Source organism: Budorcas taxicolor, chromosome 2 (genome assembly GCF_023091745.1).
Source record: "Budorcas taxicolor isolate Tak-1 chromosome 2, Takin1.1, whole genome shotgun sequence".
NCBI classification, from domain to species: Eukaryota; Metazoa; Chordata; class Mammalia; order Artiodactyla; family Bovidae; genus Budorcas; species Budorcas taxicolor.
In genome coordinates, this window is record NC_068911.1 from 109,826,647 (window position 1) to 109,970,825 (window position 144,179).

Here is a 144,179-nt window from a genome sequence, read left to right on the forward strand (position 1 = left end):
AAAATATTTTGTTGGCAAAAGATTAGGGAAATTTAACACGAACAATCTGCACACCCATTCCTCTGTGGCAATGATGTTATTGATGCTGCACAGGGTTTTTAATTTAACATGGTCCTTTCCAGTCCCTATTATTCACGCCTCTAATAATCCACCTTTTTACATTACTGGCCTATCACCTATAAGCATTTGAATTTATATCCTCCTGGTATTACTTACCAACTTGCTTTTTGGATTTAACATTATGTCATGGTATTATCGATTAGAATTAAATGCAGTTGCATATAACTGAAAATGCCAAATGATAGTGGCTTAAATCCTACCGGTTTCTCTTTTTCACATGTAAAATAAGTCTGGAAGTGTGTGGGCCACAGCCTAGATGGCACTTCAGAGTCATAAGTGACCTGAGCTCCTCCTATTTTTCCTTTCCACCTTCCTTGGGACATGGCTTCCAGTCTCAAGCTCAGTTTATCATCCCTACTGGCTAAGAACTCTAGTCACTCAATCTTGATCTGTGTTACAGGCAGTAGAAAACTGGAGGGCAAAACACAGAATGGTGCTTCTCCTGAAATAGCCTTCTTGAAAGGCGTTTTCCAGAAGTCCTGCTCAAATACTTTCACTTAGATCTCATTAGCCATAACTTTATCACACAGCCACACCTAGCTACATAGGAGGTGGAGCAATGTCCTTGACTGGGAGCATAAGCACCAGAATAAGATCCAGGTACTGCTATCAAGGAGAAAACTAACATATCAACCTCTGCTCCATATCCCTGCAGGTTAGTACAGACATATGGCCGAGACTGCCAGGGTACCCTTTTAAGTTAAAAGAAGTTTCAGCTTTAACCTGTTCACAGAGGTACTTGAAATAAAGGCTATATTTCTAACTCTTCAAAGTTTTAAATAATACTTCATGATCATAACCTTCTCTTCCTCCATCATCAGAGCTTTTTTTTAGGATTCACCAAATGGGATTCCCAAGACTAACTTAAGCAAAGTTGTTTTTTTTCCAGCTTATTTTTAATTGGAGGATAACTGCTTTACAATGTTGTATTGGTTTCTGCCATACAAAAATATGAATCAGCCATAAGTATATTTATATCCCTCCTGCTTGAACATCCCTGCCACCTCCTACTCCATCCCACTCCTCTAGGTTGTCACAGAGCACTGGGTTGAGCTCCCTGTGTCATCCTGGAAGTTTAAGTTTTAACAGATACTGGTGGTTCACTTTGCAGGAGGCTATGGCAATTCATTTTTAAGAACTGACACTATGTTAGAGCAACTGACATACACTGTTTACATGTCCATTTTTTGATATATATTCTCAGCACTGGAATTTTTTTTTTCTTTTTAAATGCTGTGAATCATGGGTGAAAAATGGTATCTGTCATTGTCTGATTTGTGGTTCCCTTACTGTCAGCAATGAAAAGCCTCTTTGTCTATGTTAATTGTCCAGTTAAATTTCTTCTGTAAGGAATTTGTGTTAAAACCCTTTGCCAATGTTTCTGTTGGATTATTTGCCTTGTTCTTACCATTTTGACTTCGTCATACATGATATATTTTCTAATCCCATAATTTCTAAAAAAAATCTTTAGCCACTGGAAATTTATGTAACCAAATCTTTCCATGAATAGTGATGGATTTCTACTTTTACTTAAGAAAACATCTCTTCCACTTTCAGATTATTTTCCTAAATTTTCTTCTGATTTTCTAATATATTTTTATCTTTATTATCCAACTCAACCAGTCAACTATTTGTTGACTACTTACTATATGCCAGGTCCTCTTCAAATTCCAGTGGGGATGTTTTCCTAGTTGGTAAAGATGGACAATAATGCAATGAACTGATATAAAACCTGAGGCATTTCATCACAGAATTAAAACATGGTGATGTGGTAGGGTGAGGTGGGCTATTTCAGATTGAGTGACCAAGAAAAGCTTCTAAGAGGAGATAAGATATAAACTGATTCAGGAATAACTACTGATTAGGGGAGAAGATGCAGGTGGGAATGGCCTTGGGATGTGTGAAGAGCTGGAAGGCTGATGTGGCCAATGGCTCAAGGAGAGGAGAAAAATATGAGAGGGAGGCAGGGCCAGAACACGGTGGGTTTAGCAGGCCAAAGAGAAGTAAAGATTTTATTCTACATTGAGGATTTATAGTCCATATAGACTTTGTTTTTATATGTAATATGGTATGTGTGTAGGGGGAGTCTAACTGTCCATTTGCTTTCAAATGGAGAGTTCTATTTTAAATAAACTATTCATCATTTGCAGGTGGTGGTGGGAACTAGGGTGATATTCTACAGAATCTCACCCCATTGCAAACACTGTACAGATAACATTACTAAATAAAATATTTGTTCAATTGAAATTAACATATAACTAGTGTAATTTTTGTTTTGTGTTGTTTTGCTTTTGTTGTTGTTTTGGATTTTGGCCATGCAATGTGGGATGCAGGATCTTAATTCCCTGACCAGGGAATGAACCCATGCCCTCTGCTGTGGAAGTGCTGAGTCCTAACCACTGGATAATCAGGGAAGTCCCCATGAGTATATAATGTTTTTATCTCAGGGCTGTGACTATTCAACAAATCTTTCTAGAACTGCTTTTTAGAAACATGGTCAGAAGCAGTTTTTAAGTCATCTCGAGTTAGTACAGATCAGTCACTCAGTCATGTCCGACTCTTTGTGATCCCATGGACTGTAGCACTCCAGGCTTCCAAGTCCATCAAAAACTCATGGAGCCTGCTCAAACTCATGTCCATTGAGTTGGGGATGCCATCCAACCATCTCAGACTATGTCGTCCCCTTCTCCTCCTTCCCTCAATCTTGCCCAGCTTCAGGGTCTTTTCCAATGAATCAGTTTTTTTGCATCAGGTGGCCAAAGTATAGCTTCAACATCAGTCCTTCCAATGAATATTCAGGACGGATTTCCTTTACGGTTGACTGGTTTGATCTCCTTACAGTCCAAGGGACTCTCAAGAGTCTTCTCCAACACCAGAGGTCAAAAGCATCATCTTTGGCATTCAGCTTTCTTTGTGGCCCAGCCCACAAATCCATACATGACTACTGCAAAAACCACAGCTTTGACTAGATGGGCCCTTGTAAGCAAAACAATGTCTCTGCTTTTTAATATGCTGTCTAGGTTGGTCACAGCTTTTCTTCCAAGGAGCAAGCATCTTTTAATTTCATGGCTGCAGCCAACACCTGCAGTGATTTTGGAGACAAAGAAAATAGTCTCTATTTCCATTGTTTCCCCATCTACTTGCCATGAAGTGATGGGACCGGATGCCATGATCTTAGGTTTTTGAATGTTGGGTTTTAAGCCAGCTTTTTCACTCTCCTCTTTCATTTTCATCAAGAGGCTCTTTAGTTCCTCTTTGCTTTCTGCCATAAGAGCGGTGTCATCTGCATATCTGAGGTTATTGATATTTCTTCTGGAAATCTTGATTCCAGCTTGTGCTTCATCCAGCCCGACATTTCACATGTTATACTCTGTGTGTAAGTTAAATAAGCAGGGTGACAATATACAGCCTTGACATATTCATTTCCCAACTCAGAACTAGTCCATTGTTCCATGTCCGGTTCTAACTGTTGCTTCTTGATCTGCATACAGAGTTCTCAGGAAGCAGGTAAGGTGGTCTGATATTTCCATCTCTTGAAGAAATTTTCAGTTTGTTGTGTATCACACAGTCAAAGGCTTTGGTGCAGACAATAAAGCAGAAGTAGATGTTTTTCTGGAACTCTCTTGCTTTTTCTATGATTCAACGGATGTTGGCATTTTGATCTCTGGTTCCTCTGCCTTTTCTAAATCCAGCTTGAATATTTGGAAGTTCTCAGTTCACATACTGTTGAAGCATAGCTTGGAGGATTTTGAGCATTACTTTACTAGCGTGTGAGATGAGTGCAATTGTGTGGTAGTTTAAACATTCTTTGGTATTGCCTTTCTTTGGAATTGGAATGAAAACTGACCTTTTCCAGTCCTGTGGCCATTGCTGCATTTTTCAAATTTGCTGACATATTGAGTCCAGCACTTTCACAGCATCATCTTTCAGGACTTGAAATAGCTCAACTGGAATTCCATCACTTCCACTAGCTTTGTTTGTAGTGATGCTTCCTAAGGCCTATCTGACTTCGCATTCCAGGATGTCTGGCTCTAGGTGAGTGATCATACCATTGTGGCTATCTGGATCATGATCTTTTTTGGATAGCTCTTCTGTGTATTCTTGTCACCTTTTCTTAATATCTTCTGCTTCTGTTAGGTCCATACAGTTTCTGTCCTTTATTGTGCCCATCTTTGCATGAAATGTTCCCTTGGTATCTCTAATTTTCTTGAAGAGATCTCTAGTCTTTCCCATTCTAATGTTTTCCTCTGTTTCTTTGCACTGATCACTGAGGAAGGCTTTCTTACTTCCCCTTACTATTCTTGGGAACTCTGAATTCAGAAGGGTATATCTTTCCTTTTCTTCTTTGCCTTTTGCTTCTCTTTTCTCAGCTATTTGTAAGTCCTCCTCAAGACAACCATTTTGCCTTTTTGCATTTCTTTTTCTTGATGATGGTTTTGATCACCACCTCCTGTAGAATGTCATGAACCTCTGTCCATAGTTCTTCAGGCACTCTATCAAATCTAATCCCTTGAATCTATTTGTCATTTCCACTGTATAATCATAAGGGATTTGATTTAGGTCATACCTGAACAGTCTAGTGGTTCTCCCCACTTCAATCTACGTCTGAATTTTGCAATAAGGTGTTCATGATCTGAGCCACATTCAGCTCTTGGTCTCGCTTTTGCTGACTGTATAGTGCTTCTCCATCTTTGGCTGCAAAGAATATAATCAATCTGATTTCAGTGTTGACCATCTGGTGATGTCCATGTGTAGAGTCGTCCTTTGTGTTGTTGGAAGAGGGTGTTTGCTACGACCAGTGCATTCTCTTGGCAAAACTGTCAGCCTTTGCCCTGCTTCATTTTGTACTCTGGCCAAACTTGCCTGTTATTCCAGGTATCTCTTGGCTTCCTACTTTTGCATTCCAGTCCCCTATGTTGAAAAGGACATCATTTTTTGGCATTAGTTCTAGAAGGTCTTGTAGGTCTTCATAGAACTGTTCAGCTTCTTCAGCATTACTGGTTGGGGCATAGACTTGGATTGCTGTGATATTGAATGGTTTGCCTCGGAAATGAACAGAGATCATTCTGTAATTTTTGAGATTGCATCCAAGTACTGCATTTTGGACTCTTTTGTTGACTATGAGGGTTAGTCCATTCTTCTAAGGGATTCTTGCCCACAGTAGTAGACATAAAGGTCATCGGAATTAAATTCGCCCATTCCAGTCCATTTTAGTTTGCTGATTCCTAAAATGTTGATGTTCACTCTTGCCATCTCCTGTTTGACCACATCCAATTTGCCTTGATTCGTGGATCAAACATTTCAGATTCCTATGCAATATTGCTCTTTACAGCATCAGAGTTTGCTTCTATCACCAGTCACATCTACAACTGGGTGTTGTTTTTGCTTTGGCTCCATCTGTTCATTCTTTCTGGAGTTATTTCTCCACTGATCTCCAGTAGCATATTGAGCACCTATCGACCTGGGGAGTTCATCTTTCAGTGTTTTATGTTTTTGCCTTCTTATACTGTTCATGGGGTTATCAAAGCAAGAATACTTGAGTGTTTTGTCATTTCTTTCTCCAGTAGACCATGTTTTGTCAGAACTCTCCACCATGACCTGTCTGTCTTGGGTGGCCCTACAGAGCATGGCTCATAGTTTCATTACGTTAGACAAGGCTGTGGTCCATGTGATCAGTTTGGTTAGTTTTTTTGTGATTGTGGTTTTCATTCTGTCTGCCCTCTGATAAATAAGGATAAGAGGCTTACGGATGCTTCCCGATGGGAGACACTGATTGTGGGGGAAACTGGGTCTTGTTTACTGGGCGGGGGCATGCTCAGTAAATTTTAATCTAATTTTCTGTTGATTGGTGCGGCTGTGTTCTCTCTGTTTTGTTTGACCTGAGGCCAAACTGTTGACCCATGCCTCCACTGAGACTCCTGGACACTCACAGGCAAGTCTGCTCACTCTCTTGTCGGGACACTGCTCCTTTCTCCTGGTGCACACTAGGTTTTGTTCATGCCCTCCAAGAGTCTGTTTCCCAAGTCCTGTAGGAAGTTCTATACTAAAATCCCACTGCCCTCCAAAGTCAAATTCCCTTTGTTTTCTCCTTCCCTTTGCCCGATCCCAGGTTATAAATTTGTTTTGGGTCCTAGAACTTTCTTAATAGTGTGAGAATTTCTTTGGTATAATTGTTCTGCAGTTTGTGGGTTGTCTGCTCGGTGGCTCTATGGTCAGGCTAATGATGACCTCCTCCAATAGGGCTTATGCCACATGCTGCATTACCCAGGTCTGCAGCAGCCAGAGCTCCTGTCCTCATGTCAGGCCACTGATGACCTGTGCCTTCATGCAAGACATGCAAACACTCAAGGGCCAAGATATGCCACCAATGAAGATATTTAAAGGAATGTGCAAAAGGCTCTGAAGGCAAGTCTGAAGGAAACCTTCTAAAAATATTTTGCATGATGGTAGCATTAAAAGAGTAGCCAGATGGGCCCCAAGATAACTTCTGTGAAAGGGGGGACAAACTTTAAAACTTTAGGTGTGTATAATAAGTAAAAGAGTCATTACTTTATAATTCAAGCATATTCCTTTTGATCTTTTCATATAGTTGCTTTATAATTTGCAACATGCTTTTTAAAAATTTATGCTTTACAACAACTCTGTGAGTTACATATTCCTACCATTTTTTAAAGATGAAGAAACAGATTAGTTTAAGAAGCTGACATTCAAGTCTCTTGATTCCAAGGTCAGTGCTCTCTCTGCACACTAAGCTATTTAAGGTCACACAACTTGAGAAAGGAGAAGCCACAGTTCATAGCCATCATCCCTTATGACCACTGGGGTGCATGGACATCCTGACCATTTATCTATCTGCCTTAATCAATGCTCTCTATAGATGTGATTGGTCTGACAACTTGCAAATAGTCACCTGTGCAACAAGTACCCAAGTTAATTAAAAAAAAAAAAAAAAAAAACATTGTTTCCCACTTTAAAATAATGGAAATGGAGTGCTGTGAATTTCTTGGACATTTTAAGATTTAGAGACATTTGCTAAATTGATGTTAAAGAACAGGAATGACCTAGGAAATCTCATGGTAACCTGTAACCAGTATAGCAGTCAAAATTAAACAATGCTTGTGGCATTATAACTTAAGAGTCCTGAAAAGGGGTCAGAACTGGGTTTTGATCTGGACTGTGTTCCTTAGTTTCTCTAAGATATTGGGAAAATCATTTAAACTCTCAGGGCTTCTGTATCACTTAGGGCTCTTAAATTTATGCAAGTAATGGAAACTGACTGCTGTTAACTTAGGCAAACGGGGATTTATTGGAAGGATGCTGTAAGATGGACAAATGCTTTAAAGGCTAGGAACTGGGTTTGGAAACTGACAAGAACAAGGCACCTGGTTGACCTGAACTAATAGGAAAACCAGGGTACTAATAGGCAGCAACGAATTTAGGGCAGTCAAACAAATCCCACCCATTCACCACTGCTTTCCTTTTCATATTGATCAAGGATCATCCCCAGGAGACCTTCTAGCTCTGACATCCTCTGCTTCTCAGTATTTGGAGAAGAATAAGCAAAGAGCAACTGAACTGAACTGAAGCAGGAAGAGGGATGCATATGCAAACAGGGTGGTCAGAAATGCTTTGGCCGGATGTGCCTCAGAAGGTTCTGCATAGCTAAAGAAGGCTGAGCCACCACAGCGGTACAGACGCTGACCAATGTGGCATGTAGCAAGCAGGAAGTGGAAAGGGTCTTAAGCAGGCAACGCCTTTGGGTAGGTGAGTTATGAGGAACCTCCACAAATAACAGTTTTCACAAGTGCTGGAAACTGAAACACTTCTAACAAGTAACTCCCTTTACAGACAAGGGACAGGTCTTGACTCTGTGAAAGAGACTCCAGCAGGTTTCCTCATGTCTACGGAATGAGATACAGTAACTACCATGAACACGAAGCTCATATTTGAATGTAATACACTGGTATACATTAAACAGTCTCTTGAATCAAACATTGAAAATGGGTAGCCCATGGGTCAGGTATGCTCTTCAAAAAATTAGTTACCAACATATAAAAATACAGGTGTTTCCAACTTTTCTTGAAAAAAAAAAGGGGGGGGAGGTTTTGGCAACACAAGGCCTACATTCTTACATAGCAACAATTTTCTACTGTCTTCTGTGGGCTCTCCATGTTGCCACACCCTTCTCATAGCCCTCTTCACTTATGAGGCTGCCTGCCTGGATCATGGGAGCATTCTAGTTTCTGAACACTGATGTAATTACTTCCATGACAACCTACCCAAGGCCAGCATTTTGGACAGCCATTTTGAGGATCTATCACTGCGGGCTTCCCTGACCAGGAGAATTTCCCTGAGTTCAAGTTCCAAACCTCTGTTCTTGAGACCCCTTGGGAGGGTCCCTTTAGTCCAGACATACTACCTGTCATACTGGAAACAATCATTTGCTCAACCCCAACCAAACCACATCTCCGTCTTCTGTCAGAGCCAATCTTCAGGCATCTGCTCTCCCCCAAAACCTTAAATACTCGATGGTGGAAAAGGCAGCAAAGAACCCTCATATACCACCTTCTATGCGTAGTGAAAAAACAGAAGGCACCTGAACAAAGAACCACTTCTGTTTGACTTCTTGGAAAACAAATCTTTGAGGAAAGCTGCCCCTGAGAATTATTTATTTGTTTGTTTGTTTATTTCATATGAGTAGCTGTGGATGTGCTGGGCACCAGTGGATGGTAATGATGATGATGCCGCTTAGTAACTCTCCTTTCTACACATCCAATCCCATCTGGATGTTACTCCTCACATTTTCTATCTCTTAATGCCAACATCATATACGCTATATAAGCATTCACTTCACTCTTAACTTTGTAGAATCCATTCCTTACAAAGCAGGCAGAACATTTCCTTAAGTCTCTGATGGATTCCAAGTTGCTTTTAGGCTAAACTTTAAGATGCTTTAAGAAGTCTACAAATCCTCGCATGATTCGATTCCTCCTTATCTCAGGCTTTATCTCCTATTCTGTCTTCTTCCCTGGCTCACTTCGCTTTGAACACTTAGACCTTCTTTAAAATTGTGGAAGGAAAATAGGTTCATTCTCACCTCAGGGCCTTGACTCTTCTCACTTCCTGGAGGGCTCCCCTTTTTCCTCACTCTCTTCCCTATCTCCTATCATCTTCCAGCCCTCAGTTTTTAAATGCTTCCCAGATAGCTCAGTTGGTAAAGAACTAGCCTGCAATGCAGGAGACCCCAGTTTCATTCCTGGGTCAGGAAGATCCACTGGAGAAGGGATAGGCTACCCACTCCAGCATTCTTGGGCTTCCCTTCTGGCTCAGCTGGTAAAAAAATCCGCCTGCAACGCAGGAGACCCTGGGTTGGGAAGATACCCTGGAGAAGGGAAAGGCTATTCCCTCCAGTATCCTGGTCTAGAAAATTCCATGAACTGTATAGTCCATGGGGTCACAAAGAGTCGGGCATAACTGAGCGACTTTCACTTTTGTCAGAGAAGTCTCTCCTAACTTTTGTTTCCCTCCTATTCACTCACCCCTCCTCCCCATTTCTCAGCGCCCTCTGCATTATAATTTCTATTGCTTTTAATAGTTTGTATGTTTCGCCACTAAACTGTAAACCCTGCAGCGCAGAGAACTTGTTCATTTTGTGCCTACTGAATATTAATGGTCAGCATAGTCCCTGCCCTAATAGAATGGGTGAGCAATTCTTATTTGCCAAATGAATGAAAAGCTTAAATTCCATTGCTCAGGCTGGTCTAACACCACTCTATGTTATCTTCTGGAGCAATTAGACATCCTTTCTTAGGAAAAATATTATTTCAGTCACCTATAAGTGAATCCACATGGTTTATCAGAAGATAAACCAGAAGAGAAAAAAGCTATTAATATTATAGGTTTCCTAGGTGGGGGGAGGTCCCAGACCAACACCTAGGAACTGGGTAGAAATGCAAATTACTAAGCCCCACTCCAGACCACCTAATCAGAGAACTCAAGGGATGTAGTCCAGCATTCTGTGCTTTAACAAGCCTTCCACGAAATTCTGGTGCACACTTTGAGAAGTTTAAATGTCATTGTCCTATGCTTTCTAGTTTTTAATTTTTTTTAATTAAAAAGTTTGGTCCTTAATCCGTGGTTTCATCCTGCAAGTAGAATAGTACAATCTAAAACTACTCCGGAGAGTACTTTTTTCTCCTCATTCAAAGCCACCAAAGGCTTATTTGTGTAAGGTATTTACCTTTACATTCCTGTGAGGTGTGCCTTCCTCGTGGGCACAGGCCTGCCCTCCGGGTGGCCTACAATCTAACCCTTGTAGTTAACACTTGTAATGTGCCACGTTGTAACAGTGCGTAAGTGTAACTGAAGAAAAAAAAAAAACAGTACTAAGGCAGAGGAGCCACGGTGCAAGCCTTTGTTCCTCTCTCCTCCAACGGCTCACCCTCCGTCTGATATAGCTCTTTTCCAACCAGAAAAGGAGCCGCTCAAGATAAAAAATCGGATGGGTGCCGCTGACAAGGTTTTCAATTAGGCCGTTTTCCTCGGAGCACCGGAAGATAGTTGTGGCTGTGGAATGCGATTCCATCGCTTCCTCAACCTAGCACAGAAGTAACTGCAACGAAAAACCCCTTCCAGCTTCAGGAGAATTGGAGACTCGGGCAGACCTACCCAACCCTACCTGGAGAACACCCGAAGTGGACTACCTCACCTTCGGAATGGGAGCGGCAGCCGGCGGCGCTCCTCAGTGCGCATGCTCTCTCGCCCCGCCCGCTCGGAGCCGGAAGGGGGAGCGCTCGAGGCCTAGGCCTGTCCTGGCCGGGGCGTCGGCACTGGCGGCCATCTTGGCTTCCCGGGGAAAGGCGGTGTGAGGGGAAGAAGTTGTAGGGTGGGGGCAGGAGTGAGGAGGAGGGGAGAGAGAGGGGGAGGAGGCCGCGGCGGGGCAGGGCGGGGACTGCCTGCCTGCCCGGGTTGCGGAAGTGGTAGCCGCTGACCGAGCCTGCTTCTCTCTCGCTACTGCTTCGGCTTCCCGGCTCCCCCCCAGACGGAGAGGGTGGCCCGGCCGTGGATGGTCAGATAGCTTCTACCTCCCGCCGCCCATCCCTGGCCCCAACCGGCACGGAGCAGACGGCGGCAGCAGCAGCAGCAGGCGAGGAGGAAGATGGCGGGACGGCTGCCGGCCTGTGTGGTGGACTGTGGCACGGGGTAAGGGGGCTGATGGGCGGGGGTGGGGAAACTGAGGCGGAGGCAGGAAAATGGCGGGGCCGGGAGGAGGCCGGGAGATGAATGGAGCGGCAAGGTGCTGCCGCCGGCTGTGTCAGCCCGGGCCGCGCCGGGTGACGAGGGGTGGGGCCCGCAGTCAGGGCCTCCCTCATCCCCCGCGCTTCACCCTCTGGGAGCCGGGCGGCGGCGCGGGGCCCAGAAACCCCCGGGGAGCGGCTTCCTCCGCGCCACCCCTCCCGGCCCTTCCCCCACCGCGGTGGGCAGCGCCGCCCGAGGGGCTGCGGGGACGGTCGCCTCCCCGGGGCCCGCGGTCGCGTGGGGGTGGTCTTCGAGCCCCGCACAGCCGACCCTCCTTTGCCCGGTGCCCTTTCCTGCCCGTAGGTTTGGAGACCGAGGGGAATGGAGCGCGGGGACTGGCCGGGCAAAGGAGCGAGAAAAGAGAAGCGCTCCTTGTAGGTTTTGCAAGATTGCTGTGACAACATTCTACCCGGGGTGTGGGAGGGGAAAGGGAAGAATCGGACCTTGAAAATGGGAACCTAGATCGGGGCTTTCATTGGACCACCCACCTCCTCTTCCTTTTCGACTCCCGGTCTTTTCCATCTCCCACTACGTTCCTACCGGCCAACCAACTCACATTTTAATTTGAGAGAAAGATGTCATGTGTTACTTCTCTTGCCTCAAAAAAGTCCCCCAGTGAGCAAGCGCGCTGCAACTTCCTTAGTTTTGTCAAAGCCGCTTCCTGCTTTCAGTCTTTTATACCCTTATAAGGTAGTTTTTCGTTTCCAACCTGAACACATCTTATTAGAACTTTCAAAATCAAGCAGTTTTCAAATAGGCTGAGGTACTGGTGCTAGGTATGAATTTCTGTGAACTTAAAAAGTATATTTGCGTTGCACTGAGAGGAAGGAAGAGAAGCACCCAGGAAAATTAAGTTGTATAGGTTCATTCTGTGACCGTGTCTTAAGGAGAGAAGGAAGGTAATAGAGTTGTAAAGGGAGGTACTTGCTTTTCAAGGAGTTATTATGGATCTGCAGTGTAGTTTACTAAAGTATATAACGGTGGGGAAGTGCTCGTTCCTTTTGTATTAATAGGCGTTTATAGCACACTTTATACTATCGTAGAAAATATTGCCTGTGTTTTAATGCAGAGTGACTGCTTTATGTTTCACTATTGGAAGTGTTTTCTTGTGCTTGTGAATGCTGTGCTGATACATGATTACTTCTCCAATTCCCCCAATTTTGGAGGGGATCATGAGAAGTAGATTGTCAGCCTTTCCCTTCCCTTTTTACTCTTTCGCGAACTATTGTTACTTAAAGGATGGTATACTCCTCACTCAGTTTGTTCTGTGTGAAATTTCTCTATAATCCTCATGATCATACCTTTATGAAAGTGTGGCAGTTTGTAAAATCCCAGCCGTGCAGGAGGAAATAACCGATTTATTAATATAATAATAAACCAGTGTTGTTTAGCCATGAAACTTCTATGTAGATTTTTGATGGACCGCTGATTATTTTTCTTAATCCAGTTTTATTTCCTTGAATCTGTATTTTTTTTTCCCGCCTTCCTTCTTAGTCCAGTTGGGGAGTAGTTTTATGTTTAGGGTCAGTTTTAAAATTAGATTTGGCAGCTTGACTGAGAAAGAATTTTCAAGTATGTTTTGTTACAGTGAAAAATATTGCTACATAGTTAATATTCTATGCTTTAGTAATTATTGCCTTGTCGATAAAATTAGTGTAGATAATTGTTGCCCTAATGGTGATATCTTAAGTAAGGTGTTAACTTTTTCTCATTTAATTTTTTCCCTTTTGAAATCTTGGTTACGTTTGAATTAGTATGCTGGGTATTTCTTTGAGGTTAACTATCCTTAAGTGTCTTTCTGATAGGGCAGCCTTGAATTTAAAACACAGACTGAGTTACCATGAGGTGTCGGGGAGAGGGGTTCAGTCTGTACTTAGGATGCTGCCCAGTCTTGGTTGTTGAGCTGTGTCCGACTCCTTGCGGCCCGGTGGACTGTAGCCTGCCAGGATCCTCTGTCCATGGAATTTTCCAGACAAGAATACTGGAGTGAGTTGCCGTTTTCTACTCCAGGGGATTTTCCCCACCCAGGGATCGAACCTGTGTCTCCTGCATTGGTAGACAGATTCTTTACCAGTGAGCCGCCTGGGAAGCCCCTTATACTTAGGATATTTTTGCTTTAATGATCAGTTATTGATTATATTACTACATTAGTTTTATCTCCTAGGGAGAGGTTGTGTTAGCTGGACAGTCATGATTTAAATGAAACTGATCTAAGAATTCTTACTTTCTTTAACCATCTGTCACTGTCTGAAATTCCACCTTTAGAGATCCGTTTATTTATTTGTTTATTTTTAATTTGATTGCCCATGCGGAATGTGAGATGTTAGTTCCCTGAGCAGGGATCGAACTCTTGCTCCCTGCATTGGAAACTCAGAGTATTAACCACCAGGGAAGTTCCAGATATACACTTATTGTGGTTTTCAGAAGGCATTTTGGTCTTTCTTGTTGCCTATTAGTACAAATCCTGGAAGGTTACACCTTCAACTTTAATAGCATATAGAAGATAGCTCATTGAAATTGGACCTTTGATAAACATCTGTAAATAAGCCCTTAATAGAGAGTTTTATGTTCCAGAGTACTGTAGTTTTCCAGATGCAAATTATGCACCTACAATGTGTGTGTTCTTTTGTACTTTAGAGAATGCGTTTATCAACCATAATTACCCATTTACATAAGTGAAAAATTATAGTGAGTTCAGATACTTATTCCATTTCATTATATAAGATAAGCAAAAGGTGATGAAAAGAATGGCCATCTATGAAATTTGGTGGGCTTAGGTAACAAAAGTTGTAAAAGTTAGGAAACAGTGATGTTTAATCCCCAAATTTAGAGATCCTCCAGTGATCCTTTATTTCAGCATAAGATAAAGAATCACCTAAGCACAGATCATAAAAGAAAGTAACGCCTTTTAAAAAGAATTTAGAAAAAAATACTTCTTTCATATTGATACCATGTCTACGTACTTTTGGGTGGAATCTGTATTGGAATAGTAATGTAAAATAAAATTTGGGAACAGATTATTATTGGTAGAGTGGGTTGCTTATGAACTAAGGTGTGGACTCAAATGGGCTACCAGTGGTGAGGAAAACTTTTTTTAAGCATTTAAAAAATATTGTAATACTTGTAAAGTTAAGACTATTCTAAGTTATCTTTTGCATATTTTCCCCCAGAATTCTTCAGCATTCAAGCCATATAGAGGAACTGCTTGCATGCTTTTATTTTGTTATAGCTTGTTTGCAGAGCTGTGCATTGTGAAATTTCTTTCCCCTTTAATGTCTTTCCTTTGTTTCTCTAATAAATACTGTATTGGTAAATTATTTCCATTAGCAGAGTTGTTATAGTCTTATTGTACATATATCCTAGAGCTCTTGGATATATTTGGATTTAGAATCAATTAAGCAGTTTTCCTAGTTGAGTTAAACTTCTTGGTCATCTTGAAATGTAAGCACAAGTATTTTGTTGGAGTTGGTGGTTCGTCTTGTAGTCACATTCTAGCTAGTGCTCATGTTTGAGAGCAGTGAGGAAGAGCTGAGTGGGTAGAAGAAAATATAATTGGGAAGTCCATGTTTCTTACATAAATTCTGTATGTAGTATGTAATAATAACGCTATTTTTCCAGTTGTCTTGAAGAGCAGAAGCAGTCACAGTATCTAGTTGTTACCAAAACATTCATTAAAAGTCTTACTACTTCATGGGTCTTGTTTTGCATGCTGTTTGCAGTAAACATAACAGACATGCTCCTGTTGAAAAGTCAGATTCTTACTTGGTCTTGTCTAAAATCTTTTCTTTCCTTTCCTTCCAGTCTTCTTCTGCCTGCCAATTTTGTGTTGGAATATTGACTTTGGATTGGGTATATGTTGTATCTAACGAACTTTTCAGCCTTATTGTTAAAGAGTTTGGAAATTTTACTTTTAAGCACAGAAGGGAAAGATCCACTAGTGGAGGATCTGTTGGTCAGGCTTTTTACTTAACTTATTTAATCTTGTGATAGCTATTTTTACCTCATCTTACAAGTGAGAAAATAGAATAGAGAATTTACTTTTTGATATCATGTAGTTAAGTGTGAGAGTTGCTATTTGTATTTAAGTTTATTATTATTATTTTTTTGGTATTTAAGCCCCATGTTCTCTCTGTTAATACTGTGGGGACTCTTCTTAGGAACTGTGTACGTTGATTATTTGTATTAGTAAAGTTAACTCTATTCTTGTTTAAAGTAATCTTATTTAAAAAATCCTAGCCCTACTAATTCGGAGAAGGCAGTGGCACCCCACTCCAGTACTCTTGCCTGGAAAATCCCATGGATGGAGGAGCCTGGTAGGCTGCAGTCCATGGGGTTGCTAAGAGTCGGACACGACTGAGCGACTTCACTTTCACTTTTCACTTTCATGCATTGGAGAAGGAAATGGCAGCCCACTCCAGTGTTCTTGCCTGGAGAATCTCAGGGACGGGGGAGCCTGGTGGGCAGCCATCTATGGGGTTGCAGAGAGTCAGACACGACTGAAGTGACTTAGCAGCAGCAGCAGCAGCCTTACTAATTAGAGAAATCTTTCTGTGCAAATCTGACTGACTTTAGATTTTTCTTTTTCTGGATATGTGAATTCCCTGACTTAATTTTTTTGTCACTTTTAGAAATGATTAAATTTAATCTCCAGAAAAAATTTACGCCCCAGGTTTTGTTTATCAGGAAATACTAACAGCTAACATTTACCAAGAATTATGTGTCAAGCGCTGTGCTAACTGTTCTGTGTTATCTCCTTTACTTTTCATATTGGCTTGAGAATTATTACATCCGTTTTTAGACTGGAAAATGTAGGTTTAGAGACGTTAAACTACTTGACTCAAGGTATTGTAGCAAATACCTGTGATAGAGACACTGTACTATGTAAGTCTCCTTACATAGAGGATGAGCTTTTGACAATTTTGAATCATTTTGATATTTTTTAAAAGAGAATTAAATGTTGTTAAAAAGGCAGAAAGCAGTGTAACTTAAGAATTACTTGCACAGGTGGAAAAAGTGTTGTTGTCATATCAAGGCTAACTATGTACTTAGCAGGAGGCTTTCCTGGTGGCTCAGTGGTAAAGAATCTGCTTGAAGTGCAGGAGACCCAGGTTCAGTATTCTTCCCGGGAGGATCCTATGGACCAGGAGCATGGTGGTCTATAGTCCATAGGGTTACAAAGATCTGACATGACTGAGCAACTAACACTTAAATACTTACCAGGTCAGAAACTCTTGGAATTATAAGGAAAATGTAGTACAATCAGCTCTCAAGAATCTTAATGAGACAAGAGTGAAAAATCATTAAAAAGAAATTAGAGGAGCTTTGTTGGTGGTCCAGTGGTTAAGAATCTGCTTTCTAGTGCAGAGCATTTGGGTTTCTAACCCTAGTTGGGGAACAAAGATCCCACATGCCTCAAGGCAGAGCCCTTGTGCCACAGTTAAGACCTGACAGCCATAAGTAAGTAAATATTTTTTAAAAAAGGAGTTTAGAGGATGTATAAGACTGTACTTAATCAAATGTTAAGATATTTCCTTTTCTGGCAGTAGTAATTCCTGTCCTGTAGGTTAGTAAGGAAAGAAGAATTATTGTGGTTAGGATTAGTCAAGGAACTTGCAGTGAAGATAGGGTATAAATTCTTCCTTTAAGGATTTGGATTGAGGCAGGGAAAGGAAAAGCATATGTCGTGGGGAGGGGGGAGTTGTCTGTGTTTAGCCCTCTTGGCATATGTTGCACCACTTCCCCTACCTTATGGATTGAAATCTGTAATGACAGTCCAGATCTAGATTATGTAATGCGAAAAGGTGCGGACATTCACTGAGCTCTTCTTGTGTATCAGGTGTTCATTATATGGCAGGAAAGCTTTGGTCAAAATCATTTTACTTGATAGGACGACATAATCTAGTACACAGATAAGTGAATGTTGAAAATAGGGTTTTTAGAGTATTTTTGGAAAGGAATTTAGTTGGACCAGGTGTAGAGGAGATATTTGGGGTGAACTTACTGGACTTGCTACATAGTAGGAACCTGAATCCTTGTTGAATGAATGAATGAATGAGTGAATGAGCAATAATTAGGGATATGGTTTTTAAAAAGTGCATCAGAAACACCTTTTGCCCAGTGGTTCAGAATCTTATGGGTTGGGCCTAGGCACATTTATTTAAATGGGCTCCCTGTATGATTTTTAAGCACTCCTCTCAGTACCTGCTTTGCAGGAATTCTGAAATAGGGTGTTGGCAGTGGGAATGGAGAAGAGATCAATCTGGGAAAAGTTGCTGCTTTTGTACCTTTCTTTTTGGCAGTTACATTGTTTTGTATGTTTTATTTATGGTTAACAAGGGCTTTGTAGTCAGAGCTATTTTTGAGTTCAAGCTCTACCATTTTCTAGCTGTGTGACCTTGTACACTTCAGATTCTACAGATACTGTTTTTGTCACTTAGAGATCATACGGGTTTTTGTTTTTTGAGATAATGCATGAAGATGGCTCAACCCAGTGCTTGGCATATAGTAAGAGTTCAATACATTGTAATCATTACAGTTATCAGTTCAGTTCAGTCGCTCAGTTGTGTCCAACTCTTTGCGACCCCATGAATCACAGCACGCCAGGCCTCCCTGTCCATCACCAACTCCCAGAGTTCACTCAGACTGATGTCCATTGAGTCAGTGATGCCATCCAGCCATCTCATCCTCTGTCGTCCCTTTTTCCTCCTGCCCCCAATCCCTCCCAGCATCAGAGTCTTTTCCAGTGAGTCAACTCTTCGCATGAGGTGGCCAAAGTACTGGAGTTTCAGCTTCAGCATCATTCCTTCCAAAGAAATCCCAGGGCTGATCTCCTTCAGAATGGACTGGTTGGATCTCCTTGCAGTCCAAGGGACTCTCCAGAGTCTTCTCCAACACCACAGTTCAAAAGCATCAATTCTTAAGCGCCCAGCTTTCTTCACAGTCCAACTCTCACATCCATACATGACCACTGGAAAGACCATAGCCTTGACTAGATGGACCTTTGTTGACAGAGTAATGTCTCTGCTTTTGAAGATGCTATCTAGGTTGGTCATAACTTTTCTTCCAAGGAGTAAGCAAGCGTCTTTTAATTATCAGTTAGCTCTCTCTTTTTATTGAATTGAAAGGTTCTTAAGAAAAGGAACACATTGTCTTATGCTTCTTATTTCCAGCAGGCTTTGTCTACCGTAGCTTTTTGCTCAGTCAGAATATTTTTGTTGATTTGAAAGATGGAGGTATAGTTAGGGCTTGGCATTTGTTTCTGGTGTATTGTAAATAGGAATCAATGAATATTCCAGATTGTGAGTTTGGAGTGGGACATGAAGAAGTTGGTTTTAAGAAGCTGAGTAAGGTTGAAATTTGCATTTGTGAGCCATAATTGGAAATGTTCCAAGAGAAGTTAGAGATACAGGAACTTTAGGAATGAAGGTGGGGATTTGGCAGTCACCATTATAATTTTTAAATTGAAGCTAATAAGATGACAAAGAACAGAAAGCTTGAATATTTATCTTCTTTTTTTTAAAAAAAATCTTGGATATGTGGTCTGGCTTCTTGAACATCACAAAAAGAAGAATAAGAAGCTCTGTGGCTTGACATGGTGAGTGATCTCATCGCACTTCTTAAGAGGCAAAGTGCTTAGAAGAGTTTAGCTCAAGGTGGGTTAAATTTTACTCCACAGTGTTTCTTCTAGTCCAGAATGCTCTAGTCTGAGGGATGGTTAAAATGTTTCTTTAGGCAATATATTTTCTGAAATAAAATTCCCTCGTAATAAAAGCATTGGAATGCTCACTTGCAGTTCTTTAGGAACTTGTAGCCTCTCTTATGATACTGTGGTCTATAATAGACACTAACATAGAGGTAAGAGCAAAGCAGTTAAGTAATAATAGCATTACATTAACATGCTTTCTAGCTTACCAAGAGCTTAATAATTCATGAGTTATTAAGGAATGGTGCAAGATAGGGTGGTGTTATTGGATTAATGTTTCAAATTTGGTTCTTAAGTGTGGTACCCATTAATACTATTTTGTGTGTTGCTTGTTTTATGTTTTGTGCTTGGTCACTCAGTTGTGTCTGACTGCAGCACCATGGGCTTGTAGCTCGCCAGGCTCCTCTGTCCACAGAATTTTCCAGGCAAGAATACTGGAGCAGGTTGCCATTTCCTACTCCAGGGGATCTTCCTGACATTGGGATCGAACCCGCGTCTGTAGTGGCTACTGCATTGGCAGACAGATTCCTCGCCACTAGCACTGCCAAGAAAGTGCTTTATATCTTTATGTGTGCCTTTGTATCATAAAATATATAAAATGTGCCTGCATAACTGATTAATACTAGTGAAGAAAGACAAATAGTATCTTAATTTTTTTCAAAGGATAAAATTTTATGGAATTTTAATAATTTTCTTTCAAAAGCTTCCCAAACTGTTCATTAAACACAAGTCATTCTTATATACTCCTTGCAACCAGGAAGGGAACAGCCTTGAATATATCTGATTACATATTCTTTTTCACTCTTGCTCCTTCTCTTCTTCCTACTTATAAGCCATACCTCAAAGAATATTTTCTTCATTTGTTCCAATGCTGAGCGTTTTATCTTTAAACATTCTCCTTGAAGGCTTCTTGCCCTTTGTGAAAGTGTGATACTTTTGAGAAGAATGTCTTTTAACACTTTCTCGGTTGTAGTAATTAGTGTGAATGAAAAGTTGCTAGAAGGAGGGTACGTCTTCAAAAGGGGAACCAGGATGCAAAATACCTTACAGTTTAGAGTTGGTTTGGAAGCTGTCTAAAAATATAAACTATGTTTTTAATATTGGTCTATGATAAAACACAAATGTTTGCCTACTTAAAGTTTTAGAGTTGAGTATGATTAAATACAGTGCACTTTTTCTTCTGCTATAAACCTTTAAAAAATTAGGTTACTTTGAGGCTATAAAAATAGTATTTAATGTGTATTTGTAACACTTCACTTACATTTTAGTGAATTAAGAAAAGTGCCTAATTACACAGAATTTTGGAGCTGAAAAAGACTTTGAAAAATAATTTAATCCACTCTTTATTTACAAATTAAACAGAGTTCCAGAGTTGAGAAATGTCTTTCAGGGCCCTTGTAAGGGTTTTATTTCTGAGATAACTTTTTATAACAGTTTCAGAAACCTTGCTAAATGAGTACTATTTATAATTATCTTTTTAAAGATGAGGAATGTGAGGTATGGTGAGCTTAAGTAACTTGCTCAGTTAAGTAGTAGTCTAGAATTGAGCCCTGTGGCAGTCTGACTCTAGGGCCCACTACTGTACTACCCTAACTTGGGATATATTCACCAGGGATAGTTAAATTGTTCACCCAGTTTTGTGAATAGTGTTCAAAGTTTAAGTTACGTATTTAGAAAAGTAAATTTCTACTTTTATTTATCTATTAAAAAAATTTAAAGGATACTATGTGTTTATATATGGTTTCGCTGGGTCATCGTTGTTACTTGCAAACTTTCCTAGTTGCGGTGAGTGGGGGCTACTCCATCGCGGTGGCAGGCTTCTCACTGCGGTGGCTTCTCTTGTTGCAGAGCACAGGCTCTAGGCACATGGGCTTCAACAGTTGGGGCTGGTGTGCTCTAGAACGTGGGCTCAGTAGTTGTGGTGCATGGGCTTATGTTGCCTGTGGCATGTTGAATCCTTCTGGACCAGGGATCTAAGTGGTGTCCCCTGCATTAGCAGGTGGACTCCTATCCACTGTACAACCAGGGAAGTCCTAAATTTCTACTTTAGAACTGTATTTTTTGGTGAGCGAGGCAGGACTGTGCTGGGGTTCCTTGCAGGGCACAGGCTTTCCCTAGTTACGGCCCCAAGAGGGTTCCTCTAGTTGCAGTGTACAGGCAGAGTTGCCCTCTGCATCTGGGGTCTTAATTCCCTGATCAGGGATCTAACCCCAAGTACCCTGCATTGAAAGCTGAATTCTTAACCATTGGACTGCCAGGAATGTCCCAGAACTGCTAATTTTGAACAAATATGAAATATATAGGGAGGTCTTTGTGACCAGTTCATTGATTTTACTAACCAGAAACACATGTAAATTACATAGCATAGAATTATTCATTTAGCCTCACGAATATTATAAGGACATATATTGTATTTAACATAATAAAACTGAAAATTGTTGGTTAATACAGGACAGCTCAATTAAGGAAATGATGTCTAATTACATATAACTTTAAAATGAAGATGAGCATATTTGTTAAGCTGTAATTTGAAGATAAATAATTGATGCATTTAAAAATTCCTTTCTCATTAATGATGGCATAAAACACAGACATGAAATGGTTGAACCTAAGAGTAAAAAGACGCTTACTCCTTGGAAGAAAAGTTATGACCAACCTAGATAGCATATTCAAAGGCAGAGACATTACTTTGCCGACTAAGGTCCGTCTAGTCAAGGCTTTGGTTTTTCCAGTGGTCATGTATGGATGTGAGAGTTGGACTGTGAAGAAAGCTGGGCGCTTAAGGATTGATGCTTTTGAACTGTGGTGTTGGAGAAGACTCTGGAGAGTCCCTTGGACTGCAAGGAGATCCAACCAGTCCATTCTGAAGGAGATCAGCCCTGGGATTTCTTTGGAAGGAATGATGCTGAAGCTGAAACTCCAGTACTTTGGCCACCTCATGCGAAGAGTTAACTCATTGGAAAAGACTTTGATGCTGGGAGGGATTGGGGGCAGGAGGAAAAAGGGACGACCAAGGATGAGATGGCTGGATGGCATCACTGACTAAATGGACGTGAGTCTGAGTGAACTCGGGGAGTTGGTGATGGACAGGGAGGCCTGGCGTGCTGTGATTCATGGGGTCGCAAAGAGTCGGACACGACTGAACGACTGAACTGAACTGAAGAGTAAAACTAGCCTTAGAATCTAGGACTATAAAAATAATTTTTGTATTAAGACTCAATACACATTTAGACTTAATACACATTTTGTATTAGACTTAATACACGTTTGCAATGTGTATTAGAAATACAGTCTTAGGAGTGAAGTTTATAATCATAAGACAGTAAATGGTGGACATTTCACTCATGACTTGTTGATTCTATGGTCTGTGTTCTTACCTCCCTGCTAGTGTAAAAGTATTAAGTTTTAGCTCTAGAAGAATTGAAAGAATATTTCTGTTGATATTTAGGAGTCCAGATTCCTCCAATCAACTGTCTTGTACGTGTTTTTGTGTCAGGTTAAATAGTGACTTTCATGTAGTGAGAAGAGCATTGGAGGAGATTGGAAATGCTCTTTAAACAGTCGGTAGTTGTCTTTATAGCTAACATTCCCTATTAACTAGATATTACCTTCTTGTTCTGAAAATGCCTTAACACTAAAAGTATAAAGAAAACCATAGCTAAGCTGAGAATTGAGGTATTATGAAATTTGACATTGGGATTCATTTGTATGCCTCTTTTTTCATTTAAAATTTGAAAATCATTTGTTTATTTTGTAAAAATTTCTCTGTGTACACTTTACTTTGTTTTTATAACATATTAAAGGTGGAAGCTGATCATTCGTACTGAGGTAAAATTCTTTCAACTTTAATGGTTCTCACTACTAAGAAATTTTGGAAAATGGATTGTACTAAGTTATTAAGGTTCTTTGCACTCTAAAGTTCTAGGGTCTAGGGTCTTTTATTTGTTTTGTTGTATGGTTTAAAATTGTTGAAACATTTACAGTTAAAACTCTACTGCTGTTTTTCCCTTATGTAGTCTATAGAGTCAAGTACACCATACTTAGTATAATAAATTCAATTTATTCTTTTCTGGAATGATTTTTGTCCTAGCTTTCTATCCATTTCATTTTTGAAATGTGATTTTTTTCAAAGATTCTCTTTAATATTCTTATTTAATGGTTTAATGTCAGCAACTAATTGAGATCTTTAAGTAGTTTTTCCTGTGATATGTTTTTCAAAACAAAAAGAAAAATGAACCATTGTATTAAGTAAAAAAAAGTACTTTTTGTCAACTTATGTTTTTAATAAGGAAACATGAATTTGTAGAATTAAAAGTAATGCCCAACATGTGGGGTGCTATTGCTTTTATATTACAAGCATCACTGATTTCACTGTTTAAAAATATTCTTTCGTAAATAAATTTATTCCTTTTAGAAAGATATAGTGAATAATATAACATATACCCCTATTTATCAGAATCATTACCTGGTAAAATTTTATATTTGTTTCATCTCTTTGTTTTTTAAGAATAAGAGAACATTATAAATGACTCTCCTCAAGCCCACTTCTCCCCTGCCCAGAAGCATTTAGCACTATAATAAATTAACCATTTTCTGTATAAAATTCTTTTTTTTTTTTCTGTTCATTTTTATCAGTCCAGGTCTTCCCTCACTCCTGACTTGATTACATTACCACTACTGTTCTTCTAGTCATTTTGATATAATTTCAGAATAGAACTGCTTTTGAACTCTCTTTTATTATATTCCTTTCTCAAAAGCAATTTCTAACCTTGCTGCTCAAAACCAGCATTGTAGATTTTTTCTCATAGCTACCACAGTCCAGGGACATTTTTCTGTATATTTAACTTGCTTCCCTGGACCACAAAGGAAAAAATTTGGCTTAATTTTTCTGAGTATTATATTGCCCTTGTCAATTTCATAAACTTAGTATAGCTTTGACTTTTTCATTTTATGGTCTCTTTAAAAACCATTTGAAATGACACTTTCTTTTTCTAAGTATAGGAAAGCTTAAAGAAGAGTCATGATTTCACTACCCAGGTAACCCAGTGACATGTTTTAAATTAAAGTAATTTAATTTATATGCCTGTCTGTGTGCGAATTATCTCTGGAATACATAAATGATTGACTCTAGGGGTCACAACAGACTGGTTAGTAGATCAGCCTTGTAGGGAAGCTTTTAGTGTGGTAGAGATACTAACTTTAGTACTTCCTGTTTTATTTATTAAATTTTTATCATGTGCTAGTGTTATTTACTCAGAAATTCTTTTAAAAATAATTTATGTGTATGGTTAGGACTATTTAAGACACGTGTTATTTTGAAAAACAAAATTCTGACATCCTGCAAATAGCAGGATGTGAGTAATCAGACTTTACTATTTCTTCTGTAGACTTTCAAGAGAAACTGTGTATATATATTCTAGCACTATATAATAGAATTATTCTTGATGTGTAATTTTATTTCTACTCTACATGTATGTGTAAATTTTTGTTTACAGTTGACAAAAATACTTGACATGAAAATATCAAGGTATTCACAACATGTATTTTTTTCCTGTTTAGAACTAGGTTTGAAAGTATTTTTGAGACATTTTAAAGTAACAGTGTAATGTAATTAATACTAAAATACATATTCATGTATATGCACAGGCACATACATACACACACACCATTTATTAAGAAATAGCCAGTTGGAAGGCTTTAGGACTCTTACTAATTTGCCTGGGAATCATGCTGTGAAAATCAAATGTTTCCAAAAGGACTGATGAAAATGGAAGATTTGAAAAGGACCTTTGAAGAAAGAAATGATTAGGATAAAACAAAAACAACAATGAAAAGAGGATAGAGCATTTATAAGTGCTAGGATTTATGTTTCTGTTCCCAAATACAGTTTTCAAGACTTTATAGTAGTTATTCTTTCTGCTTCAGACATAACAGAGTGTATTGCAGGAGATGAGGATTAAGAAAGAGAACTGTGGGTATCTAGATGAGTCTGAGAAGGTAAATAGGCATCAGATCATACATAGCTTGTTGAGTAGTCTTCAAACCAGTGAAATTCATTGAGGTGTTCTAAAAAGCAGAGCCTTGGTTTTTTGTACTGTTAATCCATGTATGTGTGTGCAAGTCGCTCAGTTGTGTCCAACTCTTTGTGACCCCATGGACTACACAGTCCATGGAATTCTCCAGGCCAGAATACTGGAGTGAGTAGTCTTTCCCTTCTCCAGGGGATCATCCCAATTCAGGGATCAATCTTAGGTCTCCCCCATTGCAGGTATATTCTTTGCCAGCTGAGCCACAAGGGAAGCCCCTGCTAATCCATGCTTGACATTTAACTGTTAATAGGCACATACATTTAAGACTGTTACGTCTTCTTGATGAATTTATCACTATATTATCATAAAACTTCTCTATCTTTGGTATTACTCTTTTTCTTAAAAGTTTCATTTGATGTTAATATAGCCACTTCAGACTTATGCCTACTATTTGCTCTTCATCCATCTTTTTAAAGTGTGTACCATGCAGACAATATATACTTGGGGCTCCCTCTCTCTCTCTTTCTTCCTTTCTTCTCTTCCTTTTTCTTTCATCTATTCTGATTGTCTATCCCCTTTAATTGGAGAATATAGTCTATTACATTTAATGTAACAATTAGTATAGTTGGATTTGGGTATGCCATTTTATTTTTTACTTAGAGTGAATAATTTAAAACTTTATGCAGAGTAGAACCCTTGCATCTCTGTAGATTTATCAATACTAACTCTCTTGCCATTCCCTCTACTTTACTGTCCTTCTATGGTATAGTTATCATAGGTGTTAATATAACCCCACAAGACAATTTAATTTTTGCTTTAAATACTCAAAAGTATGTCAAAAATTAAGCAGAAAAAAGTCTCATTTACCAGTTTGCCATTTCTAATGTTTTTCATTAATACCACAGATTCCCCTCTGGTGTCATTTCCCCTCAGCCTAAAGAACTTTCTTCAGCTCAGGTTTGATGGCAGTGGGTTTCTTTTACAGAAAAATGTCTTTATTTCACTTTCATTGTTGAAGGATATTTTCACTCAAAGATTTCTGGGTTGACTATTTTTGTACCTCTTTCAGACTTGAGGAATATTACTTCACTGTTTTTTGACTTTCATTGTTTCTCATAATAGGAGAAGGTGATGGCTCCCCACTGCAGTACTCTTGCCTGGAAAATCCCATGGACGGAGGAGCCTGGTAGGCTGCAGTCCATGGGGTTGTGAAGAGTCGGACATGACTGAGCGACTTCACTTTGACTTTCACGCATCGGAGAAGGAAATGGCAACCTACTCCAGTGTTCTTGCCTGGAGAATCCCAGGGACGGGGGAGCCCGGTGGGCTGCCGTCTCTGGGGTCGCACAGAGTTGGACACGACTGAAGTGACTTAGCAGCAGTTTAAATTTTTTGTTCCTGTTATTGGGGCATTTTTCTCTGGCTGCTTTTAAGATTTTTCTTTATCTTTGATTTTTAGTAGTTTAATTATGACACCCCTAAGGTTTCTTTGTGTTCTTTTCTGTGTTTCTCCCCTCCCTCTCTGCTACCCTACCCACTTCCCTCCCATCTTCCTCCTTCCCACTCTTCAGAAACTTCATTGTGTCACCTTTCATTTTTTGTTCGCTAAGTCTCTGGGGTCTGTTCTTTTCTCCTTGTGTCTATCTTTTTAATGTTTTTCCTCTCTCTTTTCAGATTGGGTAATTTTTACTGATTTGCCTTCAAGTTCACTGATTATTTCCTCTGTTGTCTCTATTTTGCTTTGCTCATTCAGAGAACTTTTTGTACCTGGCATTGCATTTTTCAGTTCTGTTATTTCCATTTGCTCTTTTTACAGCTTTAGAGTTTCTTTGTTATTTATTATCAGTCATTACTACTTCACTGTGATAGTTACAGCTGCTTTCATGGCTTTATATGATAATTCTAACATTGAATTATTTCATCTTCTGTTGAATGTCTTTTCCTTGGAAAATGGGTTACATTTTCCTGATTATTCATATTAATATAATAATTTTGGTGTGTATGAATTAACCAACCTTTTTTTAGTTGTTCTCTTGTTGATGAATATATGCTTTGCTTCCAGTTTTGGGCCATCACGAATAATGCTCTTGTGAACAAATGTGCACATATCTTTGTGCAGACATATGTTTTTATTTTTCTTGGGTGTATACCTAGAAGTAGAATCGCTGGATCATATAGGAAATGAATGTTTAACTGTTTTCTAAAGTGGCTGTTTACAAATGATTTTGATTTTCTGTCATTTCAACTAGAAATGTATGAAATTTATCTCAGTGTACTTTTAATTTGCTTTTCTTTTTTTAAGCCCTGTGGAGTTGAGCATCTTTTTATTTGTAGCCATTTATATTTCTTTTTCTTAAGTAGTTAGTGTCTTTTACCTTTCCTTCCTTTATTTCTTCCTCCTTTCTTTCCCTTGTTGTCAACACCTTCTAGTTTTAGTGTTTACATGTAGGTCTTTGATTTATTTTGAGTTGTATGTGGTATAAGATTAAAGTCCATGTTCATTAATTGATTTCCAGTTTTCGTAGCACCATTTCTTGAAAAGACTGTCCTTTCACTGAATAGTTTTGGCGCCCTTGTCAAAAATTATTCAACTGTATATGGCAGGGTTTATTTCCAGGCTTTCTTCTAGTCCAGTTGGTCTGTATGTCTTTCAGGCCACACAGCTTTGGTTACTGTAAGTTTGAAATCAGGAAGTGTGAGACCTCCAACTTTGTTCTTTTTCAGGATTGTTTTAGCTATTCATAGTCCCTTGAGATTCCATGTGAATTTTCAAATAGATTTTCCATTTCTCCCCCCAAAATTGTTGGAATTTTGATAGCAATCACATGGATCTGTAGGTGGATTTGAATAAATAGCTTGCTATTGTGCAAGTTTGACCCATGTCTGAGTCCTGTACCAAATAATGTTATCCAGATGGCAAATTTAAGAAAAATCCAAGCTATTTAATCTCATGTCTGTCTGAAGGAAGATTTTTTTTCTGAAGGTGTTACCGAGCAGTGAGGCCAAATGAACCGAAACATTGAGTTTGGAGCAGAGAAAGGTTTATTGCAGGGCCATGCAAGGAGACTGGTACCTTGTGCCGTACAAACCCTTAACTCCTTGAAAGGTTTCAGCAAGGCACTTTTAAAGGCAAAATGATGGAGTGGTATGTTGGCAGCTGTTGACATACATCAGGTTATTTCTCTAAGCCTCTAATAAGACAAGGATTTCTGCAACTTTTTATCTCTGTATGAATAAGGAGGTATTATACTCTGAAAGGTCAAAGAAGCCTTGAGAATCTGTTATCCTGTATATTTCAGATTATAGGCAACATTTTTTTATTTTTATCAAAGTGCGGAGCTAGCATGACTAAGCATAGGAGACAAAGCACAAAGATTAATAAAGTATATAAAAGGAACATCTCTAATATGGAGTCAGATTTGTTCTTCCCTGTTACAAGGGAAGTTTAGAAAGATTTTGATGTGTTTATGTATGTGAATGTTTGAAATTTAGTATAATTTAGTTAACTGTTATTTTCCTAACATGCTTAATTATATAAGTGACTTTTTGAACACCCCGAAAACTTAGTAGAAAATTGCAAGGGCTGTGGAAAAATAAAGTGTACTGACAGAATCTATGAATTCAAAACAAAAATTTACCTTGTAAATATAAGGTTAGAAATGGTGTGCTGTGATATTTGGTCAGTATTTGTTTTTAAGTCTAAGGAACAGTATTATAACTAAGAGAGGAATGTGTGTATGCCTAGAGAAATTTTTTTTTAAACTTTTAACTCTTTATTTTGTATTGGGTCCAGAGAAATTCTTAATATGAAAAGGTTTGATTTGAAATGTTTCCTTTACTATAAAAATTTTAATTGTGAGAAGGGAGTTTCTTTGAGTTAGAAAAAAAATGAGAGAAACTTTGGCATCTACTTACACAGTGTTTCTTCTCTGTGGTGGCTGGAGAATTTTGACAGCTCATTGTAAAAATACCTTAAATCAGTCATTTCAAGTGAAAAACCTGATTATATTTAATATTAGGTTAATGAAAAGCTAGTTTATATTTGAAAGTTCTAAACAAATTTAGTACTTAAAGTCTTTCCTAATTTTTTTCTTATATTTATATAAAGAAAATTTAAGTGACGTTTTAAAGCAAACCTCTTACAGCTATATTCTCAAATCCCCTCCAGTTTATTTATATGTGCTCTACAAATATTACTGTATCTTGTATGCATTGATATGTAAAGGGTTGGAAAGCTTTTTAGAAGCTAAACAAGTTGTAAAATTACATAAACTAGGACATTTCCCCTTACATTTCTTAAAAATGGGTGAAAATACTGTCCTCTATGATAATCTCAAATATTATTATATAGTGGTCTATATCTGGTATATCTAGACTAGATGATTTTGTTCTTTGGGGGTATTATTTAAATCCAGGGCAGTAGAACATTGTATATGTGTGTTCAGTTGCTCGGTCGTGTCCTACCATTTGCCACCCCATGGACTGTAGCCCCCCCAGGTTCTCCAGGACTGTAGCCCCCCAGGCTCCCCTAGGACTGTAGCCCCCCAGGCTTCTCTGTCCTTGGAATTTTTCAGACAAGAATACTGGAGTGGGTTGCCATTTCCTACTCCAAGTAGAACATTAGTAAATGTATTTGGCTGCTGTTCCTCCCATTCCCCCAGTTAAAAAATTATTTTGCTAGATTGTTTTAAATTTAATAGAAATGATTAAATGTTACGGTGTATCCATATAGTTGATATATTATCTGTAGTTACATTCATGTTTGGGGGAAGAACACACTTGTTTTGATTATGTCTTGGCTTTTGTATTAAGTTTATTATATCCTTCTTTCGGTGTTTGAGAGTAGATTATTGCTGAATATGCTCAACCTAGGGAATTTTACTTTGACCAGGAATGGAGTATTGATTTACCTGGTGAACTTGTTAAATGGAAGTTTCTTATGGTAATGTGGTTTCTGCTTCAAGTTTCTTACTGTTATTCTTGGGAAATGGTATTTACATACATAAGAGTAACATAGGCTTGTATATATATGTTCATCAAGTGATTGAGAGAAGTTTTATTGAAGGAAAGGATGACTCTTAATTAAAATGATCAGGAAAGGCTTCATGGAAGACTCCTAAGCTGTGATCTGAGGTCTTTGAGAGGGTGCAGTGAGAGCACAGATAATATGTGAGGGGGAATGTGCAAGTCATGTAGGGGAAAATGAGTAATAGGTACAGTGGGCTTTGAGTTGGGTTCATGGAAGTGATGGGAGACACTTTTAAAGTTGAATTGAGGGTTATTTTGGAGAATCTTAATACTTAGCCAAAGGAGTCAGAGTCATAATTTTTTATCTACAAGGTACTTTACGAAGTATTTACAGTGGATCATTTTATAGACGCAGAAACAAGTTCTTAATCTTGTGGATCATAGAGCCTCATTTGAAGATTTCTGTTAGGCAGTGACTTTTTAGGGAGATTATCCTCCTTTGTCAGGGTCATAGAACTGGAAGAAAGTCATTCTGTTCTGTTAGGGTATTGTTGTGTATAATTGCTTGAACAGCTTTGGGAATAAAATGGAAGAGACTGGATGAAAGAATAATTAGTATTTATTTTTCCACTGTGTTGGTAAGACAGTAGTGTCTTTTAGGGTTTTATAGCCTCAGGCAGCTTTAGACTGACTTGTTTTAACCAAGTCTTTGTTTTGATAAGGTTAAAGTAGTTCTTTTTTTCCTCTGAATGGGGTGGGACAAGATATACTGTTGGCCCTCTTCCTTTCAGTGTCATGGTAGCCTCTACTTTATCCAGTACTGCTTCCTAGGCGGTGCAGTGGTGAAGAATCTGCCTGCCAATGCAGGAAGTATAAGAGAGGTGTTTCGATTCTATGGGTTGGGAGTATCCCCTGGAGTAGGAAATGGCAACCCTCTCCAGTATTCTTGCCTGCGAAATTCCATGGACAGAGGAGCCTGCCAGGCTACCATCTGTGGGGTCACAAAATTACTGAGCGACTGAGCACACACGCATACCCTCTTACTTCAAGTAGGTTACTGTTAGTTTTAGTGAGTTCAGTGGAAGCAGATTATTCATATTAGTTGATGGTGGTTTTGTGCGTTTGAATAATTCTTACTTTTTTGTACCCAAACCAGAGGGTGTGAGCAAGTGGTTCAATCATGCTGACCTCCATCTATTACAGGAGTTCTATTCTACCACAATTGAAGGTTTTACATTAAGAAGAGACTGATTTAGAAGTATAAAAAATGTGGGCATTAGCCCTCTGCGACAACCCACACTCTTGTCTGTGGAATATGTTTTTCCCAAGGCCAGTCTTGCCTTTGAGATGGCTTACACTCTGTCTGGAGTATGTTTCTCTCTAAATAAATCCACTTCTTACCTTTAAAAAAAAAAAGGCAGTGAAAGCATTCTGAAAAATCTTCTGCAGACTAACTTTCATTTATGAATACAGGGATAATTTGTATCATAGTGATAAGCTGAAGAATTGATGCTTTTGAACTGTGGTGTGGAAGAAGACTTGAGAGTCCCTTGGACTGCAAGGAGATCCAACCAGTCCATCCTATAGGAAATCAGTCCTAGGTGTTCATTGGAAGGACTGATGTTGAAGCTGAAACTCCAATACTTAGGCCACCTGATGCGAAGAGCTGATTCATTTGAAAAGACACTGATGCTGGGAGGGATTGCGGGCAGGAGGAAAAGGGGACGACAGAGGATGAGATGGTTGGCTGGCATCACTGACTCAATGGACATGACATGGGTTTGGGTAGACTCTAGGAGTTGGTAATGGACAGGGAGGCCTGACGTGCTGCAGTTCATGGGGTCGCAAAGAGTCAGACACGACTGAGCAACTGAACTGGTAAGTATTTAAAAGTTCAGATATCTGCATGGCCTTTATCTGATTATTGGGGAATGGAAATTTTGGAGAGAATGCACGAAAAGAGTAATTAGAGTTGACATGTATTAAGTGTGTCCTTTATGACAGGTGCTGTGCTTAATGGTTTACCTTGTTCTCCTGTTAAATACCCTGAACAGTCATGAGTTAGTGCACTTTATTTTATAAATGAAGGAATTAAGACTTAGAAATTATTAGTAAATGATACTTGTACTCACAAGGGCAGAGGTAATCAACTATGTGGGAGGTTGTGAAAGTTTTCATATAAAAGCAATGGTATATAACCCGGAACAGTGTTGATAGTGGCTCTTTGACATGGCATGAGTTGGTCTTTTTGGAAATTGTTAGTATTTTTATGGTTTGGTAGTGTGGTGTGGTGTCAGGGCTGCTGGAAGAGGTTGTCAGGAACCAAATATTAAAGGAGGTCTTTTGTATGTCCTGCAAAGAAGTTTTATTTATTTTTATAACATATATAGTATGGAATCTTTGTAGAGATTTGGTCAGTGGAGCAGTATCACATTGTGAACAGTTTATGTTTTCCCCTTATTTTTAATGTTTTAGTCTGTTTAGCACTTTCAGATCTTGAACTTAGTTTGGGGGCTAAAATATACCCCAAAGAGAGATCTTCCCATCATATTAAGAAATATTTCTGCTGAAACTATTAAAATCCAAGAATATCACAGTAATTTACCTGCCTACTGTTTAGCATTGTTTGAATATGGAGTCAAACTCTCTGTGGAGTGTGTTTCTCAGAATATTGTAATGTAAATACTTTCTTTTTAAAGCCTGCTTATAGCCAGAAAGTATCCAGCTGTCTCCTAAGTAGCCCCCAACATGCTGCTTGTGGAAGCTCCACTTTTCTAGACATCCTTGTTATTATTTTGTTAATGTAAGATGTTGTTGATTAGTCGCTAAATCGAGTCCAAGTCTTTTTGTGACCCTGTGGACTGTAGCTGGCCAGGCTCCTCTGTCCATGGGATTTCCCAAGAATACTGGATTGGTTGCCATTTTCTTCTACAAGGGATCTTCCCGACCCAGGAATCAAACCCATGTCTTCTGCATTGGCTTTACTGCTGAGTCACCAGAAAGCCATTGTAAGACTGTAGGTTGAATCTATTATGGCAAACACTATAAAATTTATACCTTTTTTTTGAATAGTAATGAATTCAAATGGTATGAAATAATATGTGATAAAAAAAACCTTTTTACCCTTGCCTGTTACTTAGTTCTGTTCTCTGGAGACAACCAAAATTACGAATTTCTTAATCTCTTCCAGAGATATTCTCTGCTTATACAGTGAAATATGTTTTACCTGTACCCTTTACTTTTTCACAAATGTTCGGTACCTTGATTTTGTTCAGTTAACAAAAGCATTTTGGAGATTGTTCCATATCTGTACATAAAGAGCTTTTTCAATCACTTTTTGAATAGCTACCTAATATTCTATGGTTTAAACAGCATATGTAATTAGCTTCTCGTTTGACGGCTCTTTATTTTCACTTTTGCTTTTATACGCAAGATTGTAATGAAACACCTTATTATATGTTATTTTGTACGTTATGAATATCCCTATAGGATCAATTTCTAGAAGTGCAGTTTCTTATGAAAAGCTATGTGTACTCAGTTACTCAATCGTGTCCGACTCTTTGTGACCCCATAGACTCTAGCCCTTCAGGCTCCTCTGTCCGTGGGATTTTCCAGGCAAGAATACTGGAGGGGGTTGCCATTTCCTCCTCCAGGGGATCTTCCTGACTCATTCCTTCCTTGGGAGGCAAATTCTTTACCACTGAGCCACCTGGGAAGAAATGGGACAAAGAAAGACCCTAAAGCCCCATAGACTCCTGCTTAGTTTTAATGATTAATGGCCAGGTAGCCAGTTGCCTAGCTTTATAAAAAGTAAGACTGTAGTTACTAGCTGCCAGCAGATACTGTTTGATAATGTCCAGTGGCATCCAGGCCTGACACATCTCAGAAAACTCAACTTGTTAGCAATGCAAAGACTAGTCTGAAATTACACCCATTGTGTCACCTCGTTATTTCCTTGGATGTCTGAACCATAGTTGCTCTATTTTGACTTTTAATATTTTTCTTATTAGCCAAAGCAGATATCATCTTTAACAATGTTAGTGTTTCTCTGTGTATGAGAGGATGCAGGAATTGGGACTCAAAATCTTTTCCTGAAGATATCCAACTCTCTGAAGGCCTGTTCTGCCAGTTTTTCCAGAGCACAGAGTGCCTGATTCCTGATCTCCACCCTAATCTTTCAGTGATGTTGAAGGTCAGCAGCTGCAGTGGCCATGATTTAATCTTTGTAGAGGTAGATGGCAATTGCCAGTTTCCAGTTGGCAGGGTCCCTTCATGTAATAAATTTGACCGTGATTTGAGGCTGCCATTTCGTCCTGTTGTGCTGAGAATGCTCATTCCCAAGTCTGGCAGAGATATTGCTTATAGGCCACTCGGTGTCCTCTTACTGGACTAGGTCATAAAACAGTATCCAAAATTCTTTGCACCACCTGTATTACTAGCCTTTCGATCCTAGAAAATATTCCCTCTTGTTGCATCTTCCATATGTACAGTTACACTGTTAAAATCATTGATCTCATATGGAACTATATATTATTTTATCAGAGGCTTAATCACCCTTTGATAATATAAGAGATAGCAGTTTTGTAAAACAGTTGAAATACAAATAACAAATAAAAGCTATGGGTACTTATAATTTTGAAACTTCAGTTCAATTCAGTTCAGTCACTCAGTCGTGTCTGACTCTTTGTGACCCCATGAATCGCTGCACGCCAGGCCTCCCTGTCCATCACCAACTCCTGGAGTTCACTCAGACTCACGTCCATTAGTCCATTGAGTCAGTGATGCCATCCAGCCATCTCATCCTCTATCGTCCCCTTCTCATCTTGCCCCCAATCCCTCCCAGCATCAGAGTCTTTTCCAATGAGTCAACTCTTCGCATGAGGTGGCCAAAGTACTGGAGTTTCAGCTTTAGCATCATTCCTTCCAAAGAAATCCCAGGGTTGATCTCCTTCAGAATGGACTGGTTGGATCTCCTTGCAGTCCAAGGGACTCTCAAGAGTCTTCTCCAACACCACAGTTCAAGAGCATCAATTCTTTGGCGCTCAGCCTTCTTCACCGTCCAACTCTCACATCCATACATGACCACTGGGAAAACCATAGCCTTGACTAGATGGACCTTAGTCGGCAAAGTAATGTCTCAGATTTTGAATATGCTATCTAGGTTGGTCATAACTTTTCTTCCAAGGAGTAAGCATCTTTAATTTCATGGCTACAGTCACCATCTGCAGTGATTTTGGAGCCCAAAAAATAAAGTCTGACACTGTTTCCACTGTTTAGCCATCTATTTCCCATGAAGTGATGGGACCAGATGCCATGATCTTCGTTTTCTGAATGTGGAGCTTTAAGCCAAGTTTTTCACTCTCCTTTTTCACTTTCATCAAGAGGCTTTTTAGTTCCTCTTCACTTTCTGCCATAAGGTGGTGTCATCTGCATATCTGAGGTTATTGGTATTTCTCCCCGCAATCTTGATTCCAGCTTGTGTTTCTTCCAGCCCAGCGTTTCTCATGATGTACTCTGCATAAGTTAAATAAGCAGGGTGACAATATACAGTCTTGACGTACTCCTTTACCTATTTGGAACCAATCTGTTGTTCCATGTCCAGTTCTAAGTGTTCCTTCCTGAGCTGCATACAGATTCATCAAGAGGCAGGTCAGGTGGTCTGGTATTCCTATCTCTTTCAGAATTTTCCACAGTTTATTGTGATCCACACAGTCAAAGGCTTTGGCATAGTCAGTAAAGCAGAAATAGATGTTTTTCTGGAACTCTCTTGCTTTTTCCACGATCCAGTTGATGTTGGCAATTTGATCTCTGGTTCCTCTGCCTTTTCTAAAACCAGCTTGAACATCAGGGAGTTCACGGTTCACGTATTGCTGAAGCCTGGCTTGGAGAATTTTGAGCATTACTTTACTAGCATGTGAGATGAGTACAATTGTGCAGCAGTTTGAGCATTCTTTGGCATTGCCTTTCTTTGGGATTGGAATGAAAACTGACCTTTTCCAGTCCTGTGGCCACTGCTGAGTTTTCCTAATTTGCTGGCATATTGAGTGAAGCACTTTCACAGCATCATCTTTCAGGATTTGAAATAGCTCCACTGGAATTCCATCACCTCCACTAGCTTTGTTCATAGTGATGCTTTCTAAGGCCCACTTGACTTCACATTCCAGGATGTCTGGCTCTAGATGAGTGATCACATCATCGTGATTATCTGGGTCTTGAAGATCTTTTTTGTACAGTTCTTCTGTGTATTCTTGCCACCTGTTCTTAATATCTTCTGCTTCAGTTATGTCCATAGCATTTCTGTCCTTTATCGAGCCCATCTTTGCATGAAATGTTCCCTTGGTATCTCTAATTTTCTTGAAGAGATCTCTAGTCTTTCCCATTCTGTTTTTTTCCTCTATTTCTTTGCATTGATCGCTGAAGAAGGCTTTCTTATCTCCTTGCTATTCTTTGGAACTCTGCTTTCAGATGCTTATATCTTTCCTTTTCTCCTTTGCTTTTTGCTTCTCTTCTTTTCACAGCTATTAGTAAGGCCTCCCCAGACAGCCATTTTGCTTTTTTGCATTTCTTTTCCATGGGGATGGTCTTGATCCCTGTCTCCTGTACAGTGTCACGAACCTCATTCCATAGTTCATCAGGCACTCTATCCATCAGATCTAGGCCCTTAAATCTATTTCTCACTTCCACTGTATAATCATAAGGGATTTGATTTAGGTCACACCTGAATGGTCTAGCAGTTTTCCCTACTTTCTTCAATTGAAATCTGAATTTGGTAATAAGGAGTTCATGATCTGAGCCACAGTCAGCTCCTGGTCTTGTTTTTGTTGACTGTATAGAGTTTCTCCATCTTTGGCTGCAAAGAATATAATCAATCTGATTTTGGTGTTGACCATCTGGTGATGTCCATGTGTAGAGTCTTCTCTTGTGTTGTTGGAAGAGGGTGTTTGCTAAGACCAGTGCATTTTCTTGACAAAACTCTATTAACCTTTGCCCTGCTTCATTCCGTATTCCAAGGCCAAATTTGCCTGTTACTCCAGGTGTTCTTTGACTTCCTACTTTTGCATTCCAGTCCCCTATAATGAAAAGGACATCTTTTTTAGGTGTTAGTTCTAAAAGGTCTTGTAGGTCTTCATAGAACTGTTTCTCTTCAGCTTCTTCAGTGTTACTGGTTGGGGCATAGACTTGTATTACTGTGGTATTGAATGGTTTGCCTTGGAAACGAACAGAGATCATTCTGTCATTTTTGAGATTGCATCCAAGTACTGCATTTCGGACTCTTTTGTTGACCATGATGGCTACTTAATTTCTTCTGAGGGATTCCTGCCCACAGTAGTAGATATAATGGTCATCTGAGTTAAATTCACCCATTCCAGTCCATTTTAGTTCGCTGATTCCTAGAATGTCAATGTTCACTCTTACCATCTCTTGTTTGACCACTTCCAATTTGCCTTGATTCATGGACCTGACATTCCAGGTTCCTATGCAATATTGCTCTTTATAGCATCGGACCTTGCTTCTATCATTAGTCACATCCACAGCTGCCTATTGTTTTTGCTTTGGCTCCATCCCTTCATTCTTCCTGGAGTTATTTCTCTACTGATCTCCAGTAGCATATTGGGCATCTACTGACCTGGTGAGTTCCTCTTTCAGTATCCTATCATTTTGAAAAGGCAGAAAGCTTCATACTGTTCATGGGGTTCTCAAGGCAAGAATACTGAAGTGGTTTGCCATAATTGAAGCTATGGGATTTTGTATAATATTCACCCAGAATGGAATCTTACTTTATAACATAGAATTCTAAGAATTAAATTCATAAATTGCAGGATATTAGTGAAATACTTATAAAATTCTTTTTGTTTTGTTTTTCAGGTATACAAAATTAGGATATGCTGGAAATACAGAACCACAGTTTATCATCCCTTCCTGTAAGTATTTCTTTTAAATCATAAGTAAGGTGACTGAATATCTTTTTCTTGATAAAAGTAAAAAAAATAAGTAAATAATCATTTCAACATTCTATAAGATTTAGTGCTTTAGAAACATGATTTGCCAAGTTCTAAGTGTGGCCTCATTTCCATATCTCTGACCATTTATTTCAAATCTCTTTTTAGCTCTTCATTTACTAAATCTACCAAATACTTTTTTAAAGACAAAATGAATAAGCTGGGAATCTGCTTTGAGGATATTGCTGTTAGTAATGTGTGTGTGTTACTATTAAGTAATGCATTTCTCATCACACAGCTACAAAGACCATCCTTTGGTTTGTGCTCATGATTTTTGCAGGGCTTGTGCTTGTTGACATCCCTAACAAAAGCCCATCTTCAAAATAAGGATGGCATCTTATCTCTGGAGATGCAGACTTCAGCTGTTCTCGAATACTTTATAACCTTACTTAGGTTATTTTTGTTCTGGCTTATGTTTGTTAACTTCACTTTAACTGACTGTCCAGTTTCAATAATTTATCTTTCAGATGTTTTTAAAAAATACTCTCAGACTTGTTTATTTGTGCTCTTATTTGTTAGCCTGGGCTATGTACCTGTTCCCTGATGGACATATTTTGGACATCTGAGTGTTAGACGGTCACCTTTTGCACATTGTATAGTAACATTTCTCAACTACCTGACCTACCGCCAGGTTAAGACTTCAGCATATCAGACGACTAACTTTTTGAGCCATTCCTTGGTGGTGCTAACTTCTAGGTGGTTTAATTTTGGAAGTATCACTAGTATTTGTGTGACTGAATATTTTTGTGTATTCTTACTGATTTATGAAAATGAGAAGGAAACAGAAAGATAAACATACAGAGAATAGTGAAAGCAGCTTAGAATTCAGAGTCTGTGATATTGAGAACAATGTAGAAATTACTAGACTTGCCTGAACTACAGATCTCTGGACTCAATTGGGCACTCATTGGACATGAACGAGCAGTTTTATTGTTTATGTATGACAAGAACAAAGTTAAATGTGTAAAGATGTGTCAAAATTATCTCTAAAGGGGGAGCTATTATATATTTATTTCTTTCTTTAGAAACAGATCTGTTTGACTTTTGCACTTCTGATAAACTTTTGATATATTTTTCTAGGGATTGATTATCTGTGAATTTAGGTTATTACCTAAATCTAATGCTTCAGTACATGGAATGGCTTTTAGCTGACACTGATGAAATAACTTATTCATAGGAATATAGTGGTGTTAATTTGTAGTACTGTTTTTATCCTCTATTCAAGTATATTTGTTATCTACATGGAGGGACAGATTTGCTTTTTTTCACTTTTGTCCCAACTTTACATATCAATATATTGATAGTTTAAGATTTTGATGACAAATATTGGCTCTGTTGCTGACTAAAATAGAGTACTTTTGCAAACTAGTACTTGATGTTAGTTATGTTTGAGTTTAGTTTTATTCTATGTGTATGCTTATATTAGTTTCCCGAGGCTGCCAAGGCAAAGTACCAAAAGCCAGATGGCTTAAAACAACAGAAACTTGTAGTACTGCAAGCAAGAAGTCCAGAATCAAGGTGTCAACAGGGCCATGATCTTGCTGACAGCTCTAGGGGAGAAATCTTGGCTCTTAAAACTTCTGGTGTTTCCTGACAGTCCTTGGCATTCTTTGGCTTCTGTGCGCATCACTCCAGTCACATAGCTAACCCTGTGTGTCTTCACATTGTTTTTCTTCAGCGCATGGATATGCCCCAATTCTGTATTTTTATGAGATCACCAGTCATTGGATTGTAGCCCATCCTAATAACCTCATTTTAACTTGAAAGACCCTATTTCCAAATAAGGTCACATTCTGAGGTAGTAAGAATTAGGACCTAAACATATCTTTTTGGGGGCACACAACTCAACTCTTAAAATGCTGATTTTGTAATCTCTTAATTTGTAATTTTTTATAAGGCATTGTATTGTGATTAAAACATTTATTTCAGGAGATTCCTGATGTGTTAACTCAGATTCTTACAAAATTTGCTTTTGCTTATATTCTTAAGTGCTGTATTAAGTCTTAGTTGGAAGCCCATGTAATTTTGATATTTTAAACTTTTGTTTCTCATCACCATTGTATTCTTTCTCTATTTCATCTTTCTGCCAAAATTTGCAATTTTAGTTTTCATTGTCTTTCTTATGAGACATTGCAGCGTGTTAAAAAATCCATTTGTGTATGAAAGAAAAGATTTTTGATTATGGAGTTTTTTTCACCCAACTAGTTTTAATGCTGCAGGTGTAGTTTTATAATGAGCAGATATAATCATTGCCACTGATGAACATGGATATTTGATCTGGAAAACCTGTGGATATGGTTCAAAGTTATTTTCATAATCTTTGTTTCTAGGAAATTTGTAGTGACGCGTCTGGATGTCTATGTGCCTTATGCTAGAGAAGCAGCATTTAGAAGTAGATTGAATTTAGAATTTCCTTCTGTATTTTCTACACTCCTTATTAAGGATATAAATTGTTACTAACGGAAAGTGTAACTGTGAATGGCCCATCAGCTTAAGTGTATGCATGTTTTTGTTTTTTGTTTCTTTTTAATTTTTGGCCACTCCTCATGTAGGATCTGACTAGGGGTTACACCCATGCAGTAGAAGAGCTGAGTCTTAACCACAGGACCACCAGGAAAGTCATGCAGATGTTTTGAATGAAGAACTGTTTAATTTGAAGGATTCAGACATTTACAACTTAGTTAAGAAATTTATATTTTAGGTCTAGAACTGTATGCTGTTTTTAGAAATTATATAAGGAGATTGCTATGTGTTTTACCTGAATGATTTGAAGTTTCCCTTTGTATATGTGGATTAAAGTTTAACAGGTCCTTATGCCAGTGTTAAAAGTAAGCTAGTTCACAGTAGTGCAAACAGTATATGAAAAAAGTTTTAAAAAAATACCTCCCCATGCAGTTTTCCTACTTTTATTACTGGTTTTCAATTTTTTCTTTCTGATTGTCCATCAAGCCTATGTTGACTTGGTGGAATTACAGTTTTACTCAGACCAAAACAGAGTTTACCTAGTTTTTAAGAACATAACTGAAACATTCCCACAACAGTACTTCTCTTTGGGGGGCTTTTTATGTTTGAGGCCTTGTTTCTGGGTGGAAGTTGAGATTTCATTGTATTAAAGGAATTTTGTCATTTTTTTATTAATGACCTTTTTGCTTTAATTTAGCAGTTTAAATATACTAGATCATGTTCTATGTAATAATACTTCATTATGAAAAAATACAAGTGAAAAATTCATCTCACTTGAAAAAAATAAAATTTTTTACATGCATAAATAACTTCTATTTTAAAGGTATTGCTATTAAGGAGTCAGCAAAAGTGGGAGATCAAGCTCAAAGGAGGGTGATGAAAGGTGTTGATGACCTAGACTTCTTCATTGGTGATGAAGCAATAGAAAAACCTACATATGCAACAAAGGTATATTTTTATGATTTGTATAAATATAAATAACATTTTATTTCAAAAAATTAGTTCGTTTAGTAATTTTGCCACTCAATTACAGGACTAATACTCTTAGCCTCTTCACAGTAGAAATTTTTTCTTCCCTTGTGACTTCTTCCAGCCTTGCTTTAACTGCATTACTTTTCCCTCCCCCCAAAGAGGAATATTTTAGCTCCTTTGAGTAACTGGTATTTACTTTTTCAATCTCAGAGTCATCAATGTGATTGACTTTCTCTTGCCTCCACATTATCACACCTAGAAATACTTCCCATCTTTATTCAGACCCACGTTGTTTTTCTCCTGTTGAAGCCTGTGTCATCTGAAAGGGCACTGTTTTTTATCTTTTTCTTGTTTGTTCCCTACCCTTCATCCTCCTGTTCCTTTTTTATTGAGATATAATTTACATGCTATAAAATAGATAAGGCTTAGTTATACAGTTAAAAAAAATATTGTGACTGTAATCATAAAAGTTCAGGATAGAGAACAAATCTAGTAATCCAGATACCTTCCTTGTGGCTGCTCTCAGAGTCACTATCCCCACCTGCACCAAAAGGTAGACACTATTAAAACTCACTTTGCCTGATCTGCACATTTCTTCCTTTATACGTCTTTTCTTCACTTCTCATAATTTATTCATTAACAAAAAAACTACTATGTATAAACAACTTTATTTAAAGTGCTGAGATTAAATAAGAAAAATGGATTTCCTGACTTCAAGACTGTTGTAATGTGGAAAGAAAGCCCTTGAAGAAGAAATTATAAGTGGTTTGCATTTATACAGATATTTGGCTCTTGGAGCTTATAAACAAGACAGACCTGGAGATAAATATTTGGAAGATATTAGTGACCTTTGGAAGGGATAAGATTCTCTAGGGATAGGCCTATGACAGAGCTTGATCAATGCACCACTGAGATTTGGATGGAGGAGGAAAGCCTACAAAGGATTCTGAAAAGGCATAGTTAGACTGGGTAAACAGGAAAGAACTGTAGGTCACTGATAAACAGTGTGGCATGCTGCTATCAAGTGACCTAGAGCCCATACGTTACTTGCTGTCTTTAGTTGCAAGGATGTTATTTGTAACCTTAATAAGAATAGTTTTAGAAGACTAATGAGCCTGGGTTAAAGTATAGGTTGGATTGTGAATGGCCAGCAAAGTAGGCCAGGAAAAATGAAAGGATTATTCCTGTGAGGTTTGGCTTTGATTGGGAAGGAGAAATAAACAGATAAGTGTGGGCATAAGATAGAAGAGATGTTTAAATGCTTAAATGCTAATGTGAAAGAATTATTAGAAAGAGATCAAAGCAACAGGAAAGACAGACTATAATACAGGTCGATGACAAAGCTAGAGGGATGGAATCCAGAGCACAGATGATTTACTTCATACATGGAGGATCTCTTAAATTATAAACAATTGAAAAAGAAAAAAGAAGTAAGTGTGGAATCAGTTTTACAGATTTGATGAGGAAAGTCAGTTTGGCTTCCTGACTGTTAGCTCCTGCTTTCCTTGTGAAACACATGATGACATTTTCTTTACTGCTCAGGAAATAGAAGGGAAAAGTGAAGTCTGAGTGATGGGGAGAATATTTAAAATCATTACTGTGGAGAGTAAAAATGAACAGAGTGGGGAAACAACAGCTTGCCAGGTATATTTATATCCATTTGGGAATAGTAGTTATGAATTCTTAGTTTTATCAGCCAGTTCTATGTGGTTTGTATGATCAGCATTCTGGATATAGGTTAAGTTTAGGGTAGGATCATCCCAAGTTGGGTTTTGGTAGATAGAATGATAAAAGGAAATATGAGCAGAGTAAGGGAGCCCGAAGTCTAAACTGTGTGTTGTGAGGAGGGATGGGTTTTGGCTAGAGAAAAAGTATATTAGCCTGTGGACTGCAAGTCTAGAGAGATGTAGTGAGGTGCTGGAGTATGCTAGAAGGAGAAGAAGTTGTGATCAGAGAGAGGGTGTACTTGCATTTCAGAAATTTAGAGATGATGATGATACTAAGATCTAGACTGTGGCCAAAATGGAAGAGACACCTTCAGAGGTGGTGAAGTCAGTGACCTGAGAGGCCAGAGTTCCTCTGCATTGATTCGTTCTCTTAATACACTTTCAGGTCTTCCAGATGCAGCAGGCACACTCAAATGACAAAACTTCTTACAGTCCTGCCTTCTTTCCTCCGCATTTTAGTTGTTATTTTATTTTCTTCTTTGTCCTTTTAAAAACAAACTTATTTTGATAAGCTCTTTGTTAAATCCAATTATATCTAGCAGTCTTTATCCTTCTTGATTTGTCTTTCTTTCACAAGATTACTCTGCTGGCTCTCTTCCTAACAGAGGCTATTCTTGTTGTTACTGTTCATTTTTTCCCCTGTACTGTCACCGGCTCTTCTTCCTTTGCCTACTATTCAAATATCAGTATTTCCCAAGTACTGTCCTTGATTCTCTCTTATTTAAGACCTTTTGTAGATGATCTCATCCACACCTTCATCTGCCGGCACGGCTTAGATCTCTACCCAGTTCCTTGACCCATTTCCAGCTGCCTACTGTCACCTACCTATTCTCTGGCTCTTGAGTTTAATATATTCAAAACAAAATTTTTTATATATACTCCACCCTTGATATTCCAAGATAAGACAAAATACATCTTTGGTTATCTTGATTAATAATAGATTCTTTTCATCCTGATTTCATAGTTAGAAGCCTATTGATATCTTTGAGTTTTTTCTCTTAGTGACAGAAATCTTCAGTCTGGCCTAACATCATTTACAGCACAACTGGGGCTCTTATTCTCTTTTGTTCTTGTAAGATTCAGTTCAGCTTTCCCAATGCTACTGTAATTATCTTCTTAAAAATCAAAGCTATTCTTGTTTACCCTGATAGAAAATTTCTACTGATGTTCTATTTCTTATAGAATAAAACACCAATACAAGGCAAGTAATAGTTTTTGAGAACCTGGTCCTCTTCATCTAGAAGCCATCTACCTATCTACACTCCTTTCCCTAAAGACACAGGTGTTTTTCATTGATAACTGTTGTGTTTGTATATTATGTAGTGTCTGTACATATTTTTTGCTATTCTCTACTTACATTTCCTTCTATCTCCCACTCTGAAAACAAAATTAACAAGGTTGTTCCTTTAAGAAGATATGACCTCCTCAGTCATAGAGAAATAAGAGCCTTCATATTTTCCCTCTGAAGGCAAGTCGTTCATCTTGTCCTAGGTATTGTATTTCTTTAAAAGCTAATAGTGTAATGTTTGTATCTGTTATATTTCTTTCATTAGATAGATTCTTATGGCAGGATGTTCATGGCCTTAGCATTTGTGCCAATGATTCATAGTAGGTATACAATGATAGATGATGAATAAATCAGTAAATAGCATTTAGAACATTAAAATATGTAAACTCCCAGTAATGTTATAAAATGAATGATGTAATAAGTACATTTTTTTCCTTTCCTAAAGCAAAGTGAGGAACTGCTTTTCCTAAAGCAGTTCAGTCGCTCAGTCGTGTCTGACTCTGCAACTCCATGAACTGCAGCATGCCACACCTCCCTGTCCATTACCAACTCCCAGAGTTTATTCAAAACTCATGTCCATTGAGTCAGTGATACCATCCATCTATCTCATTGACTGTCATCCCCTTCTCCTCCCACCTTCAATCTTTCCCAGCATCAGGGTCTTTTCCAGTGAGTCAGTGAGGAGTAGAAGTTACTTTTTAAGTGTAATGCTTTAAGAAGTATATTAGAAGGCTTTGGTGAAATGTGGTCGTTAGAAATGTATAGATAAGAGGTTTAATGATGACTAAATGACAGTAGGATATTTTCTTCATTAATGTATTCATCCTTAGGTACTGAGTGTATATTTATTCTAAGTGCATGGAAGTATATTTTAAAAAATGTTTCTTTTGTAAAATTTTGGATTATTGCCTAAGCTTTTACTTTGCTTAAGGAATTCTTCATATATTCAGAATACTAATTTTTGCTTTAGTTTTATGTGTTGCGAAACTTTTATTGCAGAGGTTCACAAACTTTCTTAGTGCCTTCAGTGTCTCAGTAAAAGTTTTGACAGTTTTTTGTCACTTAGAAAGAAATTTCTAACAGTATGTTTGTTAAGTAGGAACATAGCTACTTGAAAAAAATGACACTTCTTTGAAAGGAAAATATTTTTGTTAAATTGTTAATTAGTTACTATTAGAATGCATGTGCCTGTCAGGTAGGTCACAGTTTCTCACACCTTGAATTAGATTTTGTATCACCATCCTCATTCTTAATTTACTTTTTACATTTCTTATTTTATGGATTTTTGGAGGGAGGGATTTAATTTTTATCATAGCAACTGCTGGTAATCCAGTTTTTCAAAGAAGTAATGTTACTGACTGATGTTGAAACTGTACTGTTTTATTAAACTAGTAGATATGTAGTGTCAAACTGATTCTGAGTATCACCAAATTTCCCTGGAAAATGTAAAATATTTGCAATGTATTTTTGAATTTGCTGTAGTTCTGCCAGGTTCAGTTTTGAAACTGAGTCTATATAGATATGTATGACTTGTCCTACAAAATTTTGCTTGCTTGATTTACGACTCTTCTTGCTATTTACTTACTGTTTTTTATATATTAGATATGCAACAAATATTTGTGAGAGCTAATAAATTAAAGATTAAGCAAATTGTCATAACCAGTAATTTTCACAAGCTGAATTTTAATGAGGTATGTTTCTATTATAAAATTTTCAAAAATCCAGAAAGACTGGTGCAATCTTTCATCTAGATTGAATAGTTTTTAACATTTTGACATATTTGCATTATTTTTTTTAATAGAAACATCTGAAAATATGTAGAAATCATTTCCTTTATCTCTAGTTAAGTATGCATTGTCATTACACCTAAGAAATCCTTCCCTCATCTACTATTTACTAATGATCTCTTTTATTTTTTATATTAATGAAGATTTGATTCCTGTGTTATTTTTTTAATAGTGGCCAATCCGCCATGGTATAGTTGAAGATTGGGACTTGATGGAAAGGTTTATGGAGCAAGTGATCTTTAAATATTTAAGGGCAGAACCTGAAGATCATTATTTTCTTTTGGTAAGCACAACTTATAATTTCAGTGAGGAAATTTTTGAAGAAGCTTAATGAGAATGTTTTCATTATATCTGTACTCAATAGGCTATAATTTATTTGTCATGTATCTAAAAACATTGTGATAAATCTGGATCATATTTAGTATCTTTAACTGTAAATTTGAGGGGAAAAAGTTGGAAACATGACACTTTTTTTTTTAATTAAAAAAATAGCGGGTGTGATTTTTATTTCATTTGTGATTCTTGCTAATAAAATATGTAATTTAGTTTTTAAACTTTTTTTTAATCAAAGCAATGCATGTTTATAACTTTAAAAATTTAATCATTATAGATTTAACTTTAAGAAACAGCACTTTCCTTCCTAACCTCTCCCTACTCTTAAGCACTTGATTCCCCAGAGGCACACACTTTAAAATTTTAAAGAGTTTTCCCTGATAGTTTTCTCATGTATTTCATTTGTTATTTTAAATATTAGATACTGTAACTTCCTACTAGGAAAGATGAGTATTTTGTTCTTTTCCTTTTGTCCCCCCTCCTTAACACAATATCCTTATCTTCTTCCTCTTTCTGTGATATAGTTATATCATAATTTTGGGTAAAATTAATATTTTATATTTTATTATGGTGATTGTGAATATATATATATGTACATATTTGAATATACATATACATAAATACAAAGTTTAAAGAACATTGCAGTGAGCACCTACAATCTAGACTCAGCATTCAATTTTGCTGTAATTGTCTTAGAACATCTGTTTATTTGGTTATCTTTCTATTACTGCATCTTACTTTTTAAATCACTGCAAAGAGTTGCAGATTGAGTCAGTTCACCCCTAACTACTTTAGCATACATTATCATCAACTAGAGTTTATTATTGTTTACATTTTTTTCTTTTCTATAAAACTTACTTTCTGTAAAATCACACATCTTAGCCCTACCATTTTATTGGTTTGACCAGGCATTGGCAAACTTTGTCTAAAGGTAGGTAGGAAAGATTTTTGGCTTTGTGAACCATGTGGTCTCTGTTGCAGCTGCTTAGCTCTGCTGTTGTAGTAGGAAAGCAACCACATGCAGTACTTAAATGAGTGGCTGTGGCTGTGTTCCAGTCAACTTTTATTTACAAAAAGAAGTGGTAGACTAGATTTGGCCTGCAGGATGCATGATGTATTAATCTTTGCCTTTTTCTAGTTTTGACAGATGCATATGTCTGTGTAACCCAAACCCTTATCAAGATACAGAACATTACTATTAAGCTGCAAAGTTATCTCTTGCCCTTTTCCAGTTAATCCCTACCCCCATCTCTTGGAGGCAAACCTTGTTCCAATTTTTTTCCCACACATATACATTTTCCTTATTTTTGAGTTTCATATAAGTAGAATTGTATAAAATGTGCTCTTTGGTAAGATTTCATTCACCATAATCTTGATATTCATACATGTTGTTGCATTTGCTGCTTTTTTTTTGCTGGGTCATACTCTATTGTATAAATATGCCTCACTGCCCATTTCCCTGTTGAAAATCACCTGGGCTGTTCCAAGTTTTTGATAGTTATTAATATTTTGGGTATTGTGAATGTTCTTATACAAGTCTTTTGTGAACATGTTTTTATTTCTCTTATGTAAACGCCTAGATAAGGAATTGTTGTGCCATAGGGTAGCTGTATGATTGATTTTAAGTTTCAGAACTTTTCCCAAAGGATTGTACCTTTTTTCACACCCACCAACAATGTGTTATTGATCCGGTTACTCTGCATTCTGTCTAACATTTGATAATGTGTTAGTCTTAGCCATTCTGGTGGGTGTGAGCTTTCTCATTTTGGTTTTAATTTGCATTTTTCTGATGACTGATGACATTGAGTACTTTTTCATGTGCTTATTAGCTATTTGTATATTTTCCTTGTGAGATCTTCTGGTTAAATTTTATTTTGTATAGAATTCTGTTTTTCTTGGAGTTTATAGTTTAACTGCCTTGGTTTTTTTAGTTTGCTTAATTTTACACATAACTATTACTAAATTATCTCCAAATTCTTGAACATAGTCCAAAGCCTTCCTAAATAAGTTTAAATACATCAAGTAGTTTAGAAGTTAAAAGATCTGATCCCAGTTAATTGAAAAAAAATTTTTATGGTGTCTTTTAAAATCTAGAACATGATTTTATTTGCAGTGAATTGCAAGTTGTGCTCATTAAATTTAAGGACTTTTTCCTTAACCCCAGGTCAAAAAGATAATTCTGTATTTCTTAAATTTAAAGTTTTACATTTCAAGTTTAAGTATTTGAGATAACAAAAAGAATTTAATAGTCAGATCAGACTCATGAGAATAAAGTCTTATGTGGTTTCAAGCTTGGTGATATAAAATGATTTAGGTATTCCTGAGGCAAAAGTGAACCATGAAGTTCAGGATTTTGGGTGCTGTTCCTTAGGTCCTTTCTTACCTCACTGGGATATGTTCTGACCCAGACTTACCCCATAGGTTTCTAAGGGATGTGGTGTATTCAGTCACATAATTTAAACTGAAGAGAACTTGTGTAAACATCTCCATTTTACACTCTTGTTATATGTATGTATAGATCTATTTGAATTTTCTACAGTTTTTCGTTAGCCTGTGTGTCTTTGTACCTCTGAGTTTAATGATTTTTATGTAAATATAGTGTTTGAAATATATTATTTCTCACTTACAAATTGTCTGTAAAGTTACCACAGTAATCTGATATTGCCTATTTAAATGTTATTCAATTTCATAGACTGAACCTCCACTGAATACTCCAGAAAACAGGGAATATACTGCTGAAATAATGTTTGAGTCCTTCAATGTTCCTGGCTTGTACATTGCTGTACAGGTAAGCAAGTTTAGATGTCAAAATAAACATGGCTCTTAAATTTTAACCTGGTTTAATTTAACCTTAAAATATTTGTGTATTTTTCTTAATTTCAAAACATATCATAGTTTTCTATTGAATTGATAATTTATTTCATTAGAACAGTGAAACTAGTGAGTAAAAGAGAAGTGTTAAAAGGAAGTAAGTTGTTGGGTTTTGGATAAATTAATAAGGCCTTTTGGAAAACAGAAATAAGGGAACTAATATTTATTCAGAGTTCATGTAAAAACTTTGTATACACATTTATTTACCCTTATAACATTCATTGTGTCCTTTTTTGTAGTCTGTTTTGAATTAGTTACCACTACGTATGTTTGACCATTGTCGCCATTGTGCTCCTCTGTATACTGTATATCACAAATCCCTATAATGTTTTGTCGAATTTAATTTGTATGGAAATAAATCTGTATGGAAAGTGGAATAGTTTCTCTCCCCTCTTAGGAACAGAGGTTACTTCTTACTTGTTTCTTAACCCTGTAGCAAATGTGATCCCTGGCATATCATAAATGCTTAATAGGTATATAAATTATTGTGTATTTCTGTTAGCCCATAATGACTATGGTGTGATCCAGTGTTAAAAGTAAGAGGATGGTCTAGTTACCTTTCTAGATTCTTTTCAGCTATTATATTGCAAGTAGATAAAATAAAGCCAGCTTAGTACTGTTTTTAGTTAATTATCTTGTTTGAGACTTGGATTTATATGAAATTTAGTATTTTTAATTGAACTAGTTACATTAATTTCTTTGTAAATGGAAAACCATACTTTATTGCTTATGCCAAGATTTTTTATAGAAAAACATTTCATCAACTTTGTTTTCCTAATTAAATCACAGTATTTGGAAATGTTCAGTGGTCTGTTCTCTGGTTATATTGCTTGTTACATATTCCTGAATGCATGTTGCATTTAGAAAATTTGGAGCTAATAATATAAGAGTGATACTTGTGTATAGCCATGTATGTATTGAATAACTAATGATTGGTGGTTGTGTGCTTCTCTACCTTATTTTTACTTTTGTGTTTGTTATAGGCTAGGCCATATACATAGAGTTTAAGTCCTATACTGTATTATCTCATGTTAGTCTCCTAAATGTTAGTACTGTAGTATCTCATGTTAGTCTTCCACTTTTTTTTGGCTATAGGAGGAAAATGGCCCTCATTAAAATATGGAAAATTTATAAATATGCCCCTAAAAACTAATTTAAGGCTTTAAGTTGTCTTAATAATATATAGGATATAAACAATTTTACTGTATAATGTAAGTTATTTCTGTGTATTTCCTTTCCAAAGATATTACGTTTACAATTGAATGAAGTTCTACAATAAAAAAATTTTTTTTTCTATTAACTCTTTATTTTCTTGCCTGCCATATTTCTTTTTGTTCAAGGCCGTTCTTGCCTTAGCTGCATCTTGGACCTCCAGACAAGTAGGAGAACGGACGTTGACCGGTACGGTAATAGACAGTGGAGACGGTGTCACTCATGTCATTCCTGTGGTAAGGATATTTTAAAATTACTGAATAAGATAGCAGTTAACATCCAGCAAAGTTTAATTATATGGATTAATGCCGCCTTTTAAAAAAAACTTGAAATATTATGTTTATTTACTATAATTTGGTCACTGCTCAGCTATAGTTGTGTTTTGCTCACATTATTAGAATTTTATAAACAAATTCCTTTTTTTTTTCTTTTTTGCTATAGGTTTGTACTGTAGTTAAAAATAATTAGAAAATTATTAGAAGTTTCCAATTTGTAGTTAGGAAATGATGAATTACAGTGTCTGGAATGGAAATGTGCTTTTCTTGTCTTAAACATGGAATTCAGTTTTCCAGTTTGGATTTATGTTAGCCAGTGAATGTGCTAAGTCACTCAGTCATATTCGACTCTTTGCAACCCCACGGACTATAGCCTGCCAGACTCCTCTGTCCGTGGGATTCTCCAGGCAAGAATACTGGAGTGGGTTGCCATTTCCTAGTCCACAGCCAATGAATAGTTTTTCTTATTCTTCTTAATTAACAGATTTCATACTTGTGTTAGCTTTCTACTAAAATGGCAGTTAGTTGAAAGCACATGACCATCAGTGACTTTTGGGGAATTACATTTTTTGAATTAAAAAGCTCAAGTTATGTTTGTGCTTTGCATGGATTTAATCAAGCACATTAAAAAAAAAATTCATCAGATTGGATTATTTGTGAGAGAAAGCATTTTTCTGCCAAAGCCTTTCTACTTCTAATTTTTATTGACAAATTTTTTCATTGTGCCCAATAGATTCAGAATTATTACTTGAATTCATACTGATTGGGTTGGTATATATAGAAATGTTTCTCTTTTAGAAATTTTTTATGTTATATTGAATATCATGTAAAGAATGAAATTGTTTTGAACTTTTATTTCTTCATTATTCTTATTCCTTATTTTAATGCAATGGGCAACCTCTGTTGACAATTACATCCTCAGAGTGATTATTAGGTTCAGTTCAGTTCAGTCCTCAGTCGTGTCCTACTCTTTGCGACCCCATGAACCGCAGGCACGCCAGGCCTCCCTGTCCATCACCAACTCCTGGAGTTCACTCAAACTCATGTCCATCGATTCGGTGATGCTGTCCAGCCATCTCATCCTCTGTCTTAGGTTAGATGTCATAATTCACCCTCCTGATATCATAATAGTTTTAGTAGTACTTGCCCTTTTTTTAAAAAAGAAAGAAACTTTTTTGAGATGTAATTCACACGCCACACAGTTCATTCATTTATAGAGTACCATGCAGTGTTTTTTGTATATTCATAAACTGCATCATTACCAGAGTCAATTTTAAAACATTTTTATCACTCTAAAAATAAACCTTATATCTTTTAGCATTCACTCTCCCCCCTTACCTTTAGCCCAGTCTACCTTTTCTGATTCTATAGTTTTGCTTGTTCTGGATATTTCATATAAACGGAGTCCTGCATTCTTGTGATTGTCCTCTCACATAGTCCAGTGTTTGTAGCATGTCTAGTACTTCACTTATTATTATTGCCAAATAATATCTTTTTATATGGCTATTCTACATTTTATTGTATTGCAATGGGGGATATTTTAATATCTTGGATATTAGGGTGTGTCTATTTTGATAGCTTTTTATAATTTAGTTGGCATATTTTTCTTGTTGCTACATATTCTTTTCCTTTTTTTTTTCCAGAATGAGAACAATAATAGCAATCTGTTTAATAGAACTGTTCTGAGGATTAAATAATGGATACATGTATGCTGCTTAGAGATACATAAAGATTCTTAAATTGTTCATTTAAAATTCTCATTTTAACCTCAAGATCTACATTGTAGGTTATATTATCCTTTAAGGACCTCAGTTTACTTACTTATAAAATGCAAATGAGTTCCTTAACATCACCAAGTAGGTCATGGTGCTAGGATTTGAACTTGTTCTTCCTGACTGCAGCCTTTTCTTAATGTCTACAGAGTTAAGCAATAATGTCTTTATCCTTATAATTAATATTGGAGTAGGTAATTTGCAAAAAGAAGCTACCAACTTGGAACAGTTTTATGAAGCATATTAAGAATTGGGTATTCCTATTATTTTTCCTGCATTCTTTTGAATTAATGGAGTGTTTTTTTATAATTTCATTTTATCTTTTTTACTGACTTGGCTATGCTGTGTATTTCTTTGTTACTGTCATTTGATTTTGGTGAGTTTTGCTGTATGGTTTATAGTAAACATCTCTAACTTACCATAATCTATTAATAATATTCTGCCTTTTCATAAATAACAATGTTAATGAAATTTAATTTTGTTACATTATTTTTGTACTTGTGAGTTATAGTAGTAAATTTATGAATTCATTCTGTAAAATCAAATTATTTGGAAGTATAATGGTGCATGGACTATGTCAGACTTAAGTTGGTACCTACTTCATTATAAATGATAGAAAATGTGTGTTAATGATTAAATTTCCTACAATGCAATTTAAAATTTTTTCTGAAATTATAGTAAATTTAAAATGATATCCTATTTGAAGTCTGTTATATAAAACCTTTAATACTTCTAAAATTCACTATTTCTTTGTTGTTGAGTCATTTCAGTCTTTGTTATAAACTCTTAGCAGTGGGATAATAAATCTAACTTGCCATTCTTATTCATGGTGTCTGTACAGTATTGTAAATTCTGTGGTAAGTTAGCTGTAAAGAATACAGTTGAGGAATAAAGACTAGAAGAATTTTCCTGGAATGAATCAATACTTAAGGATACAAGTGTAGTAATCTAAGAAATTGGTCTTTAATGATTAGTTTAGGTGATTCTTGAAAACATTGAAAGTAAATTTGACACTTTTTCCCCATCCAGGCTGAAGGGTATGTGATTGGCAGCTGTATTAAGCACATTCCAATCGCAGGACGAGATATAACATATTTTATTCAGCAATTGTTGAGAGACCGAGAAGTAGGAATTCCTCCAGAGCAATCCTTGGAAACTGCTAAGGCAGTGAAGGTAAAAAATAATGCTGTGAATATAATTCAGTTAGAAATTAAAGTCATGTTTATAATATTAACAGGAAAAATTCTTAAGAACAGTAGTTTAAAAAAAGCTTTTGTTACCCAGTTACAAACCACTATTCTTATTTATATTTTTTCTCTGTATTTCTTATAGGAAATTTTGGGGGCTTAGCAACTTGTTGCTTGCTCTCACCACATTTCACATTTGAGAGGACTAACATATAAGGACATTTATACAAACTGACTTCAACATAGTTACTGTCTTTAGTAAAATAAATGTAGCATGCCTTGGAGGTACTGTGGGTTCTGTTCTGACCCACTGTGGGAAAGGGAGTATCACAAAAAAGCAAGTCACACAAATTTTTTGGTTTCCCAGTGCATTTAAAAGTTATGGTTACACTACAGTCTATTAAGTGGCAATAGCATTATGTCTATAAAATGTACATACTTTAATTTGGAATCCCATACTTTAATTAAAAAATATTTATTGCTAAAGCATGCTGTCATCTGATAATGCAGATGCCAGATATCTTCAGTTTGTAAAAAATACACTATTGGCAAGCACAGTAAAATGGGGTATGCCTGTAATTAGTTCACTTCAGAGTCCTCCCATCTCAATTTTCACTGATTTCTTTATTTCTGATTCTAACAGTTATCTGTTACAACAAAATTTTTGGTGTCATTGATTCATTGGGCTATAGGATAGATGCAGTGGTTGGTTCAAGTGATGGCAGATAGAAGAAAAATGTGAAGGTTGTATAAGGTATTTTAATAATTTGTAGGCTACACTAGGGCTTATGCAAAATACCAAAATATTTAGCATTGCTTTTTAAAATTTATCATTTGTCAACATATCTAAAAAAATGTTTTAAAATTTCATATATGTTTTTGTATGTGCTTTTCATAAAAGCAAAACTTGCCAGGTAAAAATAATTCCATTGATTTGACAGTCTTTGCATGATTATAGTGTTTTCCTTGCTTATCAGAGATTAGGAATGAAAATGAATTTACCACTTCCTAGATAGTAAAGGAATTTGTTAATGGTTGCCAAAAGTCACCTCAGAAATTTTATTTACTGAAGCATAGTTGCTCTAATATATATGTTACAGGTGTACAGCATAGTGAGCCATAGCTTTTAAAGATCATACTTCATTTAAAATATTGGCTATATTCCCCATGTTGTACAATATATCCTTAAAGTTTATTTTATACCTAATAATTTGTACCTCTTACTGTATTATAATTTGTGTGGTTATGTCAGGTATTTATTCTGCAATTCTTTGTGTATTTTATGTTTTCTCTTTTATAAAATATAAAGTCCTTTAATTATTGAAACAGTATAAAATTTTGTATGACATTAATGAGCGCTTTCATGAAGTAGCAATCGACTCTTTGTTAAGTCTTATTCTGTTTGTATGTGAAGCCCAGGAGATGAGCTGTTTATTTGTACTATACATATGATAACATCCTAACATAAAATTTTCTTCATCTTAGTCACTGAATTTTATTTTCTGAAGATATTTTTTCATTTGATTTTAGTTAACTGAAAATAAATACCATTCTGTTTTGCTTTTCCTAAAACAAGAGGGAAAAATTACTCTTCGTTTTCTAGGAGCGCTATAGTTATGTCTGCCCAGACTTAGTAAAAGAATTTAACAAGTATGATACAGATGGATCAAAGTGGATTAAACAGTATACTGGAATCAATGCTATTTCAAAGAAAGAGTTTTCCATTGATGTTGGATATGAGAGATTCTTGGGACCTGAAATCTTTTTTCATCCAGAGGTAAGTTTTGTTTCTTTTTTTAAGATAGACTTGTTTTGAATTATGCTGCAGAAAATATCGGTTAATAATATCAGAGAGAGTTAAATCTCAGGAACTTTTCTTTTGAATACTAAAGTGCTATAGTGAGTAATCTTTACATCAATGTATGTTCTCATCAGCACTGTAAAGTATTCCTATTTATATAAATTTTTGCTGGGTCATAGTATATGTTTGGCTTTACATTTGTGCTAATCTGATGTTTATGAAATGGTATATGTAATCATTATTTTAATTTTATTTCTTTTGAAATTTCTGATTTCAGTGTCTTTAATTTGAATTAGAGACCAGAATTTATTATTTCTAGAAGTCCTTTTATTTTTTAACTGAAAAGTTTCTTAATTTTTAATTGTGATATTTAAATCAGTAGTGGTCTAATCTCTATCATGTGTCCAACTTACTTTTCAGTTTGCTAACCCAGACTTTACCCAGCCTATTTCAGAAGTTGTAGATGAAGTAATTCAGAATTGTCCTATTGATGTCAGACGTCCTCTCTACAAGGTCAGTGTTTATAGCAAAATCGTTATTCTAAGTCACACTTTAAAAAAAAGTGTTTATTTTCTCTCTGTTGGTGAATGTAGATTTAAAAACACGTCTAAACTTCTCTTTATGTAAAAGTTCTATTTATTTATTTTTCTCTACTAATACAGAATATTGTCCTCTCTGGAGGTTCAACCATGTTCAGGGACTTTGGACGTCGTTTGCAAAGAGATTTGAAAAGAACTGTAGATGCCAGGCTGAAATTAAGTGAGGAATTGAGTGGTGGTAGATTGAAGGTAGGTTTTCTCAATTATTGGTGGAAAGGTTGATGGTGCCTTGATTATTGTATTGGAAATGTAGAATGTCTGCCAGCTTTCTTTGGAAGGTAAGAGGAGCCTGAGGTACCTAATGGAAAGTGGTTAATTTTATAGATTAATATCCATGATATTCTTGGTCATTCTATTCCTCTAGGATATTACCTATATTTCTGGAAAATACGACAACCAACTGCAGTATTGTTGCCTGGAGAATTCCATGGACAGAGGAGCCTGGTGGGCTGTCATGGGGTCACAGAGTCAGCCATGACTGAGTGACTAGCAGTTTCACTTTCATAGCTATGAGAGAGATTTTCTTAATGTTCATCTCACAAGTAATTTACATATATAATTTACATATACTTGTTGCATATTCCAGGAATAATATTCTTTATGAGTCTACAAAATATTAAATACCTTTTATAGCAGGACAACAAAGCAGAGTTGAAAGAGAGAGACTGTTGTGTGATTTCACCTGTTTTCACACACTGACTTTATCCTCTCCAATAGCAGCCTCATAGTGTGAAACTAGATTGGTGGTACAGCAAAATAACCTTTCAATTTCTGTCCTGTAATTTTGGGCTTGCTGTCAAAAAAATCAAAATTAACTTCAAATTCTCAGATGACTGCTTTCTATGTTTATAAGACAAATTTTCAGTAAATTTTGTTATATTTTCATTATATGTGGGATATTGAAGCAAAACATTGATTCAGAGGATATGTTACTACGTAAAACACATTTATGCAACTTGGAAAATTACCAAGAATGAGGACTTCATCCGAGACTATCAGTCACCCAAAATTACTTGAAAGTAGTAGATACAGCACTCTGTGATTTACTGCTGTTTGAAGAATTGCATGATAGCTGACTTCTTTCAGCCCCTAAATTTTGATTATCTTTAAACTATTCCTTCAGTTCAGCTCAGTCGCTCAGTTGTGTCCGACTTTGCGACGTCATGAATTGCAGCACGCCAGGCCTCCCTTCCATCACCAACTTCCGGAGTTCACTCAGACTCAGGTCCATTGAGTTGGTGATGCCATCCAGCCATCTCATCCTCTGTTGTCCCCTTCTCCTCCTGCCCCCAATCCCTCCCAGCATCAGAGTCTTTTCCAATGAGTCAACTCTTTGCATGAGGTGGCCAAAGTACTGGAGTGTCAGCTTTAGCATCATTCCTTCCAAAGAAATCCGAGGGCTGATCTCCTTCAGAATGAATTGGTTGGATCTCCTTGCAGTCCAAGGGACTCTCAAGAGTCTTCTCCAACACCACAGTTCAAGAGCATCAATTCTTCCACGCTCAGCTTTGTTCACAGTCCCAATTCTCACATCCATACATGACTACTGGAAAAACCACAGCCTTGACTAGATGGACCTTAGTCGGCAAAGTAACGTCTCTGCTTTTGAATATGCTCTCTAGGTTGGTCATAACTTTTCTTCCAAGGAGTAAGCGTCTTTTAATTTCATGGCTGCAGTCACCATCTGCAGTGATTTTGGAGCCCAAAAAAATAAACTCTGACACTGTTTCCACTGTTTCCCCATCTATTTCCCATGAAGTGATGGGACTGGATGCCATGATCTTCGTTTTCTGAATGTGGAGCTTTAAGCCAACTTTTTCACTTGCCTCTTTCACTTTCATCAAGAGGCTTTTTAGTTCCTCTTCGCTTTCTGCCATAAGGGTGGTGTCATCTGCATATCTAGGGTTATTGATATTTCTCCTGGCAGTCTTAATTCCAGCTTGTGCTTCTTCCAGTCCAGTGTTTCTCATGATGTACTCTGCATATAAGTTAAATAAGCCGGGTGACAATATACAGCCTTGACACACTCCTTTTCCTATTTGAAACCAATCTGTTGTTCCATGTCCAGTTCTAACTGTTGCTTCCTGATCTGCAGATAGGTTTCTCAAGAGGCTGGTCAGGTGATGTGGTATTCCCATCTCTCTCAGAATTTTCCACAGTTTATTGTGATCCACACAGTCGAAGGCTTTGGCATAGTCAATACAGCAGCAATAGATGTTTTTCTGGAACTCTCTTGCTTTTTCCATGATCCAGTGGATGTTGGCAATTTGATCTCTGTTTCCTCTGCCTTTTCTAAAACCAGCTTGAACATCAGGAATTTCACGGTTCACTTATTGCTGAAGCCTGGCTTGGAGGATTTTGAGCATTACTTTACTAGCGTGTGCTGCTGCTACTGCTGCTAAGTCACTTTAGTTGTGTCCAACTCTGTGCGACCCCATAGACGGCAGCCCACCAGGCTCCCCCGTCCCTGGGATTCTCCAGGCAAGAACACTGGAGTGGGTTGCCATTTCCCTCTCCAATGCATGAAAGTGAAAAGTGAAAGTGAAGTTGCTCAGTTGTGTCCAACTCTTCGAGACCCCATGGACTGCAGCCCACCAGGCTCAGGCTCCTCCGTCCATGGGATTTTCCACACAAGAGTACTGGAGTGAGGTGCCATTGCCTTCTCCGACTAGCGTGTGAGATGAGTGTAATTGTGTGGTAGTTTGAACATCCTTTGGCATTGTGTTTCTTTGGGATTGGAATGAAAACTGACCTTTTCCAATCCTGTGGCCACTGCTGAGTTTTCCAAATTTGCTGACATTGAGTGCGGCACTTTCACAGCATCATCTTTCAGGATTTGAAATAGCTCAACTGTTGGAGTACAGTAAAAAGTGGTGGTTTAGTTTTTAATGACTGATTGCAGCTAAATAAAAATGTTTAAATATTTTTATGCTTCATACACATTTCTAACTAAGAACTGAGAGATTTTTTTTTTCTCTCAGTGATGTCAGCACTATGCTAACATATCTAATCATATAGGAAAAATCGTACATACTGGAGTACTCCACCTCCTTCTCTTTTATTTTACTCAGTAATTATTTTTATGGATCTTTATAACATCTTTATATATCTGTATTTAAATGTTGCTTTTTTTTCCGTCAATCCAATTTTAAGTGACAGTCAAATAGCGTTTTTTTAGTAACAAAAAGCCGTATCTTTTTGTGATACATAAATTTAAAAAAATTTTTTATACCAAAATAATTTCGTACTATAAAACTGTTGGCAAATTCTAGTGGAATTCCTATATATTCTTCTCCTAGATTTCCAAATTTTAACATATTTGCTTTATTTTTCTATTTTTATAAATATATGCATGTATACAAATAGACACATGTATCTTCCTGAACTATTTGAGAGTGAGTTGCAAATATAGCCTGTTACCCCTAAATGTTAGTGTATATTTCCTAAAAATAGGCCATTACAATTATCAAAACCAAAAAATATATATATATTTTTTTTCTAGTCTAGGGTTCAGTCCACTATCATATGTTTGAATTTGGTTTCATTTCCCTCGTCTGGAAAAAGTAGTCTTTTTTTTTTTTTTTTTTTTTGTCTTTTATAACTTCAGTATTTTTGAAGACTACAGGAAATTTATTTTGCAAGCTGTTTCTCAGTTTGGGTTTGTCTGATATTTTCTTATGATTAGGTTCAGATAATGCATTTTTTGCAGTAATAGTACAGAAATGGATGTTGTATTCCTTTTACTGCATTGTATTGCCAGATGCATGATTTGTTTTATGTTAACTTTGATCACCTGGTTAAGTGTGTCAGGTGTCTCTATTATAAAGTTATTGTTTTTTCCTTTATATTTAATAAGAATCTTATAGGATGATACTTTTTGATTATGTGTAACTGTCTTGTTTTTCATCAAAGTCTCAGCCACTGCTTATAGCATCATATTTTGTTATTGCTGTGGTAGTTGCCAAATGGTATTTTGCAAATTCCATTATTTCTTCTTTGTTTCATAGTGTCATTTTACTGTAAGAAAGAGTATGTTTTTCCCCTTATTCATTCATTAATATCCCTGAATTCCTGATTTCTCAGTTATTCTCTAGGTGCTATCATTAATATTATGATATAACATATCATTAGTACTATTATTAAGTTTGATGCTCAGACTTTCTCATATTTGACTAGTAAGAATCCTTCAGAGGTGGCTTTTATTCCTTTAGTTGTGGCCCCAGTATTCTGCAGGTACATCCTAACTTTCTGAAATAGCAAGATATTGCAAGTTCATCTTGTACTTTCTCTTCTCCAGTCTTGAAATCAGCCATTTTATTTCAAGGCACCCTTGTTCCATTTAGTGGAGAATGCTTTTCTTGTCTTATACATAAAATAGACAAGCAACAAGGATTTTACTGTATAGCACAGGGAACTATATTCAGTATCTTATAGTAACCTCTAATGGAAAATAATCTGAAATCTATCTATGTATCTATACAGATATGAATTACTTTGCTGTACACCCAGAAACTAACACAGTATTGTAAACCAACTGTACTTCAATTAAAAGAAACCAAGATTTGGACACTAGATATATATTCAGTTGTTACTGAGGGGTCAGTGCATCTAGGCCTTGTTGGCAGTCACATGTAGTGTGTGTGTGTGCGCATATAAATCTAGCTCTCTGCATAACCTGAAAACTACAGATTCATACTGATAATAGAAGTTCCAGAGTACTGTAAGGTTCATTCTAGCCTTATACCTTCCCATATTTGTAATGCTCTTCTCTGATGGTAAGAAACCAGCCTTATGTTTGGGGTTTGCTCAGTCCTGGAATACATACAGAGTAGTTTCAGAATTATTGATCCATGCCACTGTGAGAGATAGACTGACTAATGAGAGTTCAGTGTTTGCTTAGTTTTTAGCTTAACCCTGACGGCGTAGTCCTAATACTGTGTTCATGGGTTACCTGGATTAGTTCTTTTCCCTTTACTGTGGTTATATTTTTTTTTAAAAATAATAAAATTAGCTTAATTTGTTTCTGTTACATTGTTTTGCCCTATGTACACCCCCACCTCCACATCTTTTTTTGTTTGTTTATTTTTGAGTATGTACAACTAAGGTTAAATAATACAGGAATTGTTATATGAGTTTACCATTGAACTGATCTTACTATATCTTTTATAGCCGAAACCTATTGATGTACAAGTCATCACACATCACATGCAACGATATGCAGTTTGGTTTGGAGGATCTATGCTGGCTTCCACAGTAAGTGAGATGAAGCTTACTTTAAAATTTGACTTTTTTGTTTTAAAGATAAAATAATTTATCAACTTAATTTAGAGCAACAAGAGAAATTTCTTAAGTTTTTATGTAATATTGCACAGGGAAGTTTTAAAATTGGACACACATAAACATAGTATTTTTGAAAAGTGGAATTCATTTGGACTTACTGGTTTTTTGGGGTGGTTTTTTTGTTGTTGTTCTTGCTAGACATTTTTTGAGTGAGCACTTCTTTTTAAAATTTATTTAGTGTAGTTTTTTTGGCTGTACTGAATCTTCATTGCTGCACGTGAGCTTTTTCTAGTTGTAGCAACTGGGGGCTGTTCTTCATTGCAGTGTGCAGATTTCTCATTGTGGTAGCTTCTTTTGTTGCAGAGCATAGGCTTAAGTCTGTAGTAATACAGGTATCAGAAGGTCATTGTTTTTTCTGTACAAATATTTTAAAATATTAAGAGTTACCACATAAGAAGTATGATGTTCTAAACTGAGTCAAGGGAATTAATAAGTTACCTCTCCCAAACCAAAACATCTTAAAGTCCCTTTGAAAGATACTTTAAATGTTAACATCCTTTGCCTAGTAAATAGTGGTATTCTATCCTGTAGTACATGGAGAAGGAAATAGCAACCCACTCCAGTATTCTTGCCTGGAAAATCCATGGACGGAGAAACCTGGTGGGCTACAGTCTATGATGTCGCAAAGAGTTGTACACGACTGAGCGACTTCACTTTTTTAGCTTTATCCTGTAGTACACAGTATAAAATAAAATGTAAGAACTTTATTTGAATTATTGAAAACTATACAACCTTGGATTTCAATAAAAGCATTTAAAAATAAGAGGTAAAAGTTATTTTCTTCCTTAATTTGAATTGTCTTCATTTGTGATGTCTCTGTCACCTAGTTGAGTGTGTAACTTTCCCCTTGAAGAAATGAGGTGATAGACTATGGAACAGTCTGTCTATACCAGACCTTCAGAGAGGAAAGCAAGTTCATCTAGAAGTTTTTGGAGCATGACCTGGAATATATCACCTGTAACTTATATGAATGCTGCTGCTTTTCTTGTTTCAGTGTACAGTGTGGGAAAGCCACAACAGAATAGTTGGGCATTTGAGATTCAACCTTCCATTCCATTCAGTTTTTTCAAAATTGAAAAGTTTCAGGAGAAACAGATGTTGAGGAGGGGGATTGGAGAGACTTGTCAAATGCTCATTTTCAGTTTTGGTTATAGACTTGTAGCTGATTTTGAGTCACAGTTGCTAGAATTTCAAAGCTTTGTTCAGCTACCATGAATGGACTGATAAACGTTTTAGATTTAACATATTTATCTTAAAGCATGTCGAAAAGTGTTACATTTTTGACCTTTCCAAAAATCTGTTTTTATTTTCAGCCTGAGTTCTACCAAGTATGCCACACCAAAAAGGATTATGAAGAAATTGGACCTAGCATTTGTCGTCACAATCCAGTGTTTGGAGTCATGTCGTAAAATTGGCTTCATAGTTATTGGGGTTAGGGAGGTGGGGAAGAAATAGTCTTTCTGATTACCTGTTTTGTCTGGATGGCTGGTTTGAAACCTGACTTGAAATAATAAGACCAAACATTAATTATACAGGAATATTTTAATAAGTATATCAACATGCGAATGTAGAGGAGAGCCAAAATGATTAAGTGTTTTTCTTTAGATTGAATATTTGAATCTTATGTGTATCAAAAAGAAGTGGGTTTTAGTTCTTTCTGTGCCCTGGTATTTTGTATATTATTGAATTATCCAAGATTTGATGGGATTTATCAGTATGTAGATAGCTCTATAATGCTTGAATTGTACACTTTGAAGTGTGCAATGCAAGAGCTTGTTTATATTTCATACTTTTTATACTTTGAGGAAAAAAAGTCAAAGAAAAACTAGTATTTGAGGGTAAAAAAAAAAAAGTGACCAAGTAAAGGATAAATACAAAAAATAGCCTGTGAGACTTGGCGTACACACACACTCATGGGATTCCAGTTATTATGAAGTGCTTCCACCCTCCTGTGCCCCCCAATGGTTTTCTTTGCAAGTGCTTTTGGAACTAAGAAGCTAGTGTCTTGGATTAACTGATGCCTGCTAGTGCTTTCTGATTACTCGCATTCTGTTTTCTCGCTTCAAAGGAAAAGTAAAGACAAGACTGTTGGACCAGTATTGCAGTTCTGTAGTGTCATTTCTTATTAAAAAATGAATAATTTGATTACCCAAATTGGTATATTTAAAGCCTAACACCATTCTAATAAAGGCACAGATTTCTTTTTAATACTTGTTTCAAGCTCTTTAATCTTTATAAGTTAACTAATAAATCTATTTTCTTCAAACCTCTGCAATAGTTCTTTAAAATCTCAACAGTTGGTTAGTGAGCTGACTTTTTTATGTGCTCTAAACAAATAATTGTGAACTTTTAATATGTTGAGTGCTTTCATTTTGATAACTGGATCTCCATTTGATACTTTCATTTGTATAACCCATTTGCAGTCCAAAAATTTTTTTAGTGCCAGTCCCTGACATATGGAAAGTTAATTTTCATTACATTTTAAAATACCTGGATCATGAAGAACAAGTGATGAAAATAAATTAAAACTGAATTACCTTTTCTAATGTTTTTTTTTTAGAAGCAGTGTCATTCTACTTTGTGTTTATATATTTATATGCTTTTTATTTCTGTTGAAATAGTAGAATTCATTGAAATCTCTCTATATATATGGTAGAAAATTTCTTGTGAACTTGAAATTTTGCCAGTTATTTATAGAAGACAAATGAGGATGTTTTACAGGCTTTTAGAACTTAAACAGTAATACTAGTGAACACTTGAACTTCATTATCCATGAAAATAACACACAGGATTAATATTAATATATACTTCTGTCCAAATTTTAAAGAACAATTAAAGTGTTTTTGTCTTTAATATAGATCTGAGGAGTAAACTTTAGTTTTTATTTAGCGTGAATATGGATGTTTAAAATTATGTTAATCATTTATGTGAATCTTAATTCTTTGAGTGTGACAGTCAGGAACATACTGTATGTTGTAAAGTGGTAATCCTGTCAGGATCAAAGATCTTGTTTTATTTGAAAAAGTATTTCATGAACTTTGTTAAAAAAAACTGTTCAAGTAGTACCAAAGAGTACATAGTGAAAGATTTCTTTTCTACCCTAGCCTGTCTCATTTTTTCTCATCATTACACTCTTAGAATGTCTTTTATGTCCTTGTAATTTTCTGTGCATATAGGAATGAATATAGCTCCCTTGTTTTACAGAAATAAGAGCTTACTATATATACTGTTCTGCACTTTGCTTTTTCAAAGATCTTTTGATACAGAACTAAATTAATAAGCATTAAAGATTTTATCCTCCTGGCCCAAAACAGTATTATTATTAGTATTGTCATAACTGTCTTTTCCATCTGAGATGATTGAATAGTAAATAAATAAACTTGAGGGTCAGAAATTTTGTTTTAAGCTTAAACTTACTTGGGGAAACAAGAAGTCTCTAGCCTTTCCTGTATGTTTCCTGGTGTATAATATGATAGAAACAGTACTCTTACGTCCTTTACATCTCTCCTGTCATTGTATATCATTAATTTATTGCACCCTTGGTTGTATATGTGTAGAGGTTGGCCAAGGTGATTAAAACCTGTAACACCGATAAAAGAAACTGCATAAGCATGTTACATGGGAAAAACACCAGACTGAAGCCTGAAGCCAGTTGTTGAAATTTTTATTCTAGTTCTACAGATTGATAACACAACTCCTTCAACTTTTATTGTTGTTGTTATTGTTAAAACATGAAAAAACTATTTATATAATCATGGACATATTGTTTGAACTTGCTGGACCTTAATTCAATTTATATATAAGATAGTAGTGTTACCTGGAGCTTCCCTGGTAGCTCAGCTGGTAAAGAATCGCCTATAATGCGGGAGACCCTGGTTTGATTCCTGGGTCAGGAAGATCCCCTGGAGAAGGGATAGGCTACCCACTCCGATATTTTTGGGCTTCCCTGGTGGCTCAGATGGTAAAGAACTCCCCCCGCAATGTGGGAGATCTGGGTTCGATCCCTGGGTTGGAAAGATCTCCTGGAAGAAGGCATGACAACCCACTCCAGTATTCTTGCCTGGAGAATCCCCATGGACAGAGGAACCTGGCAGGCTGTGGTCCATGGGGTTGCAAAGAGTTGGACACAACTGAGCGACTAAGCATAGCACAGCACAGTGTTAGCTGGATTAACGATGCAGTTTTTATGAGTTGTGACACTATAACCTAGTCTTTTTGATGAATCTGTTTGTGGTTGTAAAGATGTTTGTAAAGGTCTCTTTTTTGATAGGCAGGACTTTTAATCAATTGGAAATACTAACGGACGGAAATAAAATAGATGATGGCTCTCTCTAACATGATGTTTACTCTTTGGTAAGTATAGCTTACCCTTAAAATCTCTAAATGGTGTATACTGCAAGTAATCATCCTGTTCTGATCGATCTTCCTTTTTGATAAGAGATAAGGCAGTTAATCTATTCAGGTCCCTTAATATACATTTTCTGGTTTGTTTTCAAAGCTACTTTAACAAATGGAAATAAATTGTTCTTGCAGTTTCTAGAAATACCTTCAGAAATAAAATGAACTGTGTGGATAATAGGCTGTTATGTTCTCTATTCTTAATTTCTAGAGAAGTCCTAGAGAATATATCTATATGAATAAAAACTTTCAGATAACCCTAAAGGTGGTACTAGAGTACTTGTAACAATGTTGAGGAAATTATTTGTAATGTAAAAGCTTATTTGTGTCATTGTAAAGAGTGCTGTTATAAATACTGGACTTTCTGTCACTAGTGAAGTCCAGTGAATTTCTGATTTTCTTACCATCCCATCTCTGACTCTTGTGACCCCATACTCCCTGATATTTTGTAATTCATCATCAGTAAGCTTGAGTACCTTGGATAGCCCTTGGCAGTCTCTTCTTTAACTGTTAGCACCAAGAATCTCAGCTTCGGTTAATGGGGACTAAATATATTAGCTAACATACAAACCAAAATATGTGCCGACTCTAGGAGTGAAGCATTCTCTCGTTCATATTGGAATCCCGTGCTTTAGAATATGTTTCTGTGTAATAGCACTTAGTCTAGATAGGTGGCCTGGTGCAGAGTTGTTATTCAGAGTTTATAAGGAACTTTCACAGCAAATTCAGAAAATAAAGACTTTATTTTTATAATTAGTTCCATATCACATCTAAGCTAACCTTAAGCAACAATAATTAGATCTGCTTGTAAGTATGAAAAGTTTTTAGACGTTAGTGGAAAAGGATTTCTGCTACTCATTGTTAATAACACCTCAGTACTATATAAGTGTTCATCTCTCTTCCACATTTTCCCCCAGCATTCCAGAGTTTTCTTTATAACCTGCTTGGTCTTGGTAGAACCTTGACAAAAGTTAAAATCTGTGGTTGTCTTTGGTATTCTCTATGCCATAACGCAGTTTAACTGATACATTTTTAACTTGGAGCTGAAAGGAAATAACACCTATTTGAATTTAGAATTACTTTAACATTGTTCCAGTGTCACAGGCACAGTAAAAAAAAAAAAAAGAAAACTAGAAATGAATGATTTAGAAAAAGTGGCAATTGGAAAAAAACCTGAAAGAAGAAAATAAGGAAATTAAAAATTAGGAAGAAGAAAAGTATTGTTCTTTAGTTTTGATTTTGCAAATTATTCTTGTACTGTTTTCCAGTGTTTCTTCACTTTTGGTGATTTTTATATATTACATTTAAAGCTAAGATGCTGAGTCAAAATAGTTTTAGTTTTATTCAGACACTACAACTCATTTATACTCTATATAGTGCATCAAATCTGGGGCCTCTAATCTCACAGGCATTTCTTGACTACATACTGTGATTCAGGCACTGCATGAAGGTGAATAGAACATCTGCCCTGAGCTCAGAGGCTAATGTATTAGTAAAGATGCTCTCAGAGGAGTGAGGAATATTTTGCCCAGTTTTGCGAAATACCATGTTAACTTAGAATCTCTTTTAGTAAAGACGGTGGTAGTGGTAGTGGATTTTAGGGAGAAAACTCAGGTGAAGTGGAAAATACACACACAATGTAAGTGTGCTAAGTCACTTCAGTCCTGTCTGACTCTTTGTGATACTATGGATTGTAACCCACCAGGCTTCTCTGTCTGTGGGTCTCCAGGCAAGAATACTAGAGCGGGTTGCCCTTTTCTTCTCCAGAGGATCTTCCTGACCCAGGGATCAAACCCATCTCTTAGTCTCTTGCATTGGCAGGCAGGTTCTTTACCAACAGTCCGACCTGGGAAGCCCAATATAAGTGTGGCTGTGGTTTAAAATTAGCTTCCCTGATGGCTCAGAAGGTAAAGAATCTGCCTTCAATGCAGGAGACCCAGTTTGATTCCTGGAGTGGGAAGATCCCCTGGAGAAGGGAATGGCTGGCTACCCACTCCAATATCCTAGCCTGGAGAATTCACGGACAGAGGAGCCTGGTGGGCTACAGTCCATGGGGTCACAGAGTAGGACACGACTGAGTGACACTTTCAACACTTTATGGTTTAAAATTAGTATTTTCTGTGTGCCTGAGATTCTTAAAATACTGATAAATGTTATCCAACAATAGTTGACAAAAGTGAAATCTTACAGTAGGGTTTGTCTTCCATATGCTCTTTCTAGGGCATTACAGTATTTCCTGGCACATTGTGGTGGTTAGGCAGTGTCTGATAGATGACTGAATAAAAGCCATTTTTCACTTTGAAATGAAAACTTTGAGTTACTTGAGTATATAGCTTTTTTCGTTAAAAAATATCTATCAGAAAACTTAAGACTGAATTATTAATGTTTTTTAATGCCAGTAGTTTTTGCCTTAAAAGTAAAACAGTGACACTTTACATAAAACAGTGGGGAATTATTTAAGTGATCAAATTTTCTGAAGTAGATCTTCAGTAGTTCCTTAACTAGGTCTTTGATCATTTTGAAATCTCTGATGTAAATGACCATGTCTCTGAAAATCATCGCATTGTACAAGGCTAATTGAAATGTCCTGAAATGTTTTGTAACAGTCAGTATCAACAGTAAAAAAAAACACTGATTTCTAGCTCTGGTTTTTATTGATCAGTTATGATTTGTTCAAATTTCATTTTAAGCCAATTTATTTAGAGGTGATGACTTCAAAATTGCCTCTGTTTTCAATTAATAAGTCAGTGGTATGGTAGGCTGTTAATTTATTGGAGGTTTATTAGAAAGTTAATACTGAATTAGAACCACACAATCTTTCTCTTATTGGCCATACATGGTATCATTCCCAAACAAATTCTTAATAATCCATTGTTCAGAAGGCTGGGCAGTAAAAAAAATCCAAGACTTGTTTTTGGTGCCATGATGCTTAGCTGAGATATCACATACATTCATGAGATGATGAAAGTACTTCACAGGGCACTTAGTATTGAAATACTGCTGGTCTTTCCTGAGATCCTGAAAGAAGAATAAGATTTTGGTAGCTGGAAAGTAGATGGGGAAGGTGTTTTAGTTATAGAAGAAACAGCCTGTGAAATGATTAGTAGTTGGGCAAAGAGTGAGCATGTGATTGTAGACAAGTTTGAAGAGTGGGGCGTAAGATGAGAAGGTGTCTCCGTCAAACACTGACTTCAAAGTTGATGCACTTAAGGTTGATATCACACCCAGATTGACATTGGTATCACTGGGGAATTTTCAAAGTTTGGTCTACTTAAACTCACTTTATAGATGAGGAAGCACATTGACTGTGTGAGACCACTTTAGTAGTGGCAGAAGACTTGTTGGGAATGATATTTGTTTATATTGAATAGCATATGGGTTTTTTTCCAAAATTTATTTGGCAACATTGCTTAGCCTCTCAGACGACTCATTCTCTTGGGAGAGCTCCTACCAGCACTCTTGTGCTAGATGCTGTTTACAAGAGGAGGGTATTAAATGACTCATTGTCTACCAAGTTGTGCATGATGCCCATAGTTACCAGGCCAAAGGGCTGAATGAATATTAAGAGCCTATCAGGATGTCTATTTGAGACAGAATTAGATGTTAAGAGGCAGTGGTCTTTAAAAAGAAAGTAAAGGACACTTCATATTCAGAACAAGCTTTGGAATTTTAAACTGTCCCAACATAGGTGAAATGGCATATTTGAGCTCTTATGCATTTTGGCCATGTAGCTCTAAAATGCTAAATTTATGTACCATATTTCAGCTCTCACTAATACAGAAATTTAAATTTGTCAGTGGCATAACTGTATTTTTATTTTGTACCTGAACTGGTTTTAAAAACAGAGAAAGCATTTTTAGACTACAAATAAAAGTGAAGTTTATGATAATGTTAGGAAGTTATCATGGCATGTAGGAAGTGCTCAAATATTTCTTGGAAAAAAGATCTGGTTCAAAAAGGACTTGTGGAAATGATATTTCTGATCTTGTCATTGTTTTGATCCAGTAATTTAAAAGAATACTTACGATGCAGGCAGGGGATATCTGTTTTAAAAATAGGTCACAAATTTGGCACAAATTAAAAATTTACATACCCATTTATAGCTGTCTTTAAAATTCATCTTTTGCAAGATGATTCATTGAAAAAGTAGTTCAACACTTTATATATATTTTATATTTTAATAACTTCAAGGATTTGCTAATGATTTCACATTTGGATTGCATTTGAGTTGTATGTCTGAATTCATCTGTCACTGATATATCTAAAAAAATACATATGGTTATTTGATCTGAGCATTACTATTTTCCTACCTAATTTTCTTTTCCACCTTTATAAAATGGAAGTAACAACTCTGGACATTATTCCTTAAGGCACTGGAAGAATGAATTAAATGGTTTTAAGTACTTTTTCCCCAAGGAAAAAGATAACGACTTCTTAAAACCCCATGTAGGAGACTACACTTAATGTTTAGCATTTTTGTATTCTTGAAATTGAAGGTACCACTTGTTTTTACCTATTTCACAAAGAAGACACACGACTTAAAAGACATTTAACAGATGGAAGGAGTGGCAGAGGTAGCTTTTGAGTTTTAGTCTTTCAATCCATCCACTAGATGTCTCTGTCTTCTCCATTAATAAATGAATATATTTCAATTAGATACGCTGCTGTCAAGAGCAGTTTGGATCTGGGTTATACCAAAAACATTCACTTTCCCATTTAAAGGATGCCATTTTCAGCATGACTTTTAAAAATGAAATATTCCTCAGGCTGTTTTCATCATTCAGAGTGTGATTTATTCTGCAGTATTTGTTTGGAACATTCTGTATGCTAAATACTGTTCAAGATGCAGGGACTATAATAGCAAAACAGAAGTGGTATTTGCTACCTGAGACTCTTCTTTAAGGTTAGGCTTTGTTCAATTTCTCTTTAGTGATGTAGATCATTGGAAAAATGCCAAGTTAATTGCAAAGTCAAAGAAGTCTAAGATTGGTTACATCTCATGTTACAAATACATGATTTGTTAATTGTCTTAAATACATGCAGACTTGAGACACCCACCAACTTAAGTTTTCTAAGGTTAATATATAAAGGGTAAATGAAGGTTTCTTACCAGGAAAAAAAAATTAAAAATTACCTCCATTTAGCAATATGTGATCAAGAACTCCTTGAGGTGGTGTGTTTTACCCATCAAACTGAACCTTGGGTGACAATAGCATGAATTGGTTTGGCCAGTTGCTCTTCCTATTTTAGTCTGATCTGAGGTACTGTGCTTTGGCCTCAGAATTGTGATTTCAGTTTTATATTCCAGAATGTATTCAAGGTATGTATACCCTTTTCTGGACATTGGTTAGTCCTTTGCAACAGAAAATCTCAACTTTTTTTTTTTTTTTTTTTTACTGCCATCATAAAATTACAACAAGAACTGGGAATTTATGGTGTTCTTAGACCAGGGGCTGTGTGCTCTATGTCACCTACATTCTTGGCAAGATCATTTCCCATTCCCCAGCAGCTTTCCTTCTTAGGCCCTTTATATTCTCAAAATGAGCACCAATAGCAAAAGGAGATGATTAAAGTTCCTTCATTATTAATAAGTGGCCTTGAGCCTTAGTAGCAAAGAAATGAACTGAAGTTATACTTTATCAAAGAAGCAAGCATTTTTATTTCCTTATGTGCTGTTAGGTTTTCTCCCAGTGCTTCCTCTTAAAATGTGCAAGGTGAACTCCAGTAGAACAAGCCTAAAGCTAACTCTTAAAAGAATGCTTTATTGTGAGTTTGAGGGCTGGCACTTCAGATTGAGATAGAGCTACCTGAAGTTTAATGCAAATGTTTTATGAAGTGGAATAAATGCCTGTGTATTGTCTTGACAATACATAGATACTAGGATTTTAAGTGACCTTGAGATACTCTGGAGAAAGAACTTGCACATTGCACCAGGCAGGAGACCTCTGGCTCTGTGACACAGCTGCAGTAATGCATGTCTCTTGTCTCCCAGTTTCAAGAAGAGGCTCTACAAATTGACTGAAAACAATCTTTTATGGGGAGAGGCCTTGCTGACGTCTGTCATCACTTCTGCCTCTGAACATTTGTCTGTTTTGAGATCGGGGCCAGTTGCCCTAGATGTGGCTGGTCAACAGGGCATGGTAGAACATCAGTACTGTGCTTAGTTGCTCAGTCATGTCCAGCTCAGCAACCGCATGGACTGTAGCCCACCAGACAACTTTGTCCATGGGAATTCTCCAGGCAAGAATGCTGGAGGGGGTTGCCATGCCCTCCTCCAGGGGGTCTTCCCCATCCAGGGGTTGAGTCCAGGTCTCCCACATTGCAGGTAGATTCTTTACCATCTGAACCACCAGGAAAGCCCAGAACATCAGTAAAGAAGTCTTGTGTTCACCACATTGTAGTACATTTACCCTAGAATTATTAAACTCAGAAATTCTAGTGCCATGTCTTTTTATGTATGCAGACAGCATGTCTTGTGAACTACAGCTTTTTGTACTGTCTGCTGGTTTACACCCACCAGATCAATTTATAGACATGCCCTACCAGTGTGTTAACATTTCATGATGCAGTGAGTGGAAAGTGTTCTTCAGACACAAAAACCCTTAAGAGTGACTTTTGAAACAGTTTGGTGGTGGTTTCAGGGGCTCTGAGGAGCTCCAGCACCATAGTCCTTTATATCAGCACAGAAAGAATTCAGCAAGAGGCAAAGTGATAGGTAAGAAATGATTTATTAGAATAGGGCACTTCTGAGGCTTGCAAGTGGGTGGGTGAGAGGATGCTGTGCTCCGAGAACTTACTGGGCTACAGTTTTACAACCAAAGGAAAAGTGGGGAGGGGGAGAAAAACATTTTTTGGTGTAGATGTCATGGTTCCATCGTCAGTTCCTCCTGCAGGTTTAGCCAGGAAGTTTTCTTGTCCATACATGGTCAAGCTAAGACCACAAATTATTGTTTTTTATGTGTGCAGAGAGCATTTCCTAGGCATCATTAACTTATAAGCCCACTGGGCAGGATGCGGGGCTCATGCCACCATTGTGTTATTGTCTGGGGCATGTTTTGTGCTTCATGGTTTTGCTGCTAAGCAAGCCTGCTTGGTTTTGTGGTTAAGCAAACCTACTTTGTTGAGTAATCGGTAATGTATAGGAGTTTCCCCTGTATAATATATATAGTCCTATATATATATATAGCAGACTATTGGGTCTTCATTGCTGCATGTGGGCTTTCTCTAGTAATGGCCAGTGAGGGCTACTCTGTTGCGGTACGCAAGCTTCTCATTGAGGTGGCTTCTCTTCTGGAGCCAGGCTTTATCTGTGAGGGCTTCAGGGTTGCAGCACATGGACCCAGTAGTTGCAGAGTGCAGGCTTAGTTTTTCTGAAGCATGTAGACTCTTCCTGGACTGGGGGTCAAACCCATGTCCCCTGCAGTGGCAGAATTCTTACCACTGTACCACCAGGGAAGTCCTGTATTTTTTTAGTTAACAATCCCCTAGTGGGTTTAACCATTTATTCACCTACTTTGTCCCTTTACTCTGTCCCTATCGCATTGGGGTAAGAACAGGTTTCCACTCCATGTGGTCTCATTATATTCTCTATAATGGGTGTGATTATCTAATGATGACACATTGGAGCTGAGATGATGATATATACATCATTTGAGCAATAAAAACTTAATAGGCTATGCCTTTTCAAGCAATTAATGTGTGTCTAAGGTAGGATAAGACAGGAAGAAAAGGCTGATTACTGTCCCGCATTCATAAAAAGAGCAAAATCTAAAAGTTGCAGGTTGAAAGTATCACCTTATTTGTGTGAGCAGGATTTACACAGAAGGCTAACCTGATTCCTAGCTGCCCATTTCCTTTGAGAGTTCTTTTTGTAGGTGCAACTTTGCCGAGTGGATTCCTGTTGAAATCCTGTTAAATCACTGTTCCTTCCACCTGAGGAAGACTGGCCTGCCTTCACTTTTGAAAGTGGGGAGGTCTTTTGTTGTAGCTTTGTAACCTACTGCTTGACTCAGCCTCATCTTAGCTTTGGTTGGGCATGATGTGCAATTTTTGCTGAACTTGAAAATTTGCTATTCTTTGGTAACCAAATTCAATCCAAAAAATACGTGTGAGCATTCATCACATAGGCACTGTGCTAGACAGTGGGGACACGGGGCACTTTGTATGTGTAGCTTTACTTGGAGACAGCCCTGAACTAACGTTACTAAGCAGAGGCAGGACACTGCATAGCCCTTCATGAGACACAGATAAAGCCAGCTGCAGAGTTAACAGAAACAGTGTTTCTCTCTTGGATATGCTGCAGCTGTAATATAACAATCTCCTTAAAATGTCTACTGCTTTTTTGCTCATTGAGAAACTTTGTTTTATAAGTCTTACAGACCATCAGAAATTTTGTTACTTAAAATTTGTCAGTAAGATGAAATATTCCACTTTTGGGTCATTTACTTTAATACAAGTTGCCATGGCTTCCAGATGAGGGGCAGAGCTTCAAATAAGGGTTTAGGAACATGTCATGGCACTTGTCAACTCTAGTTCCCAAGGATACAGAACCCTAGGTCCAGTTGGTAGTCCAGACCTTATGTTCAGGCCTTTATGGAGCCCTGCCTTGCTCCGAGCCTATCACAGGGTTGATTTAATGAAATTTCACCCTTTCCCTAGAATTTGTAATTTCCACATTTCCTCCATGTGCGGGTATTTTTACAGTAATGGGTATTGTCAGACTGGTGACTTTGTCAGTTTATTGGTTTGCTTCTGGAAGTCTTAACGGTTTTGGGGCTAGGACAGAAATCTATTCTAAGTATAAAACACAAAAGGACAGAATCTGATTTTAACTGAGGATTCAGGATTGCTTCAAGAAGGCAGTTGAATTAATAATTTATTAGATGTTCTCACCTTTTAAACAGTTCAGTATTACAGATACGAGACTAAGTAAACTGAAGTGATTTTTCCACTTTGACAGTTCTCAGTTTAGCATTAAATATATGTATATGTAATGCATTTACATACTATATACAGTAATATATACCTGTATCCCGTGTTTTCACTTCTAGCGGTTTTATATATAGATAGATAACTTCTCTTCCACAAAGTAATACCTCTTCATGGAGAGTGGAGCTTGTGCTTAAAATTCCATGTAAGTTTTTTTCAGTGTCTTGACCAGCGTTGTGCATATAGTAGGTGTTCAGTAAATACTTTGCAAGACAAATATCGTATGATATGGCTTTTATGCAGAAGCTTGTAAAAAATGATACAGTTGAACTTAAAAAACAGAAACAGACTCACAGACTTAGAAAAGAAACTAATGGTTACCAAAGGGGAATGGTGGCAGGGGAGGAATGAATTGGGAGTTTGAGACTGACATATATACACTACTGTATTTAACACAGGTAGTCAGCAAGGACCTACTGAATAGCACATGGAACTCTGCTCAGCATTCTAAAGCAAGTTCAATGTGAAACAAGTTAGAAAAAGAATAGATGCATGTATATGCATAGCTAAATCACTTTGTGGTACACCTAAAACTAACACAACATTGTTAACCGACTGCACTCCAGTGTAAGGTAGAAATTAAAAATAAGAAGTAAAACATTTAAAAGATAAACACTTTACACATGGAATCAAAGAAGTTTCACATCTTAGCTATTTTCTTGAGACTTTCCCCCAAGTTTGAAACCTAAGGTATTGTGGCATTCTCTTCCTCACATTTCTATCTCTGTATAAAGTACAAGTTACCCAGATAGTGAGGCGCTGCACAGTTGAAGCCTGTCTAAATGTCAGTGGATAGATGTATTTGTCATAATGTGCGGTAAGTGCAAATAAGCCCCGTTAGTAGTATCACTAGAGATAAAATCGATGCACAGGAACTTGAAGAGGTGATAAGCTGTCAGATTGCTCTCTAAGGAAATACAGAATGTCACTTGTAGCTGAAAATGTGCAGAAGTAAATGCACAATTTCTCACTCCAACCTGATTTGTTTTTCAAACCTCTGTATTTACTTTTGTTCATTCATCACTTTGGTTGAAATAAACCTTTAATTAAAAACAGCTCAGGAAAACCACTGATGGCATTAATAGATCTCAACGCAGCAGCAGCGCAACAACAGTCTGAATTCACTGACTTGCCTTCCAGGCAGGCCTTGCCCTTTCTGTAGCGGCTGGTGGAGAAGCTGAAGTCCCTGGCTCTTAGTGGCTGCTGGGGGATCTATGTCCTTGATCTACCTATACCTAAAGTAACACTTTCCCTTGAAACTCGGCTATTCAAGGATTCATAAAACCAGCAGAAGTAGGAAGTAATAAACCTTTGAGTAACCAGAAAGGATTGGGTAAAAGCCCGCATTCTGACCCCTTGCTCTTTCCTCATGGTTGTGCCCTAAAATTCATGCTTACCTGACACGTGGTTCTGAAAGCTGTCTGTTCTAGTGTTTCGTCCCTACTGAGTGTTACTATATTAGACTTTTGAGCTAGTGTTCCTGTCCCCACCTTCGTCTGGACTTACTAGGTTGTTTGATGAAGCCTGATCACTTCAGTGATGTACACCTGGAACAGTTTTATGTTTTCCCACTGAAGGCAGGTGAAGGAACCAGGAGGGATTCTGTCCCAGTGTTTGCTGTTGCACTCATTGGTGTAATGCACTGTGTATGTGAAAAACAATGAAGATCCCCAGTCATGATCCTAAGCTTCTTTGGTTTTGATAATTTTTCCACACTAAGATTCAATTCTGTTCAATAAGTATTAAAAAATAGTTGGAAAGTGTAAAAGATAATGTTTAAAGGATTTTTTGCTACCTGAAAAATGAGGCTGACAAGTAGTTGAAAATATAACTACTGAGAATTCCTTGGCAGTTCAATGATTAGGACTTTGTGCTTTCACTGCCCAGGGGATAGGTTCAATCCCTAGTTGGGGAACTAAGATCCCACAGGCTGTGAGACATGGCCAAATTAAAAAAAAAAAAACAAAAACAAGATGGGGCTTCCCTGGTGGCTCAACGGTAAGGAATCTGTCTGCCAATGCAGAAAACATGGGTTTGATCCCTGGTCTGGAAAGATCCCACGTGCTGTGGAGCACCAAAGCCCATGTGCTACGACTATCAAGCCTGTGCTCTAGAGCCCAGGAACTGCGATTACTGAAGCCCAAGTGCCCTAGAGCCCATGCTCAGCAACAAGAGAAGCCACTGCAATGAGAAGCCTGCACAGTGCAATGAGGAATAACCCCTGCTTCCCACAACTAGAGAAAAGCTGCCTCAGCAATGAAGACCCAGCACAGCCAAAAATAGAAAATTGCAAAAAAAAAATTTAAAGACAAAAACTGCTATCTGTTGAACACCAACTCAACCAAAGTGGTAGGCAGTGTCTTGGATTGTTCAGTTGCTCAGTCACGTCCAGCTCTTTGTGACCCCACGGACTGCAGCACGATAGGCCTCCCTGTCCTTCACTATCTCCTGGCGTTTGCTCAAACTCATGTCTGATGATGATGATGATGCGATTGAAACATTTCACCCTCTGTCATCCCCTTCTCCTGCCCTCAGTCTTTCCCAACATCAGGGTCTTCCAGTGGCTGGGGCTTCAGCTTCAGCATCAGCCCTTCCAATGAGTATTCAGGGCTGATTTCCTTTAGGATTGACTGATTTGATCTCCCTGCAATCCAAAGGACTCAAAGAATCTTCTCCAGTGTTTTGGATACTTGACACTTAATCCTCACAGTCACTCCATGATTTGGGTGTCACTAGGAAAGACTTGACCAAAGCAGGCTCCATTGGGATACAAGTAACAGAAAAATCAAATTCAAATAGATTAAATAAGAATATCACCTTGTGTGGAAGCAATCTATAGGGAAGTAGCTCCAGGAGTGATTAACCTGATAGTCCACTGGCATTGTCCAGAACCCCATTTTCCCCATCTTTATGTTGTGCCATTCTCAGCAGGAAATTCTGTGTTTGGGCTCTCTTCCTGTGGTTGACAGTGAATAGTTGCTGTTTCCGGCCTCTTATCCAGACACCATCGTATCCAGCAGCAGAAGAGACAGCTCATCCTGGATCGTCATTTTTTAAGAAAAAGGGCAATTTCCTACATACCTCCCAGAAGAGTTCTCCTTACGTGTTCCATGGTCAGAATTACAGCATGTGTCCATGCTGAGTGGATTTCAGTGTTTGACTTAATGAGAGCAAGTGTAAGAGTGTGTCTCCCTGAGACAAATCAGGCTGCATGGAAGGGGTGTGTGTGCACACCTCAGATCGCTGGATACACATTCAACAATGTCTGTTCCCTCGGACCAGAGCAGGGACCTATCCCAAAGCCTGTGCTTGCCTCCCGTATTCCCGAAACTCACATGTACATAAATACTTCCTGTGTATGGCTCTTATGAAAAATGTGACTGGAGCAGATCCCAGTGTTTAAGAGATTTACACTTGTAATTACATTTGGGTTAGATAAGTATTAACATTTGTTCACTTTCTCTGAACATTGGCCAAATGGTGTGTGGAACAACTGTGGTATTGAAGAGTGCAACTTCCTGGAAACAAGACAACGTAACTCCTCTGACTGGTTTTAACAGTCTCTTCTTACAGAACATCCCTCTCACTGTCTCCTTAGTAAGGAGTAGCTGTGGGCTCACGAGTTTGAGAAGGCAGAAAGATTGAGGAGGCCCTTGAATTTCATTCAGGCCAAGGAATGCTTTTCTGTAAGGAACCTGGAGTCACTGAAGACTTTAGCCAGAAAAAGACATGCACGTGCTGAGTCGCTTCAGTCGTGTCTGACTCCGTGTGACCCTATGGACTATAGACTGCCGGCCTCCTCTGTCCATGGGATTCTCTGTGCAAGAATACTGAAGTGGGTTGCCATTTCCTCCTCCAGGGGTTCTTCTCAACCCAGGGATCAAACCTGTGTCTCCTGCATTGGCAGGCAGATTTTTTACCATTGACCCACCTGGGAAGACCATGCCTGTTCTAGAATTTCATATAAATAGGATCCTTCAGCTTTCACTCAGCACTCTATATGTGAGACCCCTGCACAATGTTGTGTATATCAGCATTCATTTTTGGTGCTTAGTGTTACTTTTGTGTTGTTGAATAGCATTCCACCTCTTTATTTTGTAAGTTGTTCCCTGTCTCTCCTCTTTCCTTGGAAGCAGCTCCTTCCCTTTGTTCCCTTCAAAAGCATTAAGTGTGCTTTCTCCAATAAAAGCCAGAAAGATTTTTATTAGAGACAAGGATGTGTACAGTGTTTGGCTGTTTTCATGGAACAGAAGAGGGAAATGGCAACATAAAAACATACAAATTAATCTCAATAAATTAGGCTACCACTTAATCCTCCAGAAAAGAGCCAGTTCAGCCTTAAGTTAGAGTGGAGCCTGGGAACAAGCTCAGGGGAGTAGTAATGAAAGCTGGTGCTGAACAGGTGTCAGTGGAGCTTAGTGCATCATTAGACCAGGCAGAAAGTGGAGGAAGCACCATGCTGAATAGTGTAGCCTGGGTGGTGGTGGAGATGACTGGGTTGGGGGTGAGGAGGCAGGGTGAGAGGGTGGATTTGAACTCAAGTTCCTAGGAGAGGACTTCCCTGGTACAGTGGTACAATGAATAAGAATTCACCTGCTAATGCAGGGGACGTGAATTCAATCCCTGGTCCAGGAAGATCCCACATGCCATGGAGCAGCTGAGCCTGTGCGCCACAACCACTGAACCTGAGTTCTAGAGCCAGTGGGCGGCAACTATGGAAGCCCATGTGCCGTGGGCCTACAGCCCATGCTCTGCAGCAAGAGAAGCAACCACAATGAGAAGCCTGCACACCGCAACTAGAGAAAGCCTATGTGCAGCAACGAAGACCCAGCACAGCCAAAATTAAATATAAGGAATTTAAAAAAAAAGTTCCCAGAAGAGGTAAGAGCTAATAGGATGGAAAGAAAGAGGGGGCAGGTTAAGCCTGGAGAAGAATGATGACTGGGTCCTCTTCTTGAAAAGCAACAAAGCAGGAGAGGATGAGTGACATACTCCCAAGTGCGGATGGTGCAGCCTCAGCTCCAATGCCTGTCCTCAGCATGACACGGCTCCTTAAGAGATTTTTTTGTTCTATTTACTCTGAACAGGTAAAGTTGATAAAAGGTCCCACTTGGTGTTCAAGGAGGTTGGATTTAAGTGCAGCACGTGTACGGGAGGCCTCTCCCAACTGCCCAGGGCTAGGTAGTAGAGATCACTTTCCCCAGAGTCAGTCTGTAGCCTGTCTGTCATGTGGTGGCAGATGGCAGCAAGCCCTAAGTTAAGACCACACCATGATGTGTTATCAAGAGACACTAGGCACACATTCTTTGATCAGATCAACCAGGGATGGAATTACCTGGCTCTACCAATTGTGATTAACATTGGCTGCAAAGATTGGCAAGATGAACCTGGGACATGCCAGACTTTGAATTCAGGAGGCCTTCTGGTTTGTAATCATTATCAGAATTGTATCTGCAGCACAAAAGGGGCTCCTAGCAGACCAAATGGGCCTTACAATGAATGTGATGCTGCAAGTGTACAGTTTGCTCCAGCCAGAGTGCTTCTGTACTTCTTGAATGCATGCCAGTTGGTGATACAGGGAGGCAGTGATGCTGTGATGTTTTCACTTGACCCCAGGTTGTGTTCTGGAGGGTTGAAGTTGCCAGAAATCTGGCTATGTCTGAAAAGGGATGTATATTTTTTAAAACCCTAGCAAGTATCCTCAGTATGGGCAGTTAACAAGCTCAAATATACACATTAAAATTTTCATAAGTATATTTTTGACTTTCTAGGCAGAGGATACTGGTCTAAGACTGCTCTGCTCATTCACATTGTAGAGACTTCCTTATCTGATATTATGGATTTTATCATTGATACTTCTAGGAAAAACTGTCATTTCCCACCTCCCTTACCCATAACCCGTGGATCTTAGGATTTTTGTCGTTTCCTTCTGAAAGGAATGGCCCCACTCTAGTATTCTTGCCTGGAGAATCCATGGACAGAGAAGCCTGGTGGGCTACATACAGTTAACAGGGTCGCAAAGGATCAGACATGACTGCGTGACTAACACTTTCACTGTCTGTTACCGGTGCCTCTACTTCTGTGGGTGCTGTAGCCATTAACCTAAAAAAGAATAAAGGATATGTCTAGGAGGCTATCTTTCTGGAAAGATGTCTGTACTCAACGACACGAGTTTCTCTAAATGTTTAGAATTCAACTCCTAAAATTCTATCAGTGCCCAGAGAATGGGGAGAACTAAAAACTGGAGGCTGTAAGAGTGTCTACAGCAGCGTCTGCCTCCCTCCTCCCTCCTACTGCCCTTCTGGTTGTTGTTGTTGTTTTTTCCCCATATGTAAACTCCCTCTGCCTGGAGGCAGATGGGCCCCCTGCTGAGCGCCTGGAAATGTGCTCCAGGCCTCTGAGAACTTGTCCTCTGACAGATGGTGGCAAATTAAACTGGCAATTGAAAAAAGATCGTTTCCAGGCCCTCTGCTGGGGAAGTGATTCCAGAGGGGGAGAGGCAGGGAGGACAAATACCTAAAAGTGGCCAAAAAACATTTGGTGCTCGGCGGCATCTATTTGGCCAATAAGCACTTCCTGAATGCCTATGTAGGAGGAGCTGCTCCAAGCACTAGAGGAAAACAGAAATCACCAAGACTGAATTCTGTCCTTTATCTAGTAAGACTGACAGCACCTGGAGGGGTGCAGGGACAACTCTAGGAATGAAGGCTTCTCTAAGGGTGAATGGAAAACTGTAGCCACCCTACAATAAAGTGGTAATGTGTATTGATGGATAGCTCTTGAATACACAAAGAGGAAGAGAGAAACAAAATTCCAAATTCCAGGGTTGGAGATGACACTTGGCAATCTCAATTTAAAGGTTGGGAGGGACTTCCCTGGTGGTCCAATGGCTAAGACACTGTCCTCCCAATGCAGTGGGCCTTGGGTTCTATCCCTGGTCAAGGAACTAGATCCTGCATGCTGCAACTAAGACCCAGCACAACCAAAAAAATAAAAAAAATAAAAAAGTGGAGAAACCAAAGCCTCTTTTCAGCAACATGGAGTGGTTTGTTCAAGGTCAAAGTCACTCAGTTATCTGGTACTCAGTGATTACTACTACTACTACTACTGGTAGTACTCATACCATAAATAATAGTACTAATAATGCTATGAATGGAAGTGGTAATAATAGTACTAACAGTGATACTAATAGCTAAGATTATAGAGCACTTACTGTGTACCAGCCACTATCCTAGGTGCTTTGGATGTATTATCTAATTGAATACCCACAGCTGGTTATGTTGCTTTTCACCTCCATTTCACAGGTGGAAAAACTGAGGCAGAAGAGTACAAGCAGCTTGCCCAAAGTCATAGAACCAGAAAGTGGTGGAAATGAGATCTGCCCCAGGCAGCTGGGCTGCACAACGTGTACTCTTCATTTCTGAGCCACAGGGCCCCTCAGTCTGTTAGGGGAAGCACACTGATTGAAACTGCCCACCCTGGCCAGGTACCATAGTAACCATTTGCAGGAGTTGTTTTATGACTGGAGATCCTGATAAGGAATACGGAACTAATAAGCCACCACCACCAGGAAGAGTATGAGAAAGGTCGAAAGGAGACACCACGTGTCCGTCCACTTCCCAGAATCCCTCTGGCTAGCATCCATCTTGGCTGAGCGATGCATGCACCACGAAAGACTCTGAATTTGAGTGACTGGCCAAAGACCACCCGGAAACTAATCCCATCACCATAAAACCCGAGACTGCAAGCCACGCGGCAGAGCAGTTCTCCTGGGTTCCCTTACCCTACTGCTCTCCACCCGGGTGCCCTTTCCCAATAAAATCTCTTGCTTTGTCAGCACATGTGTCTCCTCAGACAATTCATTTCCGATTGTTAGACAAGAGCCCAGTTTCGGGCCCTGGAAGGGGTCCCCCTTCCTGCCACAAGTCCAGTGTTCCTCGTCCAGGGCTTCTAATCCAGTGCTCCTAGTCCTTGAACTGGGCATGTAAGACACTGAGAAGTCATTGAGCCAGGGAGTGACTTGGCAAAAGAGATACTGAGAGTTGGTTTGTGTGGTTTCAGTGGGCTGGGTGGAGTCGGGAAGGAATGGAGAAGGGAGACCGAGTAAAAGACTGTCTCGATGTAGCTGAACATCTGGGCCACAGCAGGGATAGAGGATTGCGCTGGACAAGAATGATGTTAGCCCTCACTCAACTCGCAGGAAGAGTTAGCCAGACCACTGGCTTATCCTCTTCGAAAACAAAACGCTGACCTGTAGAGGGAGGGAATGGAGAGAAGGTGAAGGACCAAAAAGGGGAGAAGTAGTACAGTAAAGAGAAGGGGCAGAGAGCAAAAGTAGAAATGGAGTGGATATTGATGGCATCCCCCCTGTTTCTTACTTATAGATCCTGGTTTTGAGGGGATGGTTTAATTTACTTTACATAATACCTGTGGCCATTTCTCATTGCATGAGTGTAAGAAAGAACAGAATGAGAACGATGTGATCTCCTAGTGCAGGTCATCCTGAAAGCAAACCACTCCCCACCCCGAGTCCATAGAAAAACTGTCTTCCATGAAACCAGTTCCTGCTGCCCAAAAGTTTGGAGTGTAGACTGCCTGTCAGGGTTGCCCACTTTGGGCCAGGATGTCCCAGTCTTTATACCCTTGTATCTGTCAGTTACTGGGTGAGGGTCTCCAGGCAAAGGCAATGCCTGGGACGAGGAAGCCCTACAGACCTCCCAACAAGGGTCGGGGGGAGGGATGACAAGTCCTTCCCTGAGGGCATCTCCAATCACTGAAAACCAGCTGGTGGTTGCCTGGAAGCGAGGTAGCCCCAGGCAGCTGGGCTCCAGAGAGTGTGCTCTTCCTTTCCTAACATGATGTTTATTCCATTAAGGTCTATGCCCACTAGGGGAGTGGGCCCCAACCTTTTGGGTACTCAGGACTGGTTTCATGGAAGACAGTTTTTCTATGGACTCGGGGTGGGGGATGGTTTGCTTTCAGGATGATTCAAGTGCATTACATCTATTGTGCACTTTATTTCTATTATTATTACATCAGCTCATCCTCAGATCATCAAGAATTAGATCCTGGAGGTAGGGGACACCTGCACTAGGAGATCACATCGTTCTCATTCTGTTCTTTCTTACACTCATGCAATGAGAAATGGCCACAGGTACTCTGGGAGATGGTGATGGACAGGGAGGCCTGGCGGGCTGCGATTCATGGGGTTGCAGAGTCGGACATGACTGAGCGACTGAACTGAACTGAACTGATTATGTAAAGTAAATTAAACCATCCCCTCAAAACCAGGATCTATAAGTAAGAAATAGGGGGGATGCCATAAATATCCACTCCAATTCTACTTTTGCTCTCTGCCCCTTCTCTTTACTGTACTACTTCTCCCCTTTTTGGTCCTTCACCTTCTCTCCATTCCCTCCTTCTACAGGTCAGAGTTCTGTTTTCGAAGAGGATAAGCCACTGGATTGGCAGCTGAGACTGATTCGGGCAGTACAGAAATTCAGCTCTCCATCTACCCAGTCCTGCCTCTGCCCCCTCCCAGACCTTGCCCACTAAACTTCAGAGGCACTTCCCAGGGAACACAGGGACCCTCAGAGAAGCCTCTGACTGCCTTGTCTGCCTCCACTGTGGCCTGACTGCTGTGATGGGGGGTAGATGTCTCCTTCCTGCATCACCATGCGCTTTCTCCCCCAAACCGTTTACATCATGGAAGATAATTGGAGAAAACCTGCTTTTCGGGTGGGCAGAGGTGTAGCATCTCCCTTGCTAGAACCTTCAGACAGGCCTGGGCAGTATGGTTTAACTCACTGTTGATCACAGATATTATATATTATATAGAGTATAGAATCGCTCAGAATTTTTTGATTAGAACTAATTTTTTATCTGTGTGCAGTCCTCAGACTCCCCCAGGCGAACTCAGAGGTCTGGCAGCTCAGGATCTACTGATAGATCATCAGACTCTGTGTGTGTGTGTGTGTGTGTGTGTGTGTGTGCGCGCGCACGTGCGAGTGCGCATGCGTGCATGCGTGCGTGTGTGTGTGTGTGCATGCGTGCATGTGTGTGAACCACAAATAACCACAGAGCACAGGCAGGAGGGTCTCTCTGCCGCAGACTCTGCTCTGGGCTGGCGTCTGCTTGCAGCTGGCCAGTCTTGGTCGTCTTCCTGTGCACGACGTGGCAGCAGTTGCCCCTCAGCACCTGAGTCCACCTCACCGCAGATTTAGTTGCACCAGTTCATGATTTCTGAATACCGATTCCCAATCCCAAATCCCAGGAGGGAGAGAATCTGGCTCCCTTCCTTGAGTGACATGGCCATCCCAGTTCAACATCTGTGGCCGGGGTCTGGCGGGGTGCAGAGTCTCAGAGGAAGGGGCTGAGGTGAGCTGGGGAGAGGGCCCCTCCCACCCCCCTGCAGAATGATTAACTATATATAATGTGTGAATCTGTCCTTGGAGGGTTGAACGAGGGATGACTAGATTTCTTAAGATATTTACAACTCTCAGAGATGAATGCCCATGATAAAGAGAAGCAGAATTATATGTCAGGAGGGACAGAATAGACAATGAACAGCTTTTTGATTTATAGCTGTCCCCACTTACCCATGAGGGGATACCTTCCAAGACCCCCAATGGATGCCTAAAACTGCAGATAGCAAGTTCTGAAATCTAATATGATGTTTTTCCTGTACATGCATGAAAGTTAAAGTGTTAGTTGCTCAGTCGTGTCTGACTCTTTGGGACTCCATGGAATGTAGCCCCAGGCTCCTCTGTCCATGGAATTCTCCAAGCAAGAACACAGGAGTGGGTACCCATCCCTTTTCCAGGGGATTTTCCCAACCCAGGGATGAAATTCAGGTCTCTTGTATTGCAGGCAGATTCTTTACCGTCTGAGTCACCAGAGAAGCCCAATACCTGTAATAAAGATTAATTTATAAATTAGACACAGTAAGAGATCAACAACAATAAGTACTAATAAAATACAATTACATAACAATATACTGCAATAGATAGCATATTAAAAAGCAGAGACATTACTTTGCCAACAGAGGTCCATCTAATTAAGGCTATGGTTTTTCCAATGGTCATGTATGGATGTGAGAGTTCGACTGTGAAAAAAGCTGAGTGAGGAAGAACTGATGCTTTTGAACTGTGCTGTTGGAGAAGACTCTGGAGAGTCCCTTGGACTGCAAGGAGATCCAACCAGTCCATCCTAAAGGAGATCAGCCCTGGGTGTTCATTGGAAGGACTGATGCTGAAGCTGAAACTCCAATACTTTGGCCACCTCATGCGAAGAGCTGACTCATTGGAAAAGACCCTGATGCTGGGAGGGATTGGGGATAGGAGGAGAAGGGGACGACAGAGGATGAAATCGCTGGATGGCATCACCAACTTGATGGACATGAGTTTGAGTGAACTCCAGAAGTTGACGATGGACAGGGAGGCCTGGTGTGCTGCGATTCATGGGGTTTCAAAGAGTCGGACACGACTGAGCGACTGAACTGATACTGCAATAAAAGTTAAATGAATGTAACCTCTCTCAAAATATCTTACTGTACAAACTGAATGCCTCTTCCATCTTAACGAGGTACTTAACTACGTGTGGTGGCTCTAACTTCCGCAGTTAGAGGTGTGACAGCAAAACGAGCACGGATTCCTTCTTCCTTTCTCACAGTTTCACAGATAGATTTATTCTTTCTGTGCTCTTAGCCATCTCTGCATATGCTTTTTTCCCACTTTCCTCATTAAGTAGAAAACTTTCCCCTTTTCACTTAAAGAGAACACTTCAGTTCAGTTCAGTTCAGTCGCTCAGTCGTGTCCGACTCTTTGTGACCCCGTGAATCGCAGCACACCAGGCCTCCTTGTCCATCATCAACTCCCGGAGCTCACTCAGACTCACGTCCATCGAGTCAGTGATGCCATCCAGCATCTCATCCTCTGTCGTCCCCTTCTCCTCCTGCCCCCAATCCCTCCCAGCATCAGAGTCTTTTCCAATGAGTCAACTCTTCGCATGAGGTGGCCAAAGTACTGGAGTTTCAGCTTCAGCATCATTCCCTCCAAAGAAATCCCAGGGCTGATCTTCAGAATGGACTGGTTGGATCTCCTTGCAGTCCAAGGGACTCTCAAGAGTCTTCTCCAACACTTCCGTCTTTGGAATATCCACCTGAATCGCCAGCATCACCACTCTTGCATTTTTGGGCCATTACTAAATAAAAGTAACTTGAACTCAAGCCCCAGGATATCACAGCTGTTGATCTGATACCCAGCCTGCTACAACGTAACCAATGAGCAGACGTGCTGAACCTAGAGCTGATCCGCTTATGGGCGGGATTTAAAACTTCGCGAGATTTCAACACGCTGCTCAGTGGTGCGTGATTTAAAACGTAGTTCAGTTCAGGTCAGTTGCTCAGTCGTGTCCGATTCTTTGCGACCCCATGAATCGCAGCACACCAGGCCTCCCTGTCCATCGTCAACTCCTGGAGTTCACTGAAACTCACGTCCATCGAGTTGGTGATGCCATCCAGGCATCTCATCCTCTGTCGTTCCCTTCTCCTCCTGCCCCCAATCCCTCCCAGCATCAGAGTCTTTTCCAATGAGTCAACTCTTTGCATGAGGTGGCCAAATATTGGAGTTTCAGCTTTAGCATCATTCCTTCCAAAGAACACCCAGGGCTGATCTTCAGAATGGACTGGTTGGATCTCCTTGCAGTCCAAGGGACTCTCCAGAGTCTTCTCCAACAGCACAGTTCAAAAGCATCAATTCTTCCTCACTCAGCTTTCTTCACAGTCGAACTCTCACATCGATACATGACCACTAGAAAAACCATAGCCTTGACTAGATGGACCTTTGTTGGCAAAGTAATGTCTCTGCTTTTCAATATGCTAACTATGTTGGTCATAACTTTCCTTCCAAGGAGGAAGCGACTTTTAATTTCATGGCTGCAGTCACCATCTGCCGTGATTTTGGAGCCCCCAAAATAAAGTCTGACACTGTTTCCCCATCTATTTCCCATGAAGTGATGGGACCAGATGCCATGATCGTCGTTTTCTGAATGTGGAGCTTTAAGCCAACTTTTTCACTCTGCTCTTTCACTTTCATTAAGAGGCTTTCTAGTTCCTCTTCACTTTCTGCCATAAGGGTGGTGTCATCTGCATATCTGAGGTTACTGATATTTCTCCCGGCAATCTTGATTCCAGCTTGTGCTTCTTCCAGCCCAGCATTTCTCATGATGTACTCTGCATTAAGTTAAATAAGCAGGGTGACAATATACAGCCTTGACGTACTCCTTTTCCTATTTGTAACCAGTCTGTTGTTCCATGTCCAATTCTAACTGTTGCTTCCTGACTTGCATATAGGTTTCTCAAGAGGCAGGTCAGGCGGTCTGGTGTTCCCATCTTCTGAAGAATTTTCCACAGTTTATTGTGATCCACACAGTCAAAGGCTTTGGCATAGTTAATACAGCGGAAATAGATGGTTTTCTGGAACTCTCTTGCTTTTTCAATGATCCAGCGGATGTTGGCAATTTGATCTCTGGTTTTCTGCTTTTTCTAAAATCAGCTTGAACATCTGGAAGTTCATGGTTCACGTATTGCTGAAGCCTGACTTGGAGAATTTTCAGCATTACTTTACTAGCATGTGAGATGAGTGCAATTGTGATTTAAAATGTAAGGATTGTTTATTTCTGGATTTGCTATTTAATATTTCCTGTTCATAGCTGACCGTGGGTAATGGAAACCTGCGAGAGCCAAGCTTCAGGTAAGGGGATGGCTGTAATTGTAAACTGGAGAAAGGAGGCTGGGACACAGACTCTGTTTGGTGCTTCTGATTGGCTCTGAGAATAGCTGTATGTGGCGTTAGATATTTAAGGGAATGGATCTGTATTTGGGTGATAAGCTGTCGTTAAGTCTCGGAGTGATGTTTCCATTGGCATTCTGTCTGGCGAGCTGCACTCAGATGCTCCTTTTCAAGCCCTGGACGTGAGCAGTTTCCCCAGTATCCACCAGATGGTACCTTCCTACCAGATATTAGGTTTCAGGCTGAGGAACTCCATGTGGTTTTTCTGCCCTGCAGACATGCTACAGATTTCAGACGCCTGTCAGCTACAGCGGAAACACAAAAAGTCAGAAAGACTAAATCCGGAGGCAAAAGGGTGTAGGGGAGCCTATAATAGTTTTATTTTCAAGAATATGAAAAAGAAGTCTAGTGTTCTTTTCGTGGTGGGGCAGCTGCTTGTGGAGAGTGGACCAGAGGCCTAGCAAAGGTCACGTGTGAGGTGAGGGCTGTGGGGTGAGCCCCCTGGGAGGATCGGAGCCCCTTCCATGATGCCTCTGTGTCATCCCACGAGTTGCCAAGCGCCTTTTGGTGGCGTTTCTCTGAAATTATAACCGGTCACCGTGTTAAAAACAGCCTTTGTTGGAGAGACTTCTGAGTTCCTTCAGCACTTTTCATCCCCACCCCTGGGTTGTTTAGTATCCCTGGACTGGGACAGGTCATGATGTTTACTGCTGGATGATTATTCTGTCCTCGTGCCTAGTACTTTCCTGCTTTTAGCACTGAGAGCAAAACAAAATCATATGGTTAGTGATCCTGGTTGACTGAAGTGTTCACCCCAGAGGAAACAGAGCTTCACACATGTTCAGTGAGCCGGGCAGTTGAATGGGCATTGGGATACCATTTCTTTTTGATATTTATCTTTTATTTACTTATTTGTTTGGATGCACCTGGTCTTGGTTGCAGCACACATGATATTCGGTCTTCCTTGCGGCCTGGGGGGTCTTCTAGTGGGGGAATTCGGGATCTGTAGCTGCCGCATTCAAACTCTCAACTGTGCCATGTGGCACCTAGCTCCCTGACCAGGAATGGAACCCGGGCCCCATACATTTTGAGTGCAGAGTCTTAGCCACTGGACCACCAGAGAAGTCCCAGTATTTTCAAATTATGAGTCACTTTATTGCTGGTATTTCCTTAGAAGACCCCTTAGCTCCATGTAGCCAGAGGGAGGTATGTCAGGAAAGGCAGAGTACTGGAGAAAAGGGCTCTTTTCTTGGCTTTTGAGTTTCAGAAGTTTAGGTCTTCTCTGATAGACTTGGGAGCACTAGTGGTAAATAGACATAGTGGTCCCAGGCTGGTAAGAGAGAAGGGAGGGGTGTGGGGTGGCGAGAGGGGGCACTGGTGTGCCTGAAGCCAGGGAGGCCCTGCTGCTCTCATCTACCCTCAGCCAAGTTCCCCGGGGAGGGCTGGGCTTGTGGGACCTCAGAGTGAATGCCTGAGCCCCTAGGGAGGAAACAGGAAGAGTGTGAGGGTCTCAGAGCAGAGAGGGCTGTCCCCTCGTCCCAGAGCAGAGGGCCACAGAGATTCAGGGGACTTTGAGAGGCACAGAAGCAGCAGGGGCAATTGAGGCTGCTGAGAGGTCCATTGTGGCCAGGGCATTCAGGCCCACCTCTGCCTGCCTGCCAAAGCCTCTGGGCTTTCCTTATCATTTCTCTGTTTCCTGCTACTTGCCTGATACTTTGGCCAAACTGGACTGGGCCCTGTGCCCTGTACTTGCTGCTTGAGCCCTTGAGTCAAGCTGTATCTTGACTGAAATAGGTCTTTCCTTTCCTGTTTCCTGTCAAAACCTTACCCTTTATTCCAGGCCCAGCTCATAAAGCCTTTCCAAGTCTTTCCAAAACCAGCTGTCAGCTCTTTTTCAACTCTGGCAATGGTCTTGGAGTACTTTTACAGGCAGCTTCTTGGCGTTTGGTATTCCTTTCAGTCCCCGTGGCACCCATGGTAGGTCTCAGCCAAGGTCTGTCGATGTGTTGGGTGCAATCAGTGCTGAAAGGCGTGCTGTATTCCACGTGCACTGTGGATAGTACCTCTTGAGGTGTGACAGAAGCAGACCTTTATGATGTGGGCAGGCACTTCGTGTCCCGGCTGCTCTGGTCCTCTGGATGGAAAGCTCTATTATCAGGGCCAGAATATCATGGTACTTAGGGGTTCAACCTGTGACTTTCCAGAGAGCTGGGGGAAGAATAACCACTGGGGCCTTCTGTCTGAGAATCTGGTCCTCTTGCTCTGGGGTGGCTCTTCCATCTCCCTAGTAAAGCACACTGGCATCGTCGAGCCCCTTGGATGGCTTGACTTCAGCGTCTTGCTGACTGCCTTTCATTCCCAGATCTTCTGCTGATGCCTGAAACCCATAAACTGGCCACACACATCTGTGTTCTAAGATTCGAGATTGAACATGGAAGGCAGGTTTTTCTGGGTGAGGAAAAAAGTGATTTAAATTTTCACTGAGGTCTAAGCTGTTGATAGTAGAGTTTTTCCTGAGAATGGCTTTCCATTAGGAGGAGGAGGGTGGGCTGGAAGAGAGCCCTAAGCTGGCTTGTTGACTGGGAATGGGGTTGGCAGGAAGAAAAGAGCAGTGGGTGGTGGGAAAGAAGGCCAGGGACCCAAAGATGAAGTCTGTCTCCCTACCCCCTTTTGTATCCTGGGCTCTGTCTCATTCTAATGTTCTACAGAAGCAGAGCTCTGACTTTTGATTTCATAAACCTAAAAAGTATTTTTCTAGAATCATTTGCAAATACCAGAAGGTTACCATTATTTATTTGATTAAATAAGAATGTTAACAATAAAAAAACCTCTACCACATATTGCTGCCATCATTTCATAAAAGAAAGGACGTTTTAATGATAAAATATGTATTGGGAAAGACAATCTCAGATCAAAGTGTGTTCCTTCAAATTGAATGAATACCTTTACAGAAAAAAAAAATGACCACTTTGCCTCCATCTGTCTCCCTTTGCTATGGGCCCAGGAAAATGTTGGCAGGGTCTGGCATCCAGGTCCAACTGGTTTTTTTTTTTTTCTTTTACTTTATTTTACTTTACAATACTGTATTGGTTTTGCCATACATCAACATGAATCCGCCACGGGTGTACATGAGTTCCCAATCCTGAACCCCCCTCCCACCTTCCTCCCCATATCATCTCTCTGGGTCATCCCAGTGCACCAGCCCCAAGCATCCCACATCCTGTATCGAACCTGGACTGGCAATTCGTTCCTTACATGATATTATACATGTTTCAGTGCCATTCTCTCAAGTCACCCCACCCTCACCCTCTCCCACAGAGGCCAGAAGTCTGTTCTATACATCTGTGTCTCTTTTGCTGTCTCGTATACAGGGTTATCATTACCATCTTTCTAAATTCCATATATATGCGTTAGTATACTGTATTGGTGTTTTTCTTTCTGGCTTACTTCACTCTGTATAATCGGCTCCAGTTTCATCCACCTCATTAGAACTGATTCAAATGTATTCTTTTTAATGGCTGAGTAATACCCCATTGTGTATATGTACCACAGCTTTCTTATCCATTCATCTGCTGATGGACATCTAGGTTGCTTCAAATGCAAATCAAGACCACAATGAGGTACCATTTCACACCAGTCAGAATGGCTGCGATCCAAAAGTTTACAAGCAATAAATGCTGGAGAGGGTGTGGAGAAAAGGTAACCCTCTTACACTGTTGGTGGGAATGCAAACTAGTACAGCCACTATGGAGAACAGTGTGGAGATTCTTTAAAAAACTGCAAATAGAACTACCTTATGACCTAGCAATCCCACTGCTGGGCATACACACTGAGGAAACCAGAATTGAAAGAGACACGTGTACCCCAATGTTCATTGCAACTGGTTTTTGAGAATCACATCCATCCCGGTTCTGAAACCTAACCATGGTTTACTGTTTAAGACACCATGCTGCCCCCTGGTGGTCCAAGGGAGTAACTAGCAGCTAAAAGGGTCTCAATATATTAATATTTAGGGCTGCCTCCTGAACTAACTAGGGCGTCCTCATGTTGATTACGGTATGTTTATTTCACCAACCAGCCACTAAGGGTGGGGCTGCGTAGGACACGGTCACATGAAGATGAAGAGAGCCAGGCCCTTAATACCAAGGAGCTTTCTTACAACACTGACGTTTCAGACAAAAGTTAGCAAAAATGTTTGGATTTGTGTGTTGAAACATCCACTCCCTGCCAAAGTGGTTTTACTTCAACTCTGAGTCCAGAGGCCCAGGGTAGTCACTGACCCCTGTGTGGTGGCATGCAGTCAACCTGTCAGCATCCAAGCAGTCCTGTGAACTAGGGTCCAGTGGCCACCTGGAGCTTGATCTCCATCTCCACCTAGAAACCTAAGCCCACAGGGGCTGAAGAAGCTGGAAAGTGACAGCACTGACTAATGTAGCCATGGTGTTTCTCGCACGACATTCCTGCTTCCAGCTCCTCAGTGTCTGTTTTTTCTTGTTTTGGTCACACTGCGTGGCGGGTGGGATCTTGGAACCCAGACCAGGGATTGAACTCATGCCCCCTGCATTGGAAGTGCAGATTCTTAACCACTGGGCCAGCAGGGAAGTCCTGTTCCTCAGTGTCTAAATCCTACTTATTAGGCCATCCCTAGGTCAGACAAGTCCACCTTTCTCTTGAAATCATCTGTTTCTCCTCCAAACCCACAATGACCTCTCTGCCCTCAGAACTAATCCGGACTACTCTCTACCATCATTTTTTTCTTGTTTTCTTGTTTTCTTTTCCAAGTGGACAAGTGATTCCTGGATGACTGAGGCAGTATTTTATCAGGTTCCTCTCCATCTCTGCTTCTCAAATAACATCTCAGAGCTTTTAATTTTCTCTTATATTATGTAGAGGAGCTGCCTACTTCCTTTCAAATATTAGGGCTGCACTTAAGACTGTTCAAAATATTTTTCATCAAAGATGAGAAATTAAGTCATTTTAGGCAATTGGGCTGTAACAATCCCCAAGTCTCTATGGCTTAAATTAATGGAAGATTTTTCTTCCTAATGCTACATGGCCCGTGCAGGTCATTTGGGAGTAGGGTTGCTCAAATTAACAAAGAAAATACAGGACAACCAGCTAAATTTGAATTTCAAATGATCAATCTGTTTTTTTTTTTTTTTTCTTTTGGTGTAAGTACATCTCCAGAAATACATACTAAAAATTATTACTATAATTACTTGAAGTTCAAATTTAACTGAATACCCTGTATCTTATCTGGCAACCCTACTTGGAGTTACATGTTGAGGTTTTCTGTTGTCCTGGTAATATCTCAGTCTTGGCGAGGAAGAGATTGAGAGTGACATTGGGAAGGATGAGAGGATGAAAAAGGTGGTACCCACACACAGCCCATTCTACAAAACAGGACTGAGGCTCAGGTATTGAGTAGATTAAAGAGGGCTGTAAATTCTTGGCTACTCATCACCTTGAATCTGGGCCAGCTTTAGTGGTCCAACAGAATGTGACTGAAGTGACACTGCATAACTTCTGAGGCTCGGTCAGAAGAAGCCTTGAAGTTCATGCCTCAGTTTCTTGGGACACAACCTCAAAGCCCCAGTTGACTGTGCTACAAGTGTGACCACCCTGAGACCACCTTGAACTGCTCTAGTTGACAGTCCAGCTGAGCTCAGCTTTTCAGCCATTCACACCAAGGCCCCCCAGGTATGGGTGAAGCTGTCTTGGACCCTACAGTTCATCCTGCATGTGTGCGTGTATGCTAAGTCACCTCACTTGTATCAGACTCTTTGTGTCCCTATGGACCATAGCTTGCCAGGCTCCTCTGTCCATGGGATTTTCCAGGCAAGAATACTGGAGTGGATTGCCATGACCTCCTCCAGGGTTTCTTTGCAACCCAGGGATTGGACCCACGGCTCTTAGTTCTCCTACATTAGCAGGAGGGTTCTTTACCACTAGTGCCACCTGGGAAGACCTCAGTTCATCCTACTCACCATCTAAATACCACAGACTGGTCTCAGTTGATGCCACAAGGACCTGAAACATCCCTTGGCTAAAAAAACGTGGCCCGAATTCTTAACCCACAAAGTCACAAGATATAATAATATGGCTATTGTCCTAAAGGCACTGAGGTAATGAAGCAGATTATACACACTTAACACTCACTCTCAGGTACCTGATTTTCTTTTCCCTTTTCCCAGATCCTTCATATTGTGTCCCTGGATGCTATAACCACACTTCATCCGTGAGGAGGCATGGTTAGCCTGGAATCTCCATCTTCAACAGAGATGCTCCAGGTAAACTCTTCTTTTAAGTATTGTTTGGTCTATACTGCAGGTACAATTTTGTTGTCAGCTTAAATCCAATAAGTAATCAATCCAGTGTTGAGTAAGCATCTTCATGGGGAGGAAAGTGTGCTGGATGGTGGTGGAAGAAGACTCTCTCTGTACATATCATGTAAAACATCTCACTGCAGTTTAACAAGTACACATGCATGCATGCTAAGTCGCTTCAGTCGTGTTTGACTCTTTGTGACTCTATGGACTGTACTCTCATGCTTAATTAATTTGCTTTTTACCATTACCTTGTGAAGTAAATATCATTTTATTACACTGAGACGTCAACTGAAACCAGGTCACATAAGCAGTAAGTGCCAGAGATGGGATTTGAACCAAGACTTACCCACCAATTCAGATCTCCTATTTACTTGCTGATAAACAGGAAACCCTAGGTTCATTTCCAGCAGGTGCCTTGACTGAGCATTCCAGCTCTCTTTTGGGCTTCCCTGGTGGCTCAGATGGTAAAGACTCTGCTTGCAGTGCAAGAGACCTGAGTCGGGAAGATACCCTGGAGAAGGAAACAGCTGCCCGCTCGGTATTCTTGCCTGGAAAATGCCATGGACAGAAGAGCTTGATGGGCTACAGTCCATGGGGTTGCAAAGAATCAGACATGACTGAGCGACTAACACTTTCACTTTACCCACCAATTATTTTCCATTATGTGAAAGCCTTAAAAGACAGATGCAACCTTGATTCTACAAATAAGAAGATTGAGAACCAGGAAGAAATAGCATCACTGTTGTGCTTTATCACTAACCACAGATCTCTGGCTAGGAACACTCCAGCCTGGCCTCAAAAGCTCCCTTGAGTGTAGACCAAAGATGTACTGAACGAATGTCTTCAGAACTGTTGCCTTACGAGGGGTGACAGAGAACATGAAGTCTCCACTGCCATTTCTCATATGTTTCCAAGGAACACGAGCCCTCAGTCATTCTGTTTAGCTCCTGGCTGGGGGGATGTGGGAACTATAATTAGGCTGATGAACAGTTCATAGGCAAAAGGCTGGATTGGTAACAAGAGCTTTTTGGAGATAGCATCCTCCCACAAAACCATCCACCCCTGTGATCTGGGATGGATCACAGTTTCATCTTTGCTCCAGAGCATGGAAAAGCAGAAAAACAGTAACTTGGTGGTGCTGTTTCTGAATCAGAAGTTACTCAAAACAGCATTCCTGGCCTTTTCAGGATGTGTCAGTCTGCCAGGGTGTCCAGATCCATGTCTGTGTTGGTCATTGGCCTGGAGAACAGTGAAGAGGCCAGTGTGGAACGTGAAGTAGGTACAGACAGAGAGGGACCCTGTGTGACATGGACGAGAATTCCAAATGGAGTCAGACACTCTTTAGTTGAAGGCTCTCTGGAGATTAAGTATTTATGAAGCACTCTGTATCCACAAAGAGAATTTCAATCATTTCTCATCTAAAAACACAATATCACTGGTGACACATGTATTTGTGTTATGGCTGATGCCCCAAACTTGAATTGCTGCCTGTACAAAGGGGGACATCTTCATGCACTTGAGATCTATTTTTAATGCTATTGTGAAGGAAGAACAGGAATTTTGGACACATATACATGAGTCTTGGTCCAGACCCATCATGAAGTGGGTTGCCATTCCCTTCTCCAGGGGATCTTCCCAACCCAGGGATTGAACCCAGGTGTCTTGCATTACCAGCAGATTCTTTTCCATCTGAGCCACCACAGAGGCTTCAGTCATTACGACGCAAACCTGTCATTCTCTCATATGGCACTTGCGGAAGTTCTGGCTCTCCTGTTGACAGGCAGCTGTGCAAGGTGGATTCTTCGGATGAAACTCTGGTAACTCTTCCCTCTTTGTTCCACAACTGGGCGGTTGGCCTTGGTGTAGTGCTTTGTGTTTGAGATGACCAGCTGACTGGGCTGAGGGTGATTGTGAACATGTACGGCTGAGAAGACCACACCAACTCATTTTCATCTAGAATTTAAGGTGAACACTGCTTTGCATTGTGGCAGTTGAAGCTGTTTGCAAAACCAGGGGCTGATTGTGGCTCTCTCTAAAATTACCAAGATGACTCCAAGAAGTGTGCCTACATTTTAGTTTTCCTCTAACGGTTCAAATGACCCCATTTATAGATAGACTTCTCTCCTTAATCTAGCTTCTCTCTGCAATTGTCTAAAATACTGCTTTGCTTTTTAGTTAGATTTGTTGAACATAAGCTTCCTTGGTGACTCAGTGGTAAAGAATCTGCCTGCTAATGTAGGAGACATGAGTTTGATCCCTGGGCCAGGAAAATCCCCTGGAGAAGTAAATGGCAACCCACTCCAGTATTCTTGCCCAGGAAATCCCATGGACAGAGGAGCCTGGTGGGCTGTAGTCCATGGGGTTGCAAAAGAGCTGGACATGACTGGGCGACTGCACAACAGCAACAACAACAACAGTTGACCATAGTAGCTAAAAAGAATTTTATAGACCATCTGGTATAAACCTCTTATTTTTCTGGTGAAGGAACTGAGATTCTGAAAAGTTAAAAGGAACTGGAGTCCATGTTTTCCAAAACTTCCTTCTGCTGTGTATTTCAGAACCTCGTGCTGTCGGATGTTGTTAAATGTGCTCCCCCAGCTCCACTGAATGCTTTTATGTTGGACTTTTCTATATTCCACAGCATGCCTTGTACAGGATTCATCCACAGCACAGTCAATTGGCAGTTGACTGGTAATGGCTGCCAAGAGAGCCTGTTGAGGAGGAGTCAGTAAGAACCTCTCAGGCTGGAGAAACTGGTCAAATTTCTCCTGAGATGTGACCTCTACTAAGAGGACTTGAATGCCCCAGCTCAAGTGCCCTCCCTCCTCCATATTCTCCCACATCCATCTCCTTTCCTTGCTTGTCTTCCTCTTGCTTGCATTATCTGAAATACTCTTTCTTGTATATTGCTTTCTTCTCCCATTAGAACATAAGCCCCAAGGGACTTCCAGGGGTTAGGACTCTGCGCTTCCACTGCAGGAGACACAGGTTTGATCCCTGGTTGGGCAACTAAGATCCCACAAGCCATGCAGTGCAGCCAAAAAAGAAAAAAGCTCCAGTAGGGCAGGGGTCATGTTTACCTTGTCCATTGCATATCTGCTGTGCCAGCTAGGGTGCTGACATGTAGGAAATGCTTAGTAAATACTTGTGGAAGGGATGCCAAATGCCATAGTTGATTAGAGAGGTCTGTTACAGGTAGTGGAGGGACCAGTCATGATTTCAGTACCAAGCTTTTGTTATCACAGGATTGGTTAATAATGGCCAAACAATTCTGGATGCGGAACTGGTTTCCTTCTGACATCCAGCTTGATTCTAGTCTGTCTCCTGATGACCAATTATTAGGTACTCTGGAAATAGAAATTTATTTTCATCACTAATAAGAATTTAAAAGGAGAAGGCACATTTTCTGCTGTTATTTCCTTTTCTCAAGAGCATAATAGTGTCATATTCATCATAGAACATCTCTGACCTAGCACAGTTCTTTGCACAATAAATATTTATTCACTGACCATTCGTGTTTTTCCTGTGTCATTTTTAGAGGGATTTTCAACCTTCTTGTGAATCTAGAATAGCGTCACCAGGGACACCCTACATAGTACACAGTACATAGGGCCCATTGATGTGACTGTTTGAGACTCAGATGTGTAAAGGCATGAGCAGAGTTCAGGTAAATATCCAAATTAAACTGTCCTAAAGCAGAGTGAGCAGCATCCATTACTTTCGCACTGAATATTGGCTATTCTCATCCATCCCCTCCTGCAAGTCAATATCTGAAATTGGCTAGTGTGAGAAAGGAGAGGTTTGAGAAAAATAAAAGACCAAAGAGAGATTTAGGGCTTAAATATATTTGGAATTCATGGCTCTTTATTTTTATCTCCCTTTAAAAAACTGTGGTACATATGAAAACATTTGTAGCAGGTAGAGGTTTTCAGAAATTGGCTCTTTTTTAACCCAGTCAATACTGTTGTTTCACGTCAAAACCAAGACATGATTCAGTGCCCTGGTACATTTGATTTAATATTCCCTAGGACTCTGGGGTTGTATGCCATCTATACTCCTAAATTTGATGGTGTCAATATGACCTGACATTTAATTATTTGCATAGCCTATTTAAAATTAAAATAGCAACAGGCTCGGAGTTCTTTTCAAGCTTTAATACACTCCCCTTTTAAAAATATATTTTTCATAAATTACTGTGCTGTCTGGCAGGCCATCACATTCTTTAGTTCCTGTAATAAAAGGGGAATGGTGCTGTGTGGATGTGAAATGTGAAACGTGGAGGAGAACACAGTAGTTAAACAAGAGTGGACACTGATCAAGTCCATTAATCAAAATGCCTTTTAAACCTCTGCACATTGAAAACACTAGCATCCAGGGATTGATTAAAGAGGAAATATAAAATGGCAGAAGAGGCCCAATAGCTGCCCAGGCAGGTCACATCTGAGAGCCTCTGATTAACAGAATGTTGCTTTCAGTGGGATTTGTTTTCCCTGGGTTATCTTTTGAAGTGTATTTGCTAAGAAACAGTGGGTCTGAGCTATAGTGTCTCCTTCTCATGACTATGGCAAAATCACCAAATCAACATTACAGAGGCTTGCAAAACTCTTCAGATCAGCATCTTACATTTTTCTATCATCAGGTTACTCTCATGACATCCATGTCACATGAATAACTTCTCTAGTCTTAATTACCCCATTCCAGTGTCCCATATCCAAGGCCACAAGGATTCCTTAGCATTTTTGAAGGATATTTTATTTTAATTTTTTTAAGTTGAAAAAAATGTTTTTTGATGTGGACAATTTTTAGTCTTTATTGAATTTGTTACGATATTGCTTCTGTTTTCTGTTTTGTTTTTTTGGGCCTTGAAGCGTGTGGGATCTTAGCTTGCTGACCAGAGATTGAATCCAAACCCCCTGCATTGGAAGGCAAAGTTTTAACCACTAGACTACTAGGGAAGTCCTGAAAGGATATGTTAATCTTAGAGGTCATTGTCATTGGTGCCATCTAGTCATTCTTCATTGTTGTTCAGTCACTCAGTTGTGTCCAACTCTTTGCCACCACATGGACTCCCTGTCCTTCACTATCTGCTGGAGTTTGCTCAGACTCATGTCCAGTGAGTTGGTGATACTATCCAACCATTTCATCCTCTGTTACCCTCCTTCTCCTCCTGCCCACAGTCATTCTTTGGTTTGTTCATTATTTTATTCACCAACTCATTCAAATATATTTATTGAACATTATGTCTAAACACAGAATCACATGTGAGAAGAAAGGCAAAAAGATTTCATGACTGTTCTCTGGGTGCTTACTGTATGGTGGAGAGAGAGGTCAACATTTACTATATGACACGGCAAGGTCTGTCTACCCCAGGCTCTCTGCGGTACAACAGGAGCAAGGAGAAAGCTACTCTGAAGTCTCCACGGGTGGTGCAGGGGAGGGGTCTCAGGGAAGTTCTCAGGTAAGAGAGGAGTTGGGGGCTTGGAAGCACAGTGTGAGCAAATGCACGTGCAAGGGAGTGGAGGCAACAGAACACGACTTGCTCAAAACAGCAAGTACAGCAAGAGTGAGTTAGAATGAAGCATTTGGGTGTGGGCAGGCAGGTAGGAGCTGGGTTGTAGAAGATCCCTATGCCAGGGGATAAGGGAAAGTCATCCTAGGATTTCCAGTGGGTGAGATGCACTAGATTTCCATGTTGGAAAGACCATTCTGCTGCTGCATGGATGAAGGGTGGGAGTCCGGAGAGATTTGAGCAACAGAGAAAACTAGAATCTGAGCCCTAAGCTGTGAGATAAATGGCTAGAACATGAGCTACTAAGAGGGGTGGCAACGGGAATTTGAGATATGTTCTAGAAATCTCCAGGGCTAATACAAATTAGGCCAGATATAGTGAGAAAGAGAATTTTAACTTGTTCCAAGGTTGCTTTTACTTTAATCTGTTCACAAAACCTCAGGGAGGCAGATAATATGCCGTTTGTGATTTTAGGATGAAGGAGGGTCTCCCATGGCCTCCCTTGTTTCTAGATGTATTTTGGATGTTTTGGCAGCCAGTGTGGTGAGATGTCTGCCAAGTCAGAGAGGCCAAAGGCTGTGAGTTTCATGACCCAGGACACACTGGCACCTAGCACCACTGCTAGCTTCATGCAAGGCCTGTCACACGAGGGTCTGAATTCTGGGTCCTGAGATTCTGAATGGAGCAGTTTCCCCCTTTTCATATGTGTTTTGTTTTTCTTTATCCTAAAGTAAGTCTGGAGATGGGTAGCAGTTTTAGGATATTTGAGCTTGAGCTGTGTGTGAGACTCATGGATGATTTATTTGGGTCTGGAGTTGAAGCCTGAGTCATCATTGAGACTTTAGATAAAGATGGGGTGGAAAGCATTGCTATATGTGAATGATGGAGAATGTGCAAGGCATCAGGACAGAGCCCTGGAAAACATTTGTATTTAATCAGAAGAAGAGGAATTTTATGAACTACCCTTGCCCCCAAATTCATATGTTGAAAGTATAACTCCCACTGTGCTGGTATTGAAAGATGGGGCCCTTGTGGGTGGGGTTGTCATGATGGCATTAAGTGGCCTTGTAAGAAGAAAAAGGGAGAGAGCTCTCTCTCCCCTCCAAGTATATGCACCAAGAAAAGATTAAAGGCACACAGAGAAGATGCCATCTCAAGCCAGGAAGAACACTCTCACCAGGAATTGAGTCAGCCCGCATTTGGCTTGGACATCCAGCCTCTCAAACTGTGAGAAATAAACTTCTTCTGTTTAAGCCCCTCAGTCTGGGGTATTTCGTTATGACGTGCTACTGTGTGCTTAGTCACTTCAGTCATGTCCGACTTTTGGCGACCCTATGAGCTCTAGCCCACCAGTCTCTTCTGTCCGTGGGATTCTCCAGGCAAAACTACTGGGGTGGATTGCCGTGTCCACCTCAGGGGGTCTTCCCAGCCCAGGGACTGAACCCACATCTCTTATGTTTCCTGCACTGGCAGGTGGGTTCTTTACCACTAGCACCACCCAGGAAGCCCCCTTCGTTATGATGGGTCAAGCTAAAACAAGGAGGCTAAGAAAAAGAATGAAAGCATGATGAAAAGGCTAAAGGGAGAAGCCTTCCTGAAGGTAACTTCATAGAGGTCAAGGATTAGACAGATTTAGGAAGAAAGGGTTCTCCAACTGTGTCAGAGAGATCCACATCATAGGTGTCTACAGGGCTCTGTCTGTTTTAGGCTTAAAGCCTTGTGCTGTCCATGTGTGCATGACATGTGTCTCTTTCAAGTAGGATAAACTGATTAAGAAAAGTGTAAAGTGTATTTCCTACTTTATTGTACCTATTATGATCACCAACAAAGTTTTGATTAAAATTTTATGGCTTTTTTCCCCTATATTGCAATTGTAGCAACTGTTCATTATAGGAAAAACAGAAAATTTGGATTAGCATAAAGAAAAACAAAAAACATTTAAAAAATCTTCCATATTATTATCATCCAAAGAAACTGCTTATAAAATTTCAATTTGGCATACATATTCATATATAGATGGATATGTATATATATATATTAATGTATGCATTGTATAAATACAATCGGATTATATTATTTTGTAACCTGCTTTTTTCAACATAATGAACTCATTTGATACCAACAAATATTTCTCCACAGAATAATTTCTTAGATGGTTGTAACCAATCTCATGCAGTTGGACATTTAGATTGCTACTATAAATGATATTGTAATGACTATCCTTAGAGCCCCAAATTAATTCACACTCTTAATTAGTTCCTTTGGTTAACTTCCTTAAAGTAGAATTGTAGGGTCATAAGTGGTCATGCTTTAAAGAGAGCACAGGAGTGTCCCAATGCTGGTGTGCTCTATGTATGAAATATGAAGAAATATTCTTTTAAGTCAGAATTGGTAGAGTGAGACTAATTTGTCACCATTTTGGCGGAGACTTATATGCAGTTTGCCATGCACATTTGTGTAAATATAAACTCAGCTCAGTAGCAATTTATGATGGCAACTTTTAGTTCTTCTACAGTGAGAAAGTGGCTCAGTTCCGTTCAGTTCAGTTCCTTAGTCGTGTCTGACTCTGCGACCCCATAGAATCCAGCACTCCAGGCCTTCCTGTCCATCACCAACTCCCAGAGTTTACTCAAACTCAAGTTGGTGATTCCATTCAACCATCTCATCCTTTATGGTCCCCTTCTCCTCCCACCTTCAATCTTTCCCAGCATCAGGGTCTTTTCTAGTGAGTCAGTTCTTCACATCAGAAAAGTATTGGAGTTTCAGCTTCAGCATCAGTCCTTCCAATGAACACCCAGGACTGATTTCCTTTAGGATGGACTGGTTGGATCTCCTTGCAGTCCAAGGGACTCTCAAGAGTCTTCTCCAATACCACAGTTCAAAAGCATCAGTTCTTCAGTGCTCATCTTTCTTTATAGTCCAACTCTCACATCCATACATGACTACAGGAAAAACCATAGCTTTGACTAGATGCACCTTTGTTGGCAAAGTAATCTCTCTGCTTTTAATATGCTGTCTAGGTTGGTCATAACTTTTCTTCCAAGGAGCAAACGTCTTTTAATTTCATGGCTGCAGTCACCATTGGCAGTCATTTTGGAGTCCAAGAAAATAAAGTCTCTCACTGTTTCTATTGTTTCCCCATCTATTTGCATGAAGTGATGGGACCAGATGCCATGATCTTTGTTTTCTGAATGTGGAGCTTTAAGCCAACTTTTTCACTCTGCTCTTTCACTTTCATCAAGGGGCTCTTTAGTGCTTCTTCACTTTCTGCCATAAGAGTGGTGTCATCTGCATATCTGAGGTTATTGATGTTTCTCCCGGCAATCTTGATTCCAGCTTGTGCTTCTTCCAGCCCAGCGTTTCTCATGATGTACTCTGCATAGAAGTTAAATAAGCAGGGTGACAGTATACAGCCTTGACGTACTCCTTTTCCTATTTGGAACCAGTCTGTTGTTCCATGTCCAGTTCTAACTGTTGCTTCCTGACCTGCATATAGGTTTCTCAAGAGGCAGGTCTAGTGGTCTGGTATTCCCATCTCTCTCAGAATTTTCCACAGTTTATTGTGATCCACACAGTCAAAGGCTTTGGCATAGTCAATAAAGCAGAAATAGATGTTTTTCTGGAACTCTCTTGCTTTTTCCATGATCCAGCGGATGTTGGCAATTTGACCTCTGGTTCCTCTGCCTTTTCTAAAACCAGCTTGAACATCTGGGCGTTCACGGTTCATGTACTGTTGAAGCCTGGATCGGAGAATTTTGAGCATTATTTTACTAGTGTGTGAGATGAGTGCAATTGTGCGATAGTTTGCGCATTCTTTGGCATTGCCTTTCTTTGGGATTGGAATGAAAACTGACCTTTTCCAGTCCTGTGGCCACTGCTGAGTTTTCCAGATTTGCTGGCATGTTGAGTGCAGCACTTTCACAGCATCATCATTTAGCTTTTGAAATAGCTCCACTGGAATTCCATCACCTCCACTAGCTTCGTTCATAGTGATGCTTTCTAAGGCCCACTTGACTTCACATTCCAGGATGTCTGGCTCCTGGTGAGTGATCACACCATCGTGATTATCTGGCTCAGGAAGATCTTTTTTGTATAGTTCTTCTGCGTATTCTTGCCACCTCTTCTTAATATCTTCTGCTTCTGCTAGGTCCATAGCATTTCTGTCCTTTATCGAGCCCATCTTTGCATGAAATGTTCCCTTGGTATCTCTAATTTACTTCAAGAGATCTCTAGTCTTTCCCATTCTATTGTTTTCCTCTATTTCTTTGCATTGATCACTGAGGAAGGCTTTCTTAACTCTCCTTGCTATTCTTTGGAACTCTGCATTCAAATGGGTATATCTTTCCTTTTCTCCTTTGCCTTTCACTTTTCTTCTTTTCACAGCTATTTGTAAGGACTCCTCAGAGAACCATTTTGCCTTTTTGCATTTCTTTTTCTTGGGGATGGTCCTGATCACTGCATCCTGTGCAATGTCAGGAACCTCTGTCCATAGTTCATCAGGTGCTCTATCTATCAGATCTAGTCCCTTGAATCTATTCTCACTTCTACTGTATAATCATCAGGGATGTGATTTAGGTCATACCTGAATGATCTAGTGGTTTTCCCTACTTTCTTCAATTTAAGTCTGCATGTGGCAATAAGGAGTTTGTTATGTGAGCTACAGTCAGCTCTCAGTCTTGTTTTTGCTGACTGTATAGAGCTTCTCTATAAAGAAAGTGGCTAGAACCCCACAATCAGTGGGAGTAAGAAAGGAGCCTTTCAGGCTATTTTGTATAGTTTTTCTGCCTATCCACATATTGCAGTGATTTGTGCTAAATTCTTAGTATTTACTTGTGTACTTGTTCAAAGTTCTGTCTAAAGGCAGTGAGTTTTTCTGAACTAATTTCAATGGAAGATTTTTACTACTTCCTAGGTGCCTGCTTTTAACTACTGATGAGCATTGGCTCTGTGAGGTGTGTCCTCTGTCTTTCTGGGGAGAAGTGCTGTACTCTGTGATGTGATGAGTGGTTTTGGGTATTGTGGTGGTCAAGGAACATTTTATTTGTTTTCATCAGTTTTTATTGGAGTAGAGTTCTTTACCATGTTGTGTTAGTTTCTGCTGCACAACAAAGTGAATCAGCTAGATTTACACACATATCCCCTCTTTTTTGGATTTCCTTCCCTGTTAGGTCACTGCAGAGCCATTGCATAGAATTCCCCAGGGCATACAGTAGGTTCTCATTAGGTTATCTATTTTATGCATAGTATCATTATCTATCTATCTATCTATCTATCTATCTATCTATCTATCTATCTATATCAATCCCAATCTCTCCAGGAGCATTTTAAATCTGTTCTACTGGAAAGAGTTCCATCTAGGTGGCAGTCTGAACTGAAAATGGGTCCTTCTTGTGCTGTATTGCAATGACTTCCCATGGAGAGCTTAGAACATGACTGCATGTGTTCCCGAAGTGGACACTTACCAGGAGCCCATCATGTACCAGGCACCAGTTGATGGCACTTGCAGGCCAAACAAATAACACTCTGTCCACGTGAAGCTTCCATTCTTGTAGGGGATTCAGACAGAAAGGGTATAAATAGTAATCAAAGTAATATTGCATAATTTTATTTTATTGAAGTAGTGATGGTTTAAAGTATTGTGTTTGTTTCAGGTGTATAGCATAAGGATTCACCTTTTTTTGCAGACTATATTCCATTAAAAGTTATTATAAGATATTACATATGTGCATGCTCAGGTGTGTCTGATTCTTTGTGACCCCATGCACTGTAGTCCACCAGGCTCCTCCGTCCATGGGACTTTCCAGGCAAGAGTGGGTTGCCATTTCCTCCTCTAGGGGATCTTCCCAACCCAAGGATCTAACCCAAGTCTCCTGTGTCTCTGGCATTGGCAGGCAGATTCTTTATCACTGCACCACCGGGGAAGCCCATTATAAGATACTGAGTATAGTTAATTCCTAATGCTATACAGTAAATCTTTCCTTTTTTTTTGCTTCTCTTCTTTTCACAGCTATTTGTAAGGCCTCCCCAGACAGCCATTTTGCTTTTTTGCATTTCTTTTCCATGGGGATGTTCTTAATCCCTGTCTCCTGTACAATGTCACGAACCTCTGTCCATAGTTCATCAGGCACTCTATCTATCAGATCTAATCCCTTAAATCTATTTCTCACTTCCACTATATAATCATAAGGGATTTGATTTAGGTCATACCTGAATGGTCTAGTGGTTTCCCTTACTTTCTTCAATTTAAGTCTGAATTTGGTAATAAGGAGTTCATGATCTGAGCCACAGTCAGCTCCTGGTCTTGTTTTTGTTGACTGCATAGAGCTTCTCCATCTTTGGCTGCAAAGAATATAATCAATCTGATTTTGGTGTTGACAATCTGGTGATGTCCATGTGTAGAGTCTTCTCTTATGTTGTTGGAAGAGGGTGTTTGCTAAGGCCAGTGCATTTTCTTGGCAAAACTCTATTAGTCTTTGCCCTGCTTCATTCCACATTCCAAGGCCAAATTTGCCTGTGACTCCAGGTGTTTCTTGACTTCCTACTTTTGCATTCCAGTCCCCTATAATGAAAAGGACATCTTTTTTGGGTGCTAGTGGTCTTGTAGGTCTTCATAGAACTGTTCAACTTCAGCTTCTTCAGTGTTATTGGTTGGGGCATAGACTTGGATTACTGTGGTATTGAATGGTTTGCCTTGGAAACAAACAGAGATCATTCTGTCATTTTTGAGATTGCATCCAAGTACTGCATTTCGGACTCTTTTGTTGACCATGATGGCTACTCCATTTCTTCTGAGGGATTCCTGCCCGCAGTAGTAGATATAATGGTCATCTGAGTTAAATTCACCCATTCCAGTCCATTTTAGTTTGCTGATTCCTAGAAGGCCGATGTTCACTCTTGCCATCTCCTGTTTGACCACATCCAATTTGCCTTGATACAAGCATCTGAATGCAGAGTTCCAAAGAATAGGAAGAAGAGATAAGAAAGCCTTCCTCAGTGATCAATGCAAAGAAATAGAGGAAAACAACAGAATGGGAAAGACTAGAGATCTCTTCAAGAAAATTAGAGACACCAAGGGAACATTTCATGCAAAGATGGGCTTGATAAAGGATAGAAATGGTATGGACCTAACAGAAGCAGAAGATATTAAGAAGAGGTGGCAAGAATACACAGAAGAACTGTACAAAAAAGATCTTCCTGAGCCAGATAATCTCGATGGTGTGAATACTCACCTAGAGCCAGACACCCTGGAATGTGAAGTCAAGTGGGCTTTAGAAAGCATCACTATGAGCAAAGCTAGTGGAGGTGATGGAATTCCAGCTGAGCTATTTCAAATCCTGAAAGATGATGCTGTGAAAGTGCTGCATTCAATATGTTAGCAAATTTAGAAAACTCAGCAGTGGCCACAGGACTGGAAAAGGTCAGTTTTCATTCCAATCCCAAAGAAAGGCAATGCCAAAGAATGCTCAAACTACTGCACAATTGCACTCACCTGACACACTAGTAAAGTAATGTTCAAAATTCTCCAAGCCAGGCTTCAGCAATACTTGAACTGTGAATTCCCAGATGTTCAAGCTGGTTTTAGAAAAGGCAGAGGAACCAGAGATCAAATTGCCAACATCCGCTGGATCATGGAAAAAGCAAGAGAGTTCCAGAAAAACATCTATTTCTGCTTTATTGACTATGCCAAAGCCTTTGACTGTGTGGATCACAATAAACTGTGGAAAATTCTGAGAGAGATGGGAATACCAGACCACTTGACCTGTCTCCTGAGAAATCTGTATGCAGGTCAGAAAGCAACAGTTAGAACTGGACATGGAACAACAGACTGGTTTCAAATAGGAAAAGGAGTACGTCAAGGCTGTATACTGTCACCCTGCTTATTTAACTTCTATGCAGAGTACATCATGAGAAACGCTGGGCTGGAAGAAGCACAAGCTGGAATCAAGATTGCCGGGAGAAATATCAATAACCTCAGATATGCAGATGACGCCACTTGTGGTAGAAAGTGAAGAGGAACTAAAAAGCCTCTTGATGAAAGTGCAAGAAGAGAGTGAGAAAGTTGGCTTAAAGCTCAGCATTCAGAAAACGAAGATCGTGGCATCTGGCAGAAAGTGAAGAGGAACTAAAAAGCCTCTTAATGAAAGTGAAAGAAGAGAGTGAGAAAGTTGGCTTAAAGCTCAGCATTCAGAAAACGAAGATCGTGGCATCTGGCAGAAAGTGAAGAGGAACTAAAAAGCCTCTTGATGAAAGTGCAAGAAGAGAGTGAGAAAGTTGGCTTAAAGCTCAGCATTCAGAAAACGAAGATCGTGGCATCTGGCAGAAAGTGAAGAGGAACTAAAAAGCCTCTTGATGAAAGTGAAAGAAGAGAGTGAGAAAGTTGGCTTAAAGCTCAGCATTCAGAAAACGAAGATCATGGCATCTGGTCCCATCACTTCATGGGAAATAGATGGGGAAACAGTGGAAGCAATGTCAGACTTTATTGTTTGGAGCTCCAAAATCACTGCAGATGGTGACTGTAGCCATGAAATTAAAAGAGGCTTACTCCTTGGAAGCAAAGTTATGACCAATCTAGATAGCATATTTAAAAGCAGAGACATTACTTTGTCAACAAAGGTCCATCTAGTCAAGGCTATGGTTTTTCCAGTGGTCATGTATGGATGTGAGAGTTGGACTGTGAAGAAAGCTGAGTGCCAAAGAATTGATGCTTTTGAACTGTGGTGTTGGAGAAGACTCTTGAGAGTCCCTTGAACTGCAAGGAGATCCAACCAGTCCATCCTGAAGGAGATCAGCCCTGGGATTTCTTTGGAAGGAATGATGCTGAAGCTGAAACTCCAGTACTTTGGATACCTCATGTGAAGAGTTGACTCATTGGAAAAGACTCTGATGCTGGGAGGGATTGTGGGCAGGAGGAGAAGGGAACAACAGAGGATGAGATGGCTGGATGGCATCACTGAATCGATGGACATGAGTCTGGGTGAACTCCTGGAGTTGGTGATGGACAGGGAGGCCTGGCGTGCAGCGATTCATGGGGTTGCAAAGAGTTGTACACGACTGAGTGACTGAACTGAACTGAACTGAACTGATACAGTAAATCCTTGTTGCCTTCCTATTCATGTACAGTAGTTTGTATCTGTTAATTCCATACTCCTAATTTGTCCTGCTCACCCTCCCTGTCCATGTTGAATATCACACAGGTTTAAATATCATGGTGACAATAGAACTGACTCATGAAGTAAGTGTAGCAGAGGTAATGATGGCAGTGACACACCACTGGGTTGGCTGAGGAGGTGATGTTTGAGTTGAAAACTAGGTAAGGAGAAGAAGCCAACTTTGGAAAGATTTTTAACTTTGGAGTGTTTAACGGAGAGGAATGTTTAATGGAGAACAGAAGTACAAAAGATGGTGGAGGAATAAGACGGGGAGACCACTTTCTCCCCCACAAATTCATCAAAAGATCATTTGAACACGAGCAAATTCCATAAAACAACTTCTGAATGCTGGTGGAGGACACCAGGCACCCAGAAAGGCAGCCCATTGTCTTCAAAAGGAGGTAGGACAAAATATAAAAGATAAAAAGAGAGACAAAAGAGTTAAGGACATAGACTCATCCCGGGGAGGGGGTCGTGAAGGAGGAGAAATTTCCAAACACCAGGAAGCTCTGTCACTGGGGTTCTGTGGGGAGTTTTGGAATCTCAGAGGGCAACATAACTGGGAGGAAAAAATAAATAAATAAAACCCACAGATTATGCACCTAACCACAACTCACAGCAGAGAAGTAGCTCAGATACTCGCGTCCACCACCAGCAAGCAGGGGCTGAACACGGAGGTGCGGTCTGCATTACTTAGGGTAAGGACCAGGCCTGAATGCCCTGAGGACAATCTGAGGGAGCTAGGGTGAGATAGCAACCCACACTGTGGGACAGCCACAGAGGAAAAAAAAAAAGAGAGAGAGAGAACTTTCCCCTGAAAAGCTCTAACCTAAGGCACTGCCCGGCCTGCTCACAGAACAAAGGACTGAGTGAATGCCAGAGGACAGCTAGCCAGTTGTGGATTGGGCCATTCCCCACCAGAGGCAGAGAGGCAGGCGGTTGACAGCCACAGCCAACGAGGGCCAAACTCTGCCCCAGAGATGGCATCCTCTACCAAACTGTGAGCAGGCTCCCAATTGCTAATCAAGTCTTCCTGGGATCCTGGATGGTTGAAGTCTGCCAGGAGGGTTGCAGCCTGAGATCAGCTCCCCAGAGGAGACACATGGCACATCTGAGACGGCGCTCCCGCTGTGCACCCAGGAAACCAAGCGACTGGCCCCAGGCAGGTGATAAGACATACCACCCCACCTGGGGAGAGTGCACTCACCAAGCACCTGGTCGCCTGAGCTGCTCGGACCTGGGAAGGGCACAAAACGCAGGCCCAACTGAGTCTGTGCCTTTGTGGAGTACCCGAGAACCTGAACATGAGAGGCTTAGACTTGGGAAGTTCATGCAACCCAGGGCCTGCTTTAGACATTTCCCCCGCAGAGCAACCTGGAGCTTGAATAGTGTAGACTGGGAAAACACACACTCCACTAGCGGGGGCAAACCCAATGTGGCCCAGACAGTGCAAGCACTCTCCACACATGCCACTGATATTTGTTTGCAGCGTTCCTCCCTCCTCACAGCACAACTGAACAAGTGAGCCTAAATAAGTGGCCACCTCCGCCCCCTTGTGTCAAGGTGGAAATTAGACACTGAAGAGATTTGCAAACAGAAGAAGCCAAAATAAACAGAGGGAACAGCTTGGAAAGTGACAGGTGCAACAGATTAAAACCCTGGAGTTAGCACCGACTACATTGGAAGGGGCCTATAGACCTCAAGAAGAAGTATAAGCTGGAACAAGGAACTGTCTGAAACTGAATTGACCACACACTGCCCACAACAGCTCCAGAGAAATTCCTATATTTTACTATTATAATTTTTTTAATTTTTTAAAAATGTTAAGCCCTTTATCACTCCTTTAATTTTCATTTTTATAACCTACTACTACCTTGCAAAAAAGATGCTACTTTAAAGCAAATTTCATATATATATTTTTATAATTTTTGTGATTTTCTTTTTTCTTTATATTGTATTTTTGAGAGTCTAACCTCTACTCTAGATTTTTAATCTTTGCTTTTTGGTATTTGTTATCAATTTTGTACCTTTAAGAATCCAATCTTCAGTATCCATTTTTACTAAAGATTGTGATTACTGGCTTGACTGACCTCTCCCCCTTTGGACTCTCCTTTTTCTCTCCCAGGTCATCTCAGTCTCCTCCCTCCCCCTTCTCTTCTCTATCCAATGCTGTGAATCTCTTTGGGTATTCCGGGCTGTGGAGAACACTTAGGGAACTGATTACTGGCTAGACCTGTCTCTCTCCTTTTGACTCACCCTCTTCTTCTCCTGGTCACCTCTATCTCATTTCTCCCTGTTCTCTTCTCTGTGTAAATCTGTGAACCTGTCTGGGTGTTTTAGGCTGTGGAGAGCACATAGGGAATTGATTACTGGCTAGATAGCTCTCTCCTTTTTTGATTCTCCCTCTTCTCCTTCTGGCCACCTCTATCTCCCTCCTCCCTCTTCTCTTCTCCATGTAACTCTGCGAAGCTCTCTGGGTGTCTCTCACTGTGGAGAATCTTTTCTCCATTAACCTAGATGTTTTATCATCAGTGCAGTATGGATGGCGAAGTCTTGAGGCTACTGTAAGAATAAGACTGAAAACCAGAGGCAGGAGGCTTAATCCAAAACTTGAGAATACCATAAAACTCCTGACTCCAGGAACATTAATCAACAAGAGCTCATTCAAAAGTCTCCATACCTACACTGAAACCAAGCTCCACCCTAGAGCCAACAAGTTCCAGAGCAAGACATACCATGCTAATTCTTTAGCAACACAGGAATATAGCCCTGAGCATTAATATACAGGCTGCCCAAAGTTACACCAAACCCATAGACACCTCAAAACTCACTACTGGACACTTCATTGCATGCCAGAGAGAAGAAATCCAGCTCCACCCAGCAGAACACCGATGTAAGCTTCCCTAACCAGGGACAAGCCCCTCATCCAACCCTACCCACAGGGAGGAACCTCCACAATAAAGAGGAACCACAAACTTCCAGCATACAGAAAGGTCACCCCAAACAGAGCAATCTAAACAAGATGAAAAGGCAGAGAAATATTCAGCAGGTAAAGGAACATGATAAGTGCTCACCAAACCAAACAAAAGAGAAGGAGATAGGGAGTCTACCTGAGAAAGAATTCAGAATAATGACAGTAAAAATGGTCCAAAATCTTGAAAACAAAATGGAGTTACAGATAAATAGTCTGGAGACAAAGATTGAGAAGATGCAAGAAAAGTTTAACAAGGACCTAGAAGAAATAAAAAAGAGTCAATCAATAATGAATAATGCAATAAATGAAATCAAAAACGCTCCGAAGGGAACCAACAGTAGAATAACTGAGGCAGAAGATAGGATAAATGAGGTAGAAGATAGAATGTTGGAAATAAATGAAGCAGAGAAAAAAAAAGAAGAAATAATTAAATGAGGACCACCTCAGAGACCTCTGGGACAATGTCAAACACCCCAACATTCAAATCATAGGAGTCTCAGAAGAAGAAGACAAAAAGAAAGGCCATGAGAAAATACTTGAGGAGATAATAGTTGAACACTTCCCTAAAATGGTGAAGGAAATACTCACCCAATTCCAAGAAATTCAGAGAATCCCAAACAGGATAAACCCAAGGCGAGACACCCCAAGACACACTTTAATCAAATTAATGAAGATCAAACACAAAGAACAAATATTAAAAGCAGCAAGGGAAAAACAATAAATAACACACAAGGGGATTCCTATAAGGATAGCAGCTGATCTTTCAATAGAAACTCTTCAGGCAAGAAAGGAATGTCAGGACATACTTAGAGTGATGGAAGAGAAAAACCTACAACCCAGATTACTGTACTCAGCAAGGATCTCATTCAAATATAAGGGAGAAATCAGAAGCTTTACAGACAAGCAAAAGCTGAAGAATTCAGCACCACCAAACCAGCTCTTCAACAAATGCTAAAGGATCTTTTCTAGACAGGAAACACAGAAAAGGTTTATAAACTTGAACCCAAAACAACAAAGGAAATACAATGGGATCATATTTATCAATAATTACCTTAAATGTAAATGGGCTGAATGCCCCAACCAAAAGACAAAGACAGGCTGAAAGGATACAAACACAAAACCCCTATATATGCTGTCTACAAGAGACCCACCTCAAACCTAGGGACATATACAGACTGAAAGTGAAGGGCTGGAAACAGATAATTAACACAAATGGAGACCGAAAGAAAGCAGGAGTAGCAATACTCATATCAGATAAAACAGACTTTGAAATAAAGGCTGTGAAAAGAGACAACGAAGGACACTATATAATGATCAAAGGGTCAATCCAAGAAGAAGATACAGCAATTATAAAAATATATGCACTCAGGATAGGAGCACTGCAATATGTAAGGCAAATGCTAACAAGCGTGAAAGGGGAAATTAATCTTAACACAATAATAGTGGGAGACTTTAATATCCCACTCACACCTATGGATAGATCAACTAAACAGAAAATTAGCAAGGAAACACAAACTTTAAATGATATAAAGGACCAGTTAGACCTAATTGATACCTATAGAACATTTCACCCTAAAACAAGGAATTTAACCTTTTTCTCAAGTGCACATGGAACCTTCTCCAGGATAGATCACATCCTGGGCCATAAATCTAGCCTTGGTAAATTCAAAAAATTAGAAAATATTGCCAGCATCTTTTCTGATCACAATGCAGTAAGATTAGATTTCAACTACAGGGGAAAAAAAACTATTAAAAATACAAACATATGGAGGCTAAACAACATGCTTCTGAATAACCAACAAATCACAGAAGAAATCAAAAAAGAAATCAAAATATGCATAGAAATGAATGAAAATGAAAACAAAACAACCCAAAACCTATGGGATTCAGAAAAAGCAGTGCTAAGGGGAAGGTTCATAGCAACACAAGCTTACCTCAAGAAACAAGAGAAAAGTCAAATAAATAACAAAAATCTATAGCTAAAGTCTCTGGCATAGTCAATAAAGCAGAAATAGATGTTTTTCTGGAACTCTCTTGCTTTTTTGATGATCCAGTGAATGTTGGCAATTTGCTCTCTGGTTCCTCTGCCTCTTCTAAAACCAGATTGAACATCTGGAAGTTTACAGTTCAAGTATTGCTGAAGCCTGGCTTGGAGAATTTTAAGCATTACTTTACTAGCATGTGAGATGAGTGCAATTGTGTGGTATTTTGAGCAATATTTGGCATTGCCTTTCTTTGGGATTGGAATGAAAACTGAGCTTTTCCAGTCCTGTGGCCACTACTGAGTTTTCCAAATTTGCTGGCATGTTGAGTGCAGCACTTTCACAGCATCGTCTTTCAGGATTTGGAATTCCATCACCTCTGCTAGCTTTGTTCACTGTTATGCTTAATAAGTCCCCCTTGACTTCACATTCCAGGATGTCTGGCTCTAGGTGAGTGATCACACCATTGTGATTATCTGGGTCGTGAAGATATTTTTTGTATAGTTCTTCTGTGTATTCTTGCCACCTCTTCTTAATATCTTCTGCTTCTGTTAGGTCCCTACCATTTCTGTCCTTATTGAGCCCACCTTTGCATGAAATGTACCCTTGGTATCTCTAATTTACTGGAAGAAAACTCTAGTCTTTCCCATTCTGTTGTTTTCCTCTATTTCTTTGCATTGATCACTGAGGAAGGCTTTCTGATCTCTCCTTGATATTCTTTGGAACTCTACATTCCAATGGGTATATCTTTCCTTTTCTCCTTTGCTTTTCACTTCCCTTTTCACAGTTATTTGTAAGGCCTCCTGGAATAGCCATTTTGCTTTTTTGGATTTCTTTTTCTTGCGGATGGTCTTGATTCCTATCTCCGGTACAATGTCACGAGCCTCATTCCATAGTTCATCAGGCACTCTTGTCTATCAGATCTAGTCCCTTAAATCTATTTCTCACTTCCACTATATAATCATAAGGGATTTGATTTAGGTCATACCTGAACGGTCTAGTGGTTTTCTCCACTTTCTTCAATTTCAGTCTGAATTTGGCCATAAGGAGTTCATGATCTGAGCCACAGTCAGCTCCCAGTCTTGTTTTTGCTCACTGTATAGAGCTTCTCCATCTCTGGCTGCAAAGAATATAATCAATCTGACTTGAGTGTCGACCATCTGGTGATGTCCATGTGTAGAGTCTTCTCTTGTGTTGTTGGAACAGGGTGTTTGCTATGACCAGTGCATTCTCTTGGCAGAACTCCATTAGCCTTTGCCCTGCCTCATTCTGTATTCTAAGGCCAAATTTGCCTGTTACTCCAGGTGTTCTTTGACTTCCTACTTTTGCATTCCAGTCCCCTATAAGAAAAGGACATCTTTTTTGGATGTTAGTTCTAGAAGGTCTTGTAGATCTTCATAGAACTGTTCAACTTCAGCTTCTTCAGCATTACTGGTTAGAGAATAGACTTGAATTACTATGATATTGAATGGTTTGCCTTGGAAATGAACAGAGATCATTCTGTCATTTTTGAGATTGCATCCAAGTACTGCATTTCGGACTGTTTTGTTGACTATGATGGCTACTCCATTTCTTCTAAGGGATTCCTGCCTGCAGTAGTAGATATAATGGTCATCTGAGTTAAATCCACCCATTCCAGTCCATCTTAGTTTGCTGATTCCTAGAATGTCAATGCTCACTGTTGTCATCTCTTGTTTGACCACTTCCAATTTGCCTTGATTCATGGACCTGACATTCCAGGTTCCTATGCAATATTGCTCTTTACAGCATTGGACCTTGTTTCTGTCACCAATCCCATCCACAGCTGGGTGTTGTTTTTCTTTGGCTCCATCTTTTCATTCTTTCTGGAGTTATTTCTCCACTGATCTCCAGTAGCATATTGGGCACCTACAGACCTGGGGAGTTCATCTTTCAGTGTCCTATCTTTTTCTCTTTTCATACTCTTCATGGGGTTCTCAAGGCAAGAATACTGAAGTGGTTTGCCATTCACTTCTCCAGTGGACCACATTCTGTCAGACTTCTCCCCCATGACGCGTCCATTTCAGGTGGCCCCACATGGCATGGATTAGTTTCATTGAGTTAGATAAGGCTGTGGGCCATGTGATCAGATTGGCTAGTTGTCTGTGGTTGTGCTTTCAGTCTGTCTGCCCTCTGATATGCAGATGACACCACACTTACAGCAGAGAGTGAAGATGGACTAAAGAGCCTCTTGATGAAAGTGAAAGAGGAGAGTGAAAAAGTTGGCTTAAAGCTCAACATTCAGAAAACGAAGATCATGGCATCCGGTCCCATCACTTCATGGCAAAGAGATGGGGAAACAGTGGAAACAGTGGCTGACTTTATTTTTCTGAGTTCCAAAATCACTGCAGATGGTGACTGCAGCCATGAAATTTAAAGACGCTTACCCTGGAAGGAAAGTTATGACCAACCTAGACAGCATATTAAAGAGCAGAGACAGTACTTTGCCAACAAAGGTCCATCTGGTCAAGGCTATGGTTTTTCCAGTGGTCATGTATGGATGTGAGAGTTGGACCATAAAGAAAGCTGAGAGCCGAAGAATTGATACTTTTGAACTGTGGTGTTGGAGAAGACTCTTGAGAGTCCCTTGAACTGCAAGGAGATCCAACAAGTCCATCCTAAAGGAGATCAGTCCTGGGTGTTCATTGGAAGGACTGATGCTGAAGCTGAAACTCCAATACTTTGGACAACTGATGTGAAGAGCTGACTCATTTGAAAAGACCCTGATTCTGGGAAAGATTGAGGGCAGGAAGAGAAGGGGATGACAGAGGATGAGATGGTTGGTTGGCATCATCAACTCAATGGACATGGGTTTGGGTGGACTCCAGGAGTTGGTGGTGGACAGGGAGGACTGTTGCGCTGCAGTTCATGGTGTCTCAAAGAGTCGGACATGACTGAGTGATTGAACTGAACTGAACTGAAACCCTAAAGCAGCTAGAAAAGGAAGAAATGAAGAACCCCAGGGTTAGTAGAAGGAAAGAATTCATAAAAATTAGGGCAGAAATAAATGAAAAGGAAACAAAGGAGACCATAGCAAGAATCAACAAAGCTAGAAGCTGGTTCTTTGAGAAGATAAATAAAATAGACGAACCATTAGCCAGACTCACCAAGAAAAAAAGGGAGAAGAATCAAATAGACAAAATTAGAAATGAAAATGGAAAAATCACAACAGACAACACAGAAATATAAAGGATTGTAAGAGACTACTATCAGCAACTATATGCAAATAAAGTGGACAACTTTGAAGAAATTGACAAATTCTTAGATAAGTATAACTTTCCAAAACTGAACCAGAAAGAAATAGAAAATCTTAACTCACCCATCAGAAGCTTGAAATCGAAACTATAATCAGAAATCTTTCAGTAAAAGCCCAGGTCCAGACAGCTGCACAGCTGAATTCTAATGAAAATTTAGAGAAGAGGTAACACCTATCCTACTCAAATTCTTACAGAAAATTGCAGAGGAAGGTAAACTTCCATCCTCATTCTATGAGGCCACCATCAAGCTAATACCAAAACCAGACAAAAATGCCACAAAAAAAGAAAACCACAGGCCAATATCACTGATGAACATAGATGCAAAAATCCTTAACAAAATCCTAACACACAGAATCCAACAACATATTTAAAAGATCATACATCATGACCTAGTGGGCCTTATCCCAGGGATGCAAGATTCTTTAATATCTGCAAATCAATCAATGTGATACACCACATTAACAACTGAAAGATAAAAACCAGATGGTTATCTCAATAGATGCAGAGAAAGCCTTTGACAAAATTCAACATCCATTTATGATAAAAATCCTCCAGAAGGCAGGAATAGAAGGGTCATATCTCAACATAATAAAAGCCATATGTGACAAACCCATGGTAAATATTATCCTCAATGGTGAAAAGCTGAAAGCATTTCCCCTAAAGTCAGGAACAAGACAAGGGTGCCCACTCTCACCACTACTATTGAACATAGTTATGGAAGTTTTGGCCACAGCAATCAGAGCAGAAAAAGAAATAAAAGGAATCCAAATCAGAAAAGAAGAAGTAAAACTCTCACTATTTGCAGATGACACGATCCTCTACATAGAAAACCCTAAAGTCTCCACCAGAAAATTACTAGAGCTAATCAACGAATATAGTAAAGTTGCAGGATATAAAATTAACACACTGAAATCCCTTGCATTCCTATGCACTAACAATGAGAAAACAGAAAGAGAAATTAAGGAAACAATTCAATTCATCATTGCAATGAAAAAAATAAAATACTTATGAATAAATCTACCTAGAGAAACAAAAGACCTATATATAGAAAACTATAAAACACTGATGAAAGAAATCAAAGAGGACACAAATAGATGGAGAAATATACCATGTTCATGGATTGGAAGAATCAATAGAGTGAAAATGAGTATGCTACCCAAAGCAATCTATAGATTCAATGCAATCCCTATCATTCAGAGAACTAGAACAAATAATTTCACAATTTGTATAGAAATACAAAAAAAACCTCAACTAGCCAAAGCAATCTTGAGTAAGAAGAATGGAACTGGAGGAGTCAACCTGCCTGACTTTAGGCTATACTTCAAAGCTACAGTCATCAAGACAGTATGGCACTGGCACAAAGACAGAAATATAGATCAAAGGAACAAAATAGGAAGCCCAGAGATAAATCCATGCATCTTTGGAAACCTTACCTTTGCAAAGGATGCAAGAATATACAATGGAGAATAGACAATGTCGTTAACAAGTGCTGCTGGGAAAATTGGTCAACCACTTGTAAAAAAATGAAACTATAACACTTTCTAACACCATAACAAAAATAAACTCAAAATGGATTAAAGATATAAACATAAGACCAGAAACTATAAAACTAGAGGAAAACAGGCAACACACTCTCTGACATATATTACGGCAGGATCCTCTATGATCCACCTCCCAGAGTAATGGAAATAAAAGCAAAAATAAACAAATGAGACCTAAGTAAAATTAAAAGGTTTTGCACAATAAAGTAAACTATAAGCAAGGTGAAAAGACTGCCTTCAGAATGGAAGAAAATAATAGCAAATAAAGCAACTGACAAATAATTAATCTCAAAAATATACAAGCAGCTCCTGCAGCTCAATTCCAGAAAAATAAACGACCCAATCAAAAAATGGGCCAAAGAATTAAACAGATATTTCTCCAAAGAAGAGGTACAGATGGCTAACAAACACATGAAAAGATGCTCAATATCACTGATTATCAGAGAAATGCAAATCAAAACCACAATGAGGTACCACCTCACGCCAGTCAGAATGGCTGCTATCCAAAAGTCTACAAACAATAAATGGTGGAGAGGGTGTGGAGAAAAAGGAACCCTCTTACACTGTTGGTGGGAATGCAAGCTAGTACAGCCACTATGGAGAACAGTGTGGAGATTCCTTAAAAATCTGGAAATAGAACTTCCATACGACCCAGAAATCCCACTGCTGGGCATACACACTGAAAAAAACAGAATTGAAATAGACACATGTACCCCAATGTTCATCGCAGCACTGTTTATAATAGCCAGGACATGGAAGCAACCTAGATGTCCATCAGCAGATGAAATGATAAGAAAGCTGTGGTACATATACACAATAGAATATTACTCAGCCATTAAAAAAAAAAAGGCATTTGAATCAGTTCTAATGAGGTGGATGAAACTGGAGCCTGTTATACAGAGTGAAGTAAGTCAGAAAAACACTGATATAGTATACTAATGGATATATATGGAATTTAGAAAGATGGTAACAATGACCCTATATTTGAGACAGCAAAAGAGACACAGATGAAAAGAACAGTCTTTTGGACTCTGTGGGGGAAGGCAAGGGTGGGATGATTTGAGAGAGTAGCATTGAAACGTGTATATTATCATATGTAAAGCAGATCACCGGTCCAGGCTTGATGCATGAGACAGGGTGTTCAGGGCTGGCGCACTGGGATGACCCTGGGGGTGGAATGGGGAGAGAGGTGAGAAGGGGTTCTGGATGGGGGACACATGTGCGCCTGTGGCTGATTCATGTCGATTTGTGGCAAAAACTACTACAATATTGTAAAGTAATTAGCCTCCAATTAAAATAAATATATTTATTTTAAAAAAAGACTCCCCAGGGGACAAGTTGGGTGTGTTTGAGACATAGAAAGAAGACCAGGTTGGCTGGGGCAGAGTGTGTGGGCAGAGAGTGGGCAGAGATGAGCTGGAGGGGCAGGTAGGGAGAGTTGCTGTGGAGCCTTTGGGTTCATGTTAAGGAAACTGGATGCTTTGAATTGGGATTAGATGCTTCACTGTGCTTAGGCAGTAGAGTGGCCTGTTTGTTTGGCACGGTGGGAAGTGAATCACAGAACGGAATTCAGCAGAAGGCAAGCGGGGAGAGAGCTCTCTTGTCATAGAAAACAAGGAATTTCTAGAAAGAGGGAATACTAAACTGTGTTGAATTCTTCTGAGAGGATGAATGAGATGAGAATGGAAAAACATCTTTTGGATTTTGCAAGATGGAGACTATCAAAGACTTGGACAGGAGAGCCTTCATTTCAACGATCAGGATGGAGAACTGACCAGAGTGGTTGAAGGAGAAAGATTCCCTGGGGAGAGACTGAAATGTAGAAGATCTGAGCTTGCAGATGGCCACACAGCATAAGATAGAAGTAAGGCAGGAGGACAAACAAGGGATCAAGGAAAACTGCATGCTTAGTGGGGTGACCCTCCAGGCCTCTGGCCTTTCCCAGCAACCGGCATGCAGGCAGCCATATGTAAGAATGCAGGCTTGGAGGTTGGAGGACTTCTGCCTGGAGACATTGTCTAGGGTGAGATAAGAGAACTCCAGACACTAATATGAGAGAAACCACAGCAGAGGAGTCCGACTCTCCTCTCCCTGACTGTACTGTGTGCTCAGCGGTTAGCATACTGCACCCCTACACAAATAGCTTCCAATCGTGTTTTAGTGTTGCACTTTTAAACAAGAACTGGGCTTCCCTGGTAGCTCAGATGGTAAGGAATCTACCTGCAATGAAGGAGACCCAGGTTCAATCCCTGGGTCGGGAAGATCCCCTGAAGGAAGAAATGGCAACCCACTCCAGTATTCTTGCCTGAAAAATCCCATGGACAGAGGAGTCTGGTGGGCTACAGTACAAAGGGTTGCAAAGAATTGGATGTGACTGAGTGACTAACACTTTCACTTTAAACAAGAACAGAAAGCCAGTGAAGAACATGGTGACCCTCTATGAAGTAACCCTCTATGATGAAACACAGAGAGTGAAATGAACAAACAGAGGGAAAAAAAAGAAAAGAACTCAGAGAAAGCAATGTGGAGGTCAGACAGACTTAAAAAGCCTATAATTAATATCTTCAGAAGCATAGGAGAAGATTTTATGTTCATGAAAAAGAATAAGGCAGTATAAAAAGGAACATTCAGAGAAAAAGATAGAAGGTTGAAAATTTAAAATATGCTAGAGACATTGGTATTAAAGCTAAGGAAATCTTTCAGAAGGTAAAACAACAACAAAAAGAGATGAAAAAAAGTTAAAAAATTGGTATGCTGTGGAAAAATTAAAATTGAAAGAAAAAGAAAGCCTGTCAACTCAAGATTTTAAACTATAATAAACAGAAAATGAAATGGAATGCTCAGTAGTAAATAAAACAAGAAAAAGCATATTTATTGACATAGTTATAATTAAGTGAAAAATGCACATTAAAAAGAATGGTTTTTTTAAAAAGTATATCATGCAAACAGTATAGAGGATATATGTCAAAATAAGCATATAAATGGATTGTGAGATTATTGGTTGTATTAGTTAGGGTAAGCTGAACCCAATAGCCAATGGCTCAAACATTTTTAAACAGCTTCACTAAATATAATTCATATACTATACCATTATTTAAAAATATACAATCCAATGCTTTTTAGTGTATTCATAGATTTGTACAACCATCACCACAGTAAAGTTTGAGCATTTTCATTACCTCAAAAGGTAACCTCATACTCTTTTAACTGTCATCGTTCTAACCTCCTAACCACCAACTCCCCAGCCATAAGCAACCATTGATCTGCTTTCTGACTCTGTAGATTTCTCTATCCTAGAGAATTCATATGAATGAAATAATGGCATATTTGGTCTTTGGTCACTGACTTCTTTCCCTTAGCATAGTATTTTCACGGTTTGTCCATGTTGTAGAATTCATCAGCACTTTCTTACTTTTTATGGCTGAATAATATTCCATTGTGTGGCTAAACTGCATTTTGTTAATTAATTCATCAGTTGATGGATGTTTGGGTTGTTTCTAACTTGGCCTATTATAATGTTACTATAAACATTTATGTAGTAAAAGTTTTTATGTAGATGTATGGTTTAATTTCTGTTGGTTATATACCTAGAAGTAGAGTTGGTGGGTCATACTGTAACTATATTGGATTGTTGGAGGAATTTGCCAGATTGTTTACCAAAGTGGCTGCACCATTTTAAATTCCCACCAGCTTCATATTCAAGAAGGTCCTGATTTCTCCACTTTCTAACCAACGCTTGTTATATGACTTTTTGACTGTAGCCATCCTAGTGGGTATGACTAGGAATCTTACTGTGGTTCTAATTTGCATTTCCCTGATGACAAATGGTGTTGAATATCTTTGCAAGTTCTTACTGGTTATTTGTATATCTTCCTAGGAAAAAGTGCTTATTCAGAGCCTTTACCTATTTGTAAAGTGAGTTTTTTTAAATTATTGAATTCTTTATGAGTAAAAGTTGTTTATATATTCTAGATACAAGCCCTTTTCAGATATATGATTTGAAAGTATTTTCTCCCATTCTGTGGGTTGTTGTTTTTATTTTCTTGGGAGTGTCCTTTGAAGCAGAGAGCTTTTTAATTTTGATGAAGTCTGATTTGTCAGTTTTTTCTCTTGTTGCTTGTCCTTTTGGTGTATCTAAGAATCCTTTGCCAAATCTCAAATCATGAAGATTTACTTCTATGATTCCTGTGAAAAGTTGTATAATTCTAGTTTTTACATTTTGGTCTTGGATTTATTTTGTTTTCAGTTTAGAATACGATGTGAGGTCAAGTTTTAGTTTAATTCTTTTGCATTTGGCTAACCAGTTGTCCCCAATACCATTTGTTGAAAAGACTATTCTTTCTCCCTTGGATGGTGTTGACACTTTTGTGGAAAACTGGTTAACAACTGAGTGTGAGTTTACTTCCGGCCTCTCATTTCTGTTGCATTGATTTAGATACCCATTAGTACATCAGTTGGAAAAGGTGATGGCAACCCACTCCAGTACTCTTGCCTGGAAAATCCCATGGATGGAGGAGCCCGGTAGGCTGCAGTCCATGGGATCACTAGGAGTCGGACACTACTGAGCGACTTCACTTTCACTTTTCACTTTCATGCATTGGAGAAGGAAATGGCAACCCAGTCCAGTGTTCTTGGCTGGAGAATACCAGGGATGGCGGGACATGGTGGGCTGCCGTCTATGGGGTCGCACAGAGTCAGACACGACTGAAGCGACTTAGTAGCAGCAGCAGTACATCAGTTTCACTTTCTGATTAACATTGCTTTGTAGTAATTGTCAGAACTGAAAAGTGTGAGTTCTCTCATTTGTCCTCCTTTTTCTGCTTTGTATCGGCTATTCTGGGTCACTTGCAATTTCATATGAGTTTCAAATTGCCTTTTAATTTCTACAAAGCAGTTAGCTAGGATTCTGAGTAGATTTTGTTTTGAATTTGTAGTAGATAAGTTTGGGGATTATTACTATCTTTTAAAAAATTTTATTTATTTTAATTGGAGGCTAATTACTTCAAAATATTGTAGTAGTTTTTGTATTAAGTCTTCTGATCCATAAACATGGCATACTTACCCATTTGTTTAGCTGTTCTTTCAATAAAGTTTTGTAGTTTTCAGCATATAAATTTTGTACTTCTTTGTTAATTTATTTGGTGCCTGTTTTACTTTTTTTTAATGTTATTGTGAATTGTTTTCATAATTTATTTTTGGATAGTTCATTGAAAGTGTGTGAAATACAGTTTATTTTTGTGTCATTTATCTTGTATTCTATAACTTTGCCAACAATTTATTTATTAGTTCTAGTAGTCTTTTGCGGAGAAGGCAATGGCACTCCACTCTAGTACTCTTGCCTGGAAAATCCCGTGGATGGAGGAGCCTGGTAGGCTGCAGTCCATGGGGTCGCTAGGAGTCAGACACTACTGAGTGACTTCACTTTCACGTATTGGAGAAGGAAATGGCAACCCACTCCAGTGTTCTTGCCTGGAGAATCCCAGGGACAGGGGAGCCTGGTGGGCTGCCGTCTATGGGGTCGCACAGAGTTGGACATGACTGAAGCGACTTAGCAGCAGCAGCAGCAGCAGTCTTTTGGGGCTTCCCAGGTAGTGCTAGTGGTAAAGAGCCTGCCTGCCAATGCAGGAGACCTAAGAGATGCTGGTTCAGTCCCTGGGTTGGGAAGATCCCCTGGAGGAGGTAATGGCAACCCGCTCCAGTACGCTTGCCTGGAAATCCCATGGGCAGAGGAGCTTGACAAGCTATGGTTTGTAGCATTGCAGAGTTGTACATGACTGAAGCAACTTAGCACACTCAGTAGTTTTTTGGTGGTTTCATTAGAATTTTCTATATACAAAATCATGTCATTTGTGACTAGAGACAGTTTTACTTCTTTACAATCTGGTTTCCTTTTATTTCTTTTATGCACGAATTGCTGTTTACAAACTGAATATTTGTGAACATTTGTATCTTCCTAAAATTCATACATCTAAATCTTAATCCTCAGTGTGATGGTATTTACGAGATAGAGCCTTTGGTAGGTGATGAAGTTATGAGGGCAGAGCTCTCATGAATGAATTGATGTTCAGTCTCTCAGTCATGTCTGACTCTTTGCAACCTCAGGTTTCCCTGTCCTTAACTATCTCCTGGAGTTTGCTCAAACTCATGTCCATTGAATCAATGATGTCATCAAACCATCTCATCCTCTGTTGACCCCTTCTCCTCCTGCGCTCAATCTTTCCAAGCAGCAGGGTCTTTTTCAATGAGTCAGCTCTTTGCATCAGGTGGCCAAAGTATTGGAGCTTCAGCTTCAGTATCAGTCCTTCCAGTGAATATTCAGGGTTGATTTCCTTTAGGATTGACTGGTTTGATCTCCTTGCTATCCAAGGGACTCTCACGAGTCTTCTCCAGAACCACAATGTGAAAACATCAATTCTTTGGTGCTTAGCCTTCTTTATGGTCCAACTCTCACAACTGTACATGACTACTGGAAAAATCATAGCTTTGACTATGGAGACCTTTGTCAGCAAAGTGATGTTTCTGCTTTTTAACACACTGTTTAGGTTTGTCATAGTTTTTTTCCCCAAGAAGCAAGCATCTTTTAATTTCATGGCTGGAATTCAGTTCAGTTCAGTTGCTCAGTCGTGTCTGACTCTTTGCAACCCCATGAACCACAGCATGCCAGGCCTCCTTGTCCATCACCAACTCCCGGAGTCCACCCAAACCCATGTCCGTTGAGTCGATGATGCCATCCAACCATCCCATTCTCTGTCGCCCCCTTCTCCTCTTGCCCTTAATCTTTCCCAGCATCAGGGTCTTTTCAAATGAGTCAGCTCTTTGCATTAGGTGGCCAAAGTATTGGAGTTTCAGCTTCAGCACTGGTCCTTCCAATGAACACCCAGGATTGATCTCCTTTAGGATGGACTTGTTGGATCTCCTTGCAGTCCAAGGGACTCTCCAGAGTCTTCTCCAACACCACAGCTCAAAAGCATCAATTCTTTGGTGCTCAGATTTCTTTATAGTCCAACTCTCACATCCATACATGACCACTGGAAAAACCGTAGCCTTGACCAGATGGACCTTTGTTGGCAAAGTAATGTCTCTGCTTTTCAATATGCTGTTTAGGTTGGTCATATCTTTCCTTCCAAGGAGTAAGCGTCTTTTAATTTCATGGCTGCAATCACCATCTGCAGTGATTTTGGAACCCAGAAAAATAAAGTTGGCCACTGTATCCACTATTTCCCCATCTATTTGCCATGAAGTGATGGGACTGGATGCTATGATTTTAATTTTCTGAATGTTGAGCTTTAAGCCAACTTTTTCACTTTCCTATTTCACTTTCATCAAGAGGCTCTTTAGTCCTTCTTCACTTTCTGCCATAAGGGTGGTGTTATCTGCATATCTGAAGTTATTGATATTTTCCCCAGCAATCTTGATTCCAGCTTGTGCTTCCTCAAGGCCAGCATTTCTCATGATGTACTCTGCATAGAAGTTAAATAAGCAGGGTGACAATAAACAGCCTTGACATAATCCTTTACCTATTTGGAAACAGTCTGTTGTTCCATGTCCGGTTCTAACTGTTGCTTTCTGACCTGCATACAGGTATCTCAAGAGGCAGGTCAGATGGTCTAGTATGCCCATTTCTTTCAGAATTTTCCACAGTTTATTGTGATACACACAGTCAAGCGCCCTTATAAAAGAGACTGTAGAGAGCTCCCTTGCTTTTTTTGCTGTGTGAGAACATGATGAGAAGAGTGGTCTATGAACCAGGAAGCTGTTCTCACCAGAGTCTGTTGGCACCTTGACCTTCGATTTCCCAAGATAAATATTTATTGTTTAAGTCAACCAGTCTGTGGCATTTTTTGGAAGAATCTTAAATCACTAATTGCCCTGGATAGAACATCCAGTACAAGGTTGAACAGAAGTGGTCAAGAATGGTCATCATTGTCTTGTTTCTTATCTTGGGGATAAAGCTTCCAGTCTTTCACCAGGAAGTATAAAGTTAACTCTGGGATTTTCATAGATAATTTTTGTCAGGTTGAGGAGATTCCCTTCCATTCTTAGTTACTTGTGTGTTTTTATCCTAAAAGTGTTGGATTTCGTCAAATTTTTTTCTGTGTCTTTCGAGATGATTGTGTAACGTTTGTTTTTACCTATATAAGATGTATTACATTAATTGATTTTCCAGTGTTAAGCCAACCTTTAATCCCTGGAATAAATTCCAGTTTGTTATAAGTTCTTATATATTATAGGAAGAGGAAAGAGCATAGAGGAGTGTACATGGGGGGTTTTGTGGCCCATGCCAGTAAGTAGAATATATTACTGCCAGTCACATTAGTGAGTAGAAATGATGTGTCTCACTCACAAATGGAATGTAAGTGTATGCCCAAACTGCAAGGGGTGCTGGGCAATGTAGTTTACCATGTGCTTAGTTTCCCCACATGGATACTTTTTCCCATCACTTTTTTTTTTTTAAGTTGAAGTATAGTTGATTTATAATGTTGTGTTAATTTCTAGTATATAGCAACATCATTAAGTATATTTATATACACACATTCTTTTTCATATTCTTTTCCATGATGGTCTGTTATAGGAAATTGAATATAGTTTCCTGTGCTTTATAGTAGGACGTTGTTGTTTATCCATTCTTGGTATAATAGTTTGCATCTGCTAGTCCTAAACACCTTCCTCCACCCCTCCTGCCACCTGGAAACCACAAGTCTGTCCTTTATTTCTGTGAGTCTGTTTCTGTTTCATAGATAGGTTCATCTGTGTAATATTTTAGATTTCACATATAAGTGATATCATATGGTATTTGTGTTTCTCTTTCTTACAGTACGAATAATCTCTAGGTCCATCGTCACATGAATTCTTTTAATTTTCTCATAGTTTATTTATATTTTGTAACTTCCCACAATGAATTTATGTTTATAACACAATATAAATTTAATTCAAAATGGAGACTAGGTAGGCAATGAGAAAGCAGAGATAGAATGTATATGAACAACTCTTTCTGAGAAGTTTTGCTGGTGCCATTTCTGGAAGGGAGGACTAGGTTAAGAGAAAGTTATTAAACATGGAGATTCTAGCATATTCTTGCAAGCTGAGAATTATCCAAGAGGGAGGAAACAGCTGATAGTGAATTTTTGAGTTGGTTGCCCTTAAAACCTTTGTAGACTCTCTTTCTAAAAAAAAAGGAAAAACGTTTGAAAATGGTCACCCATTCTATTTCCACTCATTCAGGATTTCAGATCTTTTCCTGAAAGACGTGTAAGCAGAAAAAATAGTGTTTATTGAGCTTGACAACATTAACAAATTATGAAAATTTTCAAAGCTAATTATTGTTTTTTTCTAAAAAATTTCCTTTGACATGCTAATAGTTTTAATTAGGGTTCTTAACTACAGAAACTCTTAGGTTGCAAAGAACACCAGAGCAATGCACCAATGTGCTGAGTGTGGGTGATTGTTGTTTACCAGTGGACTTTAGCTATGACATAGAAATGAGACCATCACGCAGTGGGGCTTCTCTCACTAACTTTCATGAAGCTAACCCCAATATCAGACAATCACTCCAGGTGAACCCCAGAGAGCTGTCTGGCCCTCTCCGGCTGGCGGATCTTCGGCACTTTGATCCAAGCACTTCCCTCTGTGAATGTGTCCTTGGCACTCTCACTCTCCTGATTGTCCAGTCCTTTGTTCACTTGTCACCTTGTGTTCAAGTAGCAGGCCTTCACTAGGCACTTTCAGGCTGCTTGCTTTCCTGCAGGGCTCCAGTAGTGAATCCCATAGACATGGTCTTGTGGGGAAGGCAGGCAAACAGACTGGAGCTCTAAACTCTAGGAAGAGTGCTCTGATGTTGGGGTGGGTGCAGGGAGGGAGAGACAGAATGCTGAGGGGACTCAGGAGAGATGTGTCTCGTATGCTTCCAGGAGGTGGTGACCCGGTGAGAATGTCAGTCATCTTGGATAAATTCCTTTCTCCCACTCCAGTCTGCTCACAGATGGCACAGTGGTAAAGAATCCTCCTGCCAGTGCAGCAGACACGAGTTCAGTCCCTGGGCTGGGAAGATCCCCTGGAGAAGGAAATGGCAACCTACCCCAGTATTCTTGCCTGGGAAATCCCATGGACAGAGGAGCCTGGCAGGCAGTCCATGGGGTTGCAAAGAATTGGACACCACTTAGTGACTAAACCACCACCACCACGCTTATCCCCACACATAATCATCAATTAATTCTGTTGCTTTTCCTCTACAATATTTGCCAGATCAGTTCTTTCCTTTCGTTCCTTCCTGTGAAAGAAGTTGCTTATAGGAGCCAGGCAGGCCTGGGCATTTCAGCTGTGGGGCCTTGAGCAAGTTAATAAATCCTTCTCCATCCCAGTCTCTAACTAAAAAATGGGGAAAGCAAAACTTCCCTTACAGATATATGTGCTGTCACTCAGTTGTGTCCGACTCTTTGTGACCCCGTGCACTGTATCCCGCCAGGCTCTTCTGGCCATGGGATTCTTTAAGCAAGAATACTGGAGTGGGTTGCCATGCCTTCCTCCAGGGGATCTTCCTGATGCAGGGATCAAACCCGGGTCTCTTATGTCTCTTGCGTAGGCAGGTGGATTCTCTACCACTGGAGCTGCCTGGGAAGCTATATGATGAAGAACAAATAAGATAATACTTTAAAAACAGCCCCAGGCCTGGCATTTAACAGCTAATCATTCCAGGCTCTTCCCTGTGCCTGTAATCTCTTCCTTTGTTTAATATACTCTGTCCACAGCTGCTGAATTTGTCTTCCCCTGGCTTTAATCTTGTCTCTCCTTTGCTCAAAAACTTTCAGATTTCCCTAGTCTATGGAATAAAGTCTGAATCAGTCAGGAAAGAGGCGCATACCTAAGGGCTGAGGGGAGAGAGTGTCAGAAAGAGAGCACAGGGGAGAAACCCAGGTCACACAAGCTATTGGGCACCTGGAAGGCTCCCCAAGAAAGAAATCCCTGAGCTGAGAACTGAAGGATGAATAGAGTTCACTGGGTAAGAAGAGGGGGAGAGAACGGGGAAGGTGGGAAGAACATTCCAGTCTGGCTGAAGTGCCGAGAGCAGGCAAGAGGTAGGGAAGATGAGCCAGGTGCCTGTCCAGAACACAGAGCCTGGTGGACCAAGCATTTGTGGAATAATTTCCATGTATGAATCATTGAGAGCTATGCCTAAGTTTTAAGCTGTTATTTATTTAGACATTAATTTTGCTTGACTTTATTTTCTTGGGCTCCAATATCGCTGCAGATGATGACTGCAGCCATGGAATTAAAAGATGCTTGCTCTTTGGAAGAAAAGCTATGGCCAACTTAGACAGCATATTGAAAAACAGGCACATCACTTTGCCAACCAAAGTCTATAGTCAAAGCTATGGTTTTTCCAGCAGTCGTGTATGGATGTGAGTGTTGGCCTATAAAGAAGGCTGAGCACCAGAGAATTGATGCTTTCAAACTGTGGTGCTGGAGAAGACTGGAGAGCCCCTTGTACAGCACGGAGGTCAAACCAGTCAATCCTAAAGGAAATCAACCCTGAATATTCATTGGAAGGACTGATGCTGAAGCTGAAGTTTCAGTACTTTGGCCACCTGATGTGAAGAACTGATTCATTGGAAAAGTCCCTGATGCTGGAAAAGACTGAGGGTAGGAGTAGAAGAGGGCAACAGAGGATGAGATGGTTGGATGGCATCATCAACTCAGTGAAAATGAGTTTGAGCAAGCTCCAGGAGATAGTGAAGGACAGGGAAACCTCAGTCCATGGGGTCACTAAGAGTTGGACATGGCTTAGTGACTGACCAATAACAGCAACAATGACTCATTGAAAGCCATGCATCAAGTTTTAAACTGTTGCTTGTTTAGACATCAATTTTTCTTGTTAAGAAGGACAATTTCTGCATTCTTTACAATAAACATCAAAGGTGCTTAAGAAATTTGACTGATAAAGTGGATGCAGTTGTAATTGTGGAAATAGAGGAAAAGAAATCTGGGAGTTGGATTTCCTGATTATGTCTGAGAGTTCATTGAGGTTTCAGCACAAATCGCCCACCAGAGTGGCTGAGAACTGCTGCTGAGATGCAGTGTGAGTTGATTTTGCTCCCTGGGACCATACACCTGTGACTAAAATACCCTGCATTTCCCCAGAGTAAGAAAACTCATGCTATCCCAGAGACTCAGACAAAGGGGAAGTGAGCTTGCTTACACTGGAGCCTGGGGACCAAAAAGCTGATGGAAGCTTTTGCAGGTTCTTGGGTCTCTATGGAAACAGGCAGATTCAGGGAAAGTTTCTTTCTTGAAAAGGAGAGTGTTGGCTGCTTCCTTTCCTCTAGACATGCTGAGATGCACAATTCATGAGGTGGCTATCTGCAGGTTCACCGCAGAAATGGGGCCATTTGTACTGTGCCTGCCCTCTCACTCCAGTACACACCCCCAGCAGTGCTTGCTGGGGCTCTAATACCTGGTGTATCCAGCTGCCATACCAGGAGTGAGGTCACAGTAACAGGAGACACAAGCCACAGAACCACGAGCCATGTGCCTGGTTCACCCTTGGATCTCTGGGCCTAAGGATAGCATTTTACACCAAGTAAATGCTTAATTATTTTTAACAAACAAGGTGTGAAAAATGAAAAGGAATGATAGCCAAGTTCCCAGGTGGCCTTCTTCTCAGAGTTAAAAAGCAAAAACAGACAGCTTAGGTTTCTCAGATATTACATGCATACTATTAACTGGAAATCTTGTTCTGGTTCAGTAAGTTTGGGGTGCAACCAGAAGTGCTACACTTCTTTCTTTTCAAAAAATTTTATTGGGTTATGGTTGCTTTACAATGTTGTATTAGTTTCTGCTGTACAGCAAGGTGATTCAGTTAAACATATACATATACCTACTCTTTTTAAGATTTTCTTCCCATTTAAATCACCACAGAGCATTGAGTAGAGTTCCCTGTGCTATACAGTAGGTTCTCATTAGTTATCTATTTTATATGTAATAGTGTATATATGTCAATCCCAATCTCCCAATTCATTCCACTCCCTCTTCTCCACTTGGTAACTATACATTTATTTTCTACATCTATGACTCTATTTCTGCTTTGCGGTTAAGTTCATCTGTACCGTTTGTCGAGATTCCACATATAAGCAATATTATACGATATTTGTATTTCTCTTTCTGAATTGCTTCACTCTGTATGACACTCTCTAGGTGCATCCATGTCACTGAAAAATGGCATTATTTTGTTTCTTTCTTTTTATGCCTGAGTAATATTCCTGAGCCCCATGGACAGAGGAGCCTGGGGGTGCTATGCAGTTCATGAGGTTGCAAAGAGCTGGACGCGACTTACTGACTGCAAAATAACATTTCATTGTATATATGTAACACATCTTTACCCATTCCTCTGTTGATGGCCGTCTAGGTTGCTTCTGTGTTCTGACTATTGTAAATAGTGCTGCAGTGAACATCAGGGTGCATCGAAGTGTGCTGCGTTTCTCAGGAGCTCCCAGGTGATGCTCCTGCTGCTGGTCCTTGGATCAGCCATTGCCGAGTAGGGATATAGATAGAAGAGCTGACTGTAGAGTCGAATTATGTCACTTGCAGCATTGTATAAGTAGTAGGCTGCCTAACTCACCTTAAGATAAATGTGTGTTGGTTTGAGTTCACATGCATAAGGTTTGGTGTAGTTTTGGAATACTCATTTTCTCTGTGCCCGTGAGATTATATGGACATAGAAACTAACCATATGTATTGAAAATCCACACCCAACAGATTGGTGGTCACTTCAGTAGTAATTTATAGCATATAATTCCCAAAGATTTATAACTATTTCAAAATCATTTAATAGCTGCAGTTTATTTTTTCACAGCTTCGTTCAACAAATGTTTCTGGAGTATTTACCATAAATCTCTCTCTGGCACTGGAAGGTTCCTTTTCTCTTCTCCTTGAGCTCCCAGTCTGGTGGGTGAGACAGGGATAAAAAACAAATAATGGCAGTATAATATGATGAATTGTCCGCTCTGTCCAATAGAAATATAACACAAGTCACAAATGTGATTTAAAATTTTCTAGTAGCCACATGAAAAAAGTAAAAACAAACCAGTGTAATTAATTTTAGTAACATATTTTGTTCAACTCAATATATCCCAAATATCTTCCCTTAAATATGTAATATTAGTGAGATATGAAAGGTATTAATGAGATATTTTACATTTTTTGCCTACTAAGCCATCAAAATCTGTGTTGTATTGGCCCTGATGGCACATCTCAAGTAGGATCAGCCACACGTCAAGTGCTCCGCAGCCCCTGTGGCTGATGACCACAGCATTGGACACTGCGAGTCTCTACAGTGGGGTGTGCAGTACCTTCACTGGAGACTTACACCCCCAGTGTTACACCCCCGCAGGGCCTGTGGACACATTGCCCAGTATCTCCTAACTTCGCTTTCCTCTGGGGCTGTCCTGAGGATTTAAAGAATGAATAACACATGTCTATGAAGATCTATGATCTGTTTTTATTTTTTTCTCTTTTCCCTCATCCTTAATACTCCAGCTAACCTTTGGAATCCTCAGTGAGAAAAATCAGAATAATTTGATCAGTTTTGTTATAGTCAATCACAAGTGGTTATAGATTGAGATTTTGTTTTAATGAAGAAGGGCTGGTGTATGTATATTGCACTCACTGTTAGTTGATCACTCAGAAGTCATTTCTAGGGACTTCCCCACAGTCCACCGGTTAGGACTCTGTGCTTTCACTGCTGAGGGCACAGGTTCAATCCCTGGTTGGGGAACTAAGAATTGAGATCCCACAAGCTGCATGTGTGCTAAGTCACTTCAGTCATGTCTGATTGTTTTCGACCCTCTGGACTGTAGCCCACCAGGTTTCTCTGTCCATGGGATTTTTCAGGCAAGAATACCGAAGTGGGTTGCCATCTCCTCCTCCAGGGGGTCTTCCTGATCCAGGGATTGAACCTGCGTCTCTTATGTCTCCTACATTGGCAGACAGGTTTTTTTTTTTTTTTTTTACCACTAGCGCCCATATAAGCTGTGTGGTGTGGCAAAACCACCCCCCTCAAAGTAATTTCTAGTCGCCTTTCTCCTGATAGGCTCTTGCTATAGAGGCCAGAGTACCACATATGTGGTACATGGACTCTTGCTAGTAGAGGCCTTGCAGACTAGTTCTGTCCCACCAATTTTTGCATTCTTCCATGAATGCCTTGGTGGATAACTTATGTGAGGCCCTGTTCCAGTTACTGGGGGAAGGCAGTTTAAAAAGATAAATAGGTATACAGTAAGTCCTCCACATACAAATCTTCTAGTTGTGAACTTTCAAAGATGTGAATATGTGTTCCATCAGTGTCAGACTCGAGTGAAGTTGCAGCCTGCCTTCACTCTCATATCATTGACAGTCTTTTAGCTCTACCATCTCCCACCTCTTCTCCTTCCTCTAGTCAGTAACTTTTCTCTCGATGCCAGCCCCTGTATCCCAGCTGTTGTACTGAACTACTGTACTTTTTAGAATATTGTACCGTAAGATCAAAAGGCTTTCTTATTTTTTGTGTGTTTGTTTTGTGTGTATTGCTTGTCTGAAAAGTATTATAAACCTTATTACAGTGCAGTACTATATACTAGATCATGTTAATTGGGTACCTAGTTTGTTGGACCTACGAGCAAATTGGACTTTCAGATATGCTCTCAGAATGGAACTCATTCATATGTAGGGGACTTAATGTATATGTTAGATATGCTCAGTTGCACAGGCATGGCAGACTCTTTGGGACCCCATGGACTGTAGCCTGCCAGACTCCTGTGTCCATGGGGATTCCAGGCAAGAATACTAGAGTGGGTTGCCATGCCCTCCTTCAGGATATGTTAGATAATGCTATGCAAAAATAGTAAGATAAAACATGGAAAGAAATGGGGAAAGGGAAGTTGGAATTATCAATAGTGTGGTCAGGGAAGATCTCACCTCTAAGATGAAATGTGAACAAAGATTGCAGAAGGTCAGGGAGCCAAGTGTGTAGTTATAGGAGGAATAGCATGCCAGGCAGCAGGAAGAGCATGTGCAAAGGCCCTGAGGGGGAGGAAAAGGCTGGCCTTATTAAAAGAGTAGGAGCCAGGAACTTCCCTGGTGGTCCAGTGGTTAAGAATCTGCATGCAATGCAGGGGACATGGGTTCAATCACTGGTTGGGGGACTAAGATCCCACTTGCCATGGAGCAACTAAACCCATGAGTTGCAACTAGTGAAGCCCATGTGCTCTGGAACCTGTGCCACATCTAGAGAGTCTGTGCGCTTCAACAAAAGATCCCACGTACTGCGACTAAGACCGGATGCAGCCAAATAAATGAATAATAAAAACATAAATACTTTAAAAAAACCAGAAGGAGCCAGTGTAGCTGGAGCAGAGTGGACACAGATTGTTCAGTGGGTAGAGACCACAGATGGAAGGAGAGGGCCAGATCATGTGGGCTTCACAACCCCTCCCAGGAGCCTGGACTTCTTTCTGCAGTATGTGCGGAAACTACTGGAGTTCAGGGCACAGCAGAGGCATGATCTCATTTTCACGTGAATGTGTTCACTCTGGTTGTTATATTGAGAAAAGGCAGACAGAGCAAGAAGAAGGTGGAAGAGAAACGAGAATGTAGCGGGGGTGATAAGATGGTAGCTTGGATTGACAGTGGGAGTGGAAGTAATGTGACGCCAGCGGGAGACTGCTGGAAAAGATTTTCATTTCCTAATAAAAAGAGGCAGAATGTGCAGAAGCGGTCTTTCCCCTTTGACTCTTCTTAGTGGATGTGATGACCTGATTTGCTACAGCCATTTGTGGTCAAAAAACATCCTGAGATGTCAGCCCAGGGCTTTGTTGATTCCCTGAGTCAAGGCCAGTAATTGCCCATCTCCAGATTTCCTGTATTTAGAGACTCAACAAAGCTCTGTTGCCTGCAGCTGATGGATGTTCTGATGTGGTACCTCCACAGTGTGTGTGTGCTCAATCGTGTCTCTTTGCAACCCCATGTACTGTAGCCTGCCAGAGCTCTCAATCCATGGGATTTCCCAGGCAAGACTACTGAAGTGGGTTGCCATTTCCTCTCCAGGGGCTCTTCCCAACCCAGAGATCAAACCTGTATTTCCTTCACTGGCAGGCGGATTCTTTACCACCTAGCCACCTGGGAAGCCCCATTGGCACCCTCCCTCTTCTGCCCCTCTCTGGTAGGACCCCAGGGATATGCACGGCCAGATTCTGAGCTGCTCCAAGAAACAAAGGGTCCCTGTGTGATCGCAGGAGGAGAAAGAATTAAAAACGCTTTCTCTCCTAATCCCCGTTCATCCGAGCTAATCTTCAAATGGGCAAAGTAATCAATTCAAGTAATAAATATGGCTTATTCAAAGGGCTGAATAAGTGGCTGGAAGCAATTCCCCAAACTGTGTTTTTCATTGAATAATTGAAATTATGCGAGGGCATGGAAATTTTTTAACAAATAAAATGTCGGAAAATCTATTAAAGATATGTCTGCAAAAATTGAAAAGCCCAACTCAGCAATAAAAAATAAATTACATTTCCGTTCTTGCTGTTGCTCCCTTTGGGAAAGAGTGTATTACTACCACTTCATGGACAAATGGAACTAGTGCATTTCAGACTAAATGACCCTCCTGGTTATAACCATGAGGTTTGGATGACTGGATGGTTCTATACAGAAAAAGAAATAAGAAAAAAAAAAAATTCCCTGACTTGATGCCACTCAGATAATGTATCTGCTGTTTTGTTTCTTCAGTGGAGGTTTGGGGGTCTAAGTTTTCCATCTGTGGCTCTGAGTGACAGACAACTGTGCCCTGAGATTGTGGAGTTCCTTAGGCCATTTAGACCAGCCCTGTGGGATTAAAAAGTCCACTAGCATCCCTATTTCTCTTTTTATCTTATCCTGAGTAAAGGGGCTCAAAGGAGAGGATACCTCCAAGGAAGCTGCTAGAAACTTGACCAAAAGAATGTCATTTTTGAACTGTGAATTTAGGGATGTTCTGAGTATTTTCTCTGCAGTGTGATGAAGCTTTGTGAATTGACTTCAAAATTTGGTTGGGATTGTGATCCTATAACCCTCCTGTACTTTCTGTATTGAATTCCAAGCAGCTATTTGATAGCTGGACACCTCTTTAAATAAAGACCATGTAGCTTAAAACCACATACTTTTTTTTTGTCTCTCTTTTTTCCTTTTCAGCTCATTGTTTTTGCTGTAGCTCACAGTGCTGGCCTGGGTTTTGCTAACTGCCTTGGGCTGGTGGGTTCTGTGGTTTTTTCTTTACAGATGACACTTAACACCAGGGGTTGCCCACTCCTGTGGACCCAGGCCAACCATGTCTACCTCCAGGCAGATTCATTGCTGGGAATCTTGGAACAGGGAGATATCACCTCTCCTCACACTGAGTCCTGACCTCCTCCCCACTGAGAAGAGTCAGAGCTATGATTTCATTTCTTGAAAGAAGCTGTTGCCTCTGGCCCCAAATTAAGGGGGAAAAAAAAATCAATTGCCCACCTCAGTGGCTTGCTGCACTGGTGGCAGCTTTTGGCAGACTGAGGTGATAACCAGTAGCTGAAGTAAAAAAATAAGCCTGAAGCTACAGCAAGAGCAGCTTCTTCCAAACACAGAGTAAACATCAGCCATGGTGCCGGACTTCATCCTGTAAACAAGGGAAGTGGGTAAATAAGACCAGGGCTCCTTCTGGGAGTAGGGGCAGGAGTGGAAGAGAGGTGGAGAGTGGTGGTTCTTTTCTTCCATGCTGAGAGTGAGTTTACCAAAGGTTAGAAAGAGAGCGCCTTTGCTTTTTGTTTGTTTGTTGATTTGAAAGTGTGAAAGTGAAGTCGCTCAGCTGTGTCCAACTCTTTGCGACCCCATGGACTGTAGCCTGCCAGGCTCCTGCATCCATGGATGGGATTTCCCAAGCAGGTATTAGAGTGGATTGCCATTTCCTTCTCCAGGGGATCTTCCCAACCCAGGGATCAAACGTCCATCTCCTGCATTGCAGGCATATTCTTTACTGTCTGAACCGTTCTTGATCCAGGGATCGAATCTGTGTCTCTCGCACTGCAGGCAGACTCTTCACTGTCTTGGCTACATTGGGTCTTCATTGCTGCATGCGGGCGGAAAGCCCGCTGTGGTTCATGGGCTTCTCATCGCGGTGGCCTCTCTCATTGCGGAGCACAGGCTCTATGCACACAGGTTTGGTAGCTGCAGTGCACGGACTTATTAACTGTTCCTCAGCACATGGGATCTTCCTGGAGCAGACATTGAACCTGTGTCCCCTGCATTGGCAGGTGGATTCTTAACCACTGAACTACCAGGGAAGGCTAAGACAGTGCCTTTGTAATAGACGTTTAGATATTTTATATCTGCCAAATATCAAACCAAGAACTTTTCTATGTTTTAAGTCATTCAGTCCTTAAAAGCACCTAACGATGGAGCTAGTTTTTTCACGCCCAGTTTATGAATGAGGTAACAGATGCTGAGAGAAGTCAGGGGACTTGGCCAGGGGCACAGGGAGCCAAAGCTGCCTCGGGATTTGGAGGCAGGCTGTCAAGAGCATTGCTCTTACCCTGGACAGGACTGCTGTGAGGGCAGTCCTGTTGGCTTCTGTGGAGGCTCATGGTGTGTAGAACCGAGTTTCTGTCTACGGTGACCTGAAATTTGCTTATTCCGGTGCGAAACCTCTTCCCTCAATTTCTCTCCCTCTGCCTTGTCCCCGCCCCCGCCTCCCCCCCACTGCACCTGGTCACCCCTCTCTAAATCATGTCCGTGAGGGAGTGGCAGTGGTTGTCTTGAAGAGAGAAGTTGCCTCAGGAGCTTTCAGTCTGTTCATGGTGGGGTGCCTGCTGGGTGCTGTCATCTGGGCCTGGTGCCCATGGGCCTTGAGCAGTCTCCTGGTTTATCCTACTCAGAGGAGGCCCAAACTTGGTTTCACCCTTGGTGGTTCAGACAGTAAAGAATATGCCTGCAATGCAGGAGATGGAGGTTTGATCCCTGGGTTGGGAAGATCCCCTGGAGAAGGAAATGGCAGCCCACTCCAGTATTCTTGCTGGGAAATCCCATGCACAGAGGAGCCTGGCAGGCTACAGTCTGTGGGGTCACAACTCAGTCAGACACAACTGAGCACATGACCGTTTCTAGGTCCATGTTGCAAATGGCATTATTTCATTTTTACGGCTGAGTAATATTCCATTACGTGTATACACACACACCAAGACGTTTACTTTTTATTTTCAGTTCAGTTCAGTTCAGTCATCAGTTACGTCTGACTTTTTGCGACCATGGACTGCAGCACGCCAGGCCTCCCTGTCCATCACCATCTCCAGGAGTTTACTCAAACTCATGTCCATTGAGTCGGTGATCCCATCCAACCATCTCATCATCCTCTGTCATCCCCTTCTCCTCCTGCCTTCAGTCTTTCCCAGCATCAGGGTCTTTTCTAATGAGTCAGTTCTTTGCATGAGGTGGCCAAAGTATTGGAGTTGCAGCTTCAGCATCATCATTCCAATGAACACCCAGGGCTGATTTCCTTTAGGATGGACTGGTTGGATCTCCTTGCAGTCCAAGGGACTCTCCAGACTCTTCTCCAACACCACAGTTCAAAGGCATCAGTTCTTTGGCACTCAGCTTTCTTTATAATCCAACTCTCACATCCATATATGACTCCTGGAAAAACCATAACTTTGATTAGATGGACCTTTGTTGGCAAAGTAATGTCTCTGCTTTTTAATAAGCTGACTAGGTTCTTAAATGTCAGTAAGGGTTATCATAAAAATCAACAGATTATCTAGTACCAAAGAGTAAAGAGAAAAATTTTATTTTGATAGAATGATCCAGACCTTTGAAATCAGAATATCTCTAAGGAATTTATTTTAATTATCCCACACATGTAAGGTATGTGAAATTGTAAAAACTAACATTTTATTTTGAATTACATGTGATAGTGACGATTGGATGTCAAAGTCTTTTTACTGCTTTTCGTGTTTTATGTCTTAATTTTCACCTAGTTAAAACAGAAATATTCTTGGGAGACTACAACTTGGTGTTAGTTCTCTATTGTTGTGCAACAAATTACTGCACATTTAGCCACTTAACACTCATGAATTAGCTTTGTGATTCTGAGTAAGGCACTTTATTTCTGGATCTCAAGTTTCTGATCTGTTACCGGGCAGTGGTTGGAATGGAAGTGTTTTCTAATAGTCTCAGTTCAGTTGCTCAATTGTGTCTGACTCTTTGTGACTCCATGGATTGCAGCATGCCAGGCTTCCCTGTCCATCACCAGCTCCTCGAGTTTACTCAAACTCATCCATCGAGTCAGTGATGCCATCCAATCATCTCATCCTCTGTCATCCCCTTCTCCTCCCACCTTCAATCTTTCCCAGCATCAGAGTCTTTTCAAATGAGTCAGCTCTTAGAATCAGGTGGGCAAAGTATTGGAGTTTCAGCTTCAACATCAGTACTTCCAGTGAATATTCAGGACTGATTTCCTTTAAGAAAATCAGGTTGGATCTCCTTACAGTCTGAAGGACTCTCAAGAGTTGTCTCCTCCAACACCACAGTTCAAAAGGATCAATTCTTTGGCGCTCAGCTTTCTTTATAGTCCAACTCTCGCATCCATACATGACTACTGGAAAAACCATAGCTTTGACTAGACAGACCTTTGTTGGCAAAGTAATGTCTCTGCTTTTTAACATGTTGTCTAGGTGGTTCATAAATTTTCTTCCAAGGAGCAAGTGTCTTTTTAATTTCATGGCTGCAGTCACCATCTGCAGTGATCTTAGAGCCCAAAATATAAAGTCTGTCAGTGTTTTGACTGTTTCCCCATCTATTTCCCATGAAGTGATGGGACCGGATGCCATGATCTTAGTTTTCTGAATGTTGAGCTTTAAGCCAACTTTTTCACTCTCCTCTTTCACTTTCATCAAGAGGCTGTTTAGTTCTTCTTTGCTTTCTGCCATAAGGGTGGTGTCATCTGCATATCTGAGGTTATTGATATTTCTCCCAGCAATCTTGATTCCAGCTTGTGCTTCTTCTAGTCCAGCGTTTCTCATGATGTACTCTGCATATAAGTTAAATAAACAGTGTGAGAATATACAGCCTTGACGTACTCCTTTCCTGATTTGGAACCAATCTGTTGTTTCATGTCCAGTTCTAACTGTTGCTTCCTGACCTCCATACAGATTTCTCAAGAGGCAGCCCAGGTGGTCTGCTATTCCCATCTTTTTAAGAATTTTCAACAGTTTGTTGTGATCTACACAGTCAAAGGCTTTGGCATAGTCAATAAAGCAGAAATAGATGTTTTTCTGGAACTCTCTTGCTTTTTCGAGGAGCCAATGGATGTTGGCAATTTGATCTCTGGTTCCTCTGCCTTTTCTAATCCATCTTGAACATCTGGAAGTTCACAGTTCATGTATTGTTGAAGCCTGGTTTGGAGAATTTTGAGCATTACTTTGCTAGCGTGTGAGATGAGTGCAACTGTGTGGTAGTTTGAGCACTCTTTGGCATTGCCTTTCTTTGGGATTGGAATGAAAACTGACCTTTTCCAGTCCTGTGGCCACTGCTGAGTTTTCCAAATTTGCTAGCATATTCTAATGGTCTAATCATCTTGTAATGGTCTTATCAGATTAGATGTTTGGAAACTTGGTTCTAAAACCACAAAAGACCCTCTAGCTTTACAGATACTTGGCAGTACTTACAAGGAAGAGTCATGAAAAGAATGGGAATGGCTCCTTACAGTGGAACCCCATTGAACATGCACTGTTGATGAAGCCCTCAGGGTCCCCTTGGCACCTAGAAGGTAGTGCCTAGAAGACAGCTTTCAAAAAGTAATTCGTGTCAGAGAATAATCAGGACAAGGGCAGCCAGACTGCTATTTCACCAGTTAACTCATTCAAGTACTGTTTTTCTAAAAATAAAATTTATTTATTTCATTTTGGACTTCATTGCTGCTTTCTCTTGTCACAGTGAGCAGGGGCTGTTTTCTAGCTGCAGTGCATGGGCTTTGCATCGTGGTGGCTTCTCTTGCTGCAGAGCATGGGCTCTGGGTGCACAGGCTTCCGTAGTTACAGCACATGGGCTCAGTAGTTGTGGCACATGGGCTTTAGTTGCCCATACCATATGGAATCTTGCCATACCATATGGACCAGGGGTCAAACCCATGTCCCCTGCATTGGCAGGTGGATTCCCATCCAGTGTACCACCAGGGAAATTGTCATTCAAGTACTGTTACCCCCAAGCATTTGGACACAACTCCAGGCACAACTGGAGTTTCAAAAATCAAAGTAAAAACCAAGCTATAACAGAGCTTCTCATGTTGGGGAACAAAGCAGGTGTGGAAGCCACTAATGCTGCCTCTCAGTATTCCCACTTCCCCTCCTTTAGGTGAGCAGGAAGGTTGGACTTCCCTGGTTTCTGAGGATGGATGTCTCATGTGATCTTTTTGTCCCTGATAATGTGATTGGAAGAGATGCAGGCTGCTTCTGGGTGCAAGTGCCTTAAAGCTAATGTGAGGTTCTCCACGTTCTTGCTTCCTCTTCTACAGTGGTCATGTGAGAAAGATGTGTCATGGGGTGCAACACCAAGGACAGCTACCTGGAAGGCGCCAGAACTGGCAGTATACTTTGAATAACTGAGCAATAAGCCATTGTTTTAAGCTTTTAAGATATTTGAGGTTGTCAGTTACTACAGTGGAAACTAGCATAACCTGATGGATATAGAAAGAAACAGACAGCAACATTTAATGAATAGGGAATATCACTTTACTGAGAAAAGGAGAAAAAAAAGCCCTGATAATCCAAATTCCTGGGTGAAATATTTTGATTTTTTTCTTTTTCTGCTTCCTCTCCAGCTTGAGGGAGTTGGTGAAGTGTTAAAAAGCAGATAGCAGGGCTCTGAAAGAGATGAAGAATTAGTCTAGATTCATAGATTGAACTGCCAACCTCTGGCCAACTGAGAGTTGGCTGGATTTGCAAGCTTGGTTTTCTAAAGATATACCTTTTATAATCTTGTCTGAAGTCTTCTGGTTCACTTGTTTTAGTTCTGATGGGCTGCATGCAAAAAAAAAAAAAAAAAAAAAGCATTGGAATTCTGTCTTTCAACTAAATAACTTTTTTTTTTTCCCGAGCTCTTGTTATGTTTGGGCTGATGTATTTTGGCCATCTTCTCAAAAACATTTTCCTGCTGCTTTTTACTCAGATCAGTTTCCTGGAATTCCTCTGAGCCAACCCTTCACTCTTTCTTTCTTTTCTTTCTTCAGAGGAAAATCTGTTACAAACCAGACATCAGGCCCCAAATCTAAAATTTAGGACTTCTTCCTGTGGAAATGAAGCCTCTGTTGGTCTTCTCAATATGCCTCATTCTATGAGATAGTTATTCTCAGATCCAAGAAACACGAAGTTTTGAAACACAAAATTTTGAACACAAAGTTCAAAAGCAAGTGTGTGTGTACTCAGTTGCTCAGTTGAGTCTTGACTCTTTATGTCTGCATGAACTGTAGCCTGCTAGGC

The 144,179-nt window shown here is 39.8% G+C and overlaps 1 protein-coding gene across 1 annotated transcript; it reads left to right on the top strand.

The window, feature by feature from the left end:
• The first annotated feature begins 11,099 nt into the window (after nucleotides 1-11,099).
• Nucleotides 11,100-64,260, top strand: ACTR3 (actin related protein 3). The gene is made up of 12 exons (XM_052659867.1): nucleotides 11,100-11,322; nucleotides 37,984-38,039; nucleotides 41,404-41,528; nucleotides 46,527-46,637; nucleotides 49,380-49,475; nucleotides 50,899-51,006; nucleotides 53,847-53,990; nucleotides 55,608-55,781; nucleotides 56,226-56,318; nucleotides 56,468-56,593; nucleotides 61,574-61,657; nucleotides 63,058-64,260. Exons 1-12 carry the CDS (start codon nucleotides 11,279-11,281, stop codon nucleotides 63,151-63,153), a joined length of 1,257 nt encoding a protein of 418 aa, XP_052515827.1. The 5' UTR covers nucleotides 11,100-11,278; the 3' UTR covers nucleotides 63,154-64,260.
• The last annotated feature ends 79,919 nt before the right edge of the window (nucleotides 64,261-144,179 follow it).

Bases quoted from the DNA above. Each gene is read 5' to 3' on its own strand.
- ACTR3 (XM_052659867.1), top strand. From the start codon at position 11,279: ATGGCGGGACGGCTGCCGGCCTGTGTGGTGGACTGTGGCACGGG. The intron at 11,323-37,983 runs GTAAGGGGGCTG...TTTGTTTTTCAG, and splicing joins GTGGTGGACTGTGGCACGGG to GTATACAAAATTAGGATATG. The intron at 41,529-46,526 runs GTATATTTTTAT...TTTTTTTAATAG, and splicing joins AACCTACATATGCAACAAAG to TGGCCAATCCGCCATGGTAT.